Source organism: Hippopotamus amphibius, chromosome 4, assembly GCF_030028045.1.
Source record: "Hippopotamus amphibius kiboko isolate mHipAmp2 chromosome 4, mHipAmp2.hap2, whole genome shotgun sequence".
Taxonomy (NCBI): Eukaryota; Metazoa; Chordata; class Mammalia; order Artiodactyla; family Hippopotamidae; genus Hippopotamus; species Hippopotamus amphibius.
Genome location: NC_080189.1, coordinates 102,306,031 through 102,450,209, shown reverse-complemented (window position 1 = coordinate 102,450,209; position 144,179 = coordinate 102,306,031). Strand labels below are relative to the sequence as shown.

Below are 144,179 nucleotides of genomic sequence, written 5' to 3'. Positions count from 1 at the left end.
TCTCTTGTACCATTCCCCTTCTCACTGAAGCACTTGCTTTAACATTCCCTCTTATACAAGTTGGGGGGATCTCTCAGCTTTTAGTTGTTGCTGTAAGTCAGTTAAAAAGTCTTTATTTTGCCTTTATTTTTTAATTAATAGACCTTATTTTTTAGAGTTTTAGGTTTACAGAAAACTTGATGAGAATTTCAGTTTCCCAGATTCTCCCTCTCTCTCCACCCTCCCTATCATTAACATCCTGTATTAATGTGGTGCATTTGTTACAGATGATGAGCTACTGATACATCATTATTAACTAAAGCCTATTATTTACATTAAGGATCAATCTTTGGGTTGTACATTTCTGTGGGTTTTGACAAATGCATTGAGTCCTGGATCCATCATTACAGAATCATACAAAATAGTTTCACTGTCCTAGTAATCCCCTGTGCTTCCTTTCTCTTTCCCTTCCAACTTGACGGAAACCACTGATCTTTTCACTGTCGGCCAAGTTTTGTTTTTTCAGAAATCATGTCATTTGGCAATTATCAGTAAAACTGCTATAACCCTTGTGTGCAGGTTTTTTGGGTGCATAGGTTTTCATCTCATTTGGGCAAATATTTGGAGCATGATTCCTGGATTGTATGGCAAGACTTTGCTTAGCTTTAGTAAGGAACTGCCAAACTTCTCTCAGGGATGAAATCCTATGCTGCTTGATGTCCAATATCTCAAAGTAATTGGTAATTGTTTCATATATTTTGTCTAGTTATTTTATTTAATTTTTTCACTGTGACAGTAAATCCACTCCCAGTTACTTCATCTCGTCCTATAGCAGAAATTTTCATTCCTTGTTTCCTCATTCTGCCATCTCATGTAATCTCCTCCTTTTCCATAGATAATCAGCTAAAGAACATAGAATAATGCTAGTTACACAGTTGCCTCCACTGTGTGGGAACTGGTAAGACTTAACTGTGACTAACTTTCTGTTTATAAAGCTACAAGAGGAGCTATATTTTAGTTAATGTTTGCATTGCATGCTTTTCCATGATTAAACATAAATTATAAAATCTTTAACGTGTCCCTTCAAAGAAATACAGTCTCAGAATGCTTTAATTGGTTAATAGAAATACAGTGTGCATTGTTGACTCTTCAGGGTCTAATACAAATTGGTACATTATTTGCTAAAAAGCCCAAATACTTCACAATATTTTAATTTCTTAAATTTTAATTTTTTAATTTTAATTTTTTTAATTTTTTTTCATTTTTAAATCAGTTTATCCAATTCTCATACTATATGTTGTTGGTATTGCATATTAGATATATTTTAAATTTATTGAAATGACATTGTGTTATACCATCATTATTCAATTAAATTTCCCCCATAAAATTACTCCTTATTCTTGCAAATTTTCATCAGTGATCATTGCTCTTCTCTCTGAATAATAATCTTTAGTGTTTCCTTTGCTGTGGGTCCGTTGGAGACAAATTTTTTTTTTCTCTTTGCTTTTGATGGATATTTTTACCAAGTGTAGAGCTCTAGATTGGCATGTATTTCACTTCAGAACTTTAAAGATATCAATACATCACGTGCTGGCTTTCATTGCTTCATTTGAGAAAGTGTTAGTTCTCAGTCTAACTCCTTCTGCCTTATTGTGGGCCCAAGTTTTATTTTTTTTTTCCACCTATTCTTTATGTATTTTCTTCTACTTTTCAGAAGTTTTACTATGACGTTTCTAGGTGTTTTTTCTTCTTTTCTCTCTGTATTTATTTTTCTTTGATTTGCAGAGCTTTCTTGAATTTGTGGCTTGATATTGTTTGTCACTTTTAATAAAATATCTGCCATCCCACTTGAGAATTTACTCTGCTCAGTGCTATTTCCTTTCCTGGGATTCTAACGTGGTAAACTAACTACATCCCTTATGTTTTTCATGCTCTTTCCTCCATCTATACTTTTTTCTATCATGATATTTTCTTAACTTTCCTTTCTTTCATCTTTCTGTGCATTAATCTGGATGTTTTGTTCTGGCTGATGTTACATTTTCCACTTGTTTTTCTAATATGCTGCCCAATACATCCTCTGTTGCTTAATAGTTGCTTCATCATTATATTTTTCAGTTCTAGAAATTTAATTTCTTTTTTACTATATAATATTCAAGTATTAGCTAAAATTCTCAAACTTGTCTTTTATTTACTTGACTATAGTAAGAATTATTATTTAACATCAGTTTTATTAAATTTGGCCTCTCAATTCTATGTGTGTTTGTTTCTGGGTGGCTGTCGTTTGTATTTATTTCTAATCATGTTACCTTTTCTCCTCCTTTGCCTGGGTATTTTTCCATGGCATGCCATATATATATTGTGAGTTAGTTTAAATATAATTTGAGGACAAATTGATGCTATCTTCCTCTGAATTGGATTTATACTTGCTTTGTACAGGAGGCTAAGGCTGGCAATCATTGTTCTTCCCCAAGTAATCAAGGAGTGAGATATTTCAATGCTAATTTTCATGCCCCTGCAAACCTGGCCTATTTACTGCTTACCTTTATTTATAGAGTAGCTAATTTGGTACAGTGTAAGGCTTGGAGTGATTACTGGTGCCTCCTCCTCCACCGCAGGCCTTGTAATCCAGTCCTCCCCTGTCCACCCCCTTCCCTATTTATAATTATGTTTAAAGCTCTTCTCAGGTTGCATCTCAGACCAAACATGTCAAGTAATGTAGGAAAAAAAATAGCTCTCAATTCCGATCTCCTGTCTCCAGGAATCCTTCTTTTTATGATCTGGGACATGGAATTCTTCTCTGTCACGGTAGCTCTCTGATATCTTCAAATACACATTTTTAAAAAGTAACCACAGTTTCATTTTTTTTCTGAGCAAGATGATTATTCCAAATTGTCTAGTGTGCCATTTCAGACAAAACACTTCACCTATATTTTTTTAAAATGAAAAGTGTTCACAAGTACTTGACAAAAGTACATATCTAAATGCCCATAGAAAATGTTCAACCTGATTAGATATAAAGGAAAATGAAATTAACATTACCCTGAGATATTGCTTCTTATTCATTACAAAGGCTAATATTTAAAAACCCTGATATTTATACTAAGTGTTGGCAAAGGCGTAGATTAACTTTATTTTTTGTATATTGCTGATGAAAAAGAAAATAGTAAAAAGCACTTTCCACAAATGTTTGGCATTGTGTACCCAAATACAATCACAGTGTGTGATACACATACACCCTAAATACAAGTTACCTCTCATTGGAAATAATCCAGATATCCATTTTTCTCATTCTCTATTGCTACAATAAAAAACAACAACAAAACCACAGCAAAACTGAATTACTTAAACATCAACCACATTACTTTAATGTCAAAACTTTGTGGGGGGGGGGTTTAGTATGGGATCAAACGCACACTTTTTGTGCTCTGTGTGTTGTCAACTGAAAGCACTGTGAAATATTCAGCTGATGGAAGGGCCGTTCTAAAAAGTTTGAGATGGATTCATCCCAAAAGTAGTTAGCAAGCATGTCTGAAAGGCTGGGTCAGCTGGATCAGCTGTGTGCCTGCGCATGACCTCTGTGTCATAGTGGTCACATCACAGTGTAATCAGTTATCTTTCACTGTAACTCAGGGCACTCAGAGCGAGTGTCTCAAGGGACAGGAAGTGAATATCTCTTAACATCTGAGGCCAAAAATTGGCCCGGGGTTACACTCTCATATTCTATTTGTCAAAAAGCCACAGAGCCCACAGCATTCAAAGAGAAGAAAAACTGGCCCTGCCTTTCCATAATTGGAGTGTCAAAAGTATACATACTTCTGTTCTACAAAAGACACTATTAAGAGAATGAAAAGATGAGCCACAGACTGGGAGGAGCTATTTGCAAAGCACATATCTGATAAAGGACTGGAATCCCAAATATACCCAGAACTCTTAAAGCTCAACAGTAAGAAAACAAACAACCCAGCTAAAGAATTGCTAAAAGATCTTATCAGACAGCTCACCAAAGAAGATACACTAATGGAAAATATGCATCTGAAAAGATACTTAACATCCTATGTCAGGAGGAAATCACAAATTAAAGCCAGGATGGGATACCACTATGTGTCTATGAAAAAGGTTGGCAAGGACAGGAGCACTGGATCTCGCACTCATTGCTGGGGAGAATGAAAACAGTTTGGCAGTTTCTCACAAACGTAGACATAGACTTACCAGATCATTCAGCAATCATGCTTCTAGGAATTTTTTAAATGAGTTAAAAACTTATACCCATAAACCTGCACACAAATGTTCATTCAAAAGGGACAAAACTGGGACTTCCCTGGTAATGCAGTGGTTAATAATCCACTGGCCAATTCAGGGGACATGGGTTTGAGCCCTGGTCCAGGAAGATCCCACTTGCCGCAGAGCAACTAAGATGGTGCGCCACAGCTATTGAGCCTGCACTCTAGAGCCTGCAAGCCATAACTACTGAGCCCACATGCTGCAACTACTGAAGCCTGTGTGCTTTAGGGCCCACATGCCACAACTACTGAGCACGCATGTTGTAATTACTGAAGCCTGTGTGCTTAGAGCTTGTGCTCCAAAACAAGAGAAGCCACTGCACTGAGAAGCCTGTGCACAGGAACGAAGAGTAGCCCCCGCTCGCCACAACTAGAGAAAGCCCACCCACGGCAACAAAGACCCAATCCAGCCAAACAAAACAAAACAAAACAACCCAAAATGGAACAAAATGGACAAAACTGGGAAACAACCAAGATATCCTTCTACTGGAATGGATGAACAAACTGATACATAGGTAACATGGAATACTATTCAGTGATGAAAAGAAAGTATCAAACAGCAAGGAGACATAGAGAATTTTAAAGTGTAAGAAGTGTAGGAAGCCAATCTAAAGATAGATACATACTTTATTATTCCAACTATAGGACATTCTCTAGAAGCAAAACTATGTAAAATATATAGTGGTCAGAATTTGTGGAGGGCAAAGGGAGGGATGCATAGGTGGAGTGAGGGGCTATTTTAGGGCAGTGCATCTATTCAATATGATTCTGTATGATTCTGTAATGGTGCATATATGACATTGTGTATGCCTTTGTTAAGACCCATAGAATGTCCAACACAAAAAGTAAACTCTAATGGAAACCATTCAATTGAATTAATATTATAATAATGCATTAATATTTGTTCATTAATTACAATAAATATATCACACTAACGTAAATTATTAATAATAGGAGAAACTGATAAACATTTAATAGGTACATGGGCATTCTCTGTAATTTTTGCTGTAATTTTCCCTAAATCTAAAACTTCTCAAAAAGTCTATTAATTTAGGGACTTCCTAGGTGGCACAGTGGTTAAGAATCCACCTGCCAATGCAGGGGACACAGGTTTGATCCCTGCTCCAGGAAGATCCCAAATGCTGCAGAGCAGCTAGGCCCATGCACCACAATTATTGAGCCTGTGCTCTAGAGCCCATGAGCCACAACTACTGAGCCTATGTGCTGCAGCTATTGGAGCTCATGTGCCTAGAGCCTGTGCTCCCCAAAAGAGAAGCCACCACAAAGAGAAGCCCACACACCACAATGAAGAGTGGCCCCGTTTGCCACAGTTAGGGAAAGCCGGTGTGCAGCAATGAAGACCCAATGCAGCCAATAACTAAATAAATTTATAAAAACAAAAACACAAACAAAACAACAACAACAAAGTCTATTAATTTAAAAAACATATGGAGTCATCTTTATCATGACCATTATCAGTAGGACAGATAAATAATATAGGTAAAAATAACAGCAATGTAAATAAATGAATGGAAGAAGATATAGCCTGAAAGAGAATATAGACTGATTCATTTAACAAAAATTTGAAAACAAAAATTTTACCTTATGATAGAAGAGGTCAGTTACTATTAGGAAAGAAGATTAGTGACTGGAAAGATCATGAGAAGTCATATTTTTGTTTTAGTATGTTTCTATTTCCATCTGTTGTTTGTGGGCAAATTCATGGACTCATTAATCAAGCTGTACATATTTGGTAAATGTACTTATCTATATGTTTTATATATGTAAATAAAATATCTTAAATTATACAAAGCAAAAATAAACAAAACTGCAAGGAGAAATAGACAAAAATCCTACAGGAGATTTTTTTTTTCCAATTATATTTATTTATTTATTTATTTATTTATTTATTTATTTATTTATTTATTTTTTCGGGGGGGTACACCAACTTCAATCATCTGTTTTTATACACATATCCCCGTATTTCCTCACTCCCTCGACTCCCCCCCCACCCTCCGTCGAGTCCCTCCCACCCTCCCTGTCCCAGTCCTCTAAGGCATCTTCCATCCTCGAGTTGAACTCCCTTTATTATACAACAACTTCCCACTGGCTATCTATTTTACAGTTGATAGTATATATATGTCTGTGATACTCTCTCGCTTCATCTCAGCTTCCCTTCACCCCCTGCACCCCAAACCTCGAGTTCTCCAGTCCATTCTGTGCATCTGCATCCTTGTTCTTCTCACTGAGTTCATCAGTACCAATTTTAGATGCCATATATGTGAGTTAGCCTACAATATTTGTCTTTCTCTTTCTGACTTACTTCACTCTGTATGAGAGACTGTAGGTCTATCCACCTCATTACATATAGCTCCATCTCATCCCTTTTTATAGCTGAGTAATATTCCATTGTATATATATGCCACATCTTCTGTATCCATTCATTTGTTGATGGGCATTTAGGTTGCTTCCATGTCCTGGCTATTGTAAATAGTGCTGCAATAAACATTATGGTTTTCTTTGGGTATATGCTCAGTAGGGGGATGACTGGATCATATGTTAGTTCTATTTGTAGTTTTTTAAGGAACCTCCAAATTGTTTTCCATAGTGGCTGTACCAACTTACATTCCCACCAGCAGTGCAGGAGAGTTCCCTTTTCTCCACACCCTCTCCAACATTTGTTGTTTCCAGATTTTGTGATGATGGCCGTTCTGATTGGTGTGAGGTGATACCTCATTGTGGCTTTGACTTGCATTTCTCTGATGATGAGTGATGTTGAGCATCTTTTCATGTGTTTGTTGGCCACCTGTATGTCTTCTTTGGAGAAATGTCTATTTCGGTCTTCCGCCCATTTGTGGATTGGGTTATTTGCTTTTTTGGTATTAAGCTTCATGAGCTGCTTGTATATTTTGGAAGTTAATCCTTTGTCTGTTGTTTCATAGGCAAGTATTTTTTCCCATTCTGAGGGTTGCCTTCTTGTCTTGTTTATGGTTTCTTTCACTGTGCAAAAGCTTTGAAGTTTCATGAGGTCCCATTTGTTTATTCTTGATTTTATTTCCATGATTCTAGGAGGTGGGTTAAAAAGGATGTTGCTTTGATGAATGTCATAGAGTATTCTGCCTATGTTTTCCTCTAGGAGTTTTACAGTGTCTGGCCTTACATGTAGGTCTTTAATCCATTTGGAGTTTATTTTTGTGTATGGTGTTACGAAGTGTTCTAATTTCCTTCTTTGACATGTAGCTGTCCAATTTTCCCAGCACCACTTATTGAAGAGGCTTTTTGTTCATTGTATATTCGTGCCCCCTTTGTCAAAGATAAGGTGCCCATATGTGTTTGGGCTTATTTCTGAGTTCTTTATTCTATTCCATTGATCTTCCTTTCTATTTTTGTGTCAGTACCATACTGTCTTGATCACTATGGCCTTGTAGTATGGTTTGAAGTCAGGAAGCCTGATTCCACCAACTCCATTTTTCCTTCTCCAGATTGCTTTGGCTATTCGGGGTCTTTTGTGGTTCCATACAAATCATAAGATTTCTTGCTCTAGTTCTGTGAAAAATGCCATTGGTAATTTGATCAGGATGGCATTGAATCTGTAAATTACTTTGGGTAGGACAGTCATTTTCACTATGCTGATTCTTCCAATCCAGGAACATGGTATGTCCCTCCATCTGTTTGTGTCGTCTTTGATTTCTTTCATCAGTGTCTTAAAGTTTTCTGCATACAGATCTTTTGCCTCCTTAGGCAGGTTTCTTCCTAGGTATTTTATTCTTTTGGTTGCAATGGTGAATGGGAGAGTTTCCTTAATTTCTCTTTCTGCTCTTCCGTTGTTAGTATATAGGAATGCAAGAGATTTCTGTGCATTAATTTTGTATCCTGCTACTTTACTAAACTTATCAATCAGTGCTAGCAGTTTTCTGGTAGAGTCTTTAGGGTTTTCTATATATAATATCATGTCATCTGCAAAGAGTGACAATTTTACTTCTTCTTTTCCAATTTGGATTCCTTTTATTTCTTTTTCTTCTCTGATTGCTGTGGCTAACACTTCCAAAACTATGTTGAATAATAGTGGTGAGAGTGGACACCCTTGTCTTGTTCCTGTTCTTAGAGAGAATTCTTTCAGTTTTTCCCCATGTAGAATGATGTTGGCTTTTGGTTTTTCATATATGGCTTGTATTATGTTGAGGTAATTTCCTTCTATGCCCATTTTCTGGAGAGATTTTATCATAAATGAATGTTGAACTTTGTCAAAAGCTTTTTCTGCACCTATTGAGATTATCATATGGTTTTTATCCTTCAATTTGTTGATATGATGTATCACGTTGATTGATTTGCGTATATTGAAGAATCCTTGCATTCCAGGTATAAAGCCCACTTGATCATGTTGTATTATTTTTTTAATGTGCTGTTGGAGTCTGTTAGCTAGTATTTTGTTGAGGATTTTTGCATCTATATTCATCAGTGATATTGGTCTGTAGTTTTCTTTTTTTGTGACATCTTTGCCTGGTTTTGGTATCAAGGTGATGGTGGCCTCATAGAATGAGTTTGGGAGTGTCCCGCCTTCTGCAATATTTTGGAAGAGTTTGAGAAGGAGAGGTGTTAGCTCTTCTCTAAATGTTTGATAGAATTCACCTGTGAATCCATCTGATCCTGGGCTTTTGTGTGTTGGGAGATTTTTAATCACTGCCTCAATTTCCATACTTGTGATTCGTCTGTTCAAATTTTCTATTTCTTCTTGGTTCAGTCTTGGAAGATTGTATTTTTCTAAGAATTTCTCCATTTCTTCCAGGTTATCCAATTTATTGGCATATACTTGCTTGTTGTAGTCTCTCATGATCTTTTGTATTTCTGAGGTGTCTGTTGTTACTTCTCCTTTTTCATTTCTAATTCTGTTGATTTGTATCTTCTCCCTTTTTTTCTTGCTGAGTCTGGCTAATGGTTTATCAATTTTGTGAATCTGCTCAAAGAACCAGCTTTTAGTTTTATTAATTTTTGCTGTTCCTTCCTTCCTTTCTTTTTCATTTATTTCTGCTCTGATCTTTATGATTTCTTTCCTTCTGCTCACTTTGGGGTTTCTTTGTTCCTCTTTTTCTAATTGTTTTAGGTGTACGGTTAGGTTGCTTGTTCAATAATTTTCTTGTTTCTTAAGGTAGGACTGTATTGCTATCAACTTCCCTCTTAGAACTGCTTTTGCTGTGTCCCATAGGTTTTGGGTTGTTGTGTTTTCATTGTCATTTGTTTCTAGATATTTTTGATTTCCTCTTTGATTTCTTTAGTGATTCCTTGGTTGCTTAAGAGTGAATTGTTTAGTCTCCATGTGTTTGTATTTTTTGCAGTTTTTTTCCTGTAATTGATATCTAGTCTCATGGCGTTGTGGTCTGAGAAGATGCTTGATACAATTTCAATTTTCCTGAATTTGCTGAGGTTTGATTTGTGACCCAAGATGTGATCTATCCTGGAAAATGTTCCATGTGCACTTGAGAAGAAAGTGTATTCTGTTGTTTTTGGATGGAATGTCCTATAAATATCAATTAAGTCGAGATGGTCTAATGTGTCATTTAAAGCTTGTGTGTCTTTATTTATTTTCTGTTTGGATGATCTGTCCATTGATGTAAGTGGGGTGTTCAAGTCTCCCACTATTATTGTGTTACTGTCGATGTCCCCTTTTATAGCTGTTAGCATTTGCCTTATGTATTGAGGTGCTCCTATATTGGGGGCATAGATATTTACCATTGTGATATGTTCTTCTTGAATAGATCCCTTGATCTTTATGTAGTGTCCTTCCTTGTCTCTTGTAATAGTCTTTACTTTCAAGTCTAATTTGTCTGATATGAGTATTGCTACTCCAGCTTTCTTTTGACCTGCATTTGTATGGAATATCTTTTTCCATCCCTTTACTTTCACTCTATATGTGTGCCTTGGTTTGAAGTGGGTTTCTTGTAGGCAGCATATAGAAGGGTCTTGTTTTTGTATCCATTCAGCCAGTCTGTGTCTTTTGGTTGGAGCATTTAATCCATTTACATTTAAAGTGATTATTGCCATGTGTGTTCCAATTACCATTTTCTTAATTGTTTTGAGTTTGTATTTGTAGGTGTTTTCCTTTTCTTGTGTTTCCTACTTAGAGAAGTTCCTTTAGCACTTGTTGTAAGGCTGGTTTGGTGGTGCTGAATTCTCTTAACGTTTGCTTGTCTGGAAAGCTTTTGATTTCTCCCTCAAATCTGAATGAGATTCTTGCTGGGTAGAGTATTCTTGGCTGTAGGTTTCTCTCTTTCAGGACTTTCAGTATATCCTGCCATTCCCTTCTGTCCTGCAGAGTTTCTGTAGAAAGGTCAGCTGTTATCCTTATGGGTTTTCCCTTATATGTTATCTGTTGCTTTTCTCTTGCTGCTCTTAATTTTTTTTCTTTGTGTTTAATTGTCATTAGTTTGATTAATATGTGTCTTGGTGTATTTCTCCTTGGGTTTATTCTGTATGGGACTCTCTGTGCTTCTTGGAGTTGGTCAATTATTTCCTTTCCCATGTTGGGGAAGTTTTCCACTATAACCTCTTCAAATATTTTCTCAGACCCTTTCTTTTTTTTCCTTCTTCTTCTGGGATGCCTATAATTCGAATGTTGCTATGTTTAATGTTATGACTACGTTTAATGTTATAACTGTTATGACTGAATGTTGCTACGTTTAATGTTATAACCTCTTCAAATATTTTCTCAGACCCTTTCTTTTTTTTCCTTCTTCTTCTGGGATGCCTATAATTCAAATGTTGCTACATTTAATGTTATGACTGAGACTGTCTTCTATTCTTTTTATTCTTTTTTCTTTTTCCTGCTCTGTGGCAGTTATTTCCCCCATTCTATCTTCCAACTCACTTATTCGTTCTTCTGCCTCAGTCATTCTGCTGGTTATAGCATCTAGAGTATTTTTAATTTCAGTTATTTTGTTATCCATTGCTGTTTGTTTTTCTGAGTTCTTATGCACTGTTTATTGTACTTTCTCTATTTTGTTATCGAGATTTTACGTCCTTTTTACTATCATTATTCTGAATTCTTTTTCAGGCATTTTTCCTATTTCCTCATTTATTTGGTCTTGTGGGTTTGTTTCCTGCTCCTTTGCCTGCATGGTGTTTCTTTGTTTCCTCATGGTTGTCCAAACTTTTGGGGTTGCTTGTCCTGGTGATAGAAGTATTTATAGAAGACTGTTTAAGCCTCAGACTAATGTCCAAGTGTTGGGTTAAACAAATACGAAGTCTAGGAAACACATACATGTATAAGACACACAATTACTGAATCCATTAGGACATACGGCTCTGGAAAGACCTGACAGAACCCCAGTGTGCTATCAGATATTCAAAAAGAAACCCAACAGAAATTGACAACTGAAACAGAACAAATCAGAAACAAAAGCAAAAGCAAGCAAACAAGCAAATAACACCTTACACATACAAACACTAATCCAGGGAGGTTTTGTAAGCTAGGATCAAATATAGAAAAGAGCTAGAGTACCACCAGACAGAATGGAGATTCTCAGAATGAAATTAGGTAATTGTACTAAGAACTAAGATAAAGACAAAAGCCTAATATTAAATACCAAGGCAGTGCGTCCTCTGGAGAATAGAGTAAGGAGTCTGAGCAGACCGATAGTGTTGCTTATAAGTATGTTGAGAAAAAATAAACTAAAAATGGATGGAAGAAAGGGGAACAGAAGAGCATAGAGTGATTGGAAATATGCAAATAAAAAGAAAGGAATAGAAATGCATAAAAGATAGGGATGAAAGGAAAGTATGAGAGATATATTGTCCTTACTACCAAAAACTTAGCTAGATATAGAAGTATATAAAAAGGCAAAAAAATAAAAATAGAATAAAAATAGCATTAAAAATTATTTTATAAAACTTGTAGATCCCTTAGGACTAAGATCATAATTAATAAAGGAAAAAAAAATCCAGAACTGATCCCAGAATGGACCAGTTCAATAGGATTGATACTAATATTTCTGTTTCCTGAGAGTCTCAGCTGTAAGTGTCCTTCTACTTGCCTTGGGTTTTTTTACATTATTCTGTGACCAGCAGAGCTTCCTTTATTGTTGGTCTGTAAGTGTTGGTGTGTGAGTAGGGAGAGGGTACAATAGTGGCTCCTTTCCCTGGGAGTGAGTGAGCCGTGGCGCACTGTTGTTTCAGTCGGGCTTGGAGGTGCCTGTTGCAGAGGGACACCAGTGGCTCAGGTGTAAACAGAAAGTCTCAGCATTGGGCCTCTCTTGGTTTTTTTTTTTTTTTTTTTTTTCTTGGCAGCCTCCCTGCTGCCTGTGTTCCAAGGGGTTTTAATCTAGCCCTGCCCAAATGCCTGAGGGTCCTTGTTATCCCTGAGCTGAGCGCCTTAGGTGGCCCACAGGGGTCCCTCCACTGCCTGTTGCAGAGGCACCAAAAGAGAGAAAGAGGCTATGCCCATGGCTCCTCCCCCCCGCCCGTGAGCCTGCAGCATGCAGCCACCATCATGGCCGGGCAGCTCTCAGGGACCGGCACTCCTCTCCGCGGACCTCCTCCCTCCTGTGCTCTCGGTCCGTCACCCTACCGGCAACAATGTTTCTTCCCCTGAACCAGCTCTCCGGTTCCCACGCTCCCACTCCCGGAACCTCTCTTCAGCTGTGAATCGACCTCACGGTCCGGGAACGCTGAGCTGCAATGTGGACCCTCGGTGTGTTTCTCACTCCCTCCCATCTGCCATGGCTCTGCCACTTCACCCTCTTTGAGCCATCATAGATGCCTCCCTACCGGTTATGTCAGGATCCTTGTGGTCCTTTCTGGTGTGCGAGGTCGTCTGCTGGTGTTCAGCTGGTTCTCTGTGGTAATTATTGCGTCCTTCGGTGCATTCCCAGTGCATCTGTGGAGAGGGATGCATTCCACGTCCCTCTACTTCGCTGCCATCTTTTTCTCCCAGGAAAATTTAAATATAACTTCCTGAGTGACTAACGGAACAAGCAGAAACAAATCAATAAGAATGTGTAATATTAGTGTGATTAAATAGCATGATTGAATAACTAGATTAACAAAATTGACAAATCAATCAATGTAGGTATAGATAAATATAGGTATTTATACAAGTACTTGGTTCAGAGTGTAACATCTGAACACAATGGGATCAAACTTGAAACAACCCAATATAAGTAAACAACTCAAAATTCCCTTTTTGTTAGCTAATTAAGAAATATTCTTGATGTTAGAAATAAATCTGAATTGCCTGAGTGGCTGTCTATTTGTGAGGAAGTAACCTTACCTATGATAGTTCAAATACATACATATATCCCTATACATAATTGAAAATATTTCTAATAGCTTTGTATACTTCTACATATCACTGATATCTGTTTGAACTATCTAATCCATGAGTAATCATATTACAAGAGATTACTGCTCTTCTGCTATTAACTTTAAATTGCCAATTAATGTTAATATAATTAATGCAAGATCTAGAATAACAGTAGTTCTTTGATTTTTTTTCACAAAATAGAATATCAAAAAAGATTGTTCTAAATATGCCCCCAAACACTTATCTGTGAATAAGAAGCCAGTCTTCATATATATGGAATCTAAAAAAAAAAAAAATGGTACTGATGAACTCAGTGACAGGGCAAGAATAAGGATGCAGATGCAGAGAATGCACTGGAGGACACCGGGCTTGGGGGGCGAGGGGCAAAGGGGAAGCTGGGACGAAGTGAGAGAGTAGCATAGACATATATACACTACCAACTGTAAAATAGATAGCTAGTGGGAAGTTGCTGTATAACAGGAGATCAACTAGATGACGGGTGATGCCTTAGAGGGCCAGAATAGGGAGGGTGGTAGGGAGTCACGGGAGAGAGAGGATATGGGGATATGTGTATAAATATAGCTGATTCACTTTGGTGTACCTCAAAAACTGGTACAAGAGTGGAAAGCAATTATATTCCAATAAAGAGCAAAAAAAAAAAAAAAAAGGAGGCAGTCTTTTTTAATGGATACATAGGTAGTTAGGTAGATAGATGATAGGTAGATAGATGATAGATAGGATTAAGTTTTCAAGTATACATGTAAAGAAGGGTGTATGTAGATGGCAGTGGAGCTAAAGAGGCTCTAAGGAAATGACACTGGTATCCTTTTCCTCAGACTAGAACCCAAAAACAGATAATAGTAGGTGCACTGGTACCCAGTGTCTTGGCATCCTCTGGTAGTTCAAGTTTGAGCCAGAGTAGAACTAAATGTTCTTATTCCTGCACTCCTGTTTTACATGTTGAGCAGAGAACAGCCTTGGGGAAACAGAGAGTGGGATTCAAAGCCATCTGTTATTTGGTGTATCATTATCTGGGGAAACCCAGCAGCTGGAAAACGTCAGGGTCAAGCCTGGGATGGGGGCGCTGGTATGGAGAGAGAATCTTTGAAAAGCATAGCCTCTCATGCTGAAGTGAAAGCAGACTCCCAGTTCCAGTCAACTTCTTATCATCCACTTCTGGATGAGTTTCCATGTTTATTCACTGGATAATCCTTACTGTTTTTCTTCTTGTGGACAAGGTGTGAACTACAGAGAGTTTTTCTTTTCTTTTCTTTTTTTTTTTTTGGTACTTTGGACTTTTATCATCAAAATTCCTTTCTACTCGGAAAGAATATCCTCCCACATGAATCTGCTGAGAAACAGGTACTCACTCTCCATGTTCTCATTGCATCCATTTCATGAATATGAGAACTAAATGTTGCCTATAAAAGGCATTCACCTTGTCTTTGAATTGGTAATGGGAGCAGAGAAGGAGCGAATCTCTTCCCTGCTGGTGGATGGAGGTGGTTGAGAGAGGATCAATTTTCCTGTGACCACCATTAAAGCAATGTTGGAGGAAGAATGGAGGGATCAACACAAGGCAGGGGAAGATTTGACCTCATCCATGGCAGAGCTGTGAGGAGTGTTTCCTGTGGGACAGTTTGGTCACATGATTTGGGGCACTGTTTCTGGCTATGTTGCGTCCATGTTGGATTGACCAGGTTCCTTGGTGGTTCTTTCCAATAATTCTCTCTTTAAAAGATGCAAATACCATTTTTATTGCTTGCATCTGTGAATGACACTGCTCTGCCAGATAGCATTCAAATTCTTTACTAAATATTCTCACTTTTCTAAATTTTGCCCCTTTTGCTAAAAGGATGAACATTCTACATTTCTTATTGCTTTGCATATTCCTTGAGTATTATTTTCATATGCCCAATCTCTAATTAGATTTTCATTGTTTTACAAATAGATTCTATATGTTCTTGATTTATATGGAGCTTAAAATAATTGTATAATTACTAGTACTTTGCTGGCATATAACAAACTTTTACTGAAAAATGACAGAAATGCCCATAGAGCTGATAATGTATAAAATGATTCTTGGAGATCACAGAGTACAACCTGCAGGAATTAGAACTTTGGTTACAGATTCCAAGCTCCTAATTTTTATATATACCCACCAGCATTCTATTTTGACGGTAATATCATTATTATGGGCAAAATCTTACTTATTTTCCAATGTTTCAGTTAATTTCCAGAGCAATATAGAAAGAGCTCCTAAAGCACTCCAATCTCTTAGAAATAAAGTATCTATAATTTTCCATACAGAAAATTGGGGACTGAATATATATTGTGATCATTTTATTTGGTGCAAGACAAATGAAGTCATATGTTACAATGAGCTTTGGATATTATGGGGTGTGTGTGAGAGTGTGTGTGTGTTTATAAAAGCATATCAGGCTATTGAAAGTTTCATATTATTATGCCTTCCAGTAGAGAGAATGTCAACTTTTGAACCTAATTAATGCTATTGCTTTTTTATATTTTTATTAAGGCAAAGGCAATCTAATTAAACATAATTCAACTGACTGTAGAAATGCTATAAATTGCTGTAAAGTGAGTTGCTGGCCATGGCCTGTCAGAGAAAATATGTTGTACAAATCTTAGATGAAAATTAGTGCTTACCATCTTATACCACACTGGAAAAAAGCTTACATTTATAAAATTATTTCAAAGTCATGGAAAAAGCAAATATACTCAACAGAGAACTGAGTGACACCCAACTATCTATTTCTCCCCTGTATAGTTTGGCACCTGAATTGAGTCCCATACTTTGCAAATCTCTTCATGGCATGGGTGCTGTATTTTAATAATTTCATAGCAACACCATTGGCAACCTCTCCTTTCACTGTCATTTTAAGGAGATGATTTGCAGAAAATCAAAAAGCATAAACTTAGGGAGACACACATCCTCAGTAGGATACATTTTGTCTGAGTGGGATATTCCAATGACTGCATTTCACAGTCTGGTTGGTGAGCAGAGAGAATGTCTCCTGACCCAATGTCAACTCAAGATCATTCCCTCTCATCCACTGCATTGGTTCAGGCTGTCAAATAGAGGAGTTAGGGGTGGGGGGTGGGAAAGGGCAGCAAGAACTGCACCCAGAGCCAAGCTAATGTCTTAACCTCCACCTCTATCATTTAGGAGATTTGACCACCCTACAGATGTTATCTGAATATGGTCATAGGACATCACCAAAGTGACTTAGCTAAAGCAAGGATCTGGACAATTGTCTTCTTACTGACAACATATAAAGAGATAAAAACAGACTTATTGATAACATATAAAGAGATAAAAACTGACAAAAACTGACCACTTAGGTGGTATGAGATACTGCACAGCACTGAAAAGAAGACAGTTACCCAGTACTTAAATTAAAAGTGAATCTATGAAAATAACAATCCAATGGATTGTTAAAAAAATTTAGCAAACTTTTCGATCATTTCTGTAAAATGCAAGGAAGCAGTCTTTTCAAAACAGTATCAAAGTGTAAGAGGAGAATAGCTAAAGATGAGAAGAAATGTGGTACATGAAAGGAAGCCAGATGAAATGCAGACACTTATCCAAGATAAAAACTAAAACAAAACAAAACAAAACAAAACAAAAAAACAGGGTGGGCACAAATGATGATAAGGAAAGTAATCTTCCAATAATAAAGAGGTAAAAAGATGAACTAATAATGTGGAAACTCAAAAGGTTGTTGAGTACCAATTTGAAAATTCCAATAAGAATAGACAAATGAAGTATAACTAAATTAAAAGTATGAGGTAAATGTAAGCAAATATTGACTAAGAAGAACAGAGGTCAGACCTTAGACTTGTATGTATTTCAGGAGAGAAACCCTGAGGAAATAGAATGGAAACTTAAGAAATCATATGATTGAACTTAAGTATACAAAACTAAAATTTTGTAGAGATTTTATTAATTTATCTGAAGTTTTGATTTCTTATTTAACACCATAATTATCAGGAAAGTATTATCTAATAATATTATTTTCAATTTTATTTCATTGTAAATATTTGGCCTGGACAAATTCACTTGTAAATTATATACAGATTTTATACAATACTTATGTATGATTATACATATATATATAATCTTCATGCGTTAATTTCTATTATTAAATGAAATGTGCATTTTTGCATGCTTGGAATAAAATAAACCCATCTTGATTGGATTATATTTTTCATTCTACAAGTCTAGAATTATTTTATCTATGTTTGTGAAAGATATTGGTCTACAAATTTCCTTCTCTGTAATGATGATAGACTATTGGAGAATATTAAACCTTTAAATTCATTCACTCCTATTCTGCTTTCTGTGCTCTAAATGTAATATATTTCAGTTATGCATGATGGATGGATAAATGGATAGGTATATGCATAGATGATAGATAGATGATAGATAGAAGTAGACGTCATCATTCTTTGGGTCTTATACAGTCAGTATTTATTTAGATTTTCACACTTGTTATGCTTCCAATTTTCATTCCTTCCTGCACTTCTGAGATTCCATCTGGGATTGTATTCTTTTATCTGAAAAACACTTTAGAAACCATTAGAATGTTAAAAATGACACTTACAAAATCAAAATCCCTAAGAAAAATGTCTATGAAAGAAGCACACAACTGCTCATAGAAAACTCATTTTAGTGAATTATGCATAGCCATGTAGTTTTTCTATTTTTATATCTATATTTAAAATGAGAGTATAATGCTAATCAAACACAGTGACTTTATTTCTTGCTTTTCTACTCGGTATGTAGTCTGCAGGTGTAATAAGCTATTTACTAATACTACATCTCTGTATTTCCTGGCTGTTACTAAGCTTTGTAGAGTTATCTCAAATATGGAATTTTTATACTTATAATACACCTATACAATACCCTTATTAGCATTCCTTTCTTAAATTGGGGGAAATTGAGCCTCTATAAGGCAAAGTAACTGACCAAGACAGGGAACTCAGCATTCAAGTCCATATAACTCAAAATCCTGCCCTCTTTCCATTTATCTTTTCTGCCTTTTATGTATGTGTTGTATGTTCAATAAAGTCTTTAAATTGAATTTAAACTGAGAAACAGTGTTTTGTTGAACAATAAATATGATATAAGATGTTCTTCCTACCTTTCAGTTATGACACTGTTCGTGGAAAAAGGAAATTCTTTCATTGTTCTGAAAACTTAAAATAATGAAAATAGCACTTTCCATGTTAACTGGAAACTGAAGGGAATCAAGTTGGATTGCATGACATATAGAAAGCAAATGGAAAAGGAATTGAACATAATTTTCCCTTTGTGTTACTTACTATTTAACTTAAGACTATATATTTTTCCTTAAAGGACTGTCTTAATCCATATCTAACAAATAAACACGTGTCCCATATATTTAAGAAGGGCCCACTATAACATAAACACTTCCTAAAACATCTCTTTCGAATGCATGAGCTGGTCCTGCTAGAGGTGAAGTCCCCTCTATAAGGGTTAACTGATAGCTAGTCATTAAATGCTCTGTGAACTTGAGTGAAAGCTGTCGATAGGCACACATGGAATGATGGAAAATATGACAACCGATGATAAATGCTAGGTCAATAAACTTCAAAGATGAAGTTTCCTTCTATCTCTTTTCAGTTCCTCATATGTGAAGACTTCATCTCTTCATCTCTCTTTGGTCTTGGTCTAAAGTTGTGATGTACAAAAACTGGTATAAAACAATTATATAATGTAATAAAAAGTGTATTTTTATTTAATGTAGATCCAAGTGAACTGGCATTTCTACAGTCCATACATTTCCTTAGATAATATGCTCATGCTGAATTGGAAGTCATTGATAATATTTCTAAAGGAATATTGATATTCTGATTTATGCTGAATTGGTAGTCATTGGTAGTATTTCTAAAGTGTTCATTGTGATCCACTGTGATCCATTTTTGGACCAACTATCTCACGAAAACAACTTGTCCATGCTGACCAAGTTCAGTACACTGGAAAATAGTAAACTTGCGTAACATGTTGCTGTCCTATAAACTGACTTTGAAAAAAATAGGGCTGGTCTACATTCTCAAATGTTGTAAATATTAGCAGGTGTAACCTAAGATCACATCTTATTTTCCTTTTGTCTGTCGTATCATAATGCATGACATTACAATTAATCTTAATCAACTAATTCCAGTTAACACCCAGACTATTTTATCATTACTGATAGAGTCACATTTCTCCTGTCCTGAAATTTGCAGTGATTTTTTAATTGAAAAATTTTATATTATTACCAATTAATTCAACTTCACTGAATTTAACCCATGTTTCAAATTTATTAAAATATTGATAAGGAGATAATTGATTTGTCTTTCCATTTCATTTAGAGCAGGAGCCAAAATTCCTACTGTGGTCTATATACCCTCTGTAATCTATATACCCTGTGTTAACTCCAGAAGCTTTTCCTTCGTAACTCCACCTTTGATCTTTCTGGTGGTTCTGGCCTCCTTGCAGCTCCTTAACCATGTGGACACAATCCTTTAGGTCTTATGTTCTAACTAGTTTCTCATTTTGGAATGACATCCCATTGACCAGCTCTCTCATCTTCCTCAAGTCTGTAGTCAAATCACATGTTCCCAATGAGACCTATTCTGTACACCCTGTTCAACATTTCAAACTGCCTACCCATTGCAACACTCCAGTGCCTCTTGCCCTGGTCTGCATTTCTTTTCTATTTTAACAGCTTCACTGAGATACAGGCATGTATCATAAATTCATACATTTGAAGTGAACAAGTCAATTGTTTTTAGTGTAGTCATAGATAAGTGCAACCATCACTAGTCAATTTTAGAACATTTTCATTACCTCAGCAAGAAATTCTATATCAGCTATCAACATTTTGTGTATCCATCCCCCACCCATTCTTAAGCAATCACAAATCCACTTTCTATCTCTATAGATTTCCTCATTCTGGACATTTCCATACATGTGAAATCATGTCATATGTGGTATCTTATGTGTGGTTTCTTTAACAAAATATTTTCAAGGTTGGTCCATAATGAGTGAATCCATGTTTTCATTCAAACATGATGTTTCAAGGTTGTACCTGGTATTAGTATTTCATTCCTTTTATGGCTGAAGAAAATTCCATTGTGTGGCTACAACACATTTGTTTATCCATTCATCTCTTGATTGACATTTGGGTTGTGTCCACCTATTGGCTATTGTGAATATTACTGCTATGAACATTTGTGTACAATTCTTTGTTTGAATGCATGTTTTCAGTACTTTTGGGAATATATCTAGGAGTGGATTACTGGATCATATGGCAATTCTATGTTTAACATATTAAGGAACCACTAAACTGTCTTCCATAGTTTCTGATTTTAGCCATCCCAGTGGGTGTTGTGGTTTTGATTTGCAGTTCCCTGATATTGAGTATCTCTTCATGGGCTTATTGAATATTTTTATATCTCCCTGAGCTAAACATCTATTCAGATCCTTTGCCAAATTTTAACTGGGATTTGTCTTTTCATTATTTAGTTATGTGCCCTTTTTATATTTTGGATGTGTATACAGATATACAATGTATACAATAAATATGCAATAGATATACAATACTTTTTTCCCCCCATTCTGTGAGTCATCTTTTCATTTGCTTGATGGTTTCCTTTGAAGCACAGATGTTTTTAAGAAATCTGAAATATCTAATTTTCGTTTTGTTGTTCATGTTGTTAGTGTCATACAGAAGAATTTACTGAAAAATTTGAAGTCATGAAGACCGGAACCTGGAATTTTCTTTGTGGAAAGTTTTTTTGGTTGATAATTTGATCTTTTTCTTGGTATAGGGCTTTTCACATTGTCTGCATCATTGAATCAGCTTTGGTAATTTTTGTCTTTCTAGAATTCACCCCTTTCATCTCGGTTTTCTAATTTATTGGCAAACAAATGTCCATAGATTTTCTTTATAATTATTTTTATTTCTGTAAGGTCAGTAGTAATTTTCCTTCTTTAAATTCTGATTATGATAACTTGAGTTCTCGCTCTCTCTTTCTCTCTGTCATATCAATTTAATGTAAAGTTTGCTCAGTTTTGTTGATCTTTTCAAGAAAACTATCTTTTATTGCCTGATATTCCATATTAGATACATTATTTACATTTCATTAATTTCTGCTGTAATATTTATTATTTTCTTCCTTCTGCTTGTTTTAAGTTAATTTGTTTTTGTTTTCCAGTGTCTTAATGTCAAAGGTCATTTTCTCACAGTCTGTGGCTTGTCTTTTCATTCCCTTAACAGTGCTTTTCACAGAGCAAAAATGTACTTTTTTTTCTTAGTTTAGACACTTAGAACAGTGTTTCCCTCTAAGCGTTTCCTTATTTGCATCCCTGTTTTGGTATGTTGTATCTTCTTTTTCAATAATCTCAAGGTATTTTCTGATTTCCATTTTCATTTCTTCTTTGATCTATAGTTTGGGGCAGTGTGTTGTTCAATATGTAAATTTTCCAAATGACTTTTTTATTTTCTTCTCGATTTGTACTTGTTTCCATTGTTCACATTTTAGAAAAATTCAGACATCGTGATGTTTCTGAAGCTCTGTGAATGATAACTGAAATCTTATTGGATGATTATGGAGTATCTTCCAATTTATTATATAAATGCCTAAATTTCTTAACTTTTATATTATAATTGTAGATGCACTTGCAGTTGTAAAAAAGATACAGATAGATGCCTGGTTTCCCACAATAGTAACACTTGAATAATTATAACACATCACAAGTTGGAAATAGACATTGATGTAACCCATCCATTTTTTCAATTTACACATTATAAATGCTTTCTTATTTTATGTGTTTGATTAGCTCTATGCAATTTGATCATATGTCTAGGTACTAAAAAATAATGTTGTACAGTATGTATTTTTTTCTTTTCCTGCTTTTTTGAAGTCTTGCTGCTGTACATTGTTATATGTCACAGAAGTTACAAGTATACAGTAGAATGAGTCCCAATTTTATCCTTGCCATGGTTATTTTTAATTGAAATATAATTGATTTACTATGTTCTGTTATGTATTTTTCTTACTTTTAAACTACCTATATTGTTGTAATTTGAAGTGTTTCCTTAAGATAGCACATTGATGAGTCATGCTATATTTTTTCCATGCTGTCAATCTGTCTTTTAATTGGGGTATTTAAACAATTTATGTAATCTGAGGTAATTATGAATATGTCAGGTCTGTCTTAATTCTTTAATTTTATTGTTTTCTGTTTGCTTCCTCTGTATCTTGATTTAACAACTGTTCTAGCCTTCCTTACCTAAACATTTTTTTTAATATTTCATCTTGGTTTATTTTTATTTCTTAATGTTGCTCAGCATATCAGTTTGAATATTTTCCTTGTGGTTGCTCTCCCTCTTTCACTAGATAGATAGATAGATGATAGATGGATAGATATAGATATATAAGACAAAAAGAGACAAAGTGATACATATATATCCATTCACAATGTAATTGTATCACTATTTTATCCTTTCAAGAAATGTGTAGAAATTTATTTCCATTTTAGTCCTTTTACTCTGCCTACTTTTTAAATATATTTAATTATTTTTACACATACATTGAGCACTATATTAGATACTATTATTTTTGTTTCAACCATAAATTACATTTTAGGAAATTCATGAGAATAAAGAGTTTAACATTTTTATCCCTATTCTTGCCCTTTCTGATGTTCTTTTTTTATATTTTCCCTGAAGTTTTAAGGTTTCTATTTTCATTTCCATTTTGTTTAAAAAATTTCCATTAGTTGTTATTTAAGAGTAGGTTTATACATGTAAAATAATGAAATTAGGACACTCTCTAATCTAACACTATACACAAAAATAAACTCAAAATGGATTAAAGATCTAAATGTAAGGCCAGACACTATAAAGCTCCTAGAAGAAAACATAAGAAGAACACTCTTTGACATAAATCACAGCAAGATATTATTGACCCACCTCCTAGAGTAATGGAAATGAAAATAGAAACAAATAATGGGGACCTAATTAAACTTAAAAGCTTTTTCACAGCAAAGGAAACTATAAACAAGACAAAAAAGTGGGAGGCACATGAAAAGCTGCTCAACATCACTAATTATTAGAGAAATGCAAATCAAAACTACAAGGTATCACCTTACACTGGTTAGAATAGGCATCATCAGAAAATCTACAAACAATAAATGCTGGAGAGGGTATGGAGAAAAGGGAACCCTCTTGCACTGTTGGTGGGAATGTAAATTGATACAGCCACTATGGAGAACAGTATGGAGTTTCCTTGAAAAACTAAAAATAGAATTACCACATGACCCAGCAACCTCATTACTGGTCATATACCCAGAGAACACCATAATTCAAAAAGGCATATGCACCCCCAATATTCATTGCAGCACTATTTACAATAGCCAGGTCATGGAAGCAACCTAAATGTCCATCAACAGATGAATGGATAAAGAAGATGTGGTACATATATACAATGGAATATTACTCAGCTGTTAAAAGGAAGGAAATTGGGACATTTGTAGAGACATGGATGGACTTAGAGACTGTCATACAGAGTAAAGTAAATCAGAAAGAGAAAATAACAAATATTGTATATTAATGCATATATGCAGAATCTAGAAAAATGATACAGATCAACTGGTTTGCATGACAGAAATAGAGACACAGATGTAGAGAACAAACATATGGACACCAAGTGGGGAAAGCCGGGGCGAGGGGTGAATTGGGAGATTGGGATTGTCATATATACATTACTAATAAGAAAAAAATATCAAATTGCACACTTTAAATATATGCAGTTTATTGTATGTCAATTGTATCTCAATAAAAGTTCTTAAAAAAAAGAAAAAATGTGTAGGTGTGGTGCTGACAAGTGCTCTGAGTTTCACTTTTTCTGTGCAAGTCTTTATTTCCCTTATTCCTGAAGGATATGAAATTTTCAGTTGACAGTGTTTTATTTTTGTTGCTGTTTTGTTTTTTATTTTTCTAGTACTTGAAGCAATTCTGTGCTAATTCCTTGGTCTTTAATGCTTTCAGGTGAGAAGTCTGGTGTCATTTGAATTGCTGTTTCTTCATATAGTAATGTGTCATTTCTCACTAGCTTCTTTTAAGGTTTTGTCTTGTCTTTCATTTTTGGAAACTTAATTATGATATATCCTGGCATGAATTTATTGAGGTTTATTATTTTGGGGGTTTGCTCGCCTTCTGAATAATGTAGTTTTATGTCTTTTATCACATTCGGTACATTTTCACAATTATTTCTTTGAATTGTTTTTTTAGTTCTGCTGCCTCTCTGCTGTCTTCTGGGACTCCAGTTTACAAATGTTAGATGTTCTGTTATTGCCCCATAAGTCCCTGAACTCTATTCATTTGTTATTTTTCTCTATTTTCTCTGTTGTTCAGTTTGATTAAACTTATTTATCCTCAAATTCACTGACACTTCATCTGTTTTCTTCATGCTACTAGTTAACCTATCAAGCAATTTTTTATTCTGGTTATTATAATTTTATGTTCTATAATGTCCTTTCGATTCTTTCTAACTCCTTCTGTTTCTAACCCACTGCTGTTCTTTACTGTTTTCTTAATATTTTTATTTGTGTTAAGAGTATTCATCATTTCTCTTTGAAGCATTTTTATGATGGCTTCCTGAAAATCCTTTCAGATAATTCTAACATCTGTCATCTTTTTAATAAAGTATTCATCTATTTTATTTTTTTGATTATTCATTTTTTCTTATTTTCCTGTTTCTTGGTACAGAAAGCAATGTTTTACTGGATAACGGACATTCAGATAATATATTATGAGACATTTGCTCCTTAGCAAACTCAGAAGGAAATGCACCTTCCTTTCCAGTTAGGTTACACTGGCAGGAAAATTGTAGCACTGTAGCTTGATTCCTTGGGATGTAGGGTGGAATGAAGGACCAGGTCTCTGTTCTTTCCTGCTGAAACTGTGAGGGACACTTGTCCTATTTTTAAATATTTCCTTGATTTGTAGAAATAACTTGTGTAATAAAGAGTTTGGCCTTGCCCAAAGAGAGGTCTGGACTTCATCTCCAGCTTCTGGAATTTAACTTCTAAAACCTTGGCATTTTTTCAAGATAAGATAGTATGTCTGCTATTCATAGTGGGTCCCTTGGATCACATCTGATATTTTACTCTAACATGGTGATTCATAGCATCATCCTGACCTTCAAGGGATGGGGGTAGAGATTGAGTTCGACCACAAGGCAATGTATTCATCAATCATGCCTATGTAATTAATCCCCCACACAATCTCCAAAGCTCCAGTGAGCTTCCTAGATTGGTAATAATCCACATATATTGCCACACATCAGTGTCAGGAATGCTCTCTGCAGACAAAGGAAGCCTAATACCTGGAATCCACCTAGACTTGGCCCTGTGAGTCTCTTCCTTTAGCTGGTCACAATTTGTATCCTGTACCTGTAATAAACTCTATCTGTGGCTATAACAACTTGCAGTGAGTTCTGTGAATCTTTATATTGAATTATTGAAAATGAAGTTGGCTTGAGAAACCCTCAAATTTGCAGTTGATTTCAGAAGAGAGATTGGACTTAGGTGGACTTGCCTCTTGAACTTTGCCATTGGATCCTGACTCTGCAGTTTGGGTCAGAAGTCTTGGGTGGACTTGCATAGTCCAGAGGACTGTGCTCTTAACTTAGTTTGGCTGACTCTGGTAAATCTGGTTTCATTAACTCTTTTAAGACTTCCCCTCAAATGATCATGTTCTTTCCCCTAGGAGCCAAAATTGGGAGAATTAGCCAGCTGATGGTAGAGTGTAAATGTGAGACAAATGGCCTGTGTAGGCTCTTGCTGGACTTCTCACTTATCTTACCCCCACAGAACATTAGCAACTTCAACCACAGCTGTCAGACAGGACTCTTTTCAAGCTTGCTATGCAGATGACCATACGAGTATTAACTAAAATCCAACAAAGATAGTTTTTGAAAAACACTCCATACTTCCTTTTGGTGCCTTCCCAGCAAACAGACCCTCATTTTAGCACTGTACAAGTGGCCCATATTTGAGAGGTTAGCAGGTTTTTCTAGTGGAGAGTGATAAAATCAGGCCACAGAAGCCAGCACATCCTCCTTCCCCTGAATCTCTGGGTTTGCAAATATGAATAAGCCATGCAAAAGGGATTTTTATTTCACAGCAAGACAATTCAATGGAGGGCTTCAATACTTAGATTATTTTAGCATATAACAAAATTAAATAGTAAACAATAAAAATACAAGCACACACATATTATTGATTTTGTTTGTTACTATACAAATAAAAATGAATATCATCTAGTGTTAGAATTTATAAATAATAATAAAATATTCAAAAATTAAAGTGTATATTAGTAGTGTCTTTAACACTCAGTTAATAACAATGCATTTATATATATATATTTTAAAATTTTTATTGGAGTATAGTTGATCTACAATGTTGGGTCAATTTCAAGTGTGCAGCAAAGTGAATCAGTTATACATATACATATATCCACTCTATTTTTTTTTTTTTAGATTCTTTTCCTATATAGACCATTACAAAGTATTGGGTAGAGTTCCCTGTGCTATGCAATTGGTCCTTATTAGTTATCTATTTTATATATGGTAGTGTGTATATGTCAATCCCAATCTCCCAATTTATCCCTCCCCCTATTTATCCCTGGTAAACATATGTACGTAATATATATTGTATGTGTTCACCAACATATATCATCAACCTGCTGACTCATACTGTAATAGCAGTTAAAATCAATTAGTAAATTTATATCTGTACATGTACAAGCACACATATATATCTGTGAATGTGTGTGCATATGTGTGTATATATATATATATATATATATATGTAAAATGTGATTGTGTGCATCTTAACATTTACCCTTGCCTACAAGATGGTAGGATTTCATTTAATATCTTTAGATGATGTGTGTATAAAGCATTTATCTAATACATATCTAATAGTAGAAAATATCCAGGTATTATTAAATTCACTTTCTGCAAGTATCTTTGCTTTCTCTAACTTTAAATATTTCTTGCAAAACCTGCAATGATGCCTACAAACAAATTAATCTTCTAGATAAAAAAACATTTTGCTTAATCCCTAATCTCTAATCACAGTTCTGAAACTCTTACCTGTTGTAAGCATTTTGATGAGAACATTTTCTGAAGATACTGATGTTTACTAATGTTATCCAACAATTACTGACTTTAAAAAAAAAATTAAATACCACATACATTCTGAATCACCAGGGTGATTTAGGTCCTGATTTAATCAAATCCCTCATAAGCAACACTTTGTGTGAGAAAGATCCAGCGGATCACTGTGCTCCCCACACCCCATAAAATGTACTATTGATTACTCCACAGACAGGTTAATGCTGACAGTAGGGAGAATAAGAAAAATGAGTGAATGAACTTAGTAAGGTAGACACAGGAAAAGACAGTGCATTTATACAGGTAGTGCCATCTACCTTGATGATGGGGATTAAATCATTAGATGTTGGCCCAGTTTATAACCCTACTGTGAAATAGAGAGTGAATGATTAAAATTTTCAATTATTTTTTATATATGCAAATATCACAAGTGTATTAAGATGAACACATCAACAATTTATCAAGTCAGGTCATCTTAAAATGAGATAGTGGGTATAAGATAATAAAACAAAAATCATAACCACTTTATAGTTTTCTTATCCTGCTCTTTATTTTATTAATCATCCAGATTAAAATAAATATACAGTATCTTAACAAATGACTAGAAAAAGTTAACTAACATGATTTACAGTAATAGGTTTTAGAATGCTTAATTATATTCTTTCATTATATATGCTAACATATAAAGTATCTGTCAGATATATATTGGGTGGACCAAAAGGATCATTTGATTTTTTTCCTCAAGATGGCTCTAGCAACACTCACTTGTCTTTTTTTTAAAGAACTTTTATTGAGATACAATTGACATACAATAAACTACATATATTTAAAGTGTACAATATGATATTTTATTTTCTTATTAATAATGTATATATGGCAATCCCAATCTCCCAATTCATTCCTCCCCAAACCCCCCCTCCACTTTCCCCACTTGGTATCCATATGTTTGTTCTCTACATCTGTGTCTCTATTTCTGCCTTGCAAACCAGTTGATTTGTACCATTTTTCTATATTCCGTATATATGTGTTAATATATGGTATGTGTTTTTCTCTTTCTGACTCACTTCACTCTGTATGACAGTCTCTAGGTCCATCCATGTCTCTACAAATGTCCCACTTTCCTTCCTTTTTACAGCTGAGTAATATTCCACTTGGTTTTCTCTAACTTCATTAGAAACAATTTTGTTAGATTGTATGTGACAGCTGTCATATCAGTGTGCATTTAAAAAAAAGACATCAAAATTGGTGAATTTTTGTGTAGCCATTTTAATATTGAAGATGGAAGAAAAAAAGCAACATTTTTGGCATACTATTCTTTGTTATTTCAAGAAGGGTAAAAATGCAACTGAAATGTACAAAAAATTTGTGCAGTGTATGGAGAAGGTGTTGTGACTGATCGAACATGTCAAAAATGGTTTTTGAAGTTTCGTGGTAGAGATTTCTCACTGGATGATGCTCCATAGTTGGGTAGACCAGTTGAAGTTGATAAAGATCAAATTGAAACAACTGAGAAGAATCAACGTTATACCACGTGGAAGATAGCCTCTATACTCAAAATGTCCAAATCAAGCACTGAAAATCATTTGCACCAGCTTGGTCATGTGAATCCTTTTGATGTTTGGGTGCCACGTAAGTTGTGACAAAAACTTTCTTGACCATATTTGCACATGCCATTCTCTACTGAAATGTAACAAAAACATTCCATGTTTGAGACAATTTGTGACGGGCGATGAAAAAGTGGATACTGTACAACAATGTGGAATGGAAGAGATCATGGAACTGTTTATAGAATTCTATATATTTGTTAATATAGGTGACATCTCAAGTGTCTCTATTCAATAATTTGATTATTCATTAACTTTAATTATTATTGTGCTGGAGCAGTGTATATCAATTTCATTAAAATTAGTTAATTAAATTCTAAATTCTGATTCTTCTTTTCAATGAGGAAAATTATGTTTGTTTGAGGGAGTGTTAAAAAAAAAAAAGAGTACCTAATATGAAATTCAATTCCTAGGGCCCAGATATTCTTGGTTCTGAAGTTCTGCCTTTTTACATACCAACATCTTCATCATCAACATCATCATAACAATAATAATAATAATAAAAGATGTGGGCAGAAATGTAGAATCTATTTTAATCCAAAATCATCTGTATAACTACAATGACCGAAGCCAAAGATAAAATAAAAAATATATTAGATTCAGTTAACTCCAAAACACAAGGCTGTGGAAGAGCATTTGGTTCTCCCTAGCAAACAGCTGTATCAATGCTGACCAAAGCAAACCTTAGGCACCACACTTCCTCTCTGCAGATGATCTGGGATTAGTTAACTTGAAAGAGTGCTTTCCAAAACTGAGGTGACACCTGAGAACAGCGTAATTTACTCTTCTCTTCTAAACTCAGTTTCTCAATCTGTGTTCTTTTACTTTATAGGAGGAAGGGGAGGCAGTCCTTTAATACAAATCTCCAGCAACTGGCAGTCATGTACAGGAAAAGATGGTAAAACCACTGATATCATTCCCAGCACCCACTTCTGCTTTTTCCAGGTTCTGCCCTTCCTTGGTGAAATCACCACTACTTAAAACACTTCTTTACTATATTCTCTATCCCAGCAACTCCCAAAACAGTTTCCTTCAAATTGATGGAATAAATAAAAATAAATCAAGTGATTTTTGTTGTTTTTCATTTGTTTGTTTATTTTCTGCAGCATTTTTAGGTCTTCTAAATTCTAAAATACAATGTGAATCTCCACAAAGAAGATAAGGATATAGATTTGTGTTTGATGTTCTAATGGCCTGCCCTGTATCTGCTTATCCGCAGCCAAAGGGGAGAAAATCATTTCCAAACCTTGGCAGTGTCACCTGCAACACATGCAACTCAGTTCTACCCAATGACTCTCTCCAGCAGAAGCAGAGCTTGCTGCTGGGCATGAGGAGGGAACAAAGGGTGAGCTGACACCTTAAGGACACCTCACAACTAAGGAGGTGTAACTATCCCAGCCCCCTACCCTTTCGTGGAATAGTTCCAACTGGATTGAGTCCAGGTCTCTACTACAAGAACTTACTCACTAACAGATGTGTATTGGCTTTTCTACCTTCCTTGTTTTATTTTTCCTCTCTTCCTTGGGCTACTTTCACATTCCAAACAAACACATTTATTTCTTTTTCTGAACTCCCAGTACAAATATACGGCACATGAAACCATGATCTTCTACCATAAATACCTTGGATGTTATAATACAGCAAGACGGTGAATCCATGATGTCAAATTAATTAAGATAAAATAAAAAATACGTATTCATATTTAAAGCTTTTTAAATTTCAAGCCAGTCATTGTTTTCTTTTACATTAACATGAGTTCTTGAATGCCCATGATTATTTCAAGTAAGGCTTTGCCTTTAGGAAAAATTGTGACATACTGAAAAAATTATAAATACAGTTTCCTTAGAAAATACTGTATATCTGAAGTTTTTACACATATATCCCTGAGTTGAAAAACTCATCATGGACTCATTTTATAAGTATGTCCTTATATAACATTGTTTTATTTATAACAGAAAACTGAAAGATTGAAGATTAAGCTGACTATTCTATTTAAAGAATAAAAAATAATTACTCCACAAGGAGCACATGTAAAAGTTGAAAAGATATATGCAGATTTTTTAAATCCATATATTTCTGAGTCAATTAAAATGTTTTTTTAATCTGCCTGCAGCTTGTACACCTGTCAAAATGTGCTTGAACTAGAAATGAGTACCTTAAACAATTTTGAAATTTGTTATTCCTCTGAGAGGGATCAAAATAATTATGGTATGGTGAAATATTCTGATTGACACAGTTTGGTACAGGAATAATTCTGCAGAGTTCAACTCCTGCCAAGATAGTGTAGAATGACATGGAGACTTTTGGATGTAAAAAATTTATGAAAAAAAAAAGATCACTAAGAAGGAATAATGGATAATGCATAGTTTTTAACTAAAAATCTACTAAAAGTAGAGGTCTAAAAAAATTGGAAAGGTATGTTGTACAACTATTTTATTTGTGTATTTTATTCTTAGGTGATTTTTTGCTTTAGTTTATAGAAGCTGGTAATTTTTTATGATAAATATGGTATATACTAAATAAAGGGAAGTTAGAACATAGAAAATGAACAAAAATATTAGCTTTGTCAACCAAAGACAATAATCACATAATCTATTAGCACCTAAACTATATCTTATTTACACACCATATCTAATATCTATGATTAGCAGGGTGAGAAAAAGACTATAAGAAAATTAAACTGGGACAAAAAAGCAAAATTACAAAACTTTTGCAATATATTAGTATTATAGAAAATTTTGGAACTAAGCTGGCATGGAAGATAAAAGCAGTGAGAAATTATAGTATGTAATAGATGTAGAAAATTGAATATGCACTCCGATGGGTGAGAAGCTTGTGAATAATTAAAGCAATGCTTGTGCTTCTGCACCAGCAATGATAATGTTGATTGAGACTAGGAATATAGCAAAAGTGAGGGGACAAATTTTTTTAATTTGGGATATTTGAGTTCTATACATGGAAGATGACAAAGTAAATGTTCTTAACATCAATGCTTAAAACATAAGAGTGGATAAATCATGTGACAGAGGCTTTTAGAGGAACCTGTCTCAGAAGCTGTCCCTGAAGTAACAGCTTAGAGAACCAGGCAGCCCAGAAACCCAGGCATGGAGTTGATTCTGCGGGATAAAGGGGTTCATCATGGCGGATGACCTAAAACGATTCCTGTATAAAAAATTACCAAGTGTTGAGGGACTCCATGCTATTGTTGTGTCAGATAGAGATGGCGTGGCTGTCATTAAAGTGGCCAATGACAATGCTCCAGAGCATGCTTTGAGACCTGTCTTCTTGTCTACTTTTGCCCTTGCAACAGACCAAGGGAGCAAACTTGGACTCTCAAAAAATAAAATTATCATCTGGTACTATAACACCTATCAGGTGGTTCAATTCAGTCGTTTACTTTTGGTGGTGAGTTTCATAGCCAGCAGCAATGCTAATACAGGACTAATTGTGAGCGTAGAAAAGGAACTTGCTCCATTATTTGAAGAACTGAGACAAGTTGTGGAAGTTTCTTAATCTGGCAGTGGTTTCAGTGTATACCTTATCTTCATTATATCAGACACTGTATCAATCCAGCAATCTTTGGACACCAACAACACTTGTATCCATGTACTCAAGAAAGGGCCTCTTTTTCCACCTTCCACTAGAGAAAGAGCCAGTAGATAGAATTTATGGACAGATTGGTTGTTATCTTTTCTTGTGTATGGCTTTTTCTTATTTAATGAGGTCTGGGGATACCACAGAAATGGTTCAATCTAACACAGCTCCTGTGGAGTTAGTCCAGTCACCAAATACGTGTGAGATTCTGTTTGGTGGCTCAGAATCAATAGGATACTTTAATCCACTTGAGCCGTGGAGTGTTCCCTATTGTACAGTATGCCAGGCCTGCAGAATGAAGCAGACTCTCTTTATTGTGAATAATGAGGACATATTTTTCTTCATATTATTTTCTTTGCATTGAGTGTGAGGAAGGTAAAATGGCTTAGTAAAAGTAATAAAATCAGTACAATTACTAACTTTCCTTTGTAAAATATTATTTTGTGTTATAAGTGAGTATCATTAACTGATTTGATTCTTCTCAGAGGGTGCTGCTCTTTAATGGAGATGAAAATGATAGCTAATCGTTTTTTCTTCCACTCTACTTTCTATAACCAATCAGTGTTTTTTAATGTTTGTGTATTCTTTATAAAATTCAGAGGTGATTCATTATTGAATTATTTTTCCAATATTGGTATGTATGTAAACATAGTAGTATAGCCCTTTTTTTCATACATGTGTATAAATAAAATAGTATTTTTAAAAGTTAAAAAAAAAAAAAAAAACATAAGCATGTACAAAATTCCCTTAAGTGTATATCTGTGGAGAATAAACTAGCAAAAACAGAGGGGCAGAAGTAGCCCAAAAATACAAAGAAATTTTAGTTATATCTAAAAGCCAATTAGAGTAAGGAAATACGGGATTTTGTGTTTTATCAAAATGTCTCCATCTTTCTAATTCTGATAATATAGTTGACCATACAGCTGAAAAAATAAAAAAACAAAAAAACACATTTTTAAAAAGCACTGATAGTCTCACAAAAATTTTAGACCAAAACTACGCAAATGCAGGGACCAAGAGAAAAATGTTTTACACTGTAACTGGTTTTGCTGTAAGAACTAAATATACTGAAATGCATAGGCTTGGGTTTGTTTAATGTCTCAGCACACAGGATAGTAAACAAATACCAGGCCTTTCCCAAGACAGGGGATCACATAAGATATCTTGCCCCATATAGCTGACACCCTCAGAGTAAAGATGGATCAGAGTGAATCTACTCCATCCCACAATGCAAAAAATTGTGAATGTGTGATTTGAGATTAAGCAGATTAAAAGAAAAAACAATCATTAAGAACTAACATCAGGAATTTTAGCATTGTTTAAATACATATCCCAAATCTATACCATTGGGAAGTTCAAAACACTTATAGGCCAAGAATTAATACAATGTGGTCCCAGATTGCTACTTCCTTTAGGAGACTCTCTTAAGCAAATTCAAACCCTTTTTGGTAAGTTGCCTTCACACTCATCCTCAAAATTCACACAAATAATTTTCTAAGGAAAATGAACATTTGCCATTCAAAAATACCTAAAAACACAATGAAATAATGCTCAACCATTAAGAAAATAAAAGCAAACAAAAAAGCATAAAAGGATCCACAAAACTTTGGTTGCTAAAAATAGCATTATGAGATTGTAAAATAAGTCTGCTTTAAAAAGTAAAAGAAAAACGTAAATATATAGGAGACTAAAAAATGACCTACCAAATTTGAAAAATAGCTTGTATACAATACAGTATTTTTAAGTTTAAAAAGTCAATGATGGTTTAACAGATTAGGCATAGCCAAAGTGGGAATTAATAAATTGCAATGAAAACCAAAATAAATATTTCAGAATGCATTACAGATCATTTTCAAAGATGCAAATTGTGGATAAAATCATAAGAGATACAGCTCATGAAGCCGACAAGTATAGCATGCTTTAATGGATGTTATAATAGTACAGGAAAAAATGGGAAAGGGCAATATTTGAAGAAATTTTGGCTGAAAGTTGTCAAAACATCTGAGACACTAATTCACATATTCAAAAATCCATTTGATTGCAAACAAGATATCCTATGACAAACCTACATCTAAATATTTCATAGTGAAACTTAAAGTGACCAGGAAGAAATAATATATTTTTATTAGGGCTAGAAAATAAATCAAATTATCTTTAATATAATGAAACCTGAGTTTCTAACCAAGAGAATGGAAGGTAAAAGACACAAATGTCATTCTAGAATTCTCAACTAAGCAAGACATACATCAACCTAGGACCAAATAAAAACGTTTGCAGACAAACCAAATGCCTCCAGCAGAAGCCTACTAAAGAAACTCCAAAGAAATTCTGCAAGAATACACTTCAGGTGGAGGCTCTGAAAAAAGGAATGAATAAATATCAAAATATGTTATAGTATATGGATAAATCTTAATGAAAATTATGTTGGTGTTAAAACTAAAACATTTAAAATAGATGAGCACTATACTATGTAAGTTGGGAGGAGAATTAATAGAACTGAAGTGTTTAAAGATCCCTTCATTGTCTGAGAAGAAGATAACCTTATGTATGACTGGAACTTTGATAAGTTACACATTGCATATTTTACTATTGTATCCATGAAAAAGTTAGCAAAAAATAAAAGTAATAATTTAAAAACAAGAAGAGAGGAGATAATAAGTACAAATGAGATAAAATGAGACCTAAGAGATGCAAGAAATAGAAAAAAGGCAAAAATTTTAAGTATATATTTAAATATGGGCAATTAGTTTTCATTAAAATACAAAGATTGGCAGAAGAGAGAGTGTATGTGTGTATGTGTGTGTATTACATTAATCTCTATGATGGTCACAAGTGACACAATTAAAGTATAAACATACAGAAAGCTTGAAGTTCAAGTCATGGAAGACATACTATGCAAATGCAATTTTTAAAAAAGCTGATTTTCTTACAGCAATAACAAAACAGACTTAAAGTTGAAAACAGTTATTGAAATGAAGTCTACTCTGTATGAGAAAAGTTTATTAGGAAGATGTGCATTAGCCTAACATATACATGAAGCAAAAATTTCAGAACTGTAATGAAAAAGAGATAAGTCTTGTAGAAGTTTCAAACATGGTTATTTTAGTAACAGAAGCAAAAATTAAGACAGAAAGTGCTAAAAGAAGCAATTTAATTAACAAAATTAAATGTGTCATATAGAGAACATGAATGGTATGGTGCAATTCGTGTTATTTTCAAGTTCATAAGGAATACTTAAAAATTATTATTTTTCTAGATCATATGGTAAATCCCAATAATTTTCAAAAAAGTAAAGTAATAGAGTATGTTTCCTGAACAAATAGCAATCAGCTAGAAATCAATAACAAAGGGAAAGCTAGAAAACACAGTCTAAATAATATGGGTCAAAGGTTTGATAATAAATATTACAATATATTTTAAGGTTAATAATTAATACATGGAAAATGAAACAATTGTGTAATGCAGCTAAAGTATAAAATGAATCAATGAGAGAGAGAGAGATAGATGGAGACAGAGACAAGAGACAGCGTACTGGTAAAATAAACACAAAGAATGAAGGAAATAATATAGAATAGGGTAGAAATTAAAGTAAGACACAAATATATTTAAAAATCCAGAATTTGATTTTTTGAGAAGAATAATAAAGCAAACGTAGTGAGACTGATGGAGAAAAATAGAGAATACACAACAATTATCTGGAATAGAAACACAGACCAACTGCAAGCAGCTACACACATTAATAGTAATGACTTTCAGTCCTTCCATGATGGAGTACCATATATTAGAATAACTCTCCCAGAAAAAAAAAAATGTTGTAAAACTATGTGTTAGACATTAAGCAATGATAAAACCCTTCTATTCTGGCAATCATAAAGTTACTTATATTAGACCAATCCTCCTGATGACACCAACTATAAAACCTGGGCAAAATAAATAAAACTACTGCAGGCACAGGAGGGCTACTAAGCAGGCAGGACATGAGAAGCTACATTCTCTTTGTTGATCATATAACATTACATACTCCTCCCACCCTCAGCCCACCAGTTAATCTTAGATCCACTATTAAAAATACTCAGTACTAAGAACAATCATTTTATCAAAATTTCCCTACTCACATATTGCTTGAGGAAGTTCTAATAGACTCTTTAGGAAAGTCAAACGAGTAGAGATTTCTTCAAATTCTTGCATGTTTAAAACTACATTTTTTAGCTCTAGTGCTTGAAATGGATGTTGGCCTGCAGGATGTGTTCGGACATAATTCAGGATCCAAGATGTTTATCAGGGATCAATACCTGTGAAAGAAATAGAGAAGCAGGATTAAGAAGAGGAAGAGGAAGAAACGATCTATAAACCCATAAGTCTCAGAAGAAAGAGCATGATATAGTGTAAGTATGACTCACCAAGGTTGTCCTAATGCCAGATTTTTTAACCTGCCTCATCAGTTGCTGGGTGTAGGTGGCACCAGGAAAGGTTTGACCTTGCACTTGGTGACTCTGCATTAGCTGAAGAAGGTGACAACAGGAGGCTCCTGCTGAGCACGCTTTTCACCTGTGCAGAAAGTGTTTTCTTCCAAAAAGAATCAGATGATGAATCTCTATGTATAAGGTAGGTGAATGCAGGGTCTTTGGTTCATGCTTTTCTTCTCATAGATCTTAAGGTGTTTCTCTTCTTTTTGTTGCCGTAAAATTGTCTAGGGAGTGGATTCCTGATCTCCGAAGGAAAAGAATTTCTCCTTGGAATCAATAACAAGCCATCACTCAGGTATAAGTAACAGAGTAATAGTTTATTAAGAAGAGAGTACAACAGCTTCTGGCACAGACACTGGAAGAGGGTAAAGAAAGATCCGAAAACAGGCTGTAAATCCCATGGTTATATACCTTTTCCTAGGAGTTAATTAGCACAAACATTCAGATAATCATCAAAGAGCTTTACAATTCAATGAGTGGTTCCCTGTATATGTTAACCATTACCCAGGGTCATAAATTCCAATGGAATGTATGCAGCTGGGCCCACAAATTTTTCCTAACTTGATGTTTTTTTCCTGCTTAATCGTATCAGTTTATTTTGTATTTCACCAACATTTGATATTATTGGTCTTTTTAGTTTTAGCTCTTCTAGTCTATGTAGTAATATTTGTGTGCTTTCAATTTTTATTTCTGTAGTGACCGATTATGTTGAGAAATTTTTCTTGAAAATATTAACCATAGTACATCTCTGTAAGGAGTTTATTGAAAATGTTTTCTATTTATGTTTGTGTTGTTTATAGTTTTTAATTTTTTGACTTGTAAGAGTTCTTTATATATTCTGGAAATGAGTCATTTATCAGATATATGTTTTGCCATATTTTATTCGATTATGTGTCTGTCATTCCTTTTCTTAACATTTTCATTTGAAGATTCAAATTTTTCATTTGGGCAAATACAATTATTTTTTCTTAATTGCTTCTGAGATGTACCTCATATTGTTTTGTCTGTACTCAGATTGCATGCGTATACTTTGGTCTTAAAGTTTTATCATTTTAGCTTTTATGTTCTTCAATGATGTATCATAAAATCATAAACTTAAATTTGTTTATTCTGTATAGTATGAAATAAAACTATTTTCCTCTAGTTCTTGACATCGTTTCTCTCCTAATTGAATTGTGTTTGTTGGTTTTGCACATTAGTTGATGGTATATGTGTAGGTTGATCACTTATGTGGGCCCTTTAGTCAGTTTCATTAGTCTATTTCTCTATACTCTCCATACTGATTTGAATAACTTTGGAGTAAATCTTGAATTCAGATCATGTAAGTATTCCTGTTCTTCTATGTTAAAATTGTTCTGGCTCTCTTAGGTCCTTTGAATTTCCATTTTAGAATCAGCATGTCTCTGCTTGTGTTACCCCTCCCCACTCTTCATGCAGTCTGAAATGTGCTGCAAGGAGCAATTCTGGGTGACCTTAGAGCTCACCTTACTTATTTCCTCTCAGTCATCATCGTCTTGCATCATGTATCCTTCAATTTCCTAAAATATCTGTTTCATATTTTTTACCATTTTCTAGTTCTTTATAAAGAAATATCAAAGCTGTTACCAGTTAGTTCATCATAGCAATAATCACATCACATGTGCAAATTTCTTGAATTTATCAATACTTTTTCCTATACATACGTACCTATGATCAAATTTAACTTATAAATTAGGCACAGGGACTTTTTTGGGAAGATGGTGGTAGTGTCAGTGTATGAGACACCAGTTGGAGATTTCTCTCTTGATAACTGCCACAGAAATGCCATCTTGGAAGCCGATTTTGCAAAGAAAGGCTACAAGCTTCCAATGGCCTGTAAACTGGGACGACCTTTGCAGGGGTGGTTTATAAGGATGGCATAATTCTTGGAGCAGATACAAGGGCAACTGAAGGGATGGTTGCTGCTGACAAGAACTGTTCAAAAATACACTTCATATCTCCTAACATTTATTGCTGTGGTGCTGGGACAGCTGCAGACACAGACATGACAACTCAGCTCATTTCTTCCAACTTAGAGCTCCACTCCCTTTTCACTGGCTGCCTTCACAGAGTTGTGACAGGCAATAGGATGTTGAAGCAGATGCTTTTCAAGTATCAAGCTTACATTGGTGCAGCCCTAGTTTTGGGGGGAGTAGATGTTACTGGACCTCACCTTTACAGCATTTATCCTCATGGTTCAACTGATAAGTTGCCTTATGTCCCCATGGGTGGTGCAGTGGTTAAAAATCTGCCTGCCAATGCAGGGGACATGGGTTTGATCCCTGGTCTGGGAAGATCCCACATGCCAGAGAGCAACTAAGCCCGTGAGCCACGACTACTGAGCCTGTGCTCTAGAGCCCTTGAGCCACAAATATTGAGCCCATGTGCCACAACTATGGAAGCCCACATGCCTAGAGCCCATGCTTCCCAACAAAAGAAGCCACCCCAGTGAGGAGCCCATGTGCCACAATGAAGAGTAGCCCCTGCTCACGGCAGCTAGAGGAAGCCCGTGTGCAGCAGTGAAGACCCAACACAGCCAATAAATAAATAAAATAAAATAAATACATAAATAAATAAATAAATAAATAAATAAATAAATAAATAAATAAATTTAAAAGAAAAAGAAAGAAAAGAAATAATGCTGCAGAGCGGGCCATTGCAGGTGAAGGCAGAATGTTGCAGACCACACTGTTGGCCCAGCTGGCGCAGGCCCTGGCTTGCTGCTCATTTGCTGCCCTGGCTGCCTTGTCTAGAACTGAGGCTTCCTGCCATCACATTCACTGTCAGAGAGTTCCTGATAGGGAAGGGTAGGTGCTTGCTTGGTGATGATTGGTAAAACTCAGTCATTCATTTATAAGGTGGTGGGGTTTCCCACACACAGAAATAAAGTACAGCTACTGGGCAGCCTCCAAAAGTGAAAGATGGCTGGCCATAAAGTGCACTTTACCTTTGAGAGCTATTGTCAAATTGCCCTCCAAAGAGATTGTATTCCACCAAGAGAATATGGGAATACTTTTCTCTTATAGACTCTCCTGCTTTGGATATTCTTGCCAGTCTGGTAGGTGAAAGAAGGGAAAAAGTAACTTTTAACCTGAAACCTGAAAGACAAGTAGGAATTAGCCAGGGATTTTCCACCCTACTCCCTACCCCCAAGGGAAAGACTTCTTAGGCCCTGCGGTGCACAAGCGACCAGTGTGGTCCAAGAACTGGAAAGCCAGAGTTTGCCAGATGGGTGAGGCAAGTGCAGTGGGTGGGGGGAGTGTTCCACGCTGGGAGCACAGCAGAAGCAAAGGCATAGAGGGATGAAGATGTATGGACGTTCAGGAGGGTGGAGCAGAGGCAGGGCTGGAAAGCTAGGCCGCAGAGAGTCCCGATGGTACAGGCCGAGTTGTTTGACTTTGTCCTGGAAGTTCTTATTTACTGTTTTCAAGCCAGGGGATGATAGGATAAGATGCGCTTGTTAGAGCAGCCTGACAGCTGTCCGAAGGAGGGTTGACACGGGGGCATCTGGAGGCAGAGAGGGAGATTACACGCGGCTGGAAATGTTGAATGTGTAGATGGGTCCAGTGGCACAGGGATGGCCATGGTCATCAGAGAGACCACCCAGAAACCAGCTAGCTGTTAGGCCCCATCCTGGGTCTCTGACCATCCTCTCTTGTCTTCCTCAGTGCCACTTCCTTCCAGGCTCTTGACCACAGTGTTGCAGTAACTCCTCCAGTGGGGTCGCCTCCCTTTCAGTTGGGCTCTAGACCCCTTTTGCTGTTTCATTTCCTCTTCCTCCTCCACTTGTACCTTGGGTGTCTGTGGCAACAGACCCCTTGCCCTCCTCTGAACTGCCCTTCACACCCCACTGCTGCCGTGCTGCCTTCTTTTAGAAATGCATTTTCTGCCTAGAGTATTCCCACTCATCATCCAAGGTCTAGTCCAGAAGCCATTCCTTCATGACTGCCTCAGGCTGTTCACAGGTCCCTGTCCAGGCATTTTGTGTGAAACTTGATTCCAGGATTTAACCTTGTCCATACTCTACGTTTCCCAGCCCTGTCCTTCCTGCCCCTGCAAGGATCTGAGATCTCTGTCAAGTAGAATCTGTCTTGCTCCCAGAGTCTCACAGAGTCCTGTGTGACTCAATGAATATTTAACGGTGAATTAATTTTCTAATTCTCTAACTTGCTTGTGCCAAAGCATGTATGAAATCTAGTGTTAGAAACCTTAACTGCTGTTTATTGTTTGTGAACAGTTTACAGTATCCCTGGAGTAGAGTTGGTTTAGATTGTGTTCCATTTGTGTGGCTCTAGTTGAGCCATTAAGAGAACAGCACAAAGCATTGCATATGTGATAGGTCTGTTTTTTTTTTTTTTAAAGCTTAGCATCGTTTTAAATTTAAAGCATATTTGGAAGTGTCTCTGTGTCAGTGTCTGCTGGTGCTGTCACATTATTTTCAGTTAAAATTCTATGCAAGGGATGGTATCATTGCCTTCTTATTGATGAGAAACCTTGATGACAAACTTAGATTTACTAACCTGCCCATTACTGCCCTGCCTGTAAGCAGCAAAGCTGGGATTTGAACCCTTGTCTTTCAGCTCAAGCAAGCCAGAGCTCATCACAACTGCTTTGATTTTTATCATCTTACAGATGTTACTTCATTAAGCTATTAAGCCTTGCTTCTGAATACTAAAAATATTTATATAAATTCCCTAGGGAAATTTATTTGTTTGGCATATTTTTGACTGCTCTTTGTATAGATTTTCTATCCTATGTTTTAAAAACAGTATTTACTGAAATAGCTTTCTAGTATGAAAGGAAATTTTTAAAAATGATGCACAATTCTACCACCCGAAGACAACATGAATTTTACATTTTGTTTTTTTCTAATCCAAGTCCATTATGAAGAGGAGCCTTTTATCAGAGAATGTGAAATAAAATACAGTTTTTATGCTGTCAAAAAAACATAAATAAATAAATTAGGCACAGGAAGAGAATGTCTGAATTGCCAGCATCACTCCTCTTGTGCCTTGGGGCCATTATTAAGTAAAACAAGGGTTACTTGAACACAAGCACCTGTTACCACAACAGTCTAGCTTATAACCAAGGCAGCTAAGTGACTGAAGGGCGTGAGATGCTGCACTAAGGGATGATTCACATCCTAGGTGGGGGGAGTGGGATGCAGAGAGATTTCATCATGCCACTCATACAAGTCATAAGTGGCATGCAGTTTAAAACTTATGATTTATTTATTTATGGAATTTAATATTGTCAGTCTGCAGTTGACCATGGGTAACTGAAACCACAGAAAGTGAAACTGCAGATAAAGGAAAGCTACTGTATTTTCTTCCTTCTACTTAATTTGGGTTTATTTTCTTTACTTTCCAATTTCTGGAGGTGAAAGTTTACTAAAGTTTTTTTCTAATAAAAGTATATAATGCTCTAAATGTTTTCCTGAAGTACCGTTTTAATATCATCATGAAAAATATTGAAATATTGTGGCCCCATTACTATTTATTCCCAAATAGTTTTCAATGTCCTTTCTTACTTTTTGCATCCTTAGACTATTTACAAAATGTTAATTAATTCCCAAATATTTGGGAAATTTTCTGGCATTTTTTTAATGATCATTTACATTTATTAGTATTTGTTTTAGAGCCCAGATTAAGGCCTAATTTGGTAAATGTTTTCTGTGTGCTTGAAAAGCTTTGAATTTTATAGGTTTTGCTGTTGTGTTTTATAAATGTTTATGAACTAACTTGGTTGACTACACAGTTCAAATTTCTATAATATTATATTATATATTTGTTCTATCACTGAGTGCAGTGTTCAAATCTCCAGCAATAATTGGTATTTCCCTTTTTCTCTTCAACATTTATCTCATTTTCTGTTAATATATTTAGAAAATCTGTTATTTGGTATATATAAAGATCTGTTATATACTATTGAAAAATTATCTGTCTTATTGATGAATTAAATGTTTTAATCATTGGTCTTCTTTGTTTACATACATTTTTTGGAAGTTTAATTTCCCTTATACTGGCATGTTCCTCTACCCTTTTCTTCTCAACATTTATTTATTTATTGGCTGTGTTGGGTCTTCGTTGCTGCACACGAGCTTTCTCTAGTTGCAGTGAGCAGGGGCTACTCTTCATTGAGGTGCACCAGCTTCTCATTGCGGTGGCTTCTCTTGTTGCAGAACAAGGACTCTAGACATGTGGGCTTCAGTAGTTGTGGTACATGGGTTCAATAGTTGTGGCTCATGGGCTCTAGAGTGCAGGCTCAGTGGTTGTGGTACATGGACTTAGTTGCTCTGTGGCATGTAGGATCTTCCCAGCCCAGGAATTGAAACCATGTCCCCTGCATTGGTAGCCAGATTCTTAACCACTGCACCACCAGGGACGCCCTCCTCTACCTTTTTCACTATAAGTAATTGCATGTTTTATTTTTTCATTTTTAATTAATTACCATCTATAGATTGAATGAACCTCTAGTGGACAGCGTAAAAATTAGTCTTCCCAGAAATAAACCCACACATATATGATCAATTAGTTTGCAACAAAGGAGCCAAGAATATACAATGGGGAAAAATAGTCTCTTCAATAAATTGTGTTGGGAAAACTGGACACCTTCAAGCAGTAGAAAGAAATTGGACTCCTATCTGACATCATCAATGCAAAATGGATTAAAGACTTGAACATAATACCTGAAGCCAGAAAACTCCTAGGAGAAAATGTAGATAGTAGAACATTGGTCTTGGCAATTACTTTTTTGGATTTGCCACCAAAAGCAAAGGCAAAAAAACAATGATAAAGTGGTACTATATTAAACAGCACAGCAAAGGGAGCCATCAACAAAGTGAAAAGGTAACCTATGAAATAGGATAAAATATTTGCAAATGATATATCTGATAAGGGGTTAATACCCAAACTATATCAAAAGCTCATACAACCAACAGAAAAAACTAAGCAATCTTATTTAAAAATGGGTAGAGGATCTGAACAGATATTTTTCCAAAGAAGACACACAGATGGCTAACAGACAAATGCTGGCGAGGGAGTGGAGAAAAGTGAACCCTCCTACACTGTTGGTGGGAATGTAAATTCCTGCAGCCACTATGGAAAACAGTATGGAGGGTTCTCAAAAAACTAAAAATAGAACTACCATATGACTCAGCAATTCCACTCCTAGGTATGTATCTGAAAAAATCAAAAGCACTAACTTTACAATATATTGTATGAACCCCAATGTTCAAAACAACATTATTTACAATTGCCTAGATATGCAAGCAACTTAAATGTTCACCAACAGATGAATGGGTAAAGATGTGGTATACAAAGACAGTGAATACAACTCAGCCATAAAAAAAACCAAAAACACAGGAAAAAAAAAATAAATGCTTCCATTTGCAACAACATGGATGGACCTAGAGGGTGTTATGCTTAGTGAAATAAGTCACACAGAGAAAGACAAATACTCTATCTTATCACTTATATGTGGACTCTAAAAAAATGAAGCAATCAAATGAATATGAGAAAACAGAAACAGACTCCCTGTATAGAAAGGAAACTAGTGGTTACCAGTGGGGAGAGGGAAGGGAAAGTGTTATGGAATTAAGAGGTCCAAATAAATAAGCTACCAGGATATGTTGTACAGCACAGGGAATATAGCTAACATTTTAGAAATTCAAGTGGAATATAATTTATGAAAATTTTGAATCACTATGCTGTACACCTGAAACTATTATAGCATTGTCAATCAACAACAGTAAAAATAAAATACTATGTATATAAGGAACTCATTAAGTAACATACAAAACAAACCAAAAAGCAAATAAACTGATTAAGAAATAGGTTAAAGGCCTGAATACACATTTTTTCAGACACATCAATAGCAATGTGAATATGAAAAGGTGCTCAAAATCACTATTCATCAGGGAAATGCAAGTCAAAACTACAAGGTCATAGCACCTCACTCCCATTAGGATGTTTATTATAAAAGGACTAGAGATAAGCCATGTTGCTGAGGGTCTGGAGAAAAAGGAATCCTTGGAGACTGCTAGTGGGAATGAAAACCGGTGAAGCTATGATGGAAAACGGTATGGCTCTTTCCCCCAAAATTAAAAACAGACTACTGTATGATTCAACAACCCCACTTCTGGATGTATATCCAAAGAAAATAAAATCACTATCTCAAAGAGATATGTGCACTCTTGCATTCATTACAGCATTACTCACAATGGTCAATGACAGAATATATCCTCAAAGTCCATCAGTGGATAAATGAATAAAGAAGGAAGATATATGTATGTGTTATATACACATAATAATTTTCTTCTCCAATTTTGTAGTATAAAAATTATAACAACATAGTTAGAAAATGAAGAGCTAATTTCAAGCCCATATCTACCTGGCCCCCAAGTTAATGACATTTTTTTCCTTATACAGTTAGTAAAACACTGTCTTCATGTTTCCTTTAGTTTTCTTAACAATTACCATCACATTGAAAACCAGTAAAACGAATAACAAAATAACAACTGCACACACACACACACACACACACACTCATTCAATGTTTTCAAAAAAAATTAGAGTATTTTGAACAATTTCTTTTCCAAACCTTAACATTGAATTAATAACCTCACCTATTTATCTCAAACTGTATATGGAAAATTCATTTATCTTTAAAAGCTATTTTGAGAAATCAGCATAATTTTTATCACTGTAGATTCTAAACACTTGCAAACTTTCTAAATAATTCCTCAATAAACCCTTATGTCTAGAAATGGTTAAAATTCAATTCAACATCAATGATTAAACACCTGCCAAATCAAGGCACTGCAGTTCAGTGGAACCTGACTGGATATTCTATGAGAGCTGCTATTATTATAAGCCTATGCTTTCAGAAAATTGTATCATATTACTTAAAACCAGCCCTTTACAGTCTATTTCTACTTTACTCTTTTAGAATAAAGTATTTTGAAACACTTGAATTCATAGGGAGAATCTTTTTTAAATGTCAATGAAATGCCATTTCTTCATGCTTGAACAACTCAAAATTGGCTGAAATTATTCTCTTCAAACTTTCTGAGATATTTTTATCTAAATTCTAAGAACAATCAATAGGTTTCAACAGCAAGTGTGAGAATATTGTAAATGTCAAGGTGGATAAATTTCAAAATTCATTTTATAGCCATCTTTTTCATCATAATAAAATTGTGCTAAATTTTAGAAAAATAAATTTTACTGTAGACTCTCATTTTGGTCAAGATTCTGTTGAGTTGCACTTTTAAAGTCTGTAATTTACTTTCACATGCAATGCTATACATATATATATGCTTATAAAATTAATATATACACCCATTGTATCAAATATTTGAGAATCTGTTATACCCAAAATGCTTTATTATACAAAATACTGATTATTTTATGCCTATTTATGATTCAAAGAATTGAAAAATAGTTCCACTTGGTTCTACTTTCTTTTACTGTAGGGATTTATATGCACATAATATCATTACCTGCATGGTGTTTAGGTACATTTTCTCTTGTTATGATCACAAGTCCAAAACCAGAAAACATTATTTCTGAAAGGAAAAAAAAAATCCATATATGGTTATGAAAGTCTTATCTTTTAATAGCATGGATGGCAATTGGAATAAAAATACACAAAATTGTCCTGTTTCCAGCAGTATAAATAGGGTGATAACACATCAAAGCATGTGGCTGTGTGCATTTTTATATTGAAAGATGCGGCAAAGCCTACCTCTCTTCTCAGCTCTTTCTAGATGATACACTTCCTCATGGATCTAAGTGCAGTCATGGGAGAGAGTGGGAGGTTCTGCTATTTGTATACAACTGCTCTTCTCTTTGGCTCTTAGGTTTACTAGGGCAAAAATATAATTTAAGCATAGAATTTACAAGGCAAACTGGCATGTTTTTATCAATTTTGTTTGTCCCAAGTTTTCCAATGTAGAAAAAATAAAGTAGACCGTAGTAGTGATTTTGACAATAATTTTTCAAAGAGAGACACAAAATGGCTCACTGAGACATTTAAATTCTTCTACACTTTGAATGTACATACCAAGGATCTTTTATTGTTTTTTGCTTGTAGGAATGGAAAGAACACCTGTATCCACTGAATAGCAATTTATTTCTGGAAATTAATCTTACAGAAACATTATTAGAAATATGCCTAGAAAAAAATACAAAGATCTTCAATGCATCCATGTTGTTATTTACACAAAACAGACTCTACTACAGATTTGGTCATGACAACATTATGCAGTTAATACAGTAAATAATAAGGATTATTACATGGACTGAAAAAGAAGGATGCCTGTAAACTGTATTAAATGTATCTTGGCATTACTTAAATAAATATAATTTTCTGACTGACAAATCAGAAGTTATTTAAATTAACCATAAAAAGGTAAACATAATAAAATAAATTTCACATTTAATTCCATATTCCACTACACACACTGTCCTCCAATTGTTATTTCTCTTATTATTTCTTATTTTTCTATCCCCATATGCATGTGGATTTCTTTTTTTTGTTGATGTTTAGTTGACATACAATATTATGTTAATTTTATATGTAAAATACAGTGATACAACAATGAAATACATTATGAAGTGGTCACCATAAGTCCAGTAAACATGTCAGCATACAAAATTATTAGAATATTAACTATATTCCCGATGTTGCATATTACATCCCCATGACCTATTTATTTTATAACTTGAAGTTGGAACCTATTAATGCTTTTCACCCATTTCACTCATCCCCCTACCCTGCTCCCTTTTAGCAACCACCCATTTACTTTCGGTATCCATAAATCTGTTTGTTTTGCTTTGTTTGCTCCTTTGTTTTACTTTTTAGGCTCCTCATATAAGTGAGGTAATATGCTATATGTTTTTCTTCATTTGAATTACTTTATTTAGCATAACACCCTGAAGGTCCATCCATATAGTCAGAAATGGCAAGATTTCATTCTTTCTTATGTCTAAGAAATTCTATGGTCTGCCTTCCATTCTATGGTCTGTCCTCCATCTATTCTGTTCTACTCCTATTCTATTCTATTCTATTCTATGTTCTATTCTATTCTATTCTATTCTATTCTATTCTTCTATTCTTATATCTATTCTATCACATCTTCCTTAACATGTACTATGTACTATGTACTTCCTACTCATGTACTATGAATGTTTAAGTTGTTTCCATATATTTGCTGTTGTAAATAATGCTATGAAGAACATTAGGATGCATATATCTTTTCAAATTAGTCTTTTTGTTTTTGGTAAGTACTCAGAAGTGAAATTGCTCAATCATATAATAGTTCTATTTTAAAATTTCTAAGGAATCTCCTACTGTTTTCCATGAAGGCTGTCCCAAATTTTATTGTTATCAACTTTGCAGGAGGAAATCTCTTTTCTCTACATCCTTGCTAAAACTTGTTGTTGTCTTTTTGGTAATAGCCCTTCTGACAGGTGGAAGGTGCTATCTCACTGTGGTTTTGATTTGCATTTCCCTGATGATCAGTGATGTTGAGCAACTTTTCTTATTTTTTTAATTAATTGATTAATTTATTATTTATTTATTTATTGGCTACTTTGGGTCTTTGTTGTTGCACAAGGGCTTGCTCTAGTTGTGGCGAGTGGGGCCTACTCTTCATTGTGGTGCATGGCCTTCTCATTGCAGTGGCATCTCTTGTTGCAGAGCATGGGCTCTAGGCACACAGGCTTCAGTTGTTGCAGCACGTGGGCTTAGTAGTTGTGGCTCAGGGGCTCTGTGGTGCAGGCTCAGCAGTTGTGACACATGGGCTTAGTTGCTCTGAGACATGTAGGATCTTTCCAGACCAGGGCTCAAACCGGTTTTCCCTGGATTGGCAGCTGGATTCTTAACCAATGCACCACCAGGAAGCCCCTGTTGAGTGTCTTTTCACATGTCTGTTGGCCAGTTGCATATCTTCTTTGGAGAAACATCTATTCAGATTCTCTGCCCATTTTTAATCTGATTTTTGGGGGTTTATTTTGAGACTGAGTTGTGTAATTTCTTTATATAATTTGAATATTAATCCCTTTATCAGACATATCATTGTAAATACTTTCTCCCATTTATGTAGGTTGCCTTTCTGTTGCATTGATGACTCCTTTACTGTGCAAAAGCTTTTTAGTTTGCTGTAGTCCCATTTGTTTATTTTTTACCTTTCTTGCCCTTGCCTGAGCAGACAGTTCAAAAAAAATATTGCTAGGGCAATGTCAAAGAGCATACATCCAATGTATCTTTTAGGAGTTTAGTGGTTTCAGGTCTCATATTTAAGTCTTTAATTCATTTTGAGTTTATATTTGTATATGGTGCAAGAATATGCTCCAGTTTTATATTATTTTTTTTGCATGCAGCTGTCCAGTTTTCCCAACACCATTTGTTGAAGAGGCTGTCTTTTTCCCATTGTATATTCTTGCCTCCATTGCGGTAGATTAATTGACCATATAAAAGTGGATTTATTTCTGGGTGTTCTATTCTGTTCCATTGATCTTGTGTCTGTTTTGTGTTTTTGTGTCTGCTTTTGTGTCTAATTTTGTGCCATATTTAACTTTGTTGTATAGTTTGAAAACTGGGGGTGTGTTACCTACAGTTTTGTTCTTCCTTCTCAAAATTGTTTTGGCTATTTGGAGTCTTTTGTGTTTATACACACATTTTAGAATTATTTGCTCTACTTTTGTGAAAAATACCATTTATATTTTAATAAGTCTTGCACTGAATCTAGATTGCTTTGGGTAGTATAGGCATTTTAACAATATTAATTCTTCCAATCCATGAACACAATCTTTTCATTTATTTCTATCATTTTCAAATTCTTTCATCAATGTCTTATTGTTTTCAGAGTACATGTCTTTTACTCCCTTGGTTATATGCATTCGTAGGTATTTTATGCTTTTTGATGAATTGTAAATGAGATTGTTTTCTCAATTTCTCTTTCTGGAAGGTTGTTATTGCTTTATGAAATGCTGCATATATTTGTATATTAATTTTGTATCCTTCAACTTTACTAAATTTCTTAGTTCTAATTTTTTTTTGGTGGTGTTTCTAGTGTTTTCTCTGTACAGAATCATGTCATCTCCAAACAGTGACAGTTTTAATTATTTTTTTATAATTTGGATTTCTTTTATTTCTCTTTATTGCCTGATTGCTGTGGTCAGGACTCCCGATACTATGTTCAATAAAAGTAGCATGGGGATGGCAATCAAGATGGCAGAGTAAGAGGACATGCGCTCACTCCCTCTTGCAAGAGCATTGAAATTACAAATAAGTGCTGAACAACCATCAACAGAAAGACACTGGAACTCACCAAAAAAAACTATCCCACATTCAGAGACAAAGGAGAAGCTGCAATGAGACTGTAGGAGGGGGGCAATTGTGTTAAAATCAAATTCCATAAATGCTGGGTGGGTGACTCACACACTGGAGAACAGTTATACCATTGAAGTCCTGAGGGTTCTGAGCCCCATGTCAGGCTTCCTAACCTGGCAGTCCAGCAACAGGAGGAGGAATCCCCAGAGAATCAGACTTTGAAAGCCAGCGAGATTTGATTGCAGGACCTCCACAGGACTGGGAAAAACAGAGACTCCACTCTTGGAGGGCACACAAAAAATTGTGCTCACCAGGACTGAGGGGGAAGGAGCAGTGACCCCATAAGAGATTGAACCAGACCTACCTGCTGGTGTTGGAGGGTTGCCTGCAGAGGTGGGGGGCAGCTGTGGCTCACTGAGGAGACAGGGACACTGGCAATAGGGGTTCTGAGAAGTGCTCATTGGTGTGAGCCCTTCCAGAGTCCACCATTAGCTCCACCAAAGAGCCTGTAAGCTCCAGGGCTGGGTCATCTCAGGCCAAAGGAACACCAGGGTGGGAATACAGCACCACCAATTGGCAGACAAGCAGATTAAAGTGTCACTGAGCTCCACCCACCAAATCGAATTAAAGTTTTACTGAGCTCCACCCACCCAGCCCAACCCACCATCAGTCCCTCCCATCAGGAAGCACACAGGAGCCTCCTAGACAGCTTCCTCCACAAGAGGGCAGACAGCAGAATCAAGCAGTATCAGCACTATTTCATCTTGTGGAACTGAAAATCACAGCCACAGAAAGACAGAGAAAATGAAAAGGCAAAAGATTTTGTACTAGATGAAGGGACAACATAAAATACCAGAAAAACAACTAAAAGAAAAGGATATAGGCACTCTTCTAGAAAAAGAATTCAGTGAAGATGATCCAGGACTTTGAAAAAAGATTGGATGAAAAGATCAAAAAGTTGCAAGAAAAGTTTACCAAAGACCTAGAAGAATTAAAGAACAAACAAACAGAGATATGCAACACAATAATGGAAATGAAAAATACACTAAAAGGAATCAATAGCAGATTAACCAAGGCAGAAGAAGGAATAAGTGACCTGGAAGGCAGAATGGTGATAATCCCTGATGCAGAAAAGAATAAAGAAAAAATAATGAAAAGAACTGAAGACAGCCTAAGAGACAACTGGGACAATGTTAAACACACCAACATTCACATTATAGGGGTCCCAGAAGGAGAAGAGAGAGAGGAGGGACCTGAGAAAATATTGGAAGAGATTATAGCTGAAAACTTCCCTAACATGGGAAAAGAAATAGCTACCCAAGTGCAGGAAGCTCAGAGAGTTCCAGGCAGGATAAACTCAAGGAGAAAAATGCCAAGGCATATAGTAGTCAAATTGACAAAAATTAAAGACAGAGAAAATTTATTAAAAGCAACAAGGGAAAAATGACAAATAACATACAAGGGAACTCCCATCAGGTTAACAGAAGATTTCTCAGCAGAAACTCTGCAAGCCAGAAGGGAGTGGCATGATATATTTAAAGTGATGAAAGGAAAGAACCTACAACCAAGAATACTCTACCCAGTAAGGATCTCATTCATATTCAACAGAGAAATCAAAAGCTTTACAGACAAGCAACAGCTAAGAGAATTCAGAACCACAAAACCAGCCCTACAACAAATGATAAAGGAACTTCTCTAAGTGGGAAACATAAGAGAAGAAAAGGACCTACAGAAACAAAAACAAAACAATTAAGAAAATGGTAATAGGAACATACATCTCGATAATTCCCTTAAATGTAAATGGACTAAATGCACCAACCAAAACACACAGACTGTATGAATGGATACAAAAACAAGACCCATTTATATGCTGTCTGCAAGAGACCCACTTCAGACCTAGGGACACATACAGACGGAAAGTGAAGGGATGGAAAAAGATATTCCATGCAAATGGAAATCAAAAGAAAGCTGGAGTAGTCATACTCATATCAGATAAAATAGATTTTAAAATAAAAAATGTTACAAGAGATGAGAAAGGACACTACATACAGATGGAGGGATCCATCCAAGAAGAAGAGATGAAATTATAAATATATATGCACCCAATATAGGAGCACCTCAGTACATAAGACAAATGCTAATGACTATGAAAGAGGTAATTGACAGTAACACAATCATAGTGGGGGACTTTAACACCCCACCTACACCAATGAACAGATCAACCACACAGAATATTAATAAGGAAACACAAGCTTTAAATGACACAATAAATCAGCTGGATTTAATAGATATCTATAGCACATTACATCCAAAAACAGCAGATTACACATTCTTCTCAAGTGCACTTGGAAAATTCTCCAGGATAGATCACATTTTGGGTTATAAATCAAGCCTTGGTAAATTTAAGAAAATTGAAATTGTATCAAGCATCTTTTCTGACCACAACACTATGAGATTAGAAATCAATTACGGGAAAAAAAAAAAACTGTAAAAAACACAAACACATGGAGGCTAAACAATATGTTACTAAATAACGAAGAGATCACTGAAGAAATCAAAGAGGAAATCAAAAAATACCTTCAGACAATTGACAATGAAAACACAACTTTCCAAAACCTACGGGATGCAGCAAAAGAAGTTCTAAGAGGGAAGTTTGTAGCAATACAATCCTACCTCAAGCAACAAGAAAAATCCCAAATAAATAATCTAACCTTACACCTAAAGAAACCAGAGAAAGAAGAGCAAACAAAACCCAAAGTTAGCAGACATAGAGAAACCATAAAGATCAGAGCAGAAATAAATGAAATAGAAACAAAGAAAACAATAGCAAAAATCAATAAAACTAAAAGCTGGTTCTTTGAGAAGATAAATAAAATTGATAAACCTCTAGCAAGATTCATCAAGAAAAAGAGGGAGCGGACTCAAATCAATAAGTTTAGAAATGAAACAGGAGAAGTTACAATGGACACTGCAGAAATAAAAAGCACCGTGAGAGACTACTACAAGCAACTATATGCCAGTAAATTGGACAACCTGGATGAGATGGACAGATTCTTAGAAAGGTATAACCTTCCAAGACTGAATCAGGAAGAAATATAAAATATGAACAGACAAATCACAAGGAATGAAACTGAAACTGTGATTAAAAATCTCCCGACAAACAAAAGTCCAGGACCAAATGGCTTCACAGGTGAATTTTTTCTAACATTTAGAGAAGAGCTAACACTCATCCTTCTCAAGTTTTTCCAAAAAATTGCAGAGGAAGGAACACTCCCAAACTCATTCTATGAGGCCACCATCACCCTGATACCAAAACCAGACAAAGATACTACAAAAAAATAAAACTACAGAGACCAATATCACTGATGAGTTTAGATCCAAACATCCTCAACAAAATACTAGCCAACAGAATCCAATAACACATTAAAAGGATCATTCACCATGATCAAGTGGGGTTTATCCTTGGGATGCAAGGATTCTTCAATATATACAAACCAATCAGTGTGATACACCATATTAAGAAATTGAAGGATAAAAACCACATGATCATCTCAATAGATGCAGAAAAAGTTTTGACAAAATTCAACACCCATTTATGATAAAAACTCTCCAGAAGGTGGGCATAGAGGGAACCTACCTCAACATAATAAAGTCCATATATGACAAACCCACAGCAAACATCCTTCTCAATGGTGAAAAAATGAAAGCATTCCCTCTAAGATCAGGAACAAGACAAGTATGTCCACTCCCGCCACTACTATTCAACATAGTTTTGGAAGTCCTTGCCACAGCAATCAAAGAAGAAAAAGAAATAAAAGGAATCCAAATTGGAAAAGAAGAAGTAAAACTGTCACTGTATGCAGATGACATGATACTATACATAGAAAATCCTAAAGATTCCACCAGAAAACTACTTGAGCTCATCAATGAATTTGGAAAATTTGCAGGATACAAAATTAACACATAGAAATCTCTTGCATTTCTATACACCAACAATGAAAGATCAGAAAGAGAAATTAAGGAAACAATCCCATTCACCATTGCAACAAAAAGAGTAAAATACCTAGGAATAAACCTAAGTAGGGAGGTAAAAGACCTGTACTCAGAAAACTACAAGACACTAATGAAAGAAATCAAAGACACAACCAGATGGAGGGACATACCATGTTCTTGGATTGGAAAAATCAACATTGTGAAAATGACTATATTACCGAAAGCAATCTACAGATTCAATTCAATCCTGATCAAATTACCAATGGCATTTTTCACAGAACTAGAACAAGAAATCTTATGATTTGTATGGAAACACAAAAGTCCCTGAACAGCCAAAGCAATCTTGAGAAGGAAAGACGGAGTTGGTGGAATCAGGCTTCCTGACTTCAGGCTACACTACAAGGCTACAGTGATCAAGACAGTATGGTACTGGCACAAAACCAGAAATATAGATCAATGGAACAGGATTGAAAGTCCAGAAATAAACCACAGTCAACTAATCTATGACAAAGGAGACAAGAATATACAGTGGAGAAAAGGCAGCCTCTTCCATAAGTGGTGCTGGGAAAACTGGATAGCTACATGTAAAAGAATGAAATGAGAACACTTCCTAACACCATACACAAAAATAAACTCAAAATGGATAAAAGACCTAAATGTAAGGCCAGACACTATAAAACTTCTAGAGGAAAACATAGGAAGAACACACTTTGACATAAATCACAGCAAGATCTTTTTTTATCCAAGTCCTAGAGTAATGGAAATAAAAACAAAAATAAATAAGTGGGACCTAATGAAACTTCAAAGCTTCTGCACAGCAAAGGAAATGATAAGCAAGATGAAAAGACAACCCTCAGAATGCAAAAAAATATTTGCAAATGAATCAACAGACAAAGGATTAATCTCCAAAATATATAAACAGTTTATCCAGCTCAATATCAAAAAACAAACAACCCAATCAAAAAATGGGCAGAAGACCTAAATAGGCATTTCTCCAAAGAAGACATACAAATGGCCAAGAGACACATGAAAAGCTGCTCAACATCACTAATTATTAGAGAAATGCAAATCAAAACTACAATGAGGTATCATCTCACACCAGTTAGAATGAGCGTCATCAGAAAATGCTGGAGAGGGTATGGAGAGAAAGGAACGCTCTTGCATTGCTGGTTGGAATGTAAATTGATACAGCCACTATGGAAAACAGTATGGAGGTTCCTTGAAAAACTAAAAATAGAACTACCATATGACCCAACAATCCCAGTACTGGGCATATACCCAGAGAACACCATAATTCAAAAAGACACATGCACTCCAATGTTCATTGCAGCACTATTTACAATAGCCAGGACATGGAAGCAATCTAAATGTCCATCAACAGATGAATGGATAAAGAAGGTGTTGTATATACATACAATGGAATATTACTCAGCTGTAAAAAGCATTGAAACTGGGACATGTTTAGAGACATGGATGGACCTAGAGACTGTCATACAGAGTGAAGTGAGTCAGAAAGAGGAAAACAAATATTGTATATTAACGCATATATGTGGACTATAGAAAAATGGCACATATCAACTGGCTTGCAAGGCAGAAATAGAGACCCAGATGTAGAGAACAAACATATGGACACCACATGGGGAAAGCAAGGAGGGTTGGGGGGGGGATGAATTGGGAGATTGGGATACCAAATTGTACACTCTAAATATATGCAGTTTATTGTAAAAAAATAAAAAAGTAAAAAATTAAAAAAAGATTTAAAAAAAAGTAGCAAGAGTGGGTCTCCTTGTCTTGTTTCGGATCATACAGAAAATTCTTTAATCTCTTCACCATTGAATATGAGGTTAGCTGTGGTTTTGTCATATATGACCTTTATTATCTTGAGTTATAGTCCCTCTATACCCATTTTGTTGAGAGTTTTTTTGTTTGTTTGTTTTGTTTTATTTTCTGAATGGTTGTTGAGTTTTGGCAAATACTTTTTGTGTATCTATTGAGATGATTATATGATTTTTATTTTTCACTTTGTTAATGTATTGTATTGCAAATATTGAACTATCCTCACTTCCCTGAGATAAACCCCACTTAATCATAATGTAAAATTCTTTTAATGCATTGTTGAATTTGGCTAATAGTGTGTTGAGGAATTTTGCAACTGTGTTCAATAGGAATGTAGGCTTGCAATTTTTCTTTTTTGTAGTGTCTAGTTTTGATATCAAGATAATATTGTCTTTGTAGTAGAAATAGTCTTCAGTCCTCTTCAGATTTTTGAAATTATTTTGGAAGATTATGTATTCTTTTTTTTTAAATTAATGTTTGATAGAATTCACCTGTTTGTTGGGAGTCTTTTGATTACTTATTCAATATCACCATTAGTAATTAGTCTGTCAGATTTTCTATCTTCCTGATTCAGTCTTGAAAGATTATGTAAGGTCCACTCACAACTGTTGTGAGTGCTCTGGTGTGCAGGGCTTGCCCCAGGATTGAGAGCCTCTGGGGGAATGCTGATGCTGGCAGATGGTTTCTGCCAGGTCTAGCAGGTTAGGGGGTGTTGCTTTAGAGGGTCTCTGCTGCTGGCTGAGTGTGGCTACCAGAAGCAGTGGAAGGGGGAGGGGGTTGGCTGTTGAAACTGAGCAGGACACTGTGGGGCTTCTGTGCACAAAAGCTTTTCTGTGTCCCCCATTTCTTTAATTTCAGGAAATATGCTTCATTCAGCCTCCATGACCTTCCCTGAGTTCCAACTGGCAGATTCAAACAATTGCTAATCAGGGAAGGGAGGGGAAGTGGAGACAAGTGAGGAGCAGTCAAGAATCAATAGTGCAGCCTTGGGGCAGGGCCCTGGTTCCCCCTCAAGGGGGAACAATGTCTTTGAACTGTTTTGCAGATACTGAAACCCCACCAGGTGGGAGAAGTTCACTGCAGGCTGCCCACAAGCACGTAGACACCAGATCAGTTGGAACCAGAAGGTTTATGATGCTGACTCCCATGTATTTCCCCACCAACAAACCAGAAGGATGTCCATGAGCTGATCATGCACTTTTTAATCTATTACTATAAAATTTCTCACTATCCACTCCAGTGAGAACACACAGGGCATTTTGAGGACATTAGCCTGGTGTCTCCCTTTGCCTGGCAAAGGAATAAAGCTATTCTTTTCTATTTCACCCAAAACTCTGTCTGTGAGATTTAATTTGGTATCTGGGTACAGAGACCAGATTCGGCATCACTGAGTCGGGTCCACAAGTGAACCCAGGGTAAGGTGAGCACTGCTAACAGGGTAGATGGGGAGAGTCATAGATGGTGCTGCCAATGCCAGGCCAGCTGGGTAGAGTGTGAGCCATAAGCAAACACACAAAAGCTGACACCCACCAGCTCATCCATACGCAGAAAAATTTCCAACAGATTCCTGCCCCTCGGGCATATACTATAAAATTAGTCAATAAATCTCCTTCATGTACAACACAGGTGCCTTTCAAGCTGCTGCCTAAATTCTGGGACTTGGATTAAGTAAGTTTCTGTTCTATCCTTTAAGAACAGAGGCTTAACTTCCTACAGCCCTCTGGCTGTCTTGGACATGTCACACTGATTTTCAAAGCCAAATGTTCTGGTGGCTCATATTCCAGGTGTAGGACTCCCGGGCTGGGGAGTCTGATGTGGGGCTTGGAGCTTTTGGTTCTCAGGGGAAGCTCTGAGGTTGTGCTATCCCTCCCTATATGGGTCACAGTGCCAGGGGTGGATGTCTTGGCCAGACTGTGTCTCCATCCCTATTAGTTATCTCAATGTGGCTTTCCTTTTTATCTTTAGTTGTGAAAAATTTTCTCTGCTAGTCTTCAGGTCATCATCAGAGATAGTTTTTCTACATGTAGTTGTAATTTTGGTGTACATGGGAGGAGGTGAGCCCAGATCTTCCTACTCTGCCAACTTGTCCCACATATGAATTTCACTGCCCAAAACATCTTCCTTTTTCTTTAGCTGAAGATGGTATTTAAGGTGAGGGCTTCAGCCTTTTGGGGAGTTAGTTAGTTTTCTTAGGTCTCTTCCATGCGTACAATCTTATTAAACTTCTGTTTAATTTTCTCCTGTTAATCTGTCTCATGACAATTAAATTCTTAGACCAGCCAGAAGAACCTAGAAGGATAGAGGAAAATTTCTTCCTCCCCAACATCATAAAGGTACAGTAAGCATGAGACTATGCCCTAAAGAGAGACATATTGATCAATGAAACAGACTAACGCGTTCAGAAATAGACTCAGAGAGAGAGATGGCTGATTGATTTTCAACCAAGGTGCTGAGGGAATTTGATGTGAAAAGAATACATTCTTATCAAGAAGTTCTGCAGAGACAGTTGATATGGGAAAACTGTACTGTTTTTTATCATTATCCCATGTACAAATATTTAAACAAAATGAATCATAGACTGAAATTCAAGAGGAAAAACAATTAAACTCAAAGGAAATATAGGAAAAGAAATGTTAATGACATTTGCTTGGGCAAATATTTCTTAGATAGGCCACCAAAATAGCATGGAATGTGAGTAATACAATGCAGATAAGTTGAACTTTGTCAAAATGGGAACAAATCAACCCTGGAACTGAAGATTAACTGTGTTTAAAACCATTAAGATGATGCTGGTCAGACCATGGCATGACCAACTTCAAGAGGACTGCCAGAGCTGATGGTGCTGTTTCTGCATGTAGCCACCCCCACCACCCCCATCTGCCTATGAAAGCTCTTGCCCTCTGGTTATCAGTGGGGGAAGTCAGCCTTTGGACAGGAGTCCACCATCCTCTCCCCCACACTACCCCCTATTGCTGGCATTGGAAATAAAGCAAACTCTTTTCCACCAATCTTGCCTCTTTATGGCTTTTGAGCTGTGAGCAGCTGGACCCCACTTTTGGTAACAGTGCTTCCCGTCAAAAATTTTGCGTTTATTTTTTTCTTAATTTTCATTCAAACCCTACACTAGCCATTATCAAACCTTCTTTTGTTTTTGGTAACACATAACTCCTTTAAGTATCTATACAAATTACCTAACATGCTGTTTTCCCTTACTGAAACCTCTCACTCAGAGAGAACAGTGCTTACCTGCTTTGTTCACTGATGTATACCCAGCACCTGGCATATGGTAGACAGTCAATAAATGTTTATTGAATTAAGCCCACATAGACTTTAATTGATGGCAAGTAAATTAAAATAGTGTTTATATATTAACAACATAATTATAATGGAGTATAATGGAATAACATTTTAAAATAAACTATGAGAGTTTAAAGAATGTTCGCTTTGTAACACAGTGTTTTATGTAAACATCCCCAGTGGGTATGGATTCCCTGTAATCTGCCCATAGGATAAATAAAGGCAACTGTGAAAAGTACTAGTCTGATCATATAGTGAAAGCAAGCACCAAGGAAGCTTAAATAGAATTCAAAAAGAAAACAAAAATACAAATGAACTCATTTAAAAAACAGAAACAGACTCACAGACTTAGAGAAGGAAGTAATGGTTATATGGGGAAGGGTGGGGGAAGAGATAGATTGGGAGTTTGGGACTGATATGTACACACAGCTATATTTAAATTAGATAACCAACAAGGACCTATTGTATAGTGGCAGGGAATTCTGCTCAGTGTTCTGTAATAATCTAAATAGGAAAAGAATTTGAAAAAGAGTAGATATATGTCTATGTACAATTGAATCACTTTGCTGTATACTTGAAAATAACAAAACACTGTTAGTCAATTATACTCCAAAATAAAATAAAAATTTTAAAAAAATTTAAAAGATTAAGGGCCAGGACAGAAAAAAGATGGCGGCGAAGTAGAGAGACGTGGAGTGCATCCCTCTCCACAGATGCATTGGGAATGCACGGAAGGACACAGTCATTCCCACAGAGAACCAGCTGAACACCAGCAGACGGCCTCGGACACCGGAAAGGGCTGCGGAGAACCTGACATAGCCGGTAGGGAGGCATCTACGAGGGCTCAAAGAGGGTGAAGCGGCAGAGCTGTGGCAGACGGGAGGGAGTGAGAAACATACGGAGGGTCCGCAGCGCAGCTCAGCGTTCCCAGACCGAGACATCGATCCGCGGCTGAACGGAGGGTCCAGGAGCGGGAGCGTGGGAACCGGAGAGCTGGTTCAGGGGGAGAAACATTGTTGCCGGTAGGGTGACGGACCGAGAGGACAGGAGGGAGGAGGTCCGCGGAGAGGAGTGCCGATCCCTGAAAGCTGCCCGGCCATGATGGCGGCTGGAGGCTGCAGGCTCCCGGGCGGGGGGGAGGAGCCGCGCGCATAGCCTCTCTCTCTCTTTCTGCGCCTCTGCAACAGGCAGCGGAGAGACGCCCTGCGGGGCCACATAAGGCGCTCAGGGATAACAAGCACCCTCAGGCGCTCGGGCGGGGCTAGATTAAAACTCCTTGCAACGCCAGCAGCAGGGAGGCTGCCGAGAGAAAAAAAAAAAAAAAAAAACCAGCATCAAAAAGAAAAAACCCCGAGAGAGGCCCAACTCTAAGACTTTCTGTGTACGCCTGAGCCACCAGCGCCCTCTGCAACAGGCACCTCCAAGCCTTACTGAAGCAACAGTGCGCCACTGCTCACTCCCTCCCAGGAGAAGGAGCCACTATTGCACCCTCTCCCTCCCCACACACCGAGGCTTACAGACGAACAATAAAGGAACCTCTGCTGGTCACAGAATAACGCAAAAAAAAAAACCCAAGGCAAGGAAAAGGACACTTACAGCTGAGATGCTAAGGAAACAGAAATAGTAGTATCAATACCTATTGAACTGGTCCATTCGGGGATCAGTTCTGGATTTTTTTTTTTTTTCTTTCTCTCTTTTTTTTTTTTTTTTTTTTTTTTGATTTATTAAATACGATCTTAGCCCTAAGGGATCTACAAGTTTTACAACATAATTTTATAAGGATATTTTTTTCTCTTTTTTTTTTTTTTTTTGCCTTTTAAAATACCTCTATATCTAGCTAAGTTTTTGGTAGTACGGACAAAATATCTTTCATACTTTCCTTTCATCCCTTTCTTTTATACACTTCTATTCCTTTCTTTTTCTTTGCATATTTCCAACCACATTACGCTCTTCTGTTCCCCTTTCTTCCAGCCATTTTAAGTGTATTTTATCTTAACATACTTATAAGCAACACTATCGGTCTGCTCAGATTCCTTGCTCTATTGTCCAGATGATGCACTGCCTTGGTATTAATATTAGGCTTTTGTCTTTATCTTAGTTCTTAGTACAGTTGTCTAATTACATTCTGAGAATCTCCATTCTCTCTGGTAGTACTCCAGCTCATTTCTATGTTTGATCCTAGCTTACAAAATCTCCCTGGATTGATGTTTGTATGTGTAGGGTGTTATTTGTTGTTTGTTTGCTTTTGCTTCTGTCTCTGATTTGTTCTGTTTCAGTTGTCAATTTCTGCTGGGTTTCTCTCTGAATATCTGATAGCACACTGGGGTTCTGTCAGGTCTTTCTAGAGCCTTATGTCCTAACGGATTCAATAATTGTGTGTCTTATACATGTATGTGTTTCCTAGACTGAATATTCGTCTAATCCAATACTTGGACATTAGTCTGAGGCTTGGACAGTCTTCTATAAACACCTCTATCACCAGGACAAGCAACCCCAAAAGCTTGGACAACCATGAGGAAACAAAGAAACACCATGCAGGCAAAGGAGCAGGAAAAAAACCCACAAGACCAAATAAATGAGGAGGAAATAGGAAAAATGCCTGAAAAAGAATTTAGAGTAATGATAGTAAAAATGATACAAAATCTCGATAACAAATTAGAGAAAGTACAAGAAACAGTTCATAAGAACTCAGAAAAACAAACAGCAATGGATAACAAAATAACTGAAATTAAAAATACTCTAGATGCTCTAACCAGCAGAATGACTGAGGCAGAAGAACGAATAAGTGAGTTGGAAGATAGAATGGAAGAAATAAACGCCACAGAGCAGGAAAAAGATAAAAAAATAAAAAGACTAGAAGACAGCCTCAGAGACCTCAGTGATAACCTTAAACGTACCAACATTCGAATTATAGGCATCCCAGAAGAAGAAGAAAACAAGAAAGGGTCTGTGAAAATATTTGAAGAGGTTCTAGTGGAAAACTTCCCCAACATGGGAAAGGAAATAATTCACCAAGTCCAAGAAGCACAGAGAGTCCCATACAGAATAAACCCAAGGAGAAATACACCAAGACACATATTAATCAAACTAATGACAATGAAACACAAAGAAAAAATATTAAAAGCAGCAAGAGAAAAGCAACAAACAACATATAAGGGAAAACCCATCAGGATAACAGCTGACCTTTCTACAGAAACTTTGCAGGCCAGAAGGGAATGGCAGGATATACTGAAAGTCCTGAAAGAGAGAAACCTACAGCCAAGAATACTTTACCCAGCAAGAATCTCATTCAGATTTGAGGGAGAAATCAAAAGCTTTCCAGACAAGCAAAAGTTAAGAGAATTCAGCACCACCAAACCAGCCTTACAACAAGTGCTAAAGGAACTTCTCTAAGTAGGAAACACAAGAAAAGGAAAACACCTACAAATACAAACCCAAAACAATTAAGAAAATGGTAATTGGAACACACATGTCAATAATCACTTTAAATGTCAATGGATTAAATGCTCCAACCAAAAGACACAGACTGGCTGAATGGATACAAAAACAAGACCCTTCTATATGCTGCCTACAAGAAACCCACTTCAGACCAAGGGATACATATAGACTGAAAGTGAAGGGATGGAAAAAGATATTCCATGCAAATGGAAGTCAAAAGAAAGCTGGAGTAGCAATACTCATATCAGACCAATCAGACTTGAAAGTAAAGACTATTAAAAGAGACAAGGAAGGGCACTACATAATGATCAAGGGATCCATCCAAGAAGAACATATCACAATGGTAAATATCTATGCCCCCAATATAGGAGCACCTCAATACATAAGGCAAATGCTAACAGCTATAAAAGGGGACATCGACAGTAACACAATAATAGTGGGAGACTTGAACACCCCACTTACATCAATGGACAGATCATCCAAACAGAAAATAAATAAAGACACACAAGCTTTAAATGACACATTAGACCATCTCGACTTAATGGATATTTATAGGACATTCCATCCAAAAACGACAGACTACACTTTCTTCTCAAGTGCACACGGAACATTTTCCAGGATAGATCACATCTTGGGTCACAAATCAAACCTCAGCAAATTCAAGAAAATTGAAATCATATCAAGCATCTTCTCAGACCACAACGCCATGAGACTAGATATCAATTACAGGAAAAAAACTGCAAAAAATACAAACACATGGAGGCTAAACAATTCACTCTTAAACAACCAAGGAATCACTACAGAAATCAAAGAGGAAATCAAAAAGTATCTAGAAACAAATGACAATGAAAACACAACAACCCAAAACCTATGGGACGCAGCAAAAGCAGTTCTAAGAGGGAAGTTTATAGCAATACAGTCCTACCTTAAGAAACAAGAAAATGATCGAATAAACAACCTAACCTTACACCTCAAACAACTAGAGAAAGAAGAACAAAGAAACCCCAAAGTGAGCAGAAGGAAAGAAATCGTAAAGATCAGAGCAGAAATAAATGAAAAAGAAAGGAAAGAAACCATAAGAAAAATAAATAAAACTAAAAGCTGGTTCTTTGAGAAGATTAACAAAATTGATAAACCATTAGCCAGACTCATCAAGAAAAAAAGGGAGAAGATGCAAATCAACAGAATTAGAAATGAAAAAGGAGAAGTCACAACGGACACCTCAGAAATACAAAACATCATGAGAGACTACTACAAGCAACTATATGCCAATCAATTGGATAACCTGGAAGAAATGGATACATTCTTAGAAAAATACAATCTTCCAAGACTGAACCAGGAAGAAATAGAAACCATGAACAGACCAATCACAAGTACAGAAATTGAGGCAGTGATTAAAAATCTCCCAACACACAAAAGCCCAGGACCAGATGGATTCACAGGCGAATTCTATCAAACATTTAGAGAAGAGTTAACACCTATCCTTCTCAAACTCTTCCAAAATATTGCAGAAGGCGGAGCACTCCCAAACTCATTCTATGAGGCTACCATCACCCTGATACCAAAACCAGGCAAAGATGTCACAAAAAAAGAAAACTACAGACCAATATCACTGATGAATATAGATGCAAAAATCCTCAACAAAATACTAGCTAACAGACTGCAACAGCACATTAAAAAAATCATACACCACGATCAAGTGGGGTTTATCCCTGGGATGCAAGGATTCTTCAATATACGCAAATCAATCAACGTGATACATCATATCAACAAATTGAAGGATAAAAACCATATGATCATTTCAATAGATGCAGAAAAAGCTTTTGACAAAGTTCAACATCCATTTATGATAAAAGCTCTCCAGAAAATGGGCATAGAAGGAAATTACCTCAACATCATAAAAGCCATATATGACAAACCAAAAGCCAACATTGTTCTCAATGGAGAAAAACTGGAAGAATTCCCTCTAAGAACAGGAACAAGACAAGGGTGTCCACTCTCACCACTGTTATTCGACATAGTTTTGGAAGTGTTAGCCACAGCAATCAGAGAAGAAAAAGAAATTAAAGGAATCCAAATTGGAAAAGAAGAAGTAAAATTATCACTCTTTGCAGATGACATGATACTATATATAGAAAACCCTAAAGACTCTACCAGAAAACTGCTAGCACTCATTGATGAGTTTAGTAAAGTAGCAGGATACAAAATTAATGCACAGAAATCTCTTGCATTCCTATACACTAACAACGGAAGAGCAGAAAGAGAAATTAAGGAAACTCTCCCATTCACCATTGCAACCAAAAGAATAAAATACCTAGGAATAAACCTGCCTAAGGAGGCAAAAGATCTGTATGCAGAAAACTTTAAGACATTGATGAAAGAAATCAAAGATGACATAAACAGATGGAGGGATATACCATGTTCCTGGATTGGAAGAATCAACATCGTGAAAATGACTGTACTACCCAAAGCAATTTACAGATTTAATGCAATCCCGATCAGATTACCAATGGCATTTTTCACAGAACTAGAGCAAGAAATCTTACGATTTGTATGGAAATGCAAAAGACCCCGAATAGCCAAAGCAATCTTGAGAAGGAAAAATGGAGTTGGTGGAATCAGGCTTCCTGACTTCAAACTATACTACAAGGCCATAGTGATCAAGACAGTATGGTACTGGCACAAAAATAGAAAGGAAGATCAATGGAACAGAATAGAGAACTCAGAAGTAAGCCCAAACACATATGGGCACCTTATCTTTGACAAAGGAGGCACGAGTATACAATGGAAAAAAGACAGCCTCTTCAATAAGTGGTGCTGGGAAAATTGGACAGCAACATGTAAAAGAATGAAATTAGAACACTTCCTAACACCATACACAAAAATAAACTCCAAATGGATTAAAGACCTACATATAAGGCCAAACACTATCAAACTCCTAGAGGAAAACATAGGCAGAACACTCTTTGACATCCATCAAAGCAACATTCTTTTTGACCCACCTCCTAGAATCATGGAAATAAAATCAAGAATAAACGAATGGGACCTCATGAAACTTAAAAGCTTTTGCACAGCAAAAGAAACCATAAACAAGACTAAAAGGCAACCCTCAGAATGGGAAAAAATAATTGCCTATGAAACAACGGACAAAGGATTAACCTCCAAAATATACAAGCAGCTCATGCAGCTTCATACCAAAAAAGCAAATAACCCAATCCACAAATGGGCAGAAGACCTAAATAGACATTTCTCCAAAGAAGACATACAGATGGCCAACAAACACATGAAAAGATGCTCAACATCACTCATCATCAGAGAAATGCAAGTCAAAGCCACAATGAGGTATCACCTCACACCAATCAGAATGGCCATCATCACTAAGTCTGGAAACAACAAATGTTGGAGAGGGTGTGGAGAAAAGGGAACTCTCCTGCACTGTTGGTGGGACTGTAAGTTGGTACAGCCACTATGGAAAACAATTTGGAGGTTCCTTAAAAAACTACAAATAGAACTACCATATGATCCAGTCATCCCACTCCTGGGCATATACCCAAAGAAAACCATAATCCCAAAAGAAACTTGTACCATCATGTTTATTGCAGCACTCTTTACAATAGCCAGGACATGGAAGCAACCTAAATGCCCATCAACAAATGAATGGATACAGAAGATGTGGCATATATATACAATGGAATATTACTCAGCTATAAAAAGGGATGAGATGGAGCTATATGTAATGAGGTGGATAGAACTACAATCTGTCATACAGAGTGAAGTAAGTCAGAAAGAGAAAGACAAATATTGTATGCTAACTCACATATACGGAATCTAAAAATGGTACTGATGAACTCAGTGACAAGAACAGGGAAGCAGATACAGGGAATGGACTGGAGAACTCGAGGTATGGGAGGGGGCGGGGGGTGAAGGGGAAACTGAGAAGAAGCGGGAGAGTAGTACAGACATATATATACTACCAACTGTAAAATAGTCAGTGGGAAGTTGTTGTATAACAAAGGGAGTCCAACTCGAGGATGGAAGATGCCTTAGAGGACTGGGGCAGGGAGGGTGGGGGGGAATCGAGGGGGGGGCGTCAAGGAAGGGAGGGAATATGGGGATATGTGTATAAAAACAGTTGATTGAACCTGGTGTACCCCCAAAAAATAAAATAAAATAATTAAAAAAAAAAAAAAAAAAAAAAAAAAAAAAAAAGATTAAGGGCCAGTTTGTATGTGCATTCATTCATTCATGAAATACTTATCGAGAATTTACTGTGACAGACATTAGGAAACCAGGATAAACATATCAACTAAATCCCTTCCCACATGGACCCTACATTCTGATGGAGGCAGATACACAGATGTTGATGAGCGCTAAGAAGAAAAGTTCAGTAGAGGAAAAAGTTTGGGAGTGGTGAGGTGGGGCCACTAGGGAAAGCTCACTGAGAATGCTGCTTGAAAGTAAAGGCTTGGCAATGTTGTGAGAGGATGCTTGGAGAAAGCTGAACTATGTGTATCCCAGGCCCAGGGAAGGGGTAATGGGGACAGACCTTTCCATACATAATTAAAAAATAGCAGAGTGCAGTATCCTTGAAAGGAGAGGGAGAGAGGAAGCTGGACCAGAGGCAGATTGCAAAAAGCCCATGGGAGACTGGTCACAAAACTTAGCATCCAGGAAGGATCACTTTTAAGAATAAAAGGATTGATAATTATGACTGGAAACCAAGTGTGAACCTTGTTGCCCCAGACAAACTGGGGCATACATTTATCTTATTTGCATATCACTCTAGGAGTTTTAACACTAACACTGAGTGAAATGAAAGCCACTGGAAAGAGCTGAACAGAGGGATGACATGATCTGACTTCCATAATAAAGGACCCATGAATTGCAAGTCAAAAACACAATCAAGGGTATGAGAAGAGGAGCAGAGGCAGCAGGTAGAGAAAAGCTGCTACAAGAAGCTGGGTGAAGGGGGGTTAGTATTGGTTAGGAGAGACGCAGTGGAAGGAGGAAAGCATTTGGGATATATATCTATATGTCTCTATCTCTTTCATCTAACTATCATCTATCTATCTATCTATATCTATCTATCTATCTATCTATCTATCTATCTATCTATCTATCTATCTATCTATCATCTATCTATCTATCTATCATCTATCATCTATCTATCTATTTACCTACCTGCCTACCTATCTATCATCTGTCATCTATGTATCTATCTATGTATCTATGTACCTATCTATCTATCTGTCTATCTATCATCTATCTATCTATCTAATCAGTTAGGGATATATCCATTAGCAATAAATCTAGAAATCTTTGTCTGAACTTTGAAAATGATGGAATCATAGAGAATAATAGGGATTGATATTTATTCTATTGTAGCACCACCTCTATTGACCCTAGGGAAGTTTTTTTTTTTTCCCCCTCTGTATCAACTTCAAAGAAGATTTTTTTAAAGTTATATTATACTGCCAGTATTATAAAATATTTTAGTCTGTTTCTTACTTTTCTGAGCAAATAGTCACTTATTCTTTACCTATGAATAAGTTATCATCTTGCAATGAGTACCTGTGTGTTAAAAAGTTAAAAGCCAAGTGTGTTTTCATTTATCTGATCAACATAGGGATATTATAAATACCAGCCATATATATCAAAGATTCAACCAAGCTTGATATTTCCAGAAATTAGATTTTGTATGCAGGGCTAACAGCATGATGGTGCAATATAATCTGTTTTTATAAGTTTCCTTGGATCTGTTCATAGCATTTGATAGTTGAGAATAAAGCAGTGACAAAGTGGACAATGATTTCACACTTGACATTAAATCTCTCCTGGTGGTTTGGTGACTTGTCTCACTCACAAACTATAGAAGACAGACACAGGAGATACAAAAATGCAACTGGGCTGCACAAATCCTTCCTGCGGGCTCACGTTGGTTTTGAAAGGTTACATGATTTGTCTGAGGTAAGTCTCTTCAAGGGAACTCTTTGTCATACTGTGAAGTCCTTGGGGTGGCCCTTCTGCTTTACCCAGGTCTCTCAGCATCTTTAATTTTTTTACATTTATTTTTTATTTTCCCAAAGTTAATAAAACTAGCTGCCTATTCACATTATTTTCCTACTAAAAATGAGTTTGATAGATTTCCCTATGCCTAAATATCATAATTATGTAAGAGAAGAGTTCAAGACATGGATAAATTAGATTATCACTTTTATGGGGGCATTTAAGGCAGAGATGAATATTGTGAAATAATTTTAGTCTCAAGGTTTCATATTCTTTACTGTATCCTTATATTTCATGTTTAGTTTTTGTTTATTTGAATGTCAGGCCATTTGCGAGTTTAATGCTATTAAGTATCTGGCTGCCTGCCACTGTTGATCTATTTAAATTCAAATGTTAAAGTTATGTTGCAATCATGTTAAACTACTGTGTTGTTATAGTGTGTCACAGGTTTTAGACAGTATGTTTTTGGCTGGACAAAAGAAGATGTAGGTTTTCAATTAGTTTTAGAATCTAGTGAGCAGATTAGTTTGTTATTTACATATTTGGATTTTCAAGATGAGGCATCATAATCCTTTTTTTCATATAAAGTGTATTATTATTGTTCAGTAGTTTCGACCGTGATGATCCATGTGTGAATTTGTGTTCACACAATTACCCTTCAACACAAATATACATTGGGACATGAAAATTATAGAAGTATAGATAAAATGAAACAGTAAACAAAAGTAACTTCAAATTTTCTGTGCAATATGTTTTGCACAGTTTAGATCATATTTTAAATAAAAAAAGGTATATACTTGTCTGTTCAGAAATTTGTATTAATTCCTAATTTTATATAACTCTGTTAAGTTTTCTTCCTCTTTGTATGTCTATAATGATACAAGATGATTAATTCACATCTGTTGCCTCCCTCAAAGAACCCCCCACTCTGCCCCTTTTCAGTTCATGTCATGTTCTGGTTCTGGAAGTTTCTGCTGTATTTTAATACCATTTGCTATATTCATTCATTAATTCAGTGGATCAGTAGATCTGTCCATCTTTCAGTCCTTCAACCAAGATTTATCTGCTAAGCACTGCTTCATCAGTAGCCCTTGCAAATGATGTATAAAAACTTGAATATTTTATTAAAAATGTATTTTGAGTTATTTATTAAAGAGATATCTATAAAACAATCATGAGTCAGGCATTGTGAGAGTAAGTGAATACATATGCCAAACCCTTTGCCTTCAAGGCAGTAACTGGTTAGAGAGGCATTTTTACATGTGACAGACAAATCTCTCTTCCTTTTAGAAAAATTTTCAAAGTATAAATACTATGAAATTCAATGACCCTTACAGGACCTTTTGTACCATCTCCTCTATCTATTTACCTTATTTGAATACTTTTGCCAAGGATATTTCTGCTATCTTTGAATATAGGTCCTATGATGTCCTCTATGTCTTTTATGTCTTTTTTTTTTTTTCTCTATGTCTTTTTATGGCAAGTTTTCTGAGGCCGCTTTTGTATGAGGATAATGTTATTATTTCCTCACATTGGAATGACAATTACCTGGATATCAGATTATGAGATTAAGTTTTTTAGCCTCTAAAGAACATTCCCTGGTTGTCTTATTTCTAAAGTATCTGTTGAGTAGACTGGTGTTAATTTGACCAGGCTTTTTGCTTGTTATTTTGCCTTTTTTCCTCTATAAAGTTTAGAAAACTTTTTTCATTGAGGTTCTTAATTTTTAACTTTGAATCTAAGTTTTAATGTTTTTATTAATTTCTACAAACCTTATCTGCATTGTCTTCATTATTTATTAACATGATTTCTCCTCTCCATTAACACGCATTGTCCAACAGGGAGTTCTATCGCGAGACATTGGCTCACCTCCTCCAGCCCTGTCTCAGCGCTTCTTCTCTAACCCCAGCATTCTATTATAAACACTTACAATCTGATAAGAAGTTTAAAGCATTGTACAGTGTGTCTGCATGTGCTTCCACTAAGATTCTAAAATTAAAATATTACTATATTTGCCTCAGCACATCTTTTAATCCATTCCCTTAAGATTGATTTTTTTTTTAGATATATAGTTTACATTGTATTATGGCTTTTCTTGGTTCCTCTAGAAGAGTTTTTCAATCTGACCTTTCTACTTTCTATCTCATTTATTTTTACCTCACCTGTTAAAAATTAAAAAAAAAAAAAAAAAGAAATCCAGTATAGTAAATTATAAAGAAAATGCAGTATCAAAATTTGAAGTCAAGCAGAAAGTGGTAAGTAATTTTTTAAAACAAGCATGCCAGCCACTGTATCAAAGCTGGGATAATATTATTTTCTCAATGAAATACAGGGGCTTGATGGTACTCTTATTCAGCTCGATCTATCCCATTGTATTTCCTATGTTAACTTTTATGTACTGATGAGTAATTGTATTTTTTCCTGTTGAGAACTTGCCAGATCACTAATATCACACCTTTTTAATACTGTTGGTCTATCCATTCTAATAATTCTGGATGAGAGGCTATTTGATTTAGAGGCTACTGATAATATTCAGTTAATTTTCTTCCTTTTAGGTAATTTTTACTCCTTAGGTATTTGGTTATTTTGGCTCATGGATTGATGTTCGCTTGTGTAACAGCTACTCTGTCTGGTCACGTGTACCTTGGAAGTGTTGAGAGCTACATCATCATTTGTGTCAGTCCTAGCTGTGTTAGGAATTGGACAGGGGTGCCTCAGGGCAGAGAGCCTTTGGCACCAGAAGCACACTACTTGTCACCCCAGTTTGCTGGTGCAACGCTGGACAGAGTTTCACTTTGGAGGAGACAATTTTGCTCCCAGTCTACAAATTCTTGGTACTTGGAGAAGAAAGGAAAAAATGTCTGAAGCATATGTGTAAATCTCACTGTACAGAAGTGGCATGTATCAAATATTGGGTGAACAATTAGCTATTGTAAACTGTTTCCTCTACTGTTGAACTGAACAGGTGGTAATCTAAGTCTTAATAAATGCAAACTTATTCTAATCAAAAGTCTTATATTGAGCCTATTTTTCATATTCATAGGGGTTTCTAATAACCTTCACAAAGACATCTGATGAAGGAAATACAAGTTTATATGTGGTAAGTAAATTTACATATTAAAAAGTTCATTGGAATATAGGGGAAATAAATGTCTTGTTGCTTCTTATAAAATTGAAGTTTTATATAAATATGTATACACATATGTGTATATACATACATATATATATTTTACTTTGTTTTTGAAAACTATCAATGCTACTTAAATGTCATAAAGAAATACTTTCAGAAGAAATGTATACAATTCAAAAAAGAGTAGAATGATTAAACATTTGTTATCAATAAACCAAAATTTTCTGTTCACTTATTATCTAATATTAATCTCAAAATTCATGACTGACTGCTATCATAAATAATTTATTAATTTAGACAAGGACTTGCTTTATGATTTTTTCTCATTTCATCTAATTTTTTTTTTTTTTTAAGTAGGAAGAAATCCCAAGTTGTCTTGGTGCACGCATTATAAGGAAAATGCAGAATCAAAATTTGAAATCAAGGGGAAAGTGGTAATTTTATAAAACAAATACATTGGTAGTTGTATCAAACTGTGGAACAATATTATCTTCACAATAAAAAAAAAGAGGTCTAATTATAGGATTCCATATAGCCAAGTAAATATGGAAAGATTAATGCTTATATGTTTTCAGACCTCAAAACAGCATGACTTATGACAAGAGCTTAATTCCCCACTGGAATTATAACTGAAAATTTTTATTTGATATAATTATTTCAGAAATTTTGGGTGATGGAAAACTGTATATCAATGTTCTTAACTATGTCTATATCTGGTTTTATAGCTTCTGCAAAATAACTATCATGTATATCTTCAATTGTTATTACTCAACACTATAATAGTATATGAACATATAATATACATAATATATAATAATGTCAATAGTATATTACATACTAGTTAATAGCATATTAACATTTAGAATTTAATGGTAGAAAATATTTTTTTAAAGTCAAACCGATGCTAAACATAGTCATTATATTTATATACACACATTTTTTTTTTAGGGAGTCTTAACTAGTTTTTTAATTCAATTAAAAAATTATGCCAGATTTAATACAAATAAATTACTTATTTTATAAAATAACTTACCATTCTGCTTGATTTTAACTTTCAATATTTATCATTATCCACTATATTTATAGATTGTGTAAACAGTTTTGGAAATCGACATAGTAGAGTTGTGCTACAAAGACAGATCAGACTTCATCTTCAGTGTTATATCCAGTTTTGTGATCCACATAATAAAACAATTTTATAAAATATCATAGAGTCTTTAGATTAGGCTACACAGAGAGTGAGAAACACAGAGACAGTGCAGATGAAGCAAAAATGAAGGAACCATGGATTTTTTGCTTAAAATACAATGTGAAATTTACTGAATTGAAATAAGTCATGGGCATTTGGCTTTTTCATTTTTTATTATTCCAATAGAAATAATTAGAGGCAACAGAATGAAATTATGAGGAGTTAAATTTTATTTTATAAGGAAAATACTCTTAGAATAAATGTGTCTCTACCAAAATTGAATAAACTACCTCAAAATCCTCATCTCTGGAAATATTCCACTTTTAAGTTTGGCTAAATAAATTTGTGACTACAATTCTATTTTCTATGTGTGAAAAAAATAAATGCATTTTGTAGTTATTTATGTTTCCACTTTAATAATTAGCTAAAGCTATTACAAAGGTTAAGGAAAAATCAATCAATGAAGAAAATTAGAAAAGTTTGTATTTTCTGATATGAAACTAACAGAAGATTGATAACTTTCCTTACTAAGAATTTTCTTCACTGACAGAAAGTTAAAAGAATCAGCATGGATGAGTTTGGGAGCCAAATTTTACATAAATTTGGAGTCAAATAAGCCAGTGAATAGAGGCAATTATTCAGGTTATTTTGAGGAAAGTGCCTACATTATCTCAATAGGTTGTTTTCCTCTTTACCATTTTTTTTTCCTCTGGGAAATTGCCTCAATTTAAGATTATATTTGGCTTTGAGAAAGACGTGGTACAGCACAGCAGATCTAACGCAGGTGAAATTGAAGCACTGTTCCTAATGGTCTGATTCTGAGATATAGCTTCTGTGTGCTGCAGCGACGTGCATGTAAGCACAACAAGTGGACAGGAAGCCCTCTCTAAAGGCAAATCCCATTAGGAAGCTAAAACAGCTTGGCCCTGGCTTACCTTCTCGCGACAGTGTGAGATGTGGATGGATGTCTAGTTCTAAGCTTCATGCTATTTACAAAATGAACACTTAGGTAGAGTTAGAATAAAACCAAAAAGATAAAAGGAAGGAAAATATTGTTCAAATGTAAGCCAATGAAAGTTTATGATAGCAAAATACTAAACACCAATGTAATGTGCAGTATTCAGTTGTATGTTAGGTAACTTCTCTGAAATGATACTTTTTTGAAAAGATGTCTTTTATTTTTCAAAAAAGAGGAAAGGATAGTAAAAATTCTGACTGGAGTATCAAAGTAGAAAAGTTTTTCGTGTTTAGGAGAAGCAAAACATTATTTCACACAGTATTTATTAATGTCTTAGATTCTGTTTTCCCACATTTTCTGTTGAAATATGTATGATAGAAATATACATATTCACACCTTAGCTAGGAATGGCATATAATCTATACACTTAATTACAAGTATAATTTTATTGGTAATCAACTAAGAAAAATAAAATGTCTGACTATCAGCAGCACAGACTATTTCCACCACCTGGAAGAAATATAAAGACAGTTAATCCCACTATGACATTCTTTAGGGACCACAAATCTGTCCAACTAACAAACTAAGCAACTGTTATATTTCCAACAATTACTTAAATGTAACTCTCTGTACCTAACTGGCATCAGTGGTTATCAGAGTCCTCTTACAGTGTGTTTCAATGAAGATTGGTTTTTTATTCATTTCTCAGAATAGATGTGGATGTTCAAGTGGTTTAATTCAGTGTTTAACATTTGCGATGGACTGAATGTTTGTGTCCACCCCCCAAATCCAGGTGTTGAAACCTACTGCCCAATGTGATGGTATTAAAAGGTGGAACCTTTGGGAGATACTTAGGTCAATGAGGGTGGAGCCCTCACCAATGGGATTAATACTCATAAAAGAGACCCCATAGAGTTACCTAGCCCCTTCTACCATGTGGGTTTACAGGAGAAGAGTTTATAGAAAAAAACTCTATGAACCAAAAAGCTCTCACCAGACACTAAATCTGCTGGCACCTTGGTCTTGGACTTCCCAGCCTCCAGAGCTGTGAGAAATAAATTTCTGTTGTTCATAAACCACTCAGTCTGTGGTATTATGTTATAGCGGCCTGTACAGACTGAGACAGTAATCAATGTTTCTGACTTGGAAACAAGTGTGTGAAGAATCAGGCTTTATGGTCCATGTTAAGTTTACATCACTGCTTACTTCAGTTCTTTGTTTCAGTTCTTGCCTTAAAATCAGGTATTTGTAAGCTTTACTTAAACCTATGCAATAAGTTTTGAGTACATATGAGATGAGTCTTCAATGAAAGGTATAATAATATATTTTTGAGTCTTTGAATATTGGAGAGCATCTTTATACATAAATAGCTTTTGACTAATTATAGATTTTTCCAGGTAATCTGCTTTCTCACCCAAATTCTATAGACATTGCTCGATGGACACTGGGCAAGCAGCACTGCAAAGAAAAAAAGACAATAATGTCTGCATTTTTTACTAATTAATTCATTTGTCTGTGCCAGATCTTAGTTGCAGCATGCTGGATGTAGTTCCCTGACCAGGAATCAAACCCAGGTCCCCTGCATTAGGAGTGCAGAGTCTTAACCACTGGACCACAAGGGAAATCCCATGTCTGCAGTTTTGAAATTCATTACTTTAGAATGGAAATAATGACTGAGAACTCAATCCTGTCCATCACAACCACCATGATTTTTTTTTTCTCTGTTTCAGTAAGCTCTTTGTTTTGTTTTATTTTTCAGTCAAAACTGAAACAGTTTCCTTTCTAATGTGTCCTTAGAACCTTCAATTCTTATTTTTAATATTTATGGAATATGTAATCCAGACATTTTCTAAAAGATATTGTTTTCTATAAGCATGTGTGTCAAAGAAAAATGAAAATGCTTTTGACACATATAAACTAAAAATATTTAAAGCTATAAACAAAGTACCAGGAAACACCTATATTTGCACACTACACAAATGAAGAGACAGAGCTATAGGATCACAGACTGGCTTCCCTGTTTTCCTGACTTCTCTGCAGGATGGATAGCAGCTGATGGGCAGAAGCTCACATAATGATTGTTCTGTCCTTTCTCAAGATTTTTTTCTTCATGCCTCCAATTCTGTTTTGTTTTGTTTTTCATGATAAACCAATTGATTTTACTTAATTTTTATTTTATTTTATTTTGTGTTGAAGGATATTTGATTCACAATACTACATTAGTTTTAGGTGTACAACATTGTGATTCAGTATTTTTATAGATTATACTCCATTTAAGTGATAACATACAGTATTTGTCTTTCTCTTTCTGACTTGTTTCAATAAGTATAATACCCCCTAGGTCTATTCACATTATTGCAAATGGCAGAAATTCATTTAATTTAGTAGCTGAGTAATATTCTATTGTAAATATATATAACCAAATCCACTTTATCCATTCATCTGTTGATAGGCACTTAGGTTGCTTCCATATCTTGGCTATTGCAAATAATGTTACATTATTTGAACATTGAGGTGAATGTATCTTTTCAAATTAGTGTTTTCATTTTCTTCAGACATATATCCAGCAATGGAATTGCTGGATCATATGGAAGTTCTATTTTTAGTTTTTTGAGGAAACTGCATACTGTTTTCTATAGCAGCTGCACAAATTTACATTCCCACCAACAGTGTAGGAGGCCCCCTTTTCTCCACATCCTCTCCAATATTTGTTGTTTGTAGACATTTGACACTCATTCTGACAGATGTGAGATGACAGCTCATGGTGGTTTTGATTTGCATTTCCCTGGTAATTAGCCATGTTGAGCATTTTCCTTGTGCCTGTTTGCCATTTGTGTGTCTTCTTTGGAATGGTGTCTATTTAGTTCTTCTGCTCATTTTTTAATTGGGTTCTTTGTTTTCTTCACATTGAGTTGTATAAGCTGCTTATAAACTTTGGATATTAACCTCTTATTGGTAATATCTTGCAAAGGTTCTCTCACATTCAGTAGATTGTCTTTTCATTTTATCAGTGGTTTCCTTTGCTGTGCAAAAGCTTTTAAGTTTAATTGTCTCATTTATTAATTTTTGCTTTTATTTCTTTTGTCTTAGGAGACCTATCCAAAAGAATATTACTATGATTTATGTCAAAGTGTATCCTAGTATGTTCTTTTCTAGGAACTTTATGGTTTCAGGTCTTACATTTAGGTCTTTAATCCATTTGAGTTTATTTTGGCATATGATGTGAGAAAATGTTCTAATCTCGCTCTTTTATATGTAGCTGTCCAGTTTTCCTAGCATTTTACTGAAGAGACTGCCTTTTTCTCATTGTATACTCTTGCCTTGTTTGTCATAGATTAGTTGACCATAAGTGTGTGGGTTTGTATCCAGGCTCTCTATTCTGTTCCACTGATTTTGTGTCTGTTTTTGTATGAATACCATACTGTTTTTTTCTTTTTGTTTTTTTATTTTTTGTTTTTTTAAGACATAAGGGTTTTTATTCCCTAAATGGAGTACGATGTCATATACAATACAGTTCTCATACAGGGGAGAAAAAACAACAGCAGTAACTACTGCAATGTATGTCTTCTAGAACTAAGATAAGGGCTAAGAATTTATATCTTTCTGTCTTTGCTCATGCTATTTCCTCACCTTGGTTTTCCAGGCATGCAAGGTTCCTTCCTTGCCTATTTGTATTCTACTTATCATGGGGAACTAGATCAAATAACAGTGTCTGCTTTGGTGCTTTTTTCATCTTCCTAATTAGAATTGATTTTTTCCCTTTTGATTGACTAATATATAACTTTATCTTTGTTTGCTTTAGTTTTATTTTTTTTTTAAGCTCTTCATTGGAGTATAATTGCTTTACTTTCTTGTACCAGCTTATGAGGTACACCAAAGTGAATCAGCTGTATTTATACACATATCCCATACCCCCTCCTTCCCACAACTCCCCCCAACCCTCCCTGTCCTGGCCCTCTAAGCCATCACTAATCATGGAGTTAATCTCCCTTTGTTATACAGCAACTTCCCACTAGCTATCTATTTTATAATTGATAGTGTATATATGCCTATGCTACTCTCTCACTCCATCCCAGCTTCCAATTTGCCCCCTGCCTCCCCCAACCCCATGTCCTCCAGTCCATTCTCTGCATCTGCATCTTTATTCTTATCCTGTCACTGGGTTGATAAGTATCACTTTTTTTAATTTTAATTTTTTAGATTCCATATATATGAGTTAGTATACAAAATTTGTTTTTCTCTTTCTGGCTTACTTCACTTGGTATGACAGACTCTAGGTCTATCCATCTCATTACATATAGCTCCATTTCATTCCTTTTTATAGCTGAGTAATATACCATTTTATATATATGCCACATCTTCTTTATCCATTCATTTGTTGATGGGCATTTAGGTTGCTTCCATGTCCTGGCTATTGTAAATAGTGCTGCAATAAACATTACAGTACATGTTTCTTTTTGGATTATGGTTTTCTCTGGGTATATGCCCAGAAGTGGGATTACTGGATCATATGGTAGTTCTGTTTGTAGTTTTTTAAGGAACCTCCAAACTGTTTTTCCATAGTGGCTGTACCAACTTACATTACCACCAACAGTGCAGCAGAGTTCCCTTTCTCCACACCCTCTCCAACATTTATTGTTTCTAGATTTTGTGATGATGGTCATTCTGACTGGTGTGAAGTGATACCTCATTGTGGCTTAGACTTGCATTTCTCTAATGATTAGTGATGCTGAGCATCGTTTCATGTGTCTGTTGGCCATCTGTATGTCTTCCTTGGAGAAATGTCTATTTAGGTCTTCCACCCATTTGTGGATTGGGTTATTTGCTTTTTTGGTATCAAGCTGCATGAGCTGCTTGTATATTTTGGAGATTAATCCTTTGTCAGTTGCTTCGTTGGCAAGTATTTTTTCCCATTCTGAGGGTTGCCTTCTTGTCTTGTTTATGGTTTCTTTTGCTGTGCAAAAGCTTTTAAGTTTCATGAGGTCCCGTTTGTTTATTCTTGATTTTATTTCCATGATTCTAGGAGGTGGGTCCAAAAGGATCTTGCTTTGATGGATGTCATAGAGTGTTCTGCCTATGTTTTCCTCTAGAAGTTTTACAGTGTCTGGCCTTACGCTTAGGTCTTTAATCCATTTTGAGTTTATTTTTGTGTCTGGTGTTAGGAAATGTTCTAATTTCATTTCTTTACATGTAGGTGTCCAATTTTCCCAGCATCACTTATTGAAGAGGGTGTCTTTTTTCCATTGTATATTCGTGCCTCCTTTGTCAAAGATAAGGTGCCCATATGTGCTTAGGTTTACCTCTGAGTTCTCTATTCTGTTCCATTGATCTTCCTTTCTATTTTTGTGCCAGTACCATACTGTCTTGATCACTATGGCCTTGTAGTATAGTTTGAAGTCAGGAAGCCTAATTCCACCAACTCTGTCTTTCCTTCTCAAGATTGCTTTGGCTATTTGGGGTCTTTTGCGTTTCCATACAAATCGTAAGATTTCTTGCTCTAGTACTGTGAAAAATGCCATTGGTAATTTGATCGGGATTGCGTTGAATCTGTAAATTGCTTTGGGTAGTGCAGTCATTTTCACAATGTTGATTCTTCCAATCCAAAAACAAGTTATTTCTTTCCATCTGTTTGTGTCTTCTTTGATTTCTTTCATCAGTGTCTTATAGTTTTCTGCGTACAGGTCTTTTACCTCCTTAGGCAGGTTTATTCCTAGGTATTTTATTCTTTTTGTTGTAATGGTAAATGGGAGAGTTTCCTTAATTTCTCTTTCAGCTTTTTTGTAGTTAGTGTATAGGAATGCAAGAGATTTCTGTGCATTAATTTTGTATCCTGCTACTTTGCTAAATTCATCAATTAGTGCTAGCAGTGTTCTGGTAGAGTCTTTAGGGTTTTCTATGTATAACATCATGTCATCTGCAAAGAGTGACAATTTTACTTCTTCTTTTCCAATTTGGATTCCTTTTATTTCATTTTCTTCTCTGATTGCTGTGGTGAAAACTTCCAAAACTATGTTGATTAGTAATGCTGAGAGTGGACACCCTTGTCTTGTTCCTGTTCTTAGAGGGAATTCTTTCAGTTTTTCCCCATTGAGAACGATGTTGGCTTTTGGTTTCTCATATATGGCTTTTATTATGTTGAGGTAATTTCCTTCTATGCCCATTTTCTGGAGAGCTTTTATCATAAATGGATGTTGAATTTTGTCAAAAGTTTTTTCTGCATGTATTGAGATGATCATATGGTTTTTATCCTTCAATTTGTTGATATGATGTATCACATTGATTGATTTGTGTATATTGAAGAATCCTTGCATTCCAGGGATAAACCCCACTTGATCATGGTGTATGATATTTTTAATGTGCTGTTGGATTCTGGTAGCTACTATTTTGTTGAGGATTTTTGTATCTATATTCATCAGTGATATTGGTCTGTAATTTTCTTTTTTTTTTTGCCATCTTTGCCTGGTTTTGCTATCCGGGTGATGGTGGCCTTGTAGAATGAGTTTGCAAGTGTTCTTCCTTCTGCAATATTTTGGAAGAGTTTGAGAAGAATAGTTGTTAGCTCTTCTCTAAATGTTTGATAGAATTCGCCTGTGAAACCATCTGGCCCTGGGTGTTTGTTTGTTGGGAGATTTTTAATCACAGTCTCAATTTCAGTGCTTGTGATTGGTCTGTTCATATTTTCTATTTCTTCTTGGTTCAGTCTTGGAAGATTGTATTTTTCTAAGAATTTATCCATTTCTTCTAGGTTATCCAATGTATTGGCATATAGTTGCTTGTAGTAGTCTCTCATGATCTTTTGTGTTTCTGTGGGGTCAGTTGTTACTTCTCCTTTTTCATTTCTAATTCTGTTGATTTGTGTCTTCTCCCTTTTCTCCCTGATGAGTCTGGCTAATGGTTTATCAATTATGTCTCTCTTCTCAAAGAACCAGCTTTTAGTTTCATTTATCTTTGTTATTGTTTCCTTCCTTTCTTGTTCTTCTTTCTCTAATCATTTTAGGTGTAAGGTTAGGTTGTTTATTCAATATTTTTCTTGTTCCTTAAGGTAGGACTGTATTGCTATAAACTTCCCTCTTAGAACTGCTTTTGCTGCATCCCATAGGTTTTGGGTTGTTGTGTTTTCATTGCCATTTTTTTCTAGATTTTTTTAATTTCCTCATTGATTTCTTTAGTGATTTCTTGGTTGTATAATAGTGTATTGTTTAGCCTCCATGTGTTTGTATTTTTTACAGTTTTTTTCCTGTAATTGATATCTAGTCTCATGGCATTGTGATCAGAGAAGATGCTTGATATGATTTCAATTTTCTTGACTTTATCGAGGCTTGATTTTTGACCCAAGATGTGGTCTATCCTAGAAAATGTTCTGTGTGCTCTTGAGAATAAAGTCTATTCTGTAGCTTTTGGATGGAATGTCCTATAAATATCAATTAAATCAAGATGGTAGAATGTGTCATTTAACATGCTGTTTTGATTATTGTAGCTTTGTAGTATAGTCTGAAGTCAGAGACTGTGATACCTCAAGCTTTGTTCTTCTCAAGATTCCTTTGGAAATTCATAGTCTTTTGTGGTTCCATATAAATTTTATGATTATGTTTTCTAGTTCTATCAAAAATCTCAAAAATTTGCATAGGTACTGCATTAAATCTGTAGATTGCTTTGGGTGAGTAAGGATATTTTAAAAAATATTATTCCTTCCAATCCAAGAACATAAAATATCTTTCCATTTCTTCATTTCATTTTCAAATTCCTTCATCAGTGTTGTATAGTTTTTAGATTATAGATCTTTCACCCCTTTGGTTAAGTTTATTCCTAGGTATTTTATTCTTTTGGATGTGACATTAAATAGGATTGTTTACTTACTTTCTCTTTCTGGTAGTGTATTAGTACTGTATAGAAAAGCAACTGATTTCTGCATATAATTCTTGTATCCTGCAACTTTACTGAATTCATTTGTTACTTCTAATTTTTTTGTTGTTGTTGTTAGTCCCACCAGCCCTCCAGTCAGCCAAGCGAGTTCGTCTTCCACATGCAGGACCTGAGGTTAGGGTACTTAATATGTGCCTCTAAACATTGGCATCCTGGGAAAGTTCTCTGCCCATGTAATTTCTTTTTTCTGCTAAGTCCCCTCCCAGGGGCACAGGTCCTGTCCTGATCGCTTCACTTCCCTTCCTACCCAATTCCCTGTGTATCTTTCTTATAGCCTTGGTTGTACAAGAGTCTTTCTGCTACTCTTCAGTTAGTTTTCAGTTAGAATTATTCCACATATATGTGTATTTTTGATATGTTTGTGGGGGGAGGTGAGTTCTGCATCCTCCTACTCCACCTTCTTTATTTGAATCTGGTGCCTCCACTTTTATACCACAACCCTTTCATCTGCAAATTTTTGCTACATGCCTGTATACCAATCAGGGGCATCCAAACATTGTTTTCAGAACATTTATTTCATGACTAGGTGAATCAACTCCCTTAGCATAGGGTGGTCCATTCCATCAATGCTACACAGTCATCTGAGAACTGAACATACAGATCAATGTTCTGTTCACACAGGTTGGGATTCTTGCATCCTTGTTTATAGCCCTTCCTCATTTGCTTTACTTACACATTTTTAATGAAGAAAAAATCAATACAGACATAGTACTTGCCAATAAGAAAATTGCATCTTCTTCTCTTGGTCATGCTCCTGATACAGCTGGTACTAAAAGCTCCCTCTCTTATTTAAGGCTGGTGGTCAGGTTGGTGTGCACATCTCCTAATCTGGTTAGCTGTCTCCAGAAGACATTCAACTACAGTTGCACCTGTGCCATGAACCATCTCAGCTGGCTTATTCAACATGCTAAATGTGGGAGAAAATAAGTGGCTCTTGGGGAGACTCCTGGATCCCCTTCTACTTTATTTAAATTTATATACCTCAGGCTATACTTGGAAAAAGAAGAAGAAGAACTTCATTATCAGAACTAGAAATTGTAAAAGGTCATACCAAAGCTCTTAGTTGAACTTTGATGAAAGCAGTGCAAATGGTGCTAGTTGTAAAAACAGCATACAGGAAGCATTGAAACTCACCTCTCCAAGAAAACAAAGAATTAACGGCCAGAATATACATATACCTCTTATACATCAGAGAAATGCAAATGAAGATCACAATTAGGTATGAAGTTCTACAGTGATAATATTGCCAAAATTAAAGATGTTTTACAATCTAAGTGTTGACATATATGTAGAAAAAGTATGCTCTTAAATACTTCTGATAGATGTAAAAAGTGATAAATTACTTCAAAAATATTTTGACATTATTGTTTAAAGCCAACTTTTTGAAAATCCTAGATGTCACACTTTAAGGTTTAAAAATTTATACATGTGTGATTATCACTTTTTATAAGCAAAATCTGGAAAGAATTAAATTTTTTATTAACACACCATAATGGTATAATAATAGTAGCATAATGAAAGAGCAATATAATTGATAAATCTTTTCTAGAATGATCAAAAAATGAGAAAGCACTAATTGGAGATAACAATAGAGAAAAAGGTGTGATCCCCACAGATCCTTGAGGCATTAAAAATTCATGCAGAGAGGGGACTTCCAGTTTTAGCTCCAACATTTAAAGAGCTTGGAGGTCATCAGTCAGATCCTTACAACAAAAGAAAATAAAACTGAACAGATTGAAAAGTTAATGTCTTCTCTTAGATTCATAAGAGAATTGGTCATAGGGCAAAATGCCACCCTGAAATCTGGAGAGACAGGTGAATATAGAATCACTGCAGTGATCATCTTGCCTCAATGAGAAACTGCTAATGCCATAAACAGGTAGGAGCACTAAATTGTAATTTTTATGAACTTCTGGTGGGCAGATGCAGACTAGGTTGAGAATGAGAAGCTCCTGAGTATCTAGACCTCATGGGAAGGTCCCACACATTCATGGATTTTACTTCCAGGAACCACACCAATTTCTCATTGATGAAAAACAATTTCTCATATTTTGCACAGGGGAGGGGAAACATAACTATTTTGCAATATTTCTAGAAAACTGGCACACTAAAGTCAAGAAAAACAATCATAACAGACAAAACAGGCATCAGGAACAGACTCAGATAGGACACAGATTTTGGAATTATCCAATAAGGAATTTGATATTGCTATTCTCTAATGGGAAAAGTAGACCATATGGATAAACAGTGGATAATGTAGGCAGAGATGGAAGTAAAGAAATTGTAAGAGAAAAGAAGTATTCTTTCAGTGGTCTTACCAGTGTACTGGACATGGTCCTCTCTCACCAGTGCTGTCAGTCATCATACCGGAAGTCAGTCAGTGAGTAAGACAATAAAATAAAAGGTATACAGATATGAAAGTAATAATTAAAACTACCCTTATTTGCAGATGACATGACTGTAATCCAAAATGATCATCAATAACAACAGCAGTGTCCTGGAGCAAATAAGTAAGGACAGCAAGATTGCAATATGTAAGGTTCAGATGCAAAGGACACTTGCTAATCTTGTAGCAAGGAACACACAGAATTTAATTTTTAAGAAAGCAATTTCAAGAGCACCAAATTATAGAAAAAAAATGAGTTATCAAGCTAGCAAAAGACATGGAGGGAACAAATGTACACTTCTGAGTGAAGAATGACAATCTGAAAAGGCTTCATGCTGAATGATTCAAGTTATATGATATTCTGGAAAAGGTAAAATTAAGGCAACAGTAAGAAGTCCTTGATCACCAGGGGTTTGGGGAGGAAATTTGAAAGTGAGAAGCATAGGGTATTTTTTAAGGTAGTGAAACTATTCTGTGTTACATGGTAATCATGATACATGACATTATTCATTTGTCAAAAAAGCCACTGAATTTCACAGCACAAAGATTGAAACTTGATGCATGTAAATTAAAAAAAAAAAAAGTAGTTGAGGAGTTTGAGGCATCCCAAGAAGGAAGGCAGACTGACAACAAAATTTCTCTGTTTTACAAATGTATGAAAAAACCTCAGTGAAGCATGTAGGAGGAAAAGTAGCTCACCTAAGTAACTTTGGAAATGTGTGAAACACAAGACTAAAGGCAAAATGGAACTGGGTGTAAGCACTGCACTCTAGTTAGGAAAGATTTTCCCTACTGGGTTTGGACTTATCCCACTATGTATGTTTACTGGAATTGAATAGTTAAGTAGTTGGGTGGTGGATGGTGGGAGCCAGGTTTCTCACTGTTGGAGTGCTAGTTTACAGAAAAGCAAAGGGAGAAGCTATAATGGCCCCTGTGGAAAGAGATCAGAGTTGGAGAATTAAGCATAAACCTATATTTAATATAAAATAGATACCTATGGTAACATATAGAAATATTTATAGAAATGTGTATATATGTGGGTTTGTATACAGACATATATTTATTTGCCTTCCAAGCAGAGAGGACCTAAAAGAAATGACACCCCAGTAGCAATGGGCATACTTAGTGCCCAGTTCTTGATTTTTTGGTTTTGTTTTTACCATTATACTTAATGTTATTCCTGTTGTTTTGTTAGCATTTTTCTATTAGTGTTTTTTGTTTGTTTGTTTTTGCTTTTTAATGTTCTTTTTGGAACTTTTATTGAAATATAACATACAATAAACTGCATATTTAAAATGTACAATTTGATAGTTATTCTCTTATTAGTAATGTATATATGGCAATCCCAATCTCCTAATTCATCCCAACCCACCACCCCCGCTTTCCCCCTTGTTGTTCATATGTTTGTTCTCTACATCTGTGTCTCTATTTCTGCCTTGTAAACCAGTTGATCTGTACCATTTTTCTAGATTCCGCACACATGAGTTACTATATGATATTTGTTTTTCTCTTTCTGACTTATTTCACTCTGTATGACAGTCTCTAGGTCCATCCATGTCTCTACAAATGTCCCAATTTCATTCCTTTTTATAGCTGAGTAACATTCCATTCTATATATGTACCACATCTTCTTTATCCATTCATCTGTTGATGGATATGCAGAGAGGACCTAAAAGAAATGACACCCCAGTAGCAATGAGCATAATTAGTGCCCTGTTCTTGGTTTTTAATGCCATTCTCTGATAAGAGGAACCAGGATTCCTTGAAGAAATGGTTTCTTTTAGGACTGTGGTAAGAAATATACAAAGTGATCCTGGAGCATCTCATAGTACCCGAGAGTAATGAAATGCTCAAACAATCCATCAGATAAACCTACATTGATATGAATGTATGCAAGGGACACAAAATCAAACTGAAGGTCCAAACAAGCTGAGCAACACAATAAATGATGTATTACTGGATTTAAATCTAAAATTTACAATAAATATCCACAGACTCATATAGATTATTATAAGTGGTTTTATAAATTAGTAATTAGGCGAGAAGATGAATCTCCTGTGCAGAAAAATTCTAACAGAATTATGTAAATACTCCACTCTAAAAAACACAGTGCATAATATTTTATTCCTTAAATGTCAGCTTTGAATAGGGCTTCCTTCCAAAGGGTATAGAATGGGAAAAGGTGGAAAAAGCATAACTTTACAGAGAAGAAAGCTGCAAACACTCCCTCATCTGGGTGAGTGAGGTCAACATCAGTGGTCACAAATCACATTGATCATAGGCCCCTTGATATGATGTGATAACAAGGGCACTTTACCTCTGTGATCTTTCTCACCCAAGTCTGTAACCTCAGTGTAATCATAAGAAAAACACCAGAAAAATTACAATGGAGAGGCTTCCTAAAATACACTTGACTGGTACTTCTCAAAATTGTCAAGGTCTTCAAAAACATGGAAAGTCTGAGCAAGTGTCACATCTAAGAGAAGCCTAAATTAGACATGACAACTAAATGTCATAAGGTATCCTGGATTCGTTCCTAGGACAGGAAACTGACATTACTTACAAATTTAGGAAAGCTAAACAAACTGTGGACTTTGTGTGTCAATATTGGTTCATTAATCATCAAAGGAACCATATTTATACAACTCATTAATAACAGTGGAAATTTTGTGCAGGGGCTCTATGGCGACTGCATTATCTTCCTTTTTTTGTACAGATCTAAAAGTGTTCTACAACATAAAGTCTATTAGCAAATAAATAAATCAATACATAAAATATTTTATTGAGTGTTAAGTTTAAAAAAAAAGTTATGTGAAGAGGTAAAAAGACTATGCTACCTGAGTTAGGAGGAGAATTTGGGGATTAAGATGGAGGGGAAATCTTGCAGGGGAGAAATATCATGTTCTGGGTTGCACATGAGTCCCTGGGACAGACCACCAAGTGAGGGTCCTTGGCTTCACACAGGAAAGAACTCAAGAGCGAGCCATAGTAAAATGAAAGTGAGTTTGCTTAGAGAGACACACATTTCATAGGCAGAATGAGGACCACCTCAGAACATGAAAGCAGTCCCAGAGGGTATGTTGTTGTTAGTTTTTAATGGGCTGGGTAATGTCATATGCTAATCAGTGGGAGGGATATTCTTGCTATTTTGTGGAAGGGGTGGGGATTTCCAGTAACTGGGCCACCACCCACTTTTGGCCTTTTATGGTCAGTCCCCGGAATGGGCATGGCACCTATCTTGGCACAAGAGGAGTGCTTTTCAGTATTATAATGAAGGTATAATGAGCTAATGACCAGGCCATCCTTGATGCTATCTTGGTTTTAGCTGGTTCCAGCTGGTTTTTGTCATATCTTGTTTTTCTCAGTGGTTGTGTTCCCCTCATTTTTGTACCGACTGTGCTCTGACCCCTTCCTTCCTGTCTCAAAATCATTGTGGAGAGAATCCCAGTTTATCCAGTGAGCTCACAGTTGAGTGATCCACAGCTTAGAAAGATGGATGAAAAGTTTTGGTGTTTATTCTGTAATGGGTATATATTTAAGTGGTCAGTTGATAAGAACTTTTTTATTTTAATAAAACAACTCCTACCTAACCAGAGTTTAAGAAATAGGAAAAAAAAATATGTGTATGAGAAGAGAAGGAGGGGAGAAGGGTGTGGGCAGTTAGTGCAGGACATGCTGAGTGGTTATTCAAATGTAAAGAGTTATCTACAGGCTAATCTCCTGCAGGGAGGTTGCATTCTTTTGTACTCAGGTTTCTTTTCTCACTGAACTAAGCAGGAAGCAGTACTTGGCAGGTACCCACAGCCCACTGGACTAGGCAATACAAGTTCTTTCACGTCCAATCAGGCACCTTTGCTGCCACAGGCCTTTGGTACCTTTCACTGCAGGCGATGCTCACAGCATCAGCACACAGATTAAATCACCCCTGCAGTCTGGCCTGGCTGGAAGGTAAGGAAAGGCTTCATCATAGCATCAACATGAAAGCTCTGCTGAATCAGACCTGTGAAATTTCCCTTAAAAATAATGACTAATATATTTGGTAATTCACTTGTCATCCTTAAAAATGGAACTTTAATGTGAAATATGCAGTTACTTGATATATTTTTTAATGTGGATGTTTATTAAACTACAAATTAAGAAAATACAGGCTTTATTTTAATGTGAACTTTGTAGTCTAATCCTGGTGTGTATAAATAACCAAGTGGTTTTGAGTCCTTTGTTTCCTCCTATGAGAAAAGTGAGACGGGACTAACCTTCAAGTGAACTCTGCTCTAAATCAATTTCTAATGATATTCTATCATCCTTGATGAATATCTTTTTTTGTATTTAGGACAAAAATTTGAAGAACCAACTGTGAAGAAACAAAAATAATTGTAATAGTGTCTAAATCTTCAGATTTAGAAGAAAAATACTTTTAAAATTAATATTTAGAAATATTTCCTTTGAATAGATGCAACCATAGGACCATTAAAAGTCACTTACTATATTTTTTAAAAATTGCTAAAGAAAAAATTACCAAGTAATTTAAAAACTTACATTTAAAAAAAATATGATATCCTTTAAGAATAAATGCTACTTTAGAGGATCTTTAAAAATTATTCATTGCTAATGATTTCTCTATTTGAGGAGTTATTTAGAAGCAAGCAAAACCAAATACATTCAGTGACCATTTCAAGCACTCCAGAAGATTAATATTTGACTGAGTAGTTTAACTTCCCCAATTTGATCAATTGATGAGTTATGAATGGGCAAAAGTGAATGCAAATTATAAACTTATTTGGGAAATTATTGAACACAGGCTTGAAGCATTAATTTTCATTATCTGTTTTATGATTGTTTGATATGGTTTATTTTTAAACTGTAAAACCAAGTAGGTCATGGTGAAATCATATTTAAAAGATGTCATATTACATTGATTAGTATCTCACATGCATATTTAAATTTTAAAGATAATTATAGTACAAATCACATTACATAACATTTATCATCTCAACTATTTTTAATTATACGGTTTAGTTGTGTGAATTATATTCACATTGTTTTGCAACAGACCATGAAAGCATTTTCATCTTGCAAAAATGAAATTCTATGCCCATTGAACACCAACGCCCCATTTTCCAACTCCCCCAGCTTTTGGCAACCACCATTCTACTTTCCGTTTCTATGAGTCTGACTACTTCCACTACCTTATATAAGGGGAATCCTAGAGTATTTGTCTGCTTCTGACTGGCTTGTTTAACTTAGCACAGTGTCCTCAAAGTTAATCCATGTTGCTGAACATGACAGGATTTCCATTTTTTTAAGGCTGAATAATGTTCTATTGTTAGTAATATATACCACTTTTTCTTTATACATTCATCTGTCAGTGGACATGAGAGTGGCTTCTACATCTTGGCTATTATGAATAGTGCTGCAATGATTATGGGTTTGCAATATATCTTCAAGATCCTGCTTTCATTTCTATCGAATACATACCCAGAAGTGGGATTACTGGATCATATGGTAGTTCTATTTTTAATTTTTTGAGGAGCTTTCATACTGTTCTCCACAGTGGTTGCACCAAGATTGGTCAAGGGTTTTAATTTCTCCATATCCTGTACAATGCTTATTTTCAGTTTTTTTTGATACTGGTCATCCTAATGTGTATGAGGTGACATGTGATTGTGGTTTAATTTGAATTTTTCTATTCATTAGTGATATTGAACTTCTTTCCCTATGCTTGTTGGCCATTGTTATATCTTTTTTTTTTTTTTTTTTTTTTGGAGAAACATCTATTCAACTCGTTTTCCTAATTTTTAATCCAGTTATTTTTGTTTTTGTCATTGAGTTATAGGAGTACTTTATGTGTTAGAGATAATTTTCCCTATATGATTGCAATATTTTCTCCTTTTTGATAGATTTCCTTTATTCTCAGTTTTTTTTTCCCTTTGACATGTAGAAGATTTGAAGTTTGATGTAGTTCCATTTTTGCTTCTGTTGCCTGTGCTTTTTGTGCTATATCCAAAAAATCATTGCCAAATCCAGTGTCATGAAACTTTTCTCCTATGCTTTCTTCTAGTAGTTTTAAAGTTTTAGGACTTATGTTTATATCTTTAATACATTTGGAGTTCATTTTTCTTTATGGTGGTTTAATTTTATTCTTCTGCATTTTGATATCCTGTTTTCCCACCATTTTTTGAAGAAATTATTTTCACATTGAAAGTCTCCCATCACAACAAATACCTAAATATGTGGAAATTACTATGTAATTGGGTAATGAGTGGAAGCTGGAAGATTTTTGAGGGGCATACTAGAAAAAGCCTACATTTCAGGATGTGAAGGGGAATTCTGGTGAGAGCTCAGGAAGAAAAGAGGAGAGCCAAAGAGAAACCTCAATCTTCTTAGAGAACACCTAAGTAATCCTGAACAACATGTGGTTAGAAATACGAATGGTAAAGACCAGTCTGATGAGGTCTCAGACAGAAATAAGAAATGTATTATTGCAAAATGGAAGAAAGGCAATTCTTGCTATAAAACAGCAGAAAACTAGCTGAATTGTGTTCATATTTTAATATATTGTGGAAATTAGAACTTTCATGTGATGAAATTGGTTACTTAGCTGATGTTCTTTGTAAACAAAACATTAAAGGTAAGGTTTGGTCTATGTTGACTGCTTATGGTAAAAATGCTAGAAGACCATTTTTCTGATTTAAAAACAGAATTGTTAAGCTTTTAAAAAGGAAGCAGAACTTAAAGATCAGGAAAATTCTCAGCCTATCCATACTGTAAAAAAATGAGAAAGTTTGTGTTGAGGCTGTGGCCAACATACCTTTGATAGGATTACTTTGAGTCAGCTATCTCAACAGAATCCAAGAGCTCTTCTCCAAGGCAATGGAGGAATGACCATAAAAGCAATTCAAAGATCATCAGAACTGCCTCTCCCAAGCAGGCCCTGACTGCAAGTGCCTGAGTTGGGTGTGGTTTCTAAGAAGGTTCTGCCAGAGCCTGGGGGATCTCACAGGGTGCTCCCTGGTGCCACCTTACACTGTAGGCCCCACTCCTTGCAGTCCCTGGTGACTCCAGCACCCCCACCCCCAATGTGGAGTGGATGTGGTGGATGGCCCTTTGGAGGCCAACAGCAGCAAACATTAATGGCATCTGTGCGGCTTCACCTCTATACATTTATCACTCAAAATTTTAAAATAGTGTTCCATTGCTGCTTTACTGCAAAACAATTAGCAGCAGTGCATGTATTGAGGATACTTAACAATGTTTTATAAATAATGATAATTGCTATTTTTTAATGCTGTTGGTATTGATGTTCAGAGTGATTGATCAGGTAGAGAAGAATTATTTCAGAAATTTTTCTAAATAATTTCTATTTTAAGAATAAATATTGAATGCATTTAAACTATTTCTTCTAAAAGTTTTGAGACAAACCAATGTTCAGCTTTACGTATTGAAACAAGGGGGCTTTGTGGGATCCTAGGCACAGAAGCCTTTTTTTGTCCCCCATTTCTTTTTCTTTTTTATTTTTTTTATTATTATTATTTTTTTTGGCATACAACAAACTGCATATATTTAGAGTGTACAATTTGGTATTTTTTTTCTTATTAGTAATATATATATCACAATCCCAATCTCCCAATTCATTCCCCCCCAACCCTCCCTGCTTTCCCCACGTGGTGTCCATACATTTGTTCTCTACATGTGTCTCTATTTCTGCCTTGCAAACCTGTTGATTTGTACCATTTTTCTATATTCCGCATATATGTATTAATATACAATATCTGTTTTTTCTCTTTCTGACTCACTTCACTCTGTGTGACAGTCTCTAGGTCCATCCATGTCTCTACAAATGTCCTAGTTGCATTCCTTTTTACAGCTGAGTAATATTCCATTGTATATATGTACCACATCTTTTTTTATCCATTCAACTGTAGATGGACATTTAGGTTGCTTCTATGTCCTGGCTATTGTAAATAGTGCTGCAATGAACATTGGAGTGCATGTGTCTTCTTGAATTATGGTGTTCTCTGGGTATATGCCCAGCAGTGGGATTGCTGGGTCATATGGTAAGTATATTTTTAGTTTTGCAAGAAACCTCCATACTGTTCTCCATCATGGCTGTATCAATTTACATTCCCATCAACAGTGCAAGAGCATTCCCTTTTCTCCACACCCTCTCCAGCATTTACTGTTTATAGATTTTCTGATAATGCCCATTCTAACCAACGTGAGGTGATACCACATTGTAGTTTTGATTTGCATTTCTCTAATAATTAGTGATGTTTAGCAGGTTTTCATGTGCCTCTTGGCTATCTGTATGTCTCCCTTGGAGAAATGCCTGTTTAGGTCTTCTGCCCATTTTTTGAATGGGTTGTTTGTGTTTTTGATATTGAGCTGGATTAACTGTTTATATATTTTGGAGATTAATCCTTTGTCTGTTGATTCGTTTGCCAATATTTTCTCCCATTGTGAGGGTTGTCTCTTCATTTTGCTTATTGTTTCCTTTCCTGTGTAGAAGCTTTGAAGTTTCATTAGGTCCCACTTATTTATTTTTGTTTTTATTTCCATTATTCTAGGGGGTGGATCAAAAAAGATCTTGCTGTGATTTATGTCAAAGAGTGTTCTTCCTATGTTTTTCTCTAGGAGTTTTATAGTGTCTGGCCTTACATGTAGGTCTTTAATCCACTTTGAGTTTATTTTTGTGTATGGAGTTAGGGAGCGTTCTAATTTCATTCTTTTACATGTAGCTATCCAGTTTTCCCAGCACCACTTATTGAAGAGGCTGCCTTTTCTCCATTGTATATCCTTGCCTCCTTTGTCATAGATTAGTTGACCACAGTTTATCTCTGGGCTTTCAATCCTGTTCCATTGATCTATATTTCTGGTTTTGTGCCAGTACCATACTGTCTTGATCACTGTAGCCTTGTAGAATAGCTTGAAGTCAGGAAGCCTGATTCCACCAACTCTGCCTTTCCTTCTCAAGATTGCTTTGGCTATTCAGGGTCTTTTGCATTTCCATACAAATGGTAAAATTTCTTGTTCTCCTATTGTGAAAACTGCCATTGATAATTTGATAGGGATTGCATTGAATCTGTAAATTGCTTTGGGTAGGATAGTCATTTTCACAATGTTAACTCTTCCAATCCAAGAACATGGTATATCTCTGCATCCGGTTGTGTCATATTTGATTTCTTTCATTAGTGTCATTGTTTTCTGAGTACAGGTCTTTTACCTCCCTAGTTAGGTTTATTCCTAAGTATTTTATTCTTTTTTATTGCAATGATGAATGGGATTGTTTCCTTAATTTGTCTTCCTGATCTTTCATTGTTGGTGTATAGAAATGCAAGAGATTTCTGTGTGTTAATTTTGTTACCTGCAAATTTACCAAATTCATTGATTAGTTCAAGTAATTTTCTTGTGGTATCTTTAGGATTTTCTATGTATAGTATCATGTCATCTGTGAACAGTGACAGTTTTAATTTTCTTTCCAATTTGGATTCCTTTTATTTCTTTTTCTTCTCTGATTGCTGTGGAAAGGACATCCAAAACTATGTTGAATAGTAGTGGCAGGAGTGGACATTCTTATCTTGTTCCTAATCTTAGAGGGAATGCTTTCAGTTTTTCACCATTGAGAAGGATGTTTGCTGTGGGTTTGTCATATATGGCCTTTATTATGTTGATGTAGGTTCCCTCTATACCCACCTTCTGGAGAGTTTTTATCATAAATGGGTGTTGAATTTTGTCAAAAGCTTTTCTGCACCTATTGAGATGGTCATGTGGTTTTTATCCTTCAGTTTGTTAATATGGTGTATCACATTGATTGATTTATGTATATTGAAGAATCCTTGCATTCCAGGGATAAACCCCACTTGATCATGGTGAATGATCCTTTTAATGTGTTGTTGGATTCTGTTGGCTAGTATTTTGTTGAGGATTTTTGCATCTAAACTCATCAGTGATATTGGTCTGTAATTTTTTTTTTTTTTTTTTTGTAGTATCTTTGTCTGGTTTTGGTATCAGGGTGATGGTGGCCTCATAGAATGAGTTTGGGAGTGTTCCTTCCTCTGCAATTTTTTGGAAAAACTTGAGAAGGATGAGTGTTAGCTCTTCTCTAAATGTTAGAAAAAATTCACCTGTGAAGCCATTTGGTCCTGGACTTTTGTTTGTCGGGAGATTTTTAATCACAGTTTCAGTTTCATTCCTTGTGATTTGTCTGTTCATATTTTATATTTCTTCCTGATTCAGTCTTGGAAGGTTATACCTTTCTAAGAATCTGTCCATTTCATCCAGGTTGTCCAATTTACTGGCATATAGTTGCTTGTAGTAGTCTCTTATGGTGCTTTTTATTTCTGCAGTGTGCATTGTAACTTCTCCTGTTTCATTTCTAAACTTATTGATTTGAGTCCGCTCCCTCTTTTTCTTGATGAATCTTGCTAGAGGTTTATCAATTTTATTTATCTTCTCAAAGAACCAGCTTTTAGTTTTATTGATTTTTGCTATTGTTTTCTCTGTTTCTATTTCATTTATTTCTGCTCTGATCTTTACAATTTCTCTATGTCTACTAACTTTGGGTTTTGTTTGCTCTTCTTTCTCTGGTTTCTTTAGGTGTAAGGTTAGATTATTTATTTGGGATTTTTCTTGTTGCTTGCGGTAGGATTGTATTGCTACAAACTTCCCTCTTAGAACTTCTTTTGCTGCATCCCATAGGTTTTGGAAAGTTGTGTTTTCATTGTCAATTGTCTGAAGGTATTTTTTGATTTCCTCTTTGATTTCTTCAGTGATCTCTTCGTTATTTAGTAACATATTGTTTAGCCTCCACGTGTTTGTGTTTTTTACAGTTTTTTTCCCGTAATTGATTTCTCATCTCATAGCGTCGTAGTTGGGAAAGATGCTTGATGTGATTTCAATTTTCTTAAATTTACCAAGGCTTGTTTTGTGACCCAAAATGCAATTTATCCTGGAGAATGTTCCATGTGCATTTGAGAAGAATGTGTAGTGTGCTGTTTTTGGATGTAATGTCCCATAGACATCTATTAAATAAAGTTGGTTTATTGTGTCATTTAAAACTGGTGTTTCCTTATGAATTTTCTGTCTGGATGATCTGTCCATTGGTGTAAGTGGGGTTTAAATTCCCCCACTATGATTGTGTTACTGTTGATTTCCTCTTTCACAGTTGTTAGCATTTGCCTTATGTATTGCGATGCTCCTATATTGGATGAATATGTATTTATAATTTTTATCTCTTCTTCTTGGATTGATCCCTTGATCATTATGTAGTGTCCATTCTTGTCTCGTAACATTTTTTATTTTAAAGTCTAATTTATCTGATATGAGTATTGCTACCTAAGCTTACTTTTGATTTCCATTTGCATGGAATATCTTCTTCCTTCCTTGCACTTTCCATCTGTATGTGTCCCTAGGTCTGAAGTGGGTCTCTTGCAGACAGCATATATATGGGTCTTGTTTTTGTATCCATTCAGACAGTCTGTGTCTTTTGGTTGGTGCATTTAGTCCATTTGCATTCAAGGTCATTATCGAGATGTATGTTCCTATTACCATTTTCTTAATTATTTTTTTTTGTTTGTTTTTGTAGGTCCTTTTCTTCTCTTATGTTTCCCACTTAGAGAAGTTCCGTTAGCATTTGTTGTAGGGCTGGTTTGGTGGTTCTGAATTCTCTTAGCTGTTGCTTGTCTGTAAAGCTTTTGATTTCTCTGTTGAATATGAATGAGATCCTTACTGGGTAGAGTATTCTTGGTTGTAGGTTCTTTCCTTTCATCACTTTAAATATATCATGCCACTCCTTTCTGGCTTGCAGAGTTTCTACTGAGAAATCAGCTGTTATCCTTATGGAAGTTCCCTTGTATGTTATTTGTCATTTTTCCCTTGTTCTCTGTCTTTAATTTTTGTCAGTTTGACTACTACGTGTCTTGGTGTTTTTCTCCTTGAGTTTATCCTGCCTGGGACTCTCTGAGCTTCCTGGACTTGGGTAGATATTTCCTTTCCCATGTTAGGGAAGTTTTCAGCTATAATCTCTTCCAATATTTTCTCAGGTCCTTTCTCTCTCTCTTCTCCTTCTGGGACCCCTGTTATGCGAATGTTGGTGTGTTTAACATTGTCCCAGTGGTCTCTTAGGCTGTCTTCAGTTCTTTTCATTCTTTTTTCTTTATTCTTTTCTGCATCAGGGATTATCACCATTCTGTCTTCCAGGTCACTTATTCGTCCTTCTGCCTCAGTTAATCTGCTATTGTTTCCTTCTAGTGTATTTTTCATTTCAGTTATTGTGTTGCATATCTCTGTTTGTTTGTTCTTTAATTCTTGTAGGTCTTTGGTAAACATTTTTTGCAACTTTTCGATCTTTGCATCCATTCTTTTTCAAAGTCCTGGATCATCTTCACCATCATTATTCTGAAATCTTTTTCTAGAAGGCACCTATCTCCTCTTCACTTAGTTGTTTTTCTAGGGTTTTATCTTGTCCCTTCATCTGGTACAAAGGACTCTGCTTTTCCATTTTCTCTGTCTTTCAGTTCCACAGAATAAAATACTGCAGATAATGCTTGATACTGCTGTCTGCCTTCTTGTGGAGGAAGCTATCTAGGAGGCTCATGCATGCTTCCTGATGGGAGGGACTCATGGTGGGTTGGGATAGGTTGGCAGAGCTCAGTAAAACTTTAATCCACTTTGGTGGGTGGAGCTCAATAAAACTTTAATCTGCTTGTTTGGCAATGTGTGGGACTGTGTTCCCACCTTGTTGGTTGTTTGGCCTGAGGCTACCCAGCACTGGTGCTTACAGGCTCTTTGGTGGGGCTAATGGTGGACTCTGGTAGGGCTCACACCAATGAGCACTTCCCAGAACCCCTGCCACAGTGTCCCTGTCCCCTTGGTGAGCCACAGCTGCCCCCCCACCTCTGCAGGCAAACCTCCAACACCAGCAGGTAGGTCTGGTGCCATCTCCTATGAGGTCACTGCTCCTTCCCCCTGGCTCCTGGTGAGCACACTATTTTTTGTGTGCCCTCCAAATGTGGAGTCTCTGTTTCCCCCAGTTCTGTGGAGGTCCTTCAATCAAATCCCACTGGTTTTCAAAGTCTGATTATCTGAGTATTCCTCCTCCCATTGCCGGACCCCCAGGTTGGGAAGCCTAACATATTGCTCAGAACCCTCACTTTAGTGGGTGGACTTCTGTGGTACAACTGTTCTCCAGTTTGTGACTCACCCACCCAACATTTATGGGATTTGATTTTAATGTGCTTGTGCCCCTCCTAGATTCTCATTGCAGCTTCTCTTTTGTTTCTCTTTTGGTGAGTTCCAGGGTCTTTCTGTTGATGATTATTCAGCAGTTGTTTGTAAGTCCAGTGCTCTCAAGAGGGAGTGAGTGCACATCCTCCTACTCCACCCTCTTGAACCGTCTGCTCTACCCCATTTCTTGCAGGCAAGACTCCAGTCTCCATGACCTTCCCTGAGTTCCAAAGGCCGGATTCCAACAGTTGCTAATCAAGGGAAGAACAGCCAAGAGACCACCTGAGGCAAGAATAAAGGACCAGGGAAGTTCTTCAGGATTAGGAGACAGACCACCTGCACACCCTAATCTTGTCAGCAACACCACCTGAACTATTGCTATAACGTTCCTCATCAAATCCTCCCTTGTTGGGACACAGAATTTTCAAGGCAAATGTCTGCTGTGTTCCTCTTTGCCTGGCAAAGCAATAAAGCTATCCTTTTCTACTTCACCCAAGACTCTGAGATTTGATTCAATGCTTGTACAGAAAGGCCTAGCTTTTTGCATTAGTACTATATTTAGTACATCTGTTTCCTGAAATTGAGCCATCCTTATATTTTTGAGATAATTATCAAGTATTCAAAATACATTTTTAAAAATACGCAGTTGATTTTCTTCATTGTTCTTTAAAAGTGAGAATTATGAAAAATTTTTATATGATATTGAAACAGGAGGAAAGGGGACAGGACATAACATAAACTGATTAGAACCAAACGGATCCAAGATGGTGGACAAGTCAACCTCCAGATGCCATGATAGTTCTCAGGCCGACCATAAGGATCAAAAAGTGGGCAGTGGTCTGATTCCTGGAAAACCTTGCCCCTTCCTGAAATAGCTAGAAAACTCCACCCACACATTAGCCTATGAAATTACCCACCCTTAAAACAACTGACAACCCCCATACCCTGGTGCCTTTCTCACCCTCTTAGATGGCCCACACTCTGTCTGTAGAGAGTGTTTCTCTCTAAATAAATCTCTAAATAAACTTATTACCTGTCACTGTGTCTCTTGCTGAATTCTTTCTGTGATGAGGCATTGAGAACCTGAGCTTCATTAAGTCCTGAAACCAGGTGTGTGATCTCAGTTGGAGGATCTTAGGTTTTGGCTGGATTTGAGTCCCAGCTGTGTGGGTTCAAGTCCTAATCTGAGTTTTGTCCAGGTTCGACTCCTAGCCACATGGGTTCAAGTCCCAATTAGGATTTTGGCTGTTTTGAGTCTTAGCGTGTGGGTCCAAGTCCCAATCTGAGGTGTGCAGTTTCAATATTGTCTTATTTTGTCATGAAGTGTAGACTAGCTTCATAGGTTGACTTTATTTAGGTCATTCCTAATCTTTTCCAATTATCTGAAAAGTTTCAAAGAATAAGGTTGTTTTTGTTTTGTTTTGTTTTTTTAATTAATGGTATGGCAGATGATTTTTTTAAATGTTTGACTATGAATTTTGGTAAATTTCATTAAAACAACAATATAAATTATTATTGCTATTATTATTTTACTTAGATTTTCTAGCATTCACATAATATTGAAAAAATAAAATATTCATGTTTTCTATATGTATTTTTCCATTTATTTGCTTATATAAATATTTGTGGTTTATTTATTTATTTATTTATTTATTTATTTATTCAGGCTGTGTTGGATATTCATTGCTGTGTGTGGGCTTTCTCTAATTGCAGCAAGCGGGGGCTACTCTTCATTATGGTGCATAAGCTTCTCATTGCAGTGGCTTCTCTTGTTGGGGAGCACTAGTTCTAGGCACAGGGGCTTCAGTAGTTGCAGCACTCAGGCTCAGTATTTGTGGCTCAAAGGCTCTAGACTCAGTAGCTGTGGCGCATGGGCTTAGTTGCTCTGTGGCATGTGAGATCTTCCTAGACCAGTGATCCAACTGGTGTCCCTTGCATTGGCAGGTGGATTCTTAACTGCACCAACAGGGAAGTCCTTATATATATTTTTTGATTTTCTAAAATATTGCTTCTGTTTGTGGTCTTATTAATCTTTTAATATATTATTAGGGCATATATTTTAAAATTTATTTATTTTATTTTATTTATTTATTGGCTGTGTTGGGTCTTCGTTGCTGCACACAAGCTTTCTCTAGTTGCTGTGAGGGGGGCTACTCATCATTGTGGTGTGCAGGCTCCTAATTGTAGTGGTTTCTCTTGTAGTGGAGCACAGGCTCTAGGTGCGTGGGCTACAATAGTTGCAGCACATGGGCTTAATAGTTGTGGCTCACAGGCTCTAGAGTACAGGCTCTGTAGCTGTGGCTCACAGGCTTAGTTGCTCCGCGGCATGTGGGATCTTCCCAGAGCAGGGCTCGAACCCGTGTCCCCTGCCTTGGCAGGCAGATTCTTAACCACCGAGGAAGTCTCATTAGGGCATATATTTTTAAAATATTTTCTGTTTGTCTTGATTTATCTTCCTGGGTTTTTTAAATTTTATATATTTTTTCTGATATACCAAATTTCAATTTTATTCTTCCTTGGTTTATTCTTTGTTTTATTTTTTATAATTTAATTTTTTTATTTTTATTTCCTTTTATCTAAAAATGATAGATATATTTTGATGATATTACACTCTCTGAATTTGGATATCTAACATTTGTTTTTCTTTTATTTAACACAATTGTATGTATGAACTTACTGTGTATATTTCATGAAGTAGTTCCAAACACTTTGCAATTTCTATAGTGTTTTAAGTCTTGAATTACTTAGGAACAAAAGTAAGTATGACAAAGTTTTATTTGTTAATTGTTGATAGTTTGATATTAATGAATCAAGGTTTTTACCATTCTAATAAGATAAACTATTGTGTATAATTCTGATTATATGATATTTTTGAGAGTTCCTCTGTGACTCAATACTGTTTGCAAATATGAGTGTGCATGAGTGCATGAATGTGTGTGTGTATGGGTGCATATGTGTGTGTGCATTTCTTTAATTTGAGTGAACTTCTGTTTCCAGTGCTTTTCATTTCTGCCACTCACTTCCTGTTAATAAGTTATTTATTTGTATTTATTTTAGATAATGGAATATTAAGACTTATTTTCATAGTTTAATTTTGTATTTTGAGTTTATTGAATTTATTTTCCATTTTCCACTTTCTGTTGGAGTGATAAAAATTTTCCGTATCCAAAACTTCATTCTCCTTTGTGTTTATAGAAGTTATACACTATAGTTTATAATCCTGTGATTACTCTTAAATTTTTAAAATACAATATTCTTAAAGCAATATGTAAAACTATTTGACAAATATAACTTTCTAAAACTAACGACGATTACAGTAGTACTTTATCCAATTAAAAACATCCATTTTGGTATTTGTTTTGACTCTGATTTTTACCACTGTTCTTCTGTCTTTCTAGTTTCCTGGGTTTTAAAATTATTTATTTATTCTTCATACTGATTCACATATTTTGCAAATTCTTTTAGGAAAAGTATTTTGATGTAATTTCCTTAATTTTTTCCCAAAATACTTGATTTTCTTATATGTACAGAATGATAACCAGACATGTTTGTAAATGTTCTTTTTTGTAAACTGGTCAATATTATTGACTTGGGATATCTGTTGGCAGCACAATAGCCATTGTTTGTAGTTAATCTATATTTTTCTTTCCAATAGCTTTCATGATGCTCTTCTTCTCTGTGATATTCCATAGTTTTTCAAAAATATATCTACCTTTAGATTTACTTCAATTTGCTTGTGGTATACTCAAATCCTTGTCCTCCTGTTCTATTCTGAAAAAATTCAAAGCTTTTATTGCTTTTCTTCCATTTCCAAACTTCTCTTCTGATGCAGCTCCAATTGGAACATTACTGTGATATCTTAATTTATCATTGAATTTCCTAACTGGTTTCTCACGTTTTTACCTTTTTGTCTTATGACTATAGGTATGTTCTTTATTGCAATGTGTCAGCTTTATATATTGTATATTACTAGCTTTGACATTACACTACCTTAAATGCTTTCATTTTAGTACAGTAAATTTGTTTCATGTAATAGTTCCATAAGTTTTTTTCTTATTTACTTCTCCATTTTATTTCTGTCTTGTTTATAATTTTCATCACTTTTTTCCACTTTAATGTTAAATTCTCTTCCATTTTTTCCAATTTTGTTTTGTTTTTAATATATATAAATGATTACAAATTTTAAACAGTAAATTCATACTGCATTTGTTGTTTTATTGCTTAAAAAATATTGACTTTTTGATGAGTTCCAAGGTAGCAATCATACTGCCATTTTAAATCTTCATTTCAACTTTTATAATTCTTAGAGCTTTCTCTTTCTTAATTCATTGACTAGTATCTCCACAATGTTATTAAATTTTTTTTAAGATTTTCCTGGATTTAATGGGATAACAATTTTTTTGGATTGAATATAATTTTGGTTAAGGATGAATAGAAAAAGAGATTGATAGATATTCTTTTCTTTCTATTATATCTTTACATGTTTTTTCTTTAAATAAAACTGGGATTTATTTGACTTTTATCAACCATCTTCTCAACATTTATGGAGGAAAAATGCACATATTAGTAACACAAAGAGTATTGATATATTTTATAATATTGGATCGTCCATGTATTCTGGAACAATCTTGCTTGATCATGGGCCATCTTTTTAATATTCTATTAGCACAGTTTCCCAATATTTTACTTAGATCTTTTACATCTATATACTTAAGCCACATTGATCTGCAATATTGTTTTTTTGTCTCCAATATATTTTGAATTTACTACCAATGTTATAACTGCTTCATAAAAATAATTTGGAAGTTTTATACTTATGGATATGTTGTAGAATGCTGAATTACAATGTCATAAGCAGTTTTATGAAGATTTGGAAACTTTTTCTGGAAAAATTTCTGCACCTGAACTGTGCTTGGGAGAGGTACATTAAACATTTGCCTTCCAGGTAATTTTTCTATTTTACTTAAATCAGTTAAGAAGATTTATATTTTTCCATAATATTATCATTTGATCCACATTTTCAACTGTACTTGTACACATAATAAATCCAATTTTTCTATTTGTATTAATTTCTCCTTCAACTCTTATTCTTTTATTTTTCCTTTATGCCTCTTTTCTCCTTCTCCATTAATAGCTTGAATTAAATTAGCCATTTTCCTTTCACTTTTATCAATATATGAAACAGCCAGTACATTTTCTTCTGGGGAAAGCTTTATCTGCTTTGTATAGGGTCTTCTATATGGGATTACCATTACTATTATTATTATTATTATCATTATTAACATTTTATACATATTTCAGAATTTGTTTTGATTTCTTCTTTGACCCTACTGACTGTTAAGAAAAGCTTTATATGATATATGTGATTTATGTGGTAGAGATATTTTTGTTCCTAGTTTTGTTATTAAATTTAGTTAATTTTATTGTAAATATGGGAAATTTCTTGAAGCATTTTTGTTTCTGTCAATAAATTTATGTTATCCTCAATGTCAATTTTTGTGACTATTTTGTGGTATAATCTAGGATTTCAGAATACAGAGCTTGTTCATGTGTCCTTGTGTATTGTACTATTACTAAGATCTAATTTATCCTTATTAGTTTTCTCCTTATCATTAAATATATAGAAAAATAATAATCTGTTATCAAATACACCAGGAGAAATAACATTTTCCAACTGCCAAAATATTGTTACAATTTTTGACTTAACTATAGTTTGCAGTTTGATTAATATTTACGGTATTTATTTCTCACTGTTAAATTGGTGCTACTTTTGTCATTATAGACTATACTTCTTTATTCCATTTAATATATTTCTTGACATCAGAATGAAGCTATTATTTGTTCCAAAGTATTATAAAGTTGGTTTTTAATACTTGAGATTAGCCCTTTTAATTGTATTGATATAACAACTATTCTTTAATTCCCTTATATTTTATGCTACCATTTTCATTTTTATAGCTAGATTATTTTAAAACTTTTACTATAATACTTTAATATTTATTTATTTTGGCTAACATGCATGCTTTATATGTATCATATCGTTGAGTTTTAATTTTTATTTTTTAATCTAATAATTGGAAGGTTCAAACAAAATGTGTGAAATGTTCAAATGTTTTAAACTATGTAACATTTAGATCATTGAGAATAATTTCCTATTACAAACTAAAGCAACTTCATGATTTTGAGAAAATAAAGTTTAAATGCTTTCTCAAGGATTGGTGTTAATTTTCGAATAGTTACAAAGGGTCTAGATGTTATGAATAGACTAATAGACCTGAAGGGGGGCTGATAGTTTTGTATAGAATATTATGTAAAATTTATTTAAAGCCGGGAGAATAAGACAAAAATGGAAAGTGCAAAAGAAAATTAAAACAGGTATTGTATTATACAGAAAATTATAAAGAATTAGATTCATATGCCCACCTATTAAATAATGATAAAAAGGCAAACTTTTAAAATAGCAATAGTAAATTTGTACCTGTACTGGCAGGATTTAAAGCATATAATATTAACAATTATGTTGGAATCATTGTGTAGCATAATTTCATATTGGAGAGTGAGGAAGCCAAAAGAGACAATAAATCACTCAATAGACTAGAATTTATAAAATAGTTTTCTATTTCTGTGTAACAAACTTGTCAGCTAAAGAATATTATTTTAGTTTCTGTAGGTCAGAAATCTGGGCACAGTGCTGCTGTATTCTTTGCTCAGAGTCTCACTGGGCTGAAATCAAACTATCAGTTGGGGCTGCAATTCCTATTGGGACTCAAGATCTTTTTTCCAAGCTCATGGATTTTGAGAGAATTCATTTTCTTGCAGGTGTGAGGACTGAGATCCTTGTTTTCCTGCTAGCTCTTGGCCAGAGACCAAATCAGCTACTAGGGGCTGCCTACTTGCCACCTGACCCATAGGCAGTTCACTACATGAGCGTTAGCTATCTTCCAGGTTAGCCAGAGTATGTCTTTAAATTCTTCTTTTGTAATCAGCTGGAGAAGACACTGCTTTTAAAGGGATCACCTGAAATGATCTCGCTTCTGCCATATTACACAACATAATCAAGCAAGCAATGTCTCATTATGTCCACAGGTTTCCACTCACACTCAAAGGGAAGAGGACCATACAAAGAGGATTGTCTCATTTTTTCCCATGGAATTTTAATTTATGGAGGTGACTGAGGTCAATGCCTTTGAAAGAAAAATCTGTTACTTACAGTTTCCAAGAGAAGAGAAGCATGCCATGCCACACAGGCCACTTGGGAAGCACCAAGCTTGGTCAGGAGGCAGGTGAGTGGAAACACAGTCCAGGGTCTTTGTTGTGTTTTCTGTGGGAAAGAAGGAGTGAGGCTGGCTAAGCAGATGAGTAGGTTTAGGATGACATAGTTTGAATAATTCTGATGAGCTCTGACTATAGAGGTGGTCTCTAGTTCTTTAGTGCATGGCCTTGGGGTGATTAAGGACAGGAGAAATAATATCTTGGAGTGTGAGTTAGACAATGGAGGTGGTTGGGATAGGACTTTGGAATGTTTGATTTGATGTTAAAGCATGTCCTCAGGCAAGCTGTTTATTATCTCTAAGAATTAACTAGCCTTGGGAGGGGCAGCATCTCCTCAGCCAGCAAGGTTCCCAAGATGGCAAACCATAATAATATATAGGAATGTTTTTAAGAAGTGATTAATACAAGGGTCACAGAAATCATCTTAGAATTCCATCTACCAGAATTTCAGATCAAATTTACAATAACTTGTTATGATAATTGAAGCAAGGCAACATTGTTCATTGGAAAGATTATGAACAAGAACATATATCAGTGTGTAATCCTGAGCAAATGTTTTTATTTATCTAAGGTTTAATTTCTTTATCTGTAAAATAAGTCTAATTGAACATGTATTATAAATTTGCTGGGATAAAATGAAAAAAGAGTATTTCAAGTGCTTACCATAGTATCAGGCACATAGTTTGGCTACAAAATTGTAAATATCATTCTTAACAGATTCTTTTTTTTTTTTTTTAACTATCCATGAATTTCTAAATTAAGACTAAATTAAACAAATAAACAAACAAAAGGTTAGTTTTATTATAGAGGTGCCTGGATTTGTACCCTCTCTAAATTTTGATGTCAATATTGAGGTTTCTAGAATGTCACATTTAAAAAAAATGCACAGTGTGAGAGTTGTGAGTTAAGTCCTCATTAAATGTTAATTAGAGAAAACCAGATATCTCAAGTTAAGGAATTTAGCACTTTTATATGTATGGGAAGTTGCAAGAGTCTGGGCTCACTGAAATCATTCCTTTGGTATGATCACTATCTGGGTATCTGGGTTTCTGGGTCACTATCCTGACACGTCCTGATTTTCTCAGGGCTCACCAGAGGAAGTGGCTGCAGTCTGGTGGCTGCTAGATGGCAGGTATTCTTTTCAGCTCTGAGTTTCCTTAGGGCTCACCAGCTCCCATTGAAGGGCTGCAATCGTTGATGACTATGACATCCCTTGTTTATTGATATGGCAGGAAATATTCCATCTATAAATATTCCATTCAACTTATAAATATTCCATTTATCAAACAGTAAGCAACATTATTTTTATAAACAACTAACATATGTGATGCTGCTTTATCAGGAGGGCAGCAGGCACCAGAAGACAGACAGACGAGACTGAATGACTGGAGGTTCATGCTGTGCTGGGCAAAACTTCTGGATTTGCATTTGGCAAGATTAATAGATAAAAGATTTGGGCAGAGGAAAGAAATGGCTGTTTTCTAGGCTAGAATGAAAGGGAATAGTGTTCAAAATTCATGGCTTTGAACAGTTGAAAAGGCTACCTGATTTTGGTCACCTCCATTGAATTGAGAGGAAGGGAGAGAGAAACAGAAACAGACCATTGGGGTAAAGAAACAAAGGGGTAAGATCATGGACTGTAATTATGTCTTGAAAGAACATGGTTGTGTTTATTAACACATGTATTAAATATGGAATTTAATATGACAGGAGCCTTGACTAAAAAGTCTTTGTTCAAGTTTAAGAAACAACCTTCTAGTATCCTAGTTAGTAGCTGTAGCCAGAAGACAGCTGTGAAGCTGTAGAGCTCTGCAGAAAGCATGCATATCAATGACCTGCTGAGAAATGTCCAGAATCAGGAGCAGATGAGCAAGGGCCTCCCTAAGGAAGTGTGAAAAGTAACATTATACACTAATCAAAGACTTTTCCCCAGTCTCCTAGAGAGGCTTTTGTGATATCTAAACAATAGCATTTGTGGGATCCCTAGATGGACGTTTAGTGAGTAAGAAATAAATGTTTATTTTATTAAACCATTGTAGATTGGATATTGTTATAGCAGTAGACTCTATGTAGTACAATGGTTTATAAAAACAGAACAGAATGTCATCTTCCTATAGCTTTAACATGAGTTATTATTATTTTATAAAGGCAAATGGCAAAAAATGTATAGAACTCTTGAGATTTCATGGATGTGAAGTTTCCTCTGGGTTCCAAAGGTAGATTGCAGTGATAGGTTCAAGAGACTGTAAGAAATTAAGAGACCCTGATTCTCTGCCATCCCAACTCCTTTAAGCAGAGAAGTTTAGATTCTATCTCGTTCTTAAATTGAGCGTTCAAAATATATTTAAAGAAAGAATACACTCTCAAGAAGAAAGAATAGTATTATAATAGCAGTCATGAAAAATTATACATCAAAGATGCAATAAAAACACTTAAGTTAGGAAATTAGAAGGAAAAGCTATGTCCGGTTATTTCTATCAATAGAGTTGTAAATCCCTGCTAATAATGTGGTAGGTTGATGTTTCGCTATATAAAATAAGAAGCATCACTTTGAATTTAGCACAATTGGGTCTTCCTAGGTGGTGCAGTGGTTAAGAATCCGCCTGCCAATGCAGGGGACACTGGTTCAATCTCTGCTCTAGGAAGATCCCACATGCCTCGGATCAACTAAGCCCCTGTGCCACAACTATTGAGCCCTAGAGCCACAACTACTGAAGCCCATGGGCCTAAAGCCTGTGCTCCGCAACAAGAGAAGCCATGGCAATGAAGAGCCCCTCACTGCAGCTAGAGAAAGCCCATGTGCAGCAACGAAGACCCAACACAGCCAATAAATAAAGTAATTAATAAATTTAAAACAATTGAATTTAGCACAATCTTGTTTGGGAATATGAATAAATTCAGTGTCAGCAAAGACTCTGATCCAGAAAATACCTCAGCAATACAAAACAGAAATCTTGGAAAGATGATGAACTTCACACAGAGTAAGAGATGGAAGAACCAAGCCAAGTTCATTTAATCACAAATTTCAGGATGATATAATTTGACTTCTGGATTATACTTAGTAGAAAATGTACATTTCCAAGGTTTAAATTAACAAATTCTGTTCCTTTTAACTGTTTTTCAATGTCTCTTCGAAGAGATTATAAAGAAAATTAGTTTTTCAGAAAGTTTCTGTTTTTAGTGTTCTGTTTACATTTACAGTTAAACTGTCAAGATGTCTTACAAATTCCAATATTTTGTGACAGTTCTGCATTCTTTAACTTGCAACCTGGAGAAGGAATGAAAATGTGTTTGACATTCCACAACAACTGCTCTTTAATTCATATACATTGATCACTGATGAGAAAAGATTTCCTGGTTATTGAGAAATCCATCCCTCTCAAGTAGCTGAAGAAAGATAGAAGAATTAGCTTGGTATTAATTATCTATCTATATCAATCAAATTAATCGAAAGGTTTTATGTATTCACTCATTTTATGCTCTATTCATACAGTTGAAATTTCCAGGGCAGAAAAATATCTAAATCAACAAAGGCAAAGAAGATTTTAATTATGTGATAGATAATACAATCTAAAATATATTCTAATCCCTATAGATTATAAACATTGCCTGAAATCATTTGATAAGTGGATAAACGTAATTTTGTGTTTAACCATCTTTAAGTATGTAATATAAGGTGGTTACCTTACATAAGGTAGCACAGAACTGGTACCTTGGCATCCAGATTTCGATTTCAGTTGTAGCTCTGACACTTAGCAGTTTCATCATTTCAATACTCATCACTATTTCTGGGAAATTCAGTTTACCCATCTATAATACATGAATAATTAGGCCAATCATGCATAATATTTACTAGAACAGAAAGAGGATATCTGAAGGTCATGAAGAGTCAAAGATTTTAAAAATATAAAATCTAAAGTATTTTCTCATAAAATCAAATCAAATTTTTATAAGGATTTATTGAGTAAAACTTTAAGCAGAACTTTATACTTGACATATATTTTATGAAAATGACAGCTATTCTTGAAGATAAAGAAAAAGCATCTAAACATTGTCAGATATATAATAAAATAATATTTCTCCAAGATGTTAGTGATTTGACCTAAACACAGACTTCACCATTTTCTCAGCAATTAAGAAAATGAAATATACAGCTAATCAAGGACCTGTAAAATTATTAAATTATAAAGATAAATAAAATTCACCTGGAAAAATCAGTTCCCCTTTATCAAAACCAAGATTATTTCAGAAACTCTAGGATGTCCCCAATATTTAGCTAAAAATATGACGAAAAGATATTGAATGTAGTTACTGTTTATTCTTTAAGCGAACATTATTGAAAGCGACGTATCTGCCTAAGTAATTGGGATTGAATGGTGAAAAAGCACACTCCCTGCTATATATTTAGGAGGGAAGATATATAAGCAAGCAATAATTTCAAAACCATGTGATAAGTGGATAATTTCAAAACATTGTGCTATGTATAAGGTTTTTATAAAACCAAAAAAAAACATTTTGAGATTAGGAAATAAGTTTTTCCCATCTACCTAAATAGGAATCAAATTAATAATAGTAACATTATAGGTCATCTTAATGTTCTCAGCATTTTAAACTGGCAAAATAATTATTTCTCCAACACAAATTTCTTTTAGTGTTATCTTCACAAATATTATAAAGAGTATAAATTAAATTAAAAATACTTCGTGTTACAGGTGTTTCATAAAATAAGCACATTGAATTTTTTTTGTTTGTTTTTATTAGTTGAAGGAACTAAATCACAGACAGAAAACATGGCCAATATTCCCAACATGCAGGAAACCTATTCTACTAGCAAATCTATCTATCTATCTATCTATCTATCTATGTATCTATCTATGTATCTATCTATCATCTACCATGGTATTCACTTAGCAACAAATAAATGTGTGCAGCAAATTTATTTTAATAGAAGCAAAAAATAAAATAATATATTGAATTTTGTTAGAAGACAGAAAAAAATAGAGCACTTTTTATTTTAAGTAGTTTATTTTAATCCTGACAGTTTAATTTCACCCTTTAAAGGAATAAAAAATGAATTTTGTTTTGCTTTCATCCAGCAGGTTTATAGCAAAGGAATAATTTTAGAAATATAATAAACATTCAAATAAGCCTAATTAATATATTGCTTCACATAATGTGATTACTTCCTTTAAATTTACAAAACTCCAGTTTATTACTGCAAATTTAATTACATTGAAGATTTTATTGAGTACTTTACATTTGTTTAATTCTAGAGAGTTGCTGTTGATGCGAATACACAAAAGCAAAAATATGTTTTATATACGAGATGAAAGTACATAAAGGATGCTAATTTTTTTAAGTGTGATTGTAAACTTTTTCTTCTCCTTTGAAATTTGAATGTACTACAGATTAGGAGTTAGTAGTTTAGCTTTATAGAATTATTCCTACTGTTTTTATATTTTATGATTCTATTAACCATTATAAAGGAACAAGTAACTGTGATATAATACAAATTCAAAGCAGGTCTCTGTTGTGATTTTTTTTTTTTCCTGAAAAGATATTAAATAGTACTTATTGTAATAAACACTTAGGTCCTTTTTTGTTTACTTTTATAAAGGCAAAGTTAAAGATACCATAATGTACAACATTTCTCTAGTTGAAATTCTAGATTTAAAATATACATTTCTTAAATATTAATAGCACTACATAAATTTGTGTTTATTCAAATAAAGCAAGCTCTGATGTTAAGCAAGTTAATTTTTCTCCTCAAAACTAATGAAAAATATAGAACATGAACCCTATAGAAAAAAATAGCATTTAAAATTAGAACAACAGAAAAATGACATTTGAGGATCTGGTCAAGTAAGAAACTAAGATTTATTAGATTCAACTAAGTTTCTTACACATCTGTGTTATGCCAAATTTAATATGTAAGTGAAATAGATTATACTCTACTCAAATGCGTGAAATGTCATGCTGGTTTCACTGGACTTGGTGTTATCTTTTAACAGCTTTATGAAATTAAATTAATATAACATTAATAAAATTAAAGGAGTTTTTCATTTAAGCATAAAATTGTTTTTTCATATACAAACAGAGTTATACAACCATTACCACAATCAGTTTTAGAATATTTTACACCTTCTCCCGAAAGAACCCATTTTTATGGCCAAGTCTCAGTCACAACTCTAGGCAGCTACTAATGCAAATTCTGCCTCTATAAGTTTGCTCATTGTGGACATTTTATATGATTTACATACATGAGGTGTTGAATTTTGTCAATTGATTTTTCTTTGAGATGATCATGTTTTTTCTCTCCTTCATTATCATGACATGTCAGTTTTCAGATGTCATGGCAATTTTGTATTCCTGAAAAAATTCCTACTTAGTCATTGTGTGTACTCTTTTATATGTTTCTGAATTTAGTTTTAAAATATCTTCCCAAAAATTTCAGTGCTTATATTTGTAAGGTATATTGAGCCCTAATTTTCTTTTCCTGTAATATTTTGTCTGATTTTGGTATAGTGTAATATTGCTCTGATGGAAAGAGTTGGGAAATATTACCTCCTCTTCTATCTTTTCAGAAGAGTTTGAGAAGAGTTTATATTAATTCTTTAAATATTTTTTAGAACTCGACAATAAAGCCATTTTAGACTGAGCTTTTCTTTATGAAAATCTTTAAAATTGTTAATTAAATCTTTTTACTTGTTACAAGTTTATTTTGATTATATATTTATTTTGAGTCAATTTTCATACTTTCTAGGATTTTTTTTTCTTCATTTCAGCTACATTATTTAATTTGGACATAATATTGTTTGTATAACACTTATGCACATTTATAATCCTCTTTATTCTATAATATTCCATAATATTTGTAGCAATGTCCACTCTCCTGCCACTCCTGACTTTAGTCAATTGTATCTTTCTTTTCTTCTTTGTATACACAAACAAACAGCAGAGGGGAAAGTCAAATGAATCATCCGGCCAATGGAAGCCTTGAGGTGGTTATTAAAAAATGGAATGAATAAAGCAGATGTTAGTGGAATAAAATAATTACCATAATGCAACAGTCTTAGGGATTGGATAAACCTGTGGGAGTCCCTGCTGGTCCTCCAACATTGAAGATCCCTAAACACATCTGGTTTTTTGTTTGTTTGTTTTTTAATCATTTTATTCACCTTAGTTGGAAGGAATTAGGAAAGCTGAAAAGCAAATATCGTAATGAGTATACCTAACTTCCAATTTCCTAGGCAATGGTTTCAAAATTTAATTAGTTAAATTTTGGTGAAATTGCCAGACTCCCCTGGCTCAATTGCCTGCTGGGAACCTAAACCCTTATGCACATGAATGAATGAAATTGTCAGGAGACAGAAAAAAAGAAGCTTTGGAGACTCCTTTACATGGGAGCCCGTGCACTTTGGTGTCAAAATTCACCAGTGAAGTCCCAATGGGGCTGCAATTAAATTAAGAAAATACAGAAATGCAAATGTTGATAGGATTAAGGTGAACATTTGGATGGGGATTGTAATATTTAAGCTATCTTTATGTAAAGAGGTTTTGTCTCTATTACCTGCACGTTTTATGGAAATGTGCACTATGCCTTACTGCGAATGCGTCCCTATTGGCATTGTAAAAACAAACTCTGTTGGTAAAGTCCTAACAGGCCACAATTAAGCGTGTAAAATTGGCAGGATTAACGTGAAAGTTTAGATGAAAATTACTATATTCAAACCTATGAAATAAGCGCATTTATTTTACCTGAATGCATAATGGAGATGGTTAAATTGTCTGACTAGGGAACTTTTCTTCTATGCAATATTACAAAACAGGAATATAAATCTGCCCTTCAAGTACTGGATATGCTAAATAGCAACCGGTAATAGTGACTGACCCCAAGGAAGAGAGAATGGAAGCTATAGTTCTAGTATGGACAAAGTGTCTATATGATAGCCCTGTGTAGATCATAGACTGGGACTTATTACAAAAAGCCATCAGTGACTCCCAGTAAAGTCTATTATACCCACAGTGTGAAACTTCGGATGTTGGTGCTTAGATGGGCAGCCTTTGGCATGTGGACACTCACTTTGGACTCTGGTTTTAGTGGACTCTGTCTCTTCACATGATATCCCTGTGAAGCTGCCTGTATCTCTTGGTATCACACATCCAGATACTAGGCTCCACTAATTGTCAGCTAATTACTCTATTGCTTTTGACAATGCCGGGCTGTGGGGAGGGGCATAAACTGCTCCACTTCTGACACAATTGATGCTAGGCACCCTTGTAAAAGTAGTGTTCAAGGTCAGTCTTTCAGACTTTTTCTGACCCTAAGTGGGCTCTTTTTAGCTATCTCTTTCTTGGTTTTCTCTCATAAATTTATAGCTAGTCCAATGTTTAGCTTGTTGCTAGCAAGGAGTTACCAGCCTCTCCTTAATTTTTAATCACCTAAATCTCCATAGTTTTTGAGCACACTTAGGATTGAAATTCTCCATAATCTGTCCTAAATAAAGTCAGGGATACCTATGAAGCTCTCTGCTCTTGTGGCCTTTCTCTCTCGGAGAAACACCTCTATACCCTTGCTCCTCAGGTGGGGACAGTGGGATACTTCTTTAGGAGTGACTCTCTTGCTTAATGAATGGAGCACTGACATGAGGAGGTAACCTACAGTCTTCCTGGGGGGCTCATTCAGCATGGAACCCCAGCCTACAAGTGAGCTGGGATGAGAGTGAACTTCTGCAAGCATCACTACCCATGGCTAAAGGGAACAGCAAGGGGTGCCAATATCTGACTAAGTAGTTTGTGACACTGAAGCAATGGGAAACCTAGGAAAAAGTTTCCATATTTTCAATTTTAAAAACATGATTTGGGAGATAACGTAGTAGTGAAAAACTGAAGATACATGGTTTTTGTAATTGACTCAAAAATATAGACATTACAGTAGTTAGAAATATGGGGGAAGGAGAGATGATGATGAAAGAGAAATAAAAATTATCAGAAACAAAATTAGGGTCATGTAGTAGCTAATACATCGAATAGCTGGATGTCTAGATCTTTGGAGGCAAAGCTCCCCTCTGCTCTCCCCCCCCCCCCAAATATGATGAAAATAAATATCTGATACTTACCTTAGGTTTAAAAACTATGTCACATAAACAGGATAGATATGAACAAGTTTAGCAGATTCACTTACCTACAATCTTCCTAATAGCCAATAATATAATATTGCTGGCAAAAAACCTATAGGGTTATTTCATACTGGAAATATTGAAACTAAAATAGGTACACACCCATTTTTAAATCAAAATGGGTAGAGGAAATGAAGAAACACTTTTCCAAGTTAGACATCCAAATGGCCACAGGTACATGAAAAGCTTTTAGCATCACTAATCATCAGGGAAATGCAAATCAAAAAGACAATGAGATATCACCTCACACCTGGATGACTGTCATCAAAAAGACAAGAAATAACAAGTGTTGGTGAGGATGTTGAGGAAAGGGCACCCTATGCACTATTGGTGGGAATACAGATTGGTGCAGCCATTATGGAAGACAGTATGGAGGCTCTTCAAAATATTAAAAATAAAACTATCACATGATCCAGCAATTCCACTTTTGGGTGTATACCCAAATGAAATGAAAACAGTATCTGCACCCCATATTCATTGCAGCATTAGTCATAATTGCCAAGATATGGAAACAACCAAAGTGGCCATCAACAGGTATATGGATAAAGAAGATTGGTATATATATACACAATGGAATATTATTCAGTCATGAGAAAGAAGGAAACCCTGCCATTTGCCACAACATGGATGAAACTTGAGAGCATTATGCTATGTGAAATGAGTCAGGCAAAGAAAGACAAATACTTCATGATATTGCCTGTACGTGGAATCTAAAAAAGGTGAACTCTTTGAAACAAAGGGTAGAATAGTGCTTACCAGGGGCTGGGAGATGGGGGGAAATGAGGAGGTGTTGGTCAAAGGTTACACTTCTAGTTGTAAGATGAATAATTTCTGGGGATCTAACGTACAGCATGGTGACTATAGTTAATAATACCATATTATATACTTGAAAGTGGCTAAGAGAGTAAATCTTAAATGTTCTTACCACAACAGGAAAGAAAAGATAATTATGTGATGTGGTGCAGGTGTCAGCCGACACTATGGTAATAACCATTTTACAGTGTAAGTGTATCAAATCAACATGTACACTTTAAGCTTATGCAGTGTTATATGTCAATTATATTTGAATGAAACTGAAAAAATTTTAAATAAAAATTTTTAATTTTTTAATTTTTTTAATTTTTAAATTAAAAGCTTTAAAAAGGGCAGATAATAATTTTTATTTTTATGAAATTATTTTGCTGTGTGGAGTGCGATGGTCAACTGATCTACAGAGAAGTTTCATTAGTAAGATTCTTAAAAGGTCCTATCTTTGGAGAAAATTAAATTTATGCTTAAGACTAAAAAAATAATAATAATAAATAAAAATAAATAAAATAGGTACACACTTTTAAAAAAACTTCAGTAAGAATCCAGAAGCAAATTTAAGATTGAAATGGACAAGTTAAAGAATCCAAAGTAAGCTGTAAAAAGGGTGAGCGGTTTCTCAAAAGCATTGTAGTGTGGTGGGGAAAGTAAACTTGGGGATGGAAATCAAGCTGTACCAGAGCTACTTGCAGTGCCTGTTAACAATGAAAATTCCTAGGATACAAATTTCTGGGATAAGAAATTTTGATGACAAGGTCTGGGAAGCATCATTTTAAAAAGATCTCCAAGTAATTCTTATGCATGCTAAAATTTGGAAACCACTGTCTCCACCTATGTTATAGCTGGATAATTTGCAATATAGACTCTATTAGATAAAAATAAAGTTAATTCATGGAACTAGAAAATGAAAATACATGTCTCCCTTCAGTTAACTTAATGAGCATATCTGGGATAGAGGGGGGGTGGGGGTGGGGCTGATCTATGGGATGCAGGAGAAAATGGCCTTCAATGCTTTCACAGAAATAAAGTAGATAAGATTTTCTTCTTTTAATTTTCATTAATACCTGTATCACACTACTGAAAAAGATTGAGGTATACATGCCCAAGAAACTCTAGTTTTATCCGTAGATAAAATTGAAGGCAACGAGACATACCTTACACACTTCAGTTAAGCTTAATATTATTTTTTATAACAAAACATTTAGGTGTTTTTTGTACTTACTAGGGCTTAAAGTCAGAGCTATATACTCTGAAAGTCAGTCAAAGGAAAAAAGAATTGATTCACCTGTGAAAATAAGGGACATATGTCTCACTAAATTTCTACCCACACATGTGGGAGGATGTAGGGAATGAGGTAAAAGTTTGTGTACATTTTGTTTGCATATAAATTATTTCTGGATTTTCACTAACGTTTGTCCAAAACGGGTGCGACCAAAGCTTTAAAAGTATAACCAATTAATAAATACTATATAACACTTTCTTTTTAAATTATCATGGAGAAATAAGTTTCTAGAGATGAAAATGAGTGGCTCTTATAAAGCTTTTCATTTCCAGTCTGTTTTAATAAAATATTTTGTGGGAGGGAGTTCTCCTAAAAATACAATGTCTAATGAGTATTACAGATGCCTTTGGTCCCATACCTTGGAAGGAGGACATCTTTAAGATATGTATAAAAAAAATGTGTAAAAATCACATCCTAAAAGTTTTATACTCTATTAACTACAATTTCAAATCATTTAATTTTTTCTTTAGTCATTACCTTGAATTAATTGCCATTATTTGGAATCTTTAAAAATGTGCAATTAGTCATTTTCTTTTTTAAAGTCACTCATTTATTAATAATTTACTTCATTTTATTCCCAGCATTCATGTGCTTACAATTCTAGTCCAAGCTTGGGGAAATAAGAGGATTTTATACCTCACACAGGAGGTTCTGTCTTATTTAGCTATATTATTGGGGCGTATAACAGAGTGTCCAGGTCACAAATTAAAATCCAACCTACCAAGAGGAAGGGTTGAACATCAAAGGGACTATTTGACAATACACTTATTTTCAGAATGGCAAGCATCTTGTCAACACAGAGTGAACAATAATTTTGATAATTATCAGATGAAAGGCAGGCTTTAACATCCCAGTAATTACTCAGTGAAATACTCTTTAAGCATCTTTAAGCAAAAGGACAATGTATATACACATATATTTTGAAAAGATGTTATTCATATTCAAAGAAATATGGCAGTGTTACATTGTCCCCCAAAGCTTTAAATAAAAGATTATCACAATGAAATCTCCCCATTACTCAGTTCCTTATGGGCTTGTGTTTTCTGTCCGCTGGAAATGAACAATTCATTATCAAGAGTTACAATGTCACATGTTTAGATGTACTTAGAGTGCAACTTGAAATTTCTGAATCAGTATCCATATCCATGTTTACAAAGTAGTCCAAAAAAGCATTTACTTGCAACATTAACATTAAAAATATTCTACTTATGCCTAATAAAGGTGTTTCTTAAAAGGCAAGACACCACATTGCTCAAAATTTCCTTATATGTGAGTCCTAGTGCTTAGTTTAGATGACTGGCTAAAAAGTATGATGCCCTTCAAAGTCTCTTATCCTTCCCTCTGCCTCTTCCTTCCCCACTTTACAACTTCACAATCAAGACGTGTGACTGGACCAGAGGAAGCTAGTCTGGGTGAAAGAAAACAAAACATGCTATTCTTTGTTTTCTGAATAGATGACCTTTAAAAATTTCTTATATTTCCAGACAATATCTTTTCACCTCCACCTTTAAATGAAAATGGTGTCTTTAAAATGGATACTGCAGGATGCAGAAGGAGCACAGGCAGAACAATAAGAAATATGAAGGGAAGATTAAGTAAGCTTTGTTCTAGGTCTCACCAAATAGTAAATATTTTTTCTATTCTTTTGTTTCATTTTTAGTCTTGCATGTCTTCATTGGTTGAGGGTCTAAATAGAGTGGAGATGGTACTACATTTGAGCAGTTGGCCACTAGGCTTGAGTGAAGTGTAAACTAGACACACTCATTAATAAACAAAAGTAATACATTTTAGCAGACACCCTATCTTTGTACATTTGTCTTGAGTATCCAGTGTGACCCAGATCTGTGTACTTGTATCCCATCCATATATCCATTTCCATTACAACCTGCCTCAGCTTGTCACTGATTGAGAACTTGGTTTTCTCTGAGCCCTGATTATCTCCTGACCTATAATCAGGTTCCTTATTCTCCAGAAATCATAATGGGAATGGATATATTTAAATTAAGTACTGAAGAAAGCCACATCTTCTGATTTGTTCACCTGACTGGTTGAAATGTTATTATGACAATAGATTCAACTTCTATTCCTTTTTAAAATTCTCTTCAGTTTATTAATGCTCTCACTTTAATTAGATGATTCTTCTTAATTAGCATGTGGATTACCATTTTCATTATATTTTTATGGAAATAACTACTAAAAGATGCGAATGTATCTTTTTGAATTATGGTTTTCTCAGGGTATATGCCCAGTAATGGTATTGCTGTGTCATATGGTAGTTCTATTTTAGTTTTTTAAGGAATCCCTATACTGTTTTCCGCAGTGGCTGTATCATTTTACATTCCCACCAACAGTGCAAGAGGGTTCCCTCAGTGGCAGGGGAAGTATAAAGACATGTAGATGAACAGACTTGAGGACACCAGAAGGGGAGGAAGGAGAAGCTGGGATGAAATGAGAGAGTAGCATTGATGTATATACACTACCAAATATAAAATAGATAGCTAGTGGAAAGCAACTGCACAACACAGGGAGATCAAACTTATCACTGGTGATGCCCTAGAGGGGTGGGATAGAGAGGGTTGGAGGGATGCTCAGGAGGGAGGCTCAAGAGGGAGGGGATATGGGGATGAGTGTATAAATACAGCTGATTCACTTTGTTGCACAGCGGAAACTAGCACAACAGTGTAAAGCAATTATACTCCAATAAAAATCTGGAAAAAATAGATGTAAATGTACAAATATATAAAATATTATTGGATAACGATTCTATTCTAAATACTTTTGTGCCTATCCATACCAATGCAGTAAATTTCTAGGACATAGAAGCACTGTGATAAAGTTGTAAATGATTTTAATCGAGTCACTGAGCTAACTGAGACCGAGATCCCTCTTGCCATTAAGGTGGTGGCCCTTTCAAATAAACCCAATAGATACTTCATCTTGGTGTTGAACAGGGTGTTTAATACACTGTAAGTTCTCCAACATGTTTGTCAAACATTCACTCAGTCACTTAACAAATATGTATTGAAACATTTACTATTTGGAGACACACCACTCAGCTTGAGGCCACACCAGTGTTTGAGACACGAGCTGCACTCTGGAGCTTCCCGGCCACTCATCCTTAAAACAAGTGTTGTGAAAACACAGTGGGATGCGGAGAGACGCAGATGACACATGGAGACACCTAACACTTTTGAGAATGAAGTAAGGCTCTCCGTGTTCGTGTAGAAGAATCTAAACTGAGATCCGGTGGATAAGTGGGGATTACCATGTTAGGAGGGGGCACTGAGTGTGTGGTGGAGTGCTCCAGGCGTAAAGAGGACGGCGTGTACGTTTCCAGAGTGTAGGGAGCCCACACATTGGATTAAACTCAACTCCATTTCACACAGATTTTAAAAACGGTGTTACCAGTGGTGAAAGCATTGCCTTAAAAGAGTTTTTCTTACTTTCAATTTTGGTCCATTTTCATGGTAAGCAAGTAAAGGTTTATGTTCAAATGTTTAAATGCCATTATGAAGCTCCCTGAGTTGAGAGCAGGATTTAAGGAGCATGAAGTAATGGCACTTCAGGTAGATTCAGGGTACAATGCACTTAGTAAGTTTCCCTAACTTCCTCAGTGCCTAGTGAGGAGCTAACAATTAGAGTGTGTATCCCAAGATTCATAATGATCTCATTATCTGTGCCAAGAGTCAGATTCTGCCATTCAATGTGTAAAATCTACCCCTAGTTATGAACTTTAAAATGTAAACCTGGTGCTTCTGAGGAACTGTTTCTGATTTATCAAATCTTTGTTTGTTCCTCTGAACTAAAAACAGCATCTTAAGCATCCTTAATGATATTGAGAAATCTTTAACGCACGATTAACAGATTCATAAGCTACATCAGGATGTCTATGGGGTATCTGAACAGTCATTAGAAATTCTACATCATGGAACATCTTCCTGGCAAGTATCATGCCATATGGGAGGGCTGAAATTAATTAGATGACTCCTAATCAACCAGATGGAAACCAGGATGCATAGAAGATGAAGTTACATGCTCTACTGAGGCCATCACTCCTTATCACATGTCCAGTGATTTGAAGATGCAGAGATGCCTAGGGAAGACTTCCAGGATGATGCCTACAAGTAATATTATTCAATGTCCTCAGTTTCTGGAACATACACAATTGACAAGGTTTAACAAAATTTATTAATTCGTCTGTAGTATATGTCGTGAACTGCATTTTTTATAAACATCCCGAAGGCCTCCTCCAGTCACATCCCCACCTCAGACTGAATACATTTGCATATAGGGGAGAGAGCTGTAAAATATATATATATTTTTTTGATATGATTTTTAAACTATTGCAAAGCTTAAGCAAATGTACCACAGGAGTTAAGATATTCTGAATTCAGCAAAACAGTCTCATCTTTTGACAATCAATTTTGTTACTTTTAACCCTTGATCAGAGAAGAGAGGAATAATTATATCTTAGATGGAGCAGACAAAACAACTTACCGGCCATAGAAAATTTAATAAAATAATAATTGCTAATATTGAAATACTGGTTAGATTCTGGTCTCAGGGATTTATGTGTTTTACCTCCCTTGACACATATAATATTCGTCTGCAGGAAGCACTGGTATTGCCTTAATTTTTCATATAACGACACCAAACTTGAGAGAGTTTCAGTAACTTGCTAAATTCCTGCTTATATTAATCTAAAGCTCAGGGTTATAATCACTATATCATCCTGACTCCTGTTGCCTAAGTTTTAAATTTAAATAATAATCTTATTCACTAGTTTACTCACTTATTCACTAAGTTTAGTATCATCGAGCATATATGGCATCTCTGTTACTAAACCCACGTTCATTCCTGTGATTTTTCAGCCATATCTCTGCCCATGTAAGATCCATCAGGAGTCATTCTGTGGCAGTGGAGAAGCACAGAGAACACAAAGATGAAGAAACATAGACTTGGTCCTTAAGTGTCTAAAAATCAGTGGAGGACAGAAAAGCAATAACGTGGCACAACATGGTCCGTGCTGTAACAGGGGAAAGAGAGGCTGAGGAACAGCGTAGAGTGAGAAGGTGAGCAACGTGGGGGGGAGGGTAGGCAGCCCCAGTGGAGAGGGTGGGAGAGTCTGCTCGCTGCAGCTGCATCCTATATAATCAATATGCTTTTCAAAGAATCTAGGGTGGGAGCCGAGAAGGGGTTTGTTCAAAGAGAGCAGTTCATTTCTGTCAGAAAAAAAAAAAAAAATCCCTCAAATACAGCTGGCTTGACAAATACATTCTGTGAATGGTCATTTTGATTACCAAGAGCTGCAGGGAAAAAAACAAGAATGTTTGCACAGAAACTGAAAGCCTATGGATTTCTGAGCCTTGGCTCTGCTGCCTCTGCTGCTTACTTGGCTCCTTTTTTTTTTGTTTTTATTTTTTTTAATCTAACCATCATCTTCCCTTTGAATATCAGCCTATCTCACATTTCCAATATTCATTGTGGCCTGGACAAGTTTCCTATAGTGGCAGTATATTAGTCAGTTTCTCTAGGAAAGCAAAACTAACAGGATGTGTTTATATATACAAATATATATATGATGATGGAGGCTAATGCATCCCAAGATCTGCAAGGTAAGTCAGCAAGCTGGATACCCAAGAGGGTTGATGGTGTCATTCCAGTCCAGGTCTGAGAACAGGAAAAAGCTATTGTCCTAGTTTCCCGCAGTCAGACAGGAGGAATTCTCTCTAACGCAGAGCAAGGTCAGACTTTTTGTTCTATTACAGCCTTTAACTGATTGGGTGAGGTCCACCCACAGGGAGAGTGATCTGTTTTACTACTGAGACGTTAATCTCATCCAGAAACACCTTCACCTTAGAAACAACTTAGAATAATGTTTGAGCAAATATGTGGGCACCATGGCCCAGTCAAGTCGACACATAATATTAACCAATATTAACAAAGGGTTTCTCAAAGTGTGGTCCTGGGACTAACATATCTTGGGACCTGATAGGCACACCACCCTTGACTTATTGGCTCCGAAACTCTGAGGGTGGGATACAGCAACCTGCATTTTAACCAGCAAGCTAATGATGGAGAGCCAGTGGCAATAGTGATGATTCTCTCAAATATAATTCACTCCCATGGAAACTCAGCTGATCAGAGAAGAGGTTGTAAGTCAGAGGCATTTCCTTCAGCTTGTGTCTGCACTAGGACAATGGCATGTCTTCTCATCTCAATGAGTGGAAGCATCTCTTCTTCAGATAGGATCATTTTCAAGATGTGTATTTAATATTGCCATGAATAGGAAGTTTTGAGGATGGTCAGTAAGACACAGTGTTCGTACACTTTGTGGTAGAGCACGTGGATTCTGAATTAGGAATTGGGGCACAGAATTCTCGTCCCAGGACCACCACACATCTAGCTGTGCTGCCTTTAGGACATTTATTAAACCCTTTGAGCTTTGACATCTTCCACTATCACTTCTACAAATAATGCCAGGCCTTTCTGCCTCAGATATTTGATGGAGGATAAAATGAGAGAAAAGTAAATAAGCCAAAGTTTTTGACACTGAACAAACACCTAAGGAGAGACAGATTAAGTTCGATGCTATGGTATTTTGAACAAGCAGTGTCTTGAGAATTAGTGGGAAAAGAAGTGTCAGCATTACACAAAGCAACAGAAGAGGAATTGAGTGACTTATTAATATTCCCCTCATTTTGAACCATCCATCCTTGGGAAATTGAGGTAGCAAAGGAACAAATAAGGAGGTCTCCAAGTGGTCTTTAGTTCTGCTTATTTACACATGAAATTGACCAGAGTCGAATAGATAAGAAGCCAAAATGAATTAGGAGATTAAAAATAATCACACACACACAAAGGTCTGCAGGCAATATGTTCAAACTTAGAGAAAGCTGATTGCTGTTGAAACCACATAAGCAGAACTTGGCATGAAGGCTGGACAGCCTCAGAGAAGGATACTTAGCTCCAAGGTCCAATATAGATGTGGTTGTAGATTGTGAACATAGACTGTGGACAGGGTGCTCTTCCCAGAAAGTCAGAGTCTCCCAGCCTTCATCCTGAGGCACTGGGTGTCCTGTCAAAAATGAGGGTTTTCAAAAAAAAAAAAAAAAAAAAAAAAAATGAGGGTTTTCTTTCTTCCTGACTGGCAGAATTTACAAGAGCCATAGATTCCTGTTTTCCACTCTTTATTCTGAACAGCATTTTTGTTGAAATTATTCTTTTCATGCTCAACACTGCAGGACTGATAGGCTATCATTAAGCTCGAGACTATGTATAATTACAGATAATAGACCTCACACTGGTGGCAAATTGGATAGACTTAAGGGTTATCTTCTCCTTGGGGATGTGAGAATATTCTGTGTCAAGGGACAAAGCTAATGTATGGAGAACTCTGCCTAGTACATATTTTTGATACCGAGAGTGATTCTAGAGGTACAGAATGTTTGAGTTTTCTGAATTAGTCCCCAAATTTCTGGAATACATCCTTTGAGCTGATGAGGTTTAAAGAATGCTATTGATTGAGAAGGAGTCATGGGAGGGAGGGGATGTGGGGATATATGCATACATACAGCTGATTCACTTTGTTGTACAGCAGAAACTGGCACAACAGTGTAAAGCAATTATGTTCCAATAAAGAGCTTAAAAAATCATTAAAAAAAGGTGCTAATGACTCTACTTCTAGTAGAAAAGAGAGCACTGATAACCCATGGACGTTCTAACAAGACAGATACACAAAATACCTGCCCTTTCTCTCAACCAACCACTTATAAGAAGCACGGAGCTGGGCAACTCTGCATCTGATATGTTTGAACACTTTTTGCAAACTAACAAATACAATACGGTTGGCGGGTTGCTCCTCATGTCTCTGGACAAAGTGGTAGGAGGAGATGGTGAGCTCAGGAATTCAATTTCCCAGCTCAAGGGCCACAGAGAGGACCTCAGAGCTTCTGTGAGTCACAGGAAACTCTTATCTCTTGTAGTTTCAGGGCTGCGATTGCTGAAAATCAAATGCAAACTCTCACCCTGTGAATGGCTGAATTACACAAAAGTTGAACTCCCAACCTTGCAGGGCATCCACTGTTAAAGTGAGCGCATTGTCTGGGAAAGACTCTGATCCTATAAATTAGGATGGTAATTTGCAGGAAGACCAGAATGCAGCTCAGGACACTGAGCCCCTGAATTTTGGTGAATTTTAATTGCCAGGGGAAGTAGCCTCTCAGCCCCCTTTCCAGTGATACCTGTCTCCCTGCCTCCATCTGAAGGGATTAACTGTGTTCCTTGAGGAAACTGTAATGGCCTCCCCAGAGGCAGCTGCCTTGCAAGACACTGCTGATTCTCCTCAGGACCCCTGCATTTACCACCACCCCTCTGCTTAAGTCCCCACAAGCCCCTAAAGATGAGGGACAATGAGGAGTTGTGTTACACTCCAAAAGAACTACTTGAATCCTCTAATTTCTACAGACAGAAATCTGGGGAACCCATGTGAGATAGATACTGGTAAATGGAATATGTCCTGCCACACCAGTAAATAAAGGGTGTCACCGTCATCAGTGACTGCAGCCCTCCGACATGAGCCCTGAGGAAACTGAGGAAGGAAAGGATACCCGCCACCCAGCAGCCATCAGACTGCAGTCACTCCCTGTGGTGAGCCCTGAGGAAACTCAGGATGTGAAAATACAGGACCCTGGCCCCAGAGAGCTGAGGTGCAGATCAAAGGAACGATTTCAGGGAGCCCACACTCTTGTATTGGGTTGTCCAAAAAGTTCTTTGGGATTTTTCCGTAAGATTTTCTCTCAGGGTTACTTTAGATGCTGACTCCTGGGCTTGAAGTCTTGAAAGTTCCCACCAAATAAAACATAACTCTCAACTTTTAGGTTGTGAATAATTTTTAAGTCGACAATACTAAGGGTGTGGGTTAATTGTGAAGGAGCATAAAGTCAGATCAGACCAAATTTGTGTACATGGGCCCACTATACACAGATTCTGAATTTAGTGTTCAGCTTAGAATGGGCTCTAACAGTTTCGTTTGTTGGTTGACTGAAACATGGCCAAAAGGTGACTCTCAGTGAATTGGAGATGCCAGAGATGCCTTGGCTTACTGTGGAAGAAGGGATTTGGATTCAAGGGCGTAGGGAGATGGGATTTGCTATAGGAGACCTGCTCACCCACCCTAGGAGGGTCCAGAAGAAGTACCTTTCACCACAACTGTGAGGAATAAATTTGGGAGGGGAACCCCAGCATCCATGAAGAGCTCCATGATTGCTCTTCTTTGTAGGACTGACTCAGTGGGAATTTCTGTGACTTAACTGGGCAACATAAATGCAATGGGAGTAATTGGCTCCTGAGAGGCAGGGCCAACTGTGGCACCCGCACACCAAAGACAAGGCAGGCATGGTTATCATAATGGAGATCAGAGTCAAAGCAGCAATCAGAATAGTTCAAATTCAACAACTTATGGTACCTAGTTGATTACGGTGTTCGAAGTGAAACAGATGGGAAACCTACTAAATTATTAACTTGATCTGTATAAGCAGAAAAATTCTAGGTCAAGTGAGCAAAAGTCCAACCTGAATAAATCATAAAAACAGAGAGTCACGATCTTTCAATTAATTCTTAGACTTGAGTCAGTTTATAGACCCAGAGCCTCATGAATAAAAGGGAGGCCAAGTCCCCTTGAGGAAGGAGTCAAGCACACCACTGAAAATTTATACCGTTAATCTTTTCCCCATCCTTCCCCAAATAGACCTATGGCCTTTTACCGGAGTAATTGTGTATTGCAGCAAAGGAAATAATCAGACTTATCAGGACTACTGGACACTGGCTCTGAAATGACACTGATTCCAGGAAATCAAAAAAGTCACTCAGGTGCTTTGATCAAAGTAGCAGCTTATGGAGGTCCGATGATCAGTGAAGTTTTGGTTCAGGTCTGTCTCACAGCGGGTCCAATGGGTCCCAGAATCCATCCTATGGATGCTGTTTGGAGCCTTTGGTGGGTTCCTATATGTGAATAACAGCTCAGGCCTATAGGATTTTGGAGCTAAGCCCACCATCCTCCACAGATAACTACTCTCCTTTTGAGAACTAGATCTTGGTCTTAGTAGAGCCTGAATGCTTAGCCGTGGGCCAACAGGGTACCACATGACTCAGTTGTCCACCACGAGCTGAGTGTTATGTGAGCCAACGAACCATAAAGTTGGGTGTGCTCAGCAGCCTTCTATCACCAAATGGAAGTGGTGTGTATGAGATCAGCTGGAGCAGACCCTGAAGGCACAAGTAAGTTACATTAAAAATTGGCCCACAGTCCCCACTCATGTTACACTGCTTTCTCTCTCCCAGCCTCACCCAGGGCCTCATGGGGAGCTCCCTATGACCAGTTGACAAAGGAAGAAAAGACTCAGGTTTGGATTGCAGATGGGTCTGCACGATATGCAGACACTGCCTGCTGGTGGACAGCTGCAGCACCTCTGCCCCTTTCCGGGCCATCCTCGGACAGTGGGGAAGGGACCTCTTCCCAGAGGGCAGGAATTGGAGCAGTGCACCTGGGTGTGCACTTTGCTTGGAAGGACAAATGACCAGACATATCATTATATACAAATTCTCAGGCTGTGGCCAGTAATTTGACTTAATGGTCAGAGACTTGGAAGAAACACAATTGGAAAAATGGTGACAAAGAAATTTGGGAAAAGGTATATGGATAGACCTGTCTAAATGGGCAAAAAGGTGTAAAGATACTTGTGTCCCATGTGAGTGTTCATCAAAGGGAGCCAAGGGGCAGAGAAAGAATTCAATAAGCAAGTGGTTAGTAAGACCCATTCTGTGGATATCTGATGTAAGTCTCTGTCCACAGCCTCCCCTGTCATCACCCAGTGGGATCACAGTCAAAGTGACCAATAGCCAAGACATGGACACAGCCTAAATACTCACCAAGTGGGTATGAAAGGATAAAAAAGATGTGGTGCATATATACAAGGGAATATTATGCAGTCATAAAAAAGAATGAAATAATGTCATTTGCAACAAAATGGATGGGCCTAGAGATGATCATACTGAGTGAAGTAAGTCAGACAGAGAAAGACAAATATCCAAATATCACATGATATCACTTACATGTGGAATCTAAAGAATGTCACAAATGAACTTATTTACAAAACAGAAACAGACCCACAGACATAAAAAAACAAACATGGTTAAGGGGGGAAGGGATAAATTGGAAGTTGGGATTAGCAGATACAAACTACTATATATAAAATAAACAACAAGGTAACAAGGTCTTACTGTACAGCACAGAGAACTATATTCAATATCTTGTAATAAACTATAATGGAAAAATATGAAAAAGGATATCTATCTATCTACATCTGTGTCTATGTCTGTGTCTATGCCTATGTCTATGTCTGTGTCTATGTCTATGTCTATCTATATCAATATATCTGAATCACTTTGCCATACCCCAGAAAGCAACACAACATTTTAAATCAGCTATACTTCAATTTAAAAAATTAAAAAAAAATTAAGTAGTCATGTGGTAGGTACGGAAGCTACATATGGCTCAGCAGAATAAACTTCCACTCAGCAAGGCTGACCTGGGAATAGCCACCATTAGGTGTGCCACCTGCCAGTGGCAGAGACCAACACTGAGTTTGTGATAAGGGCGCACCACACCCCATGGTGAATAGCCAGCTACCTGGTATCAGGTAGACAACACAGGACTGCTTCCATCATCAAAGGGACAGCACTTTGTTCTCTCTGGAACAGATACCTACTCTGGATACAGATTTGCCACCCTTGCATGCAATTCTGCAGCCAAAACTACCCTTTGTGGCCTTACAGAATGCTGTTACATCTAACCAGCCTAAAACTTTTAGTCTTTGCCATGTATTTTTTAAATGAAATTATTTTCGCTGCATTGACTAGGAACCTCAGTAACATATTTAAAAAGCTGTGATTGTTGACATTCTTGTCTTTCCCCTGATTTGTTAAAGATTATTTCTCACATTTAATCCATGAGGATAGGTGTTCCACAGGGTTGGGTAGGTGTTCAAATTTATAGAACTTGTTTTCAAATAAGAAGTTCCTTTCAAACTGTTTAATTTTATAAAAAATTTACTGTGAATTGGTGTTGAATATCATTTAATAATTAATTACATATAGCAATATAGTCATATTAAGTCAAAAAAGGTGAAATACATCAATTTTATTCAAACATTCTACTTTTAATCTGCACATAGTATACAACTAACTATATACAAAGATGATATACCCTATATGCTAATATACTTGGTTTGACCATATTGTATTCAGAATTGTTTGCGTTTATGCTAATGACTAAAATTGAAGTACATGTTCTTTTTTTATACAATCTATATCGAGTTTTGATATTTAGGTTATGCTATCATCACGGAAGGAGTTGGTGTATATAAATCTTCAAAATTTTAAAATGTGAGATCAGTGAGATATTCATGAATCAAAAGTGATGTTACATTGTGCTAGATGATTTATTTAATATAGGTTTTTAATTTATCAATTTAATGTATTTAGAATTTTCTTATTAACTTTATAATCTCTGTGGTATCCTTAACTATGTTCTTATTTTCATTCTTAATTTTGTTTAATTGAGCTTTCTCTTTTAAAATTTTTCATCTTCTATTTAAATGTGACATATTTTTCTTTTTGCATTTCTTTATTTTTATTCATTCATTGGTTTATTTATATGCATATATTTAAATTACTTATGCCAAAACCAATCTGTCTTTTGATTCTTTTGTAGATTTCTTTTCCATTTTATTAATTTCTGCTGTTATTTTATTTATATTCTTTCTTCTATTTTCTCCATTCCATTTCTTTGTTCTCATACTGGCTGCTAAACTCATTTATTTCCAGACTTTGCTGTCATTTGATAAAACTCTTTACAAGTTATCCTTTTCTCTTTAAATACCATTTTCACTGCATTCTGCTGTAATTGATACATTGTGTTTTGATTATTATCCATTTCTAAGTATTATTCAGGTTTCCATTATGAGATCCTCTTTGTTCATGAATTGCTTCAAGTATGCTTTTAAATCTTTAATTTACATTTTAAATCTTCACTATATCTGTACTTATTTATAATTTATACTACTTATTCACTATATATAAAGGTTATATATGAGTATACTTATATCTTTTTAAAATGCTCACTAAAAATGTTATTTTTTTCAGATTCTGGAACTTGTCACTGTTTTATTTTTGTCCTATGTCCTTCTCTAGTACATGAAAAAACCTCTCATATTTAAGGAAAATTAGTGTCTAAAATTTTTTCATTTTCTTTTTCATTATGTTAACCCACTTACATGGCTTAATATTCTTCAAGGTCTTTAATATTTCCCTCCTTTTAAACTTAATTTTCAATCCACTGTGGCTATTAAAATGAGTCCAGTCATTCTAGAATTGACCTGGTAAAGCATGAAACCCCTCAAAAAGTCATCACCAGATCTGATACAAATGATTTATCATACCTCCCTGTGGAACAAAGTGGATAATAAACTCAAAAGAGCAATCTTTATATCTCTTCTCAATCAAATGATCATTCACACAGCACAAAGGCCTGCTTTATGTATTACGGCCAACAGAAATATTATAGTTTTATTTATTTTTTAATTAAACACTCTTCCAGGTGTCCCCAAACACCCAGACAGGTCGTTCACTTTCAGTCTCACAGAATTTACACCATGTGGGTGATTTGGCCCCCGGTTGTACTTAAGACAAGGGCTACTCCTTGCTCCTCTATACCAAAATAAACACCTGTTTTTATTTTGCAGTGTTTTATTGGCCCAACAAGATATTTTATCAATAAAACATAATTCTAAATATAACATTGAGCTAACCTGCTGGATGAAGTTATTTTTTGTTGTACGGTTGATATAAAATATATCTGTCAATTCGATAGTAACTGATTTTGGAATAGTAAAATCTAGTTTTTCCTTCTAATGACAAATGTAGAAGCTGCTTCGGTCTATGTTTAGCTCATGATGTTAAAATAAGTTATTTACATTGAAAACTCTTCCCTGTTGTCATGTCAGGAAACCAGCTATCCCTTTATCCTTTACTGAAAAAGGATACAAATTTGCTCATAGACATCCAAGTCAATTTCATTTTATTTTCAACATTTATAAAACACATTTTTGGAATATTTAAAATAGGGTCTTGTCTTTGGATTTTTGCTAAAATTCATAATGCAAAGCAAAGTTAGGTTGCTCACCATAGGATGTATTAATAAAAATTCTCACTTCATTCACAATAGAATATTTGATAAAATCTGAAGGTCAGGAAAGAATAGCAATTCACACCATGGTCTCACCCTTTCTGTAAGGGGCCTTACATACTTTACTTCATCTTTATTTTAACCATTTTGTACTTGTAATATCATTATTATATTCCAAATTAGAAAAATAAGCAATAAAAGTTGATAGTTTCATCCAAGTTACAGAATCAGAAGTGGTAGAACTGGTATCTAAATTAATAAACACTGTGTTTCAAGGCTGTGTTCCTCTTTTAAAACACTGCTTTCCTTTCACTAAGTCTGAGAATGTATCTTTTTATTGCTCTTAATGTGCATTAAAGTTAATTCTAAAACCATCATGAGATTTTGGCCTTTCTCAGAAAAATCTAACGGAGTTTAGAACAATCAGCTTTCCTCCTAAGCGAATTGACAGTGAGTCACCTTCCTTGAGGAAGATTTCTTACTGACTGTTCTCCTAAAATATTTCAATAGCTTCTTAGTAGCTTTGAGAATGTAGCTTTTAAATCAATTGCCCATTAAGGGAATCAGTGGCTCTGGAAATGGCATAATAGCACTTTTCCTAACAATTCTTGGTAACGATTTCATGAGTTGGAATTCTTTGGAAAAATGAGCTTGTGATTCTACTGAATTCATAAAATCTATTATTTCTCAGGTACACTCATATACATCATGGCTTTGCTTTTCCTATCTAGTGATCATCTGATAAAAGAAAATTAGTCTAACATATGGACTTTTGTTTAGACAGCTCAGCTTCTTTCCATATCAGGGATTTTCTCTAAAAATACTCAAATATAGACAACTGCTTTAGACTTTTGCCTAAGAGTCACTTTAAGCTAACTTATATATTTACAGATTACCAGGACATATGTATATATATTTTTAAATTAGAGCACTATTTTCATTCTCCTGTAATTTAACATATCACAAATTCTCTTTAATTCCTTAAAATCCATCGATCTCACATCATATGATAGGAAAGTGATTTATCCTGATCCCAAGGCATTGCTTTATTTAAAATAGAATAATTCTCTCAAGTTTTCTTAAAATCAGTGACATTCAAAACTTGAAGCAACCTTCAAGATCAATTGTCAACAACATTTGAAGTCCTTCTATAGGAAAATTTGGGCTCTATGTTTGATCTACCTCAGTTATGGGCAACTCACCAGTTTTATTCATGGATTCATGTTGGGTGGTCCTTATGCAGAAATCTGTCTCCAGGGCCACCCAAAGAGTGGTGTTGTTGTTACCTTTAGCTCTAGTCCGAATAAAGCCATCTCTGCATCTTTGTGAATGTCTTTTTACACTTGAACCCAATATTATTTGTTTTGTGAATCATGTATTTCCAAAAATAATATAACTTTTAAAAATCTTGTTTCTGAAATTGAGAGCTTCAGGGGTCTGGGGGAAGGGCAGAAAAACTAGAGAATGTGATTTAAAGCTCCTTCTTTCTTCAAGATTGATTCTTACAATGCCCTTCGTAATCTTAATTGTAAGCTATGGCAATGATTACTTGGGAAGTCCCAGATCACTAAGTTAAGAAATTCCTGAACTCTGATGAGTATCATGACCCTTCTGGGATGATCCATCCTTAATCCTCGGGCTAAAGTTATTGTTTTTAGTAATCAGTCCACTGCTGTTGTAAATTCCTATAGTTAGAGGTAAGTAGGTGGGGGTTATAATTCACTCCTCTATTTTTAGGGTATATAAGACACATGTAGACTCCTGGGTCTCTCCATCCCCTCCTGGTGTCTGTGCCAGAAGCTATTGTACTTCCTCTCCTTAATGAACTGTTACTCTGCTACTTAAACCTGAGCAGCGGCTTGTTATTAATCCCAGGAGAAATTCTTTTCTTCTGGAGATCACGAATCCACACCCCTAGATGGATTTCATGGCAACAAAATCATGACTTTTATTTCCTTAATTCCTTTCTTCCCTCTGTCTTTATATGCACTCCATGCTACCTGTATGATTTTTCTAGATTTCTGACTTTCAGCATTTTCAACTGAGGCAATATTTCCTGTATAGTAATATTTTACACTAACACATGTTATCATTTGAGATATATTTCTAAGCATTTATGTTTATTTACTATAACTTATTTATTAACATTAATTATATAATATTGCTTATTTAATAACACTATGCTATTATGTATATATAATATATATATAATACACAATAACTACTTTAATTTTTACACTATCCTTATGGGTAATGTATGGGTATGTTTTCTTAGAGTTGCATCAGTTGTGTGACTGAAACTTGCAGGAGGCAAGTTTCACCTGCAGCTCTGTCTCTTAACACATACATCTGGCACAGTAGCTGAGGCCACTGTGCATGCCACTTACCTCTGAGTCACAGCCACCACCCAAACATGGAGAAAAGTAGGAAATTATCTGTGGACATTAAAGCATTTAAAAAGCATGACTACATCCTCGAGTTGGATTCCCTTTGTTATACAACAACTTCCCACTGATTATTTTACAGTTGGTAGTATATATATGTCTGTGTTACTCTCTCGCTTCGTCTCAGTTTCCCCTTCACCATCCCTTCCCCATCACCTTCCCCTTCCCATCCAACTCGAGGATGGAAGATGCCTTTGAGGACTGGGGCGGGGAGGGTGGGGGGGGCTTGGGGGGGGGCGTCAAGGAAGGGAGGGAAGATGGGGATATGTGTATAAAAACGGATGATTGAACCTGTTAAAATTATCAAAAAGAAAATAAGAAAAAAAAGAAAAAATAAATAAAAAAAATAAAAAGCATGACTACAGCCTAAAAATCTAGAAAACTAGTTAAAACTCGAAGAGATACTAACAGATGAGAGGAGTCTGATATCTCAGACATGCAAAACATAAACAAGAAGACAGAACTGCAATTCTCAGACTTTTAGTTTCCAATCAATAGAGTCAGGGTGCCTGGTAATAATACATGCTCTTGAGCTCCACCCAAAGAGACTGTGACTCAGTAGGTGTGGGATGAACCCAGAAACTGCATTTCCCCAAGCATCCCTGGTCACCCTGACACAAGTGGTCCAGATCACACCTTAAGAAACACTGAAGAAACAAAGATTGGAGTTTGGTGATGAGAGATAAGGTCAGCAGATGTATGAATGGCATCTTAGCCACTTTACTCACTCAGCCTATGTCAAATGAGTATTTCTTCTAAATAATCTATACTTTGGTATTTCTCCTCTTCTACACATGCTTGATGCTTGTTTTGTGGAGGTGAAAAAGAGTGAGCATCAGATAGGTGTACACATATCCTTTTCCAGTTCTTAGGCTCGGTGGACAGGTGTTGGTCTGGTCTGTTCTCTGGGCCTCTGTGAAGTGTGACCCAAGCATCCTGAAATCCTGAGCCACACTTCCCTGCCTCTCAGCCTGATGCTGCTGGTTCAAGACATGTTGGCTCCTAATGTAAAGAACCTGGCCATGTGCTCTGGGGCTTTTACAACATTCAGGGGAATTTCCTCTGACCCAAGCTAAATTGATGTGTTATAAAAATTGCTATGCACTGTTGACTTTATAATTATTTTCTAGATATTCTGCAATTTGGGTATCCATGTTCTCTTTGAAACACAATATGTTAAGGTGACTGTGACTTGCCAAGCACTTTTATTCTCACTTTCTATTTTTGTCACTTTAAATATTATTACACTGATGTAGATCAAATGTCACCTGCATCATAAATACTTTGTGAAATGCATCTAAGTTTTTCTAGCAATCTGATATGGTCTTTGCAAAAATGGAAAACAAAAAAGTAATGCAAGTGCTCTTGAAGTAAAACATTTTTTCCATAAAGTTGTAGCATTCTATTAACAGAAATACCCTTTAGGGTATCTCTCAAGGTAAAGTTTTCTCAGCATAATGTCTCTTGGGTTCTTAATTCAACCATGCCAGAATGTTAAAAACTCTAAATATGTCTTTCAGCCAGTGTCTATATAGGGAGATTTTTAAGTTTTATAAAATTTTTTAAATGTCTCATGCCAAAACCATGTGTAGTTTACAAAAGAATGAAGTTAGAACCTTACTTTAAACCATATACAAGGATTAATTCAAAATGAAACAAAGACCTAAATGTAAGAGCTAAAACTATAAAACTCTTCAAAGAAAACATAGGAGAAAATCTTTATGATATTGGATTTGGTGATGTTTTCTTGGATATAACACCAAAAGCACAGGCCAAAAAGAAAGAAAATAGATAAACTGGATTTATGAAAATTAAAAAGAGAACTTTTTGCATCAAAAAACACTATCAAGAGAGTGAAAGACATGCCACAGAATAAAGAAAATATGTGTATATTGTATAACCAACAAGAGATTAATATCTAGACTATACAAAGAATTCCTACAATTCAAGAGCAACAACAAACACCCACCCAATTTAAAAGCGAGCAAAGGATTGAATGAAATTTTTTCAAAGAATACATACAAATGGCCAATAAGCACATGAAAAAATGTTCAACATCACTAATGATTAAGGAAATGTGAATCAAAACCACAATTAGAACCACTTTGTATCCATTAGGTTGACTAGTAACAAAAAAAAAAAAAAGGAAAATATGTATTGGTCGGATGTGGAGAAACTAGAATCTGGCTGTACTGCTAATGGCAGTGTAAAATGATGCAGCTACTGCAGAAAACAGGTGATTCCTCAAAAATTTAAACTGAAAATTGCTATGTGAACAAGCAATTCCATTTCTAGGTATATAACCAATGGAATTGAAAGCAGGAACTCAAAAGAATTCATGGCAGCATGATGTACAGTAGCCACAGACTGAAGGTGACCAGCTGTCCATCAATGGATGAATGGAGAGAGCGCAATGAAATATGTTTCAGTCTTTAAAAGAAGTGAAATTGTGATACACACAACAACATGGATGTGAAATGGGAAGGAAGGGGGCAGGACACACCTTGAAAAGAATGATAGAGCCATAGCACATGATGAAAACTAGTGACAACCACCTGGGTCCCAGATTGTGGAAGATTCTACTTGCAGTAGACCTTGAGCCTCATTATACACTCATTGTGATACCCAAGCATCTAAATGACACACCCACTAGCACCATGATAGTTCTGAGGCTGACCATAAAAGGCCAGAACATGGGCAGTGGCCCAATTCCTGAAATCCCCACCCCTTCCCCAAAATAGTTGGAATAATCCTCCAACTCGTTAGCCTATGAAATTACCCAGCCCATAAAAACTAACCAGGCCATATTTTGAGGACTCTTGCCTCTTGCCTTCCAAGATGGCCCTCACTCTGTCTGTGGAGTGTGTTTCTCTCTAAATAAATCTGATTCTTACCTATCACTTCATCTCTGAATTCTTTCACAGGAAAGAAAGAACCTTAAATTCACCAGCAACAGATGCATCTTGGGAATATTGTGCTGGGTGAAATAAGGCAGGCACAAGATGACAAATATTGTGTGGTGTGATTTGTGTGGGGTGGGTACCTAGAGTGGGTGGAATCATGGAGACGGATAGTAGAGTGGAGGTTTCCTGGGGTTGGAAGAGGGGAATGGGTAGCTGGAAGGTTTTCTCTCCCTGTACTCTCCCAAACAGAGTACAGGGGTCTTTGCTTGGGATGGTGAAAGGATTCTAGAAATGATTGGGGTGGTGGTTGCACCACATGGTGTGCATGCTTGGTGTTGCTGAATTGTACACTTAAAATGGTTAAAATGGTGAATGTTATGTAGTGTCTCTTTTATCATAATAAAGAAACTGTAGAAGAAGAGTTGCCTAAACATTCTGAATATGATTCGTGGAATGGCAAAATCCCTCATAGCCATGAGAGATGTGAATTGAGTGCATGTGGCAACAACCTACGTGTCTATCAGTGGAAAAAGGAATAAAGAAGTTGTGATACACACACACAGGCACACACACACACAAAATGGAAAGTTATTCAGCAGTAAAAAATGAGGAAATCCTACCATTTGCAGCAATATGGATGGACTTGGCATTTTGCTAAGCTAAATAAGACAGAGAAGGATAAATACTGTATGATCTCACTGATATGTAGAATCTAAAAAAACACTTCCAGTTTTAAGATAAATAAGTACTGGTTTTCTCTGGGTATATGCCCCTTAGTGGGATTACTGGTCATATGGTAGTTCCATTTTTAGCTTTTTAAGGAATCTCCAAACTGTTTTCCATAGTGGCTGTAAGGAAGCCAGGAAGAGAAAAACAAATACTGTATGATAACTCATATATATGGAATCTGAAGAAATGGTACTGATGAACCCAGTGATGGCAAGGGTGGAGATATAGATGTAGAGAATGGACTTGAGGACACGGGACTGGGGTGGGGGGCAAAGGGGAAGCTGGGATGAAATGAGAGAGTAGCATAGACATATTTACACTACCATTTGTAAAATAGATAGCTAGTGGGAAGTTGCTGTATAACAAAAGGAGATCAACTTGATGATGGGTGATGCCTTAGAGGGCCAGGACAGGGAGGGTGGGAGGGAGTCATGCGGAGGGAGGGGATATGGGGATATATGTATAAATACAGCTGATTCACTTTGGTGTACCTCAAAAACTGGTACAAGAGTGTAAAGCAAATATATTCTAATAAAGAGCTTAAAAAAAAAAGAACTGGGAACATAACGTACAACATAATGACTAAGGTAGCACTGCTGTATGATATATAGGAGAGTTATTGAAAATGCTATCCTGAGTTCTCATCACAAGGAGAAAACGTTTTAATTTTTTTAATTTATTTTATTTTTTGGAGGAGTAGAAAGGAATAGCTTTATTACTTTGCCAGGCAAAGGGGGAACACAGTGGCTAGTGCCTCAAGAACTCTGCCCCCCTTCCCTGGGGTACAGGGAGAGATCTTATAGTCAGGGCTCGGGGTCAAGAGTATAAGATAAGGATCAAGGCAGTAACAGTCTTGCATTCTTCTGATGGGTTGGTGGTGAGGTAAGTAGGAGTCAGCATCATCAACCTTCAAGTCCAACTGGTCCGGGGTCTGCATGCTTGTGGGCAGCGTATCACTGTTAATCAATAACTTCTCCCACCTGGAGGGGGTTTAAACATCTGGCTTCAGGGCTTAATGAAGCTCAGGTTCTTGATGTCTCATCACAGAAAGAATTCCACGAGAAACAAAGTGATAGGTAAGAAGTGAATTTATTTAGAGAGAAACACACTCCACAGACAGAGTGTGGGCCATCTCAGAGGGGAAAAAGGCCAACTTTTTTATTTTCGAAATTTTTATTTTAATTGTATTAGATTATGAATGTTAACTAAACTTACTGAGGTATCATTTCATAATACGTGTACATTAAATAGCTATGCTGTACATATTAAACATTGAGTGATACATGTTAATGATATTTGAATAACACTCAGGGAGAAAAGAAAAATGAAAATAGAAATGAAAAAAAAACAAGGCAAGAAAAGAAAAAAGAGAAGAAAAGAAAAAAAGAGAGAAGAGAAGAGGGGAGGGGAGGGGAGAGGAGAGGAGAGGAGAACCTCTCTAAGCAGTGGCTGCCACTGGAAGGAGCTTCAAGGAGCCACTCAGTGGGAACATTCTGTTTCATGTGCTGGTCCTGAAACTGCTTTCATACCGAGCTCTTGTTTTTGCCCAATGTTATAAAATATGTGATAGTAAGACCAGCAAGTGCTAAAGACAGCTGTGCTGGAGGAAGGACAGTAAGTGAGAATAGAGTTTACAATTGCAGAGGCAGTGTTATTGCAGCCAAGCACCTGCCGAGGGCTATATGTTAGGTGACAAGGAGAGCATTGATCAAGCATCTTATACCTCAGCAGGGCAACTTGAGACTTCCGTTATGCCATGATTAGCTGTTGTGGGTTTTCTAACTTCTCCCACTTAAAATTATGGAAAACAGGGCTCGAATAGTATTTTTATGTAGAATGTTTGATTATCAAGAACAAATTATCAACACTAAGCATGCATATGTGTGAATTTTAATTGAACACTCATATCATTTACATTTTTTTTACATCCCGACTCCTTCATGTGTCCATTTAATATAGTACAGAACATGATGTTTTAAAATTTATTTTTCAATTTATGGCATTTTTTTCTTTACATATAGGATGCTTTTTTATTTTGTTCAATAAGATACATATCATTTCATTTATTGTCAGAAATTTTCTGTAACTTTACTTTCGAGTTGCTGTTATATTTGGTTCTCATCACAAATATTGCTATATTTAAAAGTGTTACCAAGTTGAGGTGCATTGTGTGAAAAGTTTCTACCAAGAAGGTCAATGGAAGACCCAGACCTTGTGATAGCAAGCAAAGAATTGTAGACTACCACTTCAAGCGCAAGCACAAAGCAAAGTTTATCTAAGCATAGGTACACTCTCAGAGAGGGAGAGTGGGCTGTTTCTGCGAAGTGAAAGCAGCCCTTCTGTACAGGCTTAAGGGTGTTCTTAAGGAGCATTCTGGGAGGCGGGTGAGTGACAGGGGATCATTATTTGATTCACAGTCCAGAGCTATGTAAAAACTTCACTATTGTGCGTGATTGATTCATGTCTTGATTCACTAAGAGAAGCCCACCCAGAGGTAGGGCAAATCCACATGTATATTTTATTATAATGATGGTATAAAGAATTTGGGTTTATGATAGGTCATATGCCTGTCTGGTCTGGGCATTTGCAGACCAGGGACGTTCCCTGGTGCTACTGTGCCCCCTGTCTTTATCAGGATAGGTTTGCTCACCACCAGACCGTAGTCTTGCCCATTCGGGAGAGGGGAGGGTCAGAGGAGGGACCTCAGACAGTTGAGATGCAAGGTGACTACTCCCTTTTGTCTTGTCGCCTTGGTTGCCTCCTTGATGCTAACATATGAGTAACTACCTAACAAAAAGAAATAAAATCTGACTTTTTAAATACATGTGGTTAGGCATTTTAATCTTTTTAATTTTATTTTATTTAGTCTTTAATTTATGGCTTCAAATATTTTTATTCTTATTTTAATCTTTTTTAATAGTTACGCTTGATCTAATTTTTCCTCATTTACTTTTTTTTTTTTTCTAAATATTCATTTCTTTATTTTTCCCCTTTTATAATATGGTTTTGGGTTTCTCTCTTTTCATTCTTAAAATTTCCTCACTTGGACCCATTGGCTGTGAAAGATTTTTTTTAAACCTTGTAGGGGTGGTGCCCTTACGTTTCCTTTTCTTTATTAAGAACTTTAAAAATAAATGAATATATATCGGTGTTCCCTTTCAAAGACAAAGAGATTAACCTTCTCTCTATTTCCTCCAAATCCTCCTCCCTGTCTTCGTTGCCAGGAAGTCTTCTTCATCATGCAGTTAATTCAATAAAGGAGGTTCAAGAAACAGTCCCTAACTGTGCATACTTGTGAACACCAGAGAGATACCTTATTATGTGAAGGGGGGACACAATTTGGCCTTAAACATTGCTGGGAAGAGTCTGACACTGAACTGATTTGGTTCTTTAATTTCTACTTTTTTTAATCACCGTTTTTGAAACCAAATATATTTGTTTTTTTAACACATAGCTTTTTATAGCTTCAGTGGAACACAAATACACATTGGTTCTGAAATTGTGAAATTTGTAGTGCGTTTTCAATATGCAGGGTGAGATTTTCACTAATCTAACGACAGTTTTATGTATTTTTGCCTATTTGTTTCTTACTGTCACATTTGTAATGGCTTAGGGCATCCCATTGCTTGGTCTGGGGGCCTTCTTACCTGCTGTCTATCCTTATTATATTCTCTTTAATTGTGTTCAGCCCATAGGTAGTCATGCCATAACCTCTTTTATATCTGTTTGTTAAAACTAGCACACTGGGATTTATGCTTAATCATTTTAGAAGATGGTACATAACAATCCTATAAAAGATATCTACAAATTTCAGATAATGTTCCCATTTTGAATGAACTAAGTCTATATTTTATGTCTAACATGCTACAGGTTATCCTGTCTCATTTTAAATTTCTTCTTTATAATATACTTACACATGAATTCATATACACATGAATCCTTTTTTCATATTTTCAACAATTTCATTTAAAATCTCTATTATGTTCCTGACTCTGTTTTCATGCAACTAAAATTTATATTTGTGCACTTGTAATTTGACTGGGGTTTCATGAATGCATATTTTTTAATCTTCCAATTCCTCCTGATCTCTGTGAGCATAATTGTTTCATTGGCACATTATCTTCCCTTTAACCTCTTGGTCCACAGAGTTACCAGCAGAAATTTTATCTGGAAATTTACTTTGTTTACTGAAACAATTCCTTATCATGCATTCTTCATTAGTCATTTACTTATTAGAGTCTTACTTTATTTCATTAATAATTTATTCATTTGATTCTTACCCTCTGTTTCTTATGTATGAAACCTGCAGGTACATTCTATATTTCAACTCATTTTTATAACGATCAATTTAATCAGTTATATCCAATAAGCATTTGTTAAGCATTTGAGAAAATTCAGTGGTGCCAAAAGCAACTTCAATACTTCAGAAATGTCTTTCATAAAATTTGTTCTGATCTGTCTCCATTTTTCACTCTTTCACTTGTCATCTCTCTGTGCTGGCACACATCTTTTGCCCCAGAGGTTTGCAAGCCAACCATCAAATCTTAGATATTACTGCTTTCTGCTCAGCATACAGAAGTTTATTTGCATGCATTTAATGATTCCGGTCAGGGACAGCATAGTTAACTCCTGATTTTGTTGTCTCCTGCTTCCTTTTTACCTTCCAATGATTCTGTGGGGAACAACAAAGAAAACGAAAAAGCAACAAAGTTCACACGTCTGGATGGAGAAAAAGCTAAAGCATCTCAAGAGTTGAAAGTTAGCACCCAACATCAAAATCTCTGACATTCTGTAGTGTACATCTGGATGCAAGTTGACATTCCTAAATTCTTTATTCCTCCTTGTTTTATAAGTGACAACTTGATTTGGGTTATTCATATCACATAACAAACTTAGGGAGAAATTTTTCACAACATTTTTAGATCTATCTCGGCTCCTAATGTTCTCCATTATTTTAGTTCAAATATTATACTATTTGGTAGATTATTTATAATGGCCATTTGTGGCCCTTCCTTTATAAATGAAGGTGTATTATTATTTTGTGATTTTTAAATGCAACAATAGAAGAACACAATTTGATGTATTTAATCACCTTTCCTGAAAATATTTATTTTTTCATGAAAAATTTGTGAAAGGTAGCATACAGGTACTTACACAGGAACATAAATTCATGATGGTTTTTTCTCTGTATTTTAGTAATGCCTCCTCAACCTTATTGATCTTTCACTTACTTTCAAGTGTTGGTATATGGAAAAATGAATGAGCGCCCACATCAAATTTCAGTTTTACACACGTTTCTCAACCCACTATGCCATAGTCTAGGGTTAAACTCAGGTCTTCTCTCTAGCTGTGTTATTTGTGGAGTCTATCAGACCTATGTGCACAGAGAATTTACATATGCTGCCCTGTTTAATCTCTAATTCTCATGAGGATAACCACTGACTAATAAACTGGTAAAATGGGGTCAGGAATAGACTGAGAAATGCATAGGGAGCTAGATCTTCTTCCCTCTGTCCCCAAAAGACTAAGTAACAACTAGGTTCTTAATGTGAAAGGGAATGGTTAAATATGTGGCTTCTCTGCATGATTAGGAAAGAGACTGGAGGCCATTCTTGAAGGCTGGCCTGGAGCGATGTTGTAAAAAAAAAAGTCAATGAGAAGCTTAAGCACAAGGTATAAAATAGTTTGTTAAATTTGCATCTTTTCTTTACATCCTTTTATTTGATTTTTAAGACTTTTAGAGCAATCTTAGGTTTACAACAAAATTGAGAGGGAGCCACAGAGATTTCCCGTTTATGCCTCTCTCACCCACACAGGCATAGTCTCCTCCGTCATCAGCATCACCTGCCAGAATGGTACCATTTTTACCAAGGACACACCTGTAATGTAAAATCATAATGCACTAAGTCCGCAGTTGATCTTAGAGTTCTCTCTTAGTGGTGTGCATCCTATGGGTTTGGGCAAATGGATAATGACATGCATCTATTATTCTAATGTCATTCTGAGTATTTTCTCTGCCCTGAAATTTATCTGTGCTTTTCCTGTTCATCTCCCTCACACACACTCTTGGTAGCTACTTGGTAGCTATTTTTATTGTCTCCATAGTTTTGCCTTTTCAAAAAGTCATATATTGGAATTATACTGTTTGTGTTCTTTTCAGGTTGGCTTCATTTACTTAACAATATGCATTTAGGTTTCCTCCATGTCTTATTGTGGTTTGATAGCTCATTTCTTTTTAGCACTGAATAATATTTCATTGTCTGAATGTACCACAGTTTCTTTATCCATTCACTGACTGAAGGACATTGTGATTGCTTCCAAGTTTTAACAATTATGAATGAAGCTACTATAAACACCTGCATGCAGATTTTTCTATGGACATAACCGTTCAGTTCCTTAGAGTCAATACCAAGGGAAGTGATTGTTGGATCATATGGTAAGTGAAAGTATGTTTATCTTTGAAGAAACCAAACTCTCATTTTCTTCCTACTGCCTTTTGCAAAGCAGAAGTTTTCATTTTAATAGTCTAGTTTATCCATCATTTCTTTCATGATTTGTGTTTTTGGCCTTATATTTAAAAGGCAAACTGTACCCATGGTCATGTAGGTTTTCTCCTGTTAACTTCTAGGAGTTTTATTGGTCTGTATTTTATATTTAGATCTCTGATCAATTTTGAGTTAACATTTATTAAGGTCTGTGCTTAAATTCATATTTTTGCTTGTGGACATACAGTTATTCCATTTGTTGAAAATGTAAAATTATATATATATATATTTATTGCCTTTGCTCCTGTGCCAAGGATTGTGTGGCTATGTTTGTGAGTCCATTTCTAGGCCCTCTATTCTGTCTCCATTGATCTATCTGTCTGTTTTTTTTGCCAATATCACACTCTTTTGATCACTATAGCTTGATAATAAGCCTTGAAGTTGGGAGGCCAACTTTGTGCTTCTCCTTCAGCATTTTGTGGGCTATTCGGGGCCTTTCATGTCTCCATATAAATTTTAAAATCAGTTTGTTAGTACCCATTAAACAACTTGCTGAGGTGTTTATTACAGTTGCATAAATCTATAGATCAAGGGAAGAACTTGTAACTTGATAACATTGAGCCTTTTTATTCATGAACATGAACTTTTTCTCTATTCTTTTAGTT

General features: G+C 35.7%; 1 protein-coding gene, 1 non-coding gene and 1 pseudogene across 2 annotated transcripts; 2 read left to right on the top strand and 1 right to left on the bottom strand.

Moving 5' to 3' along the window:
- Positions 1–32,393: 32,393 nt before the first annotated feature.
- On the top strand, positions 32,394–32,888 carry LOC130852528 (ragulator complex protein LAMTOR3-like). Its single transcript, XM_057733607.1, has one exon. It carries the CDS (start codon positions 32,514–32,516, stop codon positions 32,886–32,888), a length of 375 nt encoding a protein of 124 aa, XP_057589590.1. The 5' UTR covers positions 32,394–32,513.
- Positions 32,889–39,171: 6,283 nt separating this feature from the next.
- On the top strand, positions 39,172–127,285 carry LOC130851916 (proteasome subunit beta type-7-like; annotated as a pseudogene).
- On the bottom strand, positions 76,188–76,260 carry TRNAR-CCU (transfer RNA arginine (anticodon CCU)). Its single transcript has one exon. It is a non-coding gene; the product is annotated as a tRNA-Arg (tRNA).
- Positions 127,286–144,179: the final 16,894 nt, after the last annotated feature.

What these genes read in the sequence shown, in the direction of transcription:
- LOC130852528 (XM_057733607.1), top strand. Translation starts at nt 32,514, where the DNA reads ATGGCGGATGACCTAAAACGATTCCTGTATAAAAAATTACCAAGTGTT.